The 109,577-nt window shown below is 35.0% G+C and overlaps 4 protein-coding genes and 1 long non-coding RNA gene across 6 annotated transcripts; 3 read left to right on the top strand and 2 right to left on the bottom strand.

The window, feature by feature from the left end:
- Nucleotides 1-22,314: 22,314 nt before the first annotated feature.
- LOC129757274 (20-hydroxyecdysone protein) lies at nucleotides 22,315-25,101 on the top strand. Its single transcript, XM_055754437.1, has one exon. It carries the CDS (start codon nucleotides 22,573-22,575, stop codon nucleotides 24,523-24,525), a length of 1,953 nt encoding a protein of 650 aa, XP_055610412.1. The 5' UTR covers nucleotides 22,315-22,572; the 3' UTR covers nucleotides 24,526-25,101.
- Nucleotides 25,102-49,844: 24,743 nt separating this feature from the next.
- LOC129752526 (uncharacterized) lies at nucleotides 49,845-60,707 on the top strand. The gene is made up of 2 exons (XM_055748298.1): nucleotides 49,845-51,475; nucleotides 60,062-60,707. Exons 1-2 carry the CDS (start codon nucleotides 49,845-49,847, stop codon nucleotides 60,705-60,707), a joined length of 2,277 nt encoding a protein of 758 aa, XP_055604273.1.
- Nucleotides 60,708-69,583: 8,876 nt separating this feature from the next.
- Nucleotides 69,584-91,721, bottom strand: LOC129757080 (nicotinamide riboside kinase 2). 2 transcript variants are annotated; one of them, XM_055754201.1, is made up of 2 exons: nucleotides 91,582-91,721; nucleotides 69,584-70,650 (listed from the first exon to the last, which is right to left on the bottom strand). In XM_055754201.1, the coding sequence occupies exon 2, from the start codon at nucleotides 70,624-70,626 to the stop codon at nucleotides 69,820-69,822; it is 807 nt and encodes a 268-aa protein (XP_055610176.1). In that variant the 5' UTR covers nucleotides 70,627-70,650; nucleotides 91,582-91,721; the 3' UTR covers nucleotides 69,584-69,819. The 2 variants fall into 2 exon arrangements, with proteins under 2 accessions (XP_055610176.1, XP_055610175.1); XM_055754200.1 differs by lacking the exon at nucleotides 91,582-91,721 and adding an exon at nucleotides 91,396-91,517.
- A 7,789-nt stretch (nucleotides 91,722-99,510) lies between these two features.
- LOC129757029 (rutC family protein UK114-like) lies at nucleotides 99,511-101,927 on the bottom strand. Its single transcript, XM_055754127.1, has 4 exons — nucleotides 101,782-101,927; nucleotides 101,637-101,645; nucleotides 99,763-99,983; nucleotides 99,511-99,669 (listed from the first exon to the last, which is right to left on the bottom strand). Exons 1-4 carry the CDS (start codon nucleotides 101,844-101,846, stop codon nucleotides 99,551-99,553), a joined length of 414 nt encoding a protein of 137 aa, XP_055610102.1. The 5' UTR covers nucleotides 101,847-101,927; the 3' UTR covers nucleotides 99,511-99,550.
- On the top strand, nucleotides 100,046-101,233 carry LOC129757030 (uncharacterized). Its single transcript, XR_008739592.1, has 4 exons — nucleotides 100,046-100,293; nucleotides 100,448-100,593; nucleotides 100,670-100,800; nucleotides 100,876-101,233. It is a non-coding gene; the product is annotated as an uncharacterized LOC129757030 (long non-coding RNA).
- Nucleotides 101,928-109,577: the final 7,650 nt, after the last annotated feature.

The following is a 109,577-nucleotide window of genomic DNA, read 5'->3' as shown; positions in this document are numbered from 1 at the left end:
TCAATTCACATTAATACGGTCAACAACAAAACTAGGTCTAACCACATCTGCATTCCTTTTAGTGATACCTCGTAAAATCATAAAATCCTCTTATTCCCATTAGAGCGTCGTAACCAAAACCTTCTCAATCAAACAAACGTCACCAATAGTGTTCCCTTCAAACGTTTAGGATTATCTCCCACTGACTGACTGGAAGGGAAAAAAATTATACAGAAATTCCCCACTGCAACAAAGAACTTTCTTCCATCAAACTCTTAGAGTCAGGAAAATTGAAGCTAAATTCAAATGAGGCTGTAAACACGGCCATATCGGCATCCACAAACAAATTGATCTCGAACCTTTCTCTCGTTTTAGAGCTGCGAATGGGTCCAACCTATAAAATAAAGGCCGCTGGAGCACACACACACGATCCTATTTACAATCCGCAGGAATAGGGCACAGATACGATGCGTTCGAATTAAAATGCACTTTTTTTACGATCACCGCACATCTTTCTTCTCGATTTATCGCCGCACATCTTCGTCCAGGGCTGACGCATTTCCCTCATCGATGATCGGCGCTGCAGAAGAAATCTTCCCACTATGCGTCTAACTATTGGTTATTGGCGGTGCCGCAGCTTCTTTGGCCCTGATCCCAGAAAGCCCAATGGACCCAATATAAACGATGCTGACAGACTGTCATTATCTCTAGGAAAGCAGTTATGGTCGATAAAATTAATCACCTTGGCGCACTAACACGCATCTTCTTCTCTTCTTCAGCTTGCAAGGCGCAGCGAGAGTTCGAACCTGCCAACAAATTGTCAACCGGCTCGGAAACCTTCGAGACTATTTTTAGCTACCCGAGCCGAGGGAAAAATATTAGATTGCAATGAGCTTTCCCGTTAGCTTTCTGGAAAGTGATGAGCTGATTATGTCCAGCCCCTAGAGTGCAGGCTGCTGCCTCGTGGTACGGAATCTGCTGCTCTCGTCCATTTCAGTATGGTCCATTTCGGTAGGGCTGTTTTCTGGAAGGGTTTTGAATAATGAAGTTCCTGCAAATCTGGGTCTTCGACTTGATGACTTTGTCAGTTGATTAAATTAATCAATCACATTCTGAACTTACAGCAGGAAAAAGCTGTGATTTTTCAGGTGTTTATGTAAACTGCAAAATTTTAAAACAAAAATCTCTCCTATTGCAATCAGACTTGCCAGAAACAAAAATCCCTCACAAGTATGGAAGGAAAAAAGAAGGTCCTTGAGTAAAATAAATCCTCTTTTCATGTCAAATCAAACTTGTTTTGCAAAATTTTATTAACATTACATGAACATTGCTTATGCTGTATCGAATTTTATGTTGATTTTGTAAGGAAGTCTCTTACTTTGAAAATGGGAAATATTTTTCATTCCAATAAACTTGAATATGTTTCTTTTATCACATGAAAACTATGTGAAGTCTGTTGTTTTTTATATGGGATGGGAGCCACTCCGGTTCGAAAGCTTAAGGGGTCATTCTGCATAGTATTTCAACTTTTTGTATAAAATCATGCTTGTGAACCAATATTCATAAAAATCACCTGAAACTCAGACCATCCCGAGCAGACTTTGATGCCTAAATCGATAGCAAACTTAAACCAAAACGAGGTGTCAACAGCAAACTGATAGTATAATTTGGTATAGTATATTTTATGATAGCAAAACAAGGCATAGTTTAGGTTTCAATAATTTTCATTTGATAGCAAGCTGAAACCAAAATTAGGTACCGACGGCAAATTGATAGACAACCTGAAGCATAATTATATATTGAACTGATTTGATAGCAAAACAAGGCATCAATACGGTGTCCTAAACTTAAAAAAAATTTCTTCGAAACCAGATCTAATTTCAAAACCACGCACCCTGTCAAATTGCGCTTGAATATGGACAGCGAAACTTTTGTCCTCAAAGAGCATTGAAGTTAGTGGGTCGCACCCGAGTATGTGGATCCTCTTATTTCGGTTAGGTAAAGTGATGATTTTTTACCGACTATTACTGGTTCCGAACGTTCTTGAGTTAAATCTCATAGCCACAATCCTTCTCGATATTTTATGAATATCTCTATTTGATCATTGAATTATTTACCCAAATATACCAAAAATCAATAACATTAGATATTTCCATGCATGCTAGACAGTGCTAGAATAGAACTTGGTGGTACTAGCCAACCTCAAGCCAAAGCCGTGCGAAAAGAAGGAGGGTTTGGTGTTTGAGCCTGCAGCTCATCGCCCATTGAAACTTTTTTCCGAATAATTTCAGAATTCTGATTCTGATTTTAATTGCGACATTTAGTTCTTATTTTCAAATTGCAATGCTGGAATCAGCGTTCATTTAACGTGGCTTATGAGGTTATTAGAATATTCAAATAAATATGAACATCAGTTTATGTTTCATCCAGTATTAATACTGAATTGATGTTTGCCCAAAAATAACTTATTTTTTTAAATTGAAATAGGTACAATTATAAAAAGAGTTTTAATTAATACCTCAACTCAACGCTTAAACAAAATTTTGATTATATATGACAATTGAAAAAATTATTTCAACTTGTTTCAAATATGAACGATATTAATTTCATAGTTTGCCTTTAGCGGAAATACTTTGATTCGAAATTTGAAAGAAGAATCTAAGCTGGGATAGATATTTTTTTTATATTATTTCACATTGATTCATGAAGTTAATCAATATTTATAATGAATTTTATTCAAATACGAAGGCACTGATAAGAACAACAAAATGAATGCTGGGCATATATTGTACTTTACTGAGTCATACGGATGCGCTCGCATAAAAACAAAACCACAAAAACAGACGAACAAAAACAGAATGAACGAAACTTCGTTTGCTCGCTACCACAGTGACTGTTCGCGTTTAATATATTACCGAGCAGATTTACAGTAAGTGAAAGTTACCATCTGATTGTGTGGTCCACCATTAATCTTTTTATCCGTTGCAGGGACTGTAATATTTGTTTACATCGCCGGCTGCAGCAGAATTCTCGGCGACTGGAGCCGCCCGGAAGGGAGGATCATCCTACTGGAACCGCACGGCAACTCTAATATGCCCGTACTGAAACTGCTGGCGCAGATCTCCAAAACATTGACCTCGAACTTCATGCCTGTGTTCCAGGAGCATCAGATAGCGGTTCCTTTAACCGGTTATAGAATCCTTCCTTTAACCGGTTAAGGAAACCTTAAGAAGAGGCGGCACCTTTATCGGGCCTTTCCACCAACTTGAAACGGTAGAAATCGTAGATCAGTTGAAGCGGTGAATAAAGTCCGGTCAAGAAGTGTTTTTAAAGAGAAATTTGTTCTGTCGTTTTTATAGGAATCAAAGACATTCTTCCACGTTCGTTGAGCAATGAAAAGATGATACGAGAATTTAGCAAGGTGAGTTGAATTTGGGGATGGTAAAAATAGCAGAAATTGAATATAAAAACATATTTCAATTGCAGCAAGGTGCGAACGTTGCCGTCGGCGATTTTTCCTTTTGGAAGATACGGATTGACTGTATTATGTGGTCAGTCGGAAAAGCTGGATTTGGATGAACGCCAACTTGAAGTGTTAGCCTGGACAATCGTTTGCAGTCGATCTCTTACAAAACTTATCCGAGAACGGATATGAGCATCTGGCTGGTAATATGAAGTATCCCAGAAATTGGAGAAATATTCAGCTGGCTGGTACCGTTCCTATAGGTACATATGCACATCTAAAAAAAAGACTAAAACTTTGTTTTTTTTTTAGGAATTCATTATTCTACGTGATGAAATACTCAACCAAATAAGTAGACAGGGCTTCCTGTGGTCCAATGATGACCTACCTGGTGGAGGTTTCCAAGAGGAAGAATACATGAACGAAGGCTGTACGATTCTTTACAAAATCGGTGAGTCTTACCCTTTTAAAATTTAAATCTGGTTAATATGAAAAACTTCAAAGTTTTCAATGTGCTTTAAATTTGAAATCAGTTTAACAGCGTTAGAAAAACAGATTATCTTTACGTGCAATAGGATTGCTTGCTTTGTAATAACAAGAGTTTTGAATAGTTGGATGTTTTTTTTTATTCGTGAATACCTACAATATGTTTTTTTATTTATTTATTTCGAAACGATTTAAGCCAAGAATTTTCATTTAGCTATGATAAATCTTTTTTGCCACTTTCTGCAGTACGATAAGGTATGTGGCTATCAGTAACGCAAATAAACAACAAATTTCATTATCATAGAAGGAAGGGACGTTATACAACTTAGATTTATTGAACAAATGCTTAAATAATAATCATAGTAAAAATATTTATTAAGGCAATGAGGGATAAATGCTAATGTAATATGAATACCTCTTCTATCTTCAGTTGCATAATTTAATAGTTGTATGAACACAGCAATTACCTCTGATGAATATTTCCACCACTTTCAGATGCGGAAGTGAAGGAATGCAAATAGCCTGAATTTATGCAATCATGAGTGCAGCCGATATTCATAACATATTTTTATGTTTATTTTTGGATTTGCTTGTAAAAACTGAATGTATACGATACAATGCTCTCTAGGGTTTTTGGAGTAAATCATTCGGTGATTGTTCAATCATAATTTTAGTATTAACCATAAAAAATATTCAAAGCTTCTGAATATTGTTGTTTTTGAACATTGTCCATTATGCATTTCAGATTCAATGATTAAAGGTGGATGTGAGTAGTCAATCAAGCTAAGCTAAGCTAAGCTACAAAAAAAAAGCTACAAAAAAAATTTCAAAAAAAAAAAAAAAATTTCAAAAAAAGCTAAATCATTCGGTGTTTGTTCGATCAGTTCTTTAACGATGAACTTCTCAATTAGATATGAAGCAAAAATACATTATCGAAAAAAATAATTGCATATCTTAAGAATAGCGTTTATTCGAAAAAAGCGAACATCAAATTCTTCATTACAATTTTGCTTCAGAAATCCGCTTGTGCTCTGTTTGTCCTTTATTAGAAATAATTTGAATATTTTCGGGCGTCTCAAACAGAAAGAAACCTTGTGGTTCATGGGGTTAATGATTTGACTATTCAGACTTTTTTTTTCTTACAATGTATCAAAGGAAACCACATTCCGATCAATGATGCGTAGTTTTCAGAAACAAATATTTTAAATTTAATAAAAGCTGTGTTGGTAAAAATCTAGGCCACCCATGGTGTGAAGCTAACTCCAAGCTAGACAAAGGTTGCGTTGTTTAGATTGCTGGAAATCGTCGCATGTCTGAATTTTTCGGAGACTTGAGACACTTGAAACTAACCAAAACTTTCGTTATTCTAGTACTAATAAAAATTCATGAATTATTTAATTACATTTCATAAATTTGGTGAAAAATGTCATGTTTATACTTTTTTGCTATGCAGACACCGATGAATTTGCAATCACATATGTTATATTTCCATAATATACTGCTAACACGTTGCATAACTGAAGGCGATTCTGGTTTCTCGAGCAGAGAAAGTAGTCCAAATGCTATCACGCCATGATAACCAAATTTGCTTTTACTTTGGTTGACCTAAGGCGGTAAACAGCAAAAATATAAAGAGAAAAATCAAACTCAGAGAGCAAAGTACGGCCAAACTTACCAGTAATTGAGAACATAATTATACCTCGTTTTGCTATCATTATCCAAAATTTTTGAAAGCATAATGATGTCAAATTTTGCCATCACAGATAATTCGGCGATGCCTTAAATTGGTATCATTGTGCTCTTCAAGCTCTCAAAAAATGAGGTGTAGTTATGGTCTCATTTTTAGCAAAATAAGGCATCACTTTGCTAACCAAGTATGAAAATTTGTGCTCTCATTTTTGCTGTGTACCACCTTATGTCAAGCAAAATGAGAGCAAATCAGGCTCTCAGGGCGTGATAGCAAAATTTGCTATAATTTTGCCATAAAAGTCTGCTCGGGATGGCCTAGATGCACTATGGGGCAGTTCCATATAATGAGGCGGCAAAATGTATGATTAGGTGTTTTGGACTATTTTGTTATTTTTTTAAATTTTATATGAAAATTACTATTTTAACTAACTTAAAATAAATTCTAACAAAAATTTAGTATCAATAACTTTTAAAGTACGATGCTTCGTGTTATTTTTGACCCTGCTTTTTATTTCTTTTGAAACCAGGTTTTGGACTAATTGATCATTAAATGATAAATAACATTAAGACATTTAATGAAACTCAAGAGAAAAATGTGTGAAATGATTGATCAATCATGAGAAACATTTTCTTTGACAAACCAACATCAACTTTGTTGAATTTATACTCATTAATGGGTAAAAAATTACCCATTTGCATGATATTTTCAGCTTTATTTGACTATAACTGCCTGGAATCTCTTTCATTGTATTTTTAGGACTTTAAACTAGATATTGATAGTGAAAAGAGTATGGGGAAATGCGGGGATTTTTTTTTGCAAGGCTTTAAAGTTTTTGACTTTTGTAAAAAATAATTATTTACTCATTTTTATCATGGATCAATTTAGTGTGTAAAAATTTTGAATGATTCAAATGATAGCTTTTAATATAAGCTTTCATATGGTGTACTTTAAATTTAAGAAAAAAAAATTTTCTATAGAAATATACAGGGTGACAAAAAAGTCCGGTCACACTTTTTTGGGGTCTCCTGTAGCCTACACGTTGCATCTCTCTGGTGCCTTCTATATGACTTCGTTTCGTTTGTTTTGCCTAGTGTTGCCAAATTAACAAACATTGCCATAGAAATTAATTTTATTTTATGTATCTTCAAAGTTGCCGGATACAACTTTTATTGTATATTATTTTTATAAAATTTTGTTAAATTTTTGCATACCCTTCATCTCCATTCTACACCTTTATAATTTTTTTTTCATGAGTCATGAAGAATTGCAGATGAGTTTAGTATATTTCCTTTAAACAGTCCTCATATCTATACATATCTAGGAGGTAACGTCTGGTCACCTCCAGCAATAAATAAATTGTAAATACATCACGTGCAAACATCTAAAAGAGATAGTCAAGTCAACTAATCTAAAATAAAATCTTGGATTAGAAATGTAAATGCAAAAGGGTCATTCCATACCAAGTGACCATGAAAATGCATCGACCCTCTCTAATCCCTGAATTGACTTAATGTAAGGTAAACGAAATAAATCCAAAGTTTTGGGTGAATCAGATCATCTTCATTTAAATGGGAGCCCCCTATTTTTAAAATTTTTGCCTTTTTTCCAAAAGCAGCCATTTTCTTTAGTGAATATCTCAGAAACCGTGGATGCTACTGATGAGATACGATTCATGTTTTAAAGATTAAGTTATTGTCAATTGAATGACAGGGTGTCCGTAGTGTGTCCCAAAATTGCATGATGTCTGGGAACCTGGGGGCTCACCCTCCAATTGATAGATTAACGACTTTTCGGCCTAGCATCCATTTACCATTGCGACCATTTGGCCTAACGACCATCCGGCCTAATGACCTTTCGGCCTAACGACCTTTCGGCCTAACGACATTTCGGCCTAACATCCATTGGGACTTACGAACATTCGGCCTTGCCACCATTCGGCCTAATGACCATTCGGCCAAATGAGCTTTTGGCCAAATGAACATTCGGCCTAATGACCATTCGGCCTAATGACCATTCGGCCTAATGACCATTCGGCCTAATGACCATTCAGCCTTATGACCATTCGGCATAATAACCATTCGGCCTTATGACCATTCGGCCTAGTGACCATTCGGCTTAATAACCATTCGGCCGAACATCCTTTCGGCCTTGTGTCCTTCCGGCCTAACAGCCTTCGGCTGGACAACCGTCGTCCGAAAAACCCATTCGGCCTAGTGGCCTATTCGGCCAGATAGCCCATTCGGCCTAACGTCCATCGGCCGAACGACCTTCGGCCGAATGGCTTTCGGCCTCATGACTTTCGGCCGAATGACCCAGCCTCAAAAATCACAAAACTTGCAAAACAAAGATTAAGATGATTTAAAGGAATCATCGGAAGGCCATAGTCAAAATTGAAGCTAAATCTTATAACGGAAAGGGGTTGTACTGAATCACAAGGGTTAAAGGGGTTCTGAGACATTGTATTGCGTATTTATGTTAATTTTATTAAAATTTTAATAAAGACTAACATTTATCCTGAAGACTGCAACTCGATTGGACTTCAAACAAAAAAGTTATTGCGATTCTAAGATTGTATTTTGAGCTAATGTGGAAAAATAGCTTGCTCTACCATCTGGAGGGTGAGCCCCCAGATTTCCAGACGTTATGAAACCTTGGGCCCCCCTATTTAGGTCCAGTGTTTCTAAAATAATGTTGTCAGATTTTTTGCAGAACTTGTTCAGGCCGGGAAATTTTATATAAAAACCTGGCAAAATCCGGACAATTGATTTCAAAAGTGATGACCCTAAATCCGGGGGCAAAATCGGACAAATTTTCTCAAAATCGAGAAATTACTCAAAAAAAATCAAGAAAAATATTAAAATCATATATTTTTTCATTAAAACTTATCGACAGATTTTGAATCGTATTGAATACTTCCAAAAACCTTTCACGATTATTTTTATATACTTGATCAACAAACTTTGTGTTGGAGGCGTTGGTTGTTTATTTTCTTGTTTAATTTGCCAAATAAAGTGAATAAATCTGGGTAAAATCCAGGAATTTTTCAATAAAATGTTGGCATCCGGGCCGAACCGGACTGCTCCCAAATTTTGTTTTAAATATCTGGTCGAAAGTTTCAAATGAATTGGAAATTTAAAAATTGAATGCTGATTGCAACTTAAGATTCTCATCAGATGAATCCTTAAAACAGAAACTTTCTTTACAGAAATTATTCTTCTTAATTTTATAAACCGATGCATGTCAAAACATAAACTCAGATTGAAGATAATGTTCATAACACAGTAACAAAAGGTCCTTAATAGACAAAAACAAACACAGTAATAGTAATTAAATAAATAAATTTTATTAGGAATCCAAATTAGTTCAATACTTAAACTAAGATTTCTAATTCGGAATTTTATTCAAAACAAAACAAGATTTAAAAATTTCAATGACTTGAATTTCTATTGCAAAACCAGGAACAGGATAAGAATAAAATTACATGTATTCCTGTTCTAAGAGTTACTCAATGAAATTCGCATTTCAACTATATGGATGTTGATATGATGAAACAAAATTGAGAATGGTCAAATGGAAAATATTTTGGTGAATTCTACAATGTAACATAACCCCCTAATAATAAAGCAGAATCATTTTTATTTAAAATTTCAAAACTAGAACTGCAAAAGCAGTGAAAATTCAACAGAAAGACTAAGGGTCGGTAGTAAGGCAGCAATTTCAGTGTTTTTTTCATAGTGGTTCATATTCATTCTTATGTGTACAACATCTTGTTAGAAATCTTTAAGTTAATTTATGTAAGTATGAATGTATCCATTAATCAAAACCATGTAACTAAATTGGCAAGACGATTATTCAGAATTAAAAAAATATGTTTTTCTACAAAACTGACCAAGCTTAACAAAATTATTTTAGACAGTAAGAAAAATATTAAAATATTTTGTGTGACTTGAGAAAGACGTTGAAAATTAGCTTTAATTATATCTGAAAGTAAATAATTTACTATAAGCTTGTCAGATTGCCCGGTTTGAACTGGACTTGCCCAGATATTTAATACTCAATTTGGGGAAAGTACGGTCCGGGACGGTTGCCCAGATTTCATTGAAAATTCCCAGATTTTGCCCGGATGTACTCACTCTATTCCCAGTTCCCCAGTTCCCTCCACAAATTTCCAGTTCTTCAGTATATTGGAGTGATGATAAAGATGTTTGAAATGCGCGCTTCGGGTCATATTGACCCGAACAGTTTTGGAGGGTTAAGTAAAATATTATATTTTTTTGAATGGGACGTTCGAAAACAATTGTTAGTCGTGAAGCAACTCTGAGTTTAGTGATTAAACGTTACAGCACAGTTCTGAGAATTGACAGCAGATGATTAGGGGTTCAATTTTTTTTTTATCAGTAGTTAGAACCTACAAGCGAGTGAGAAAAGTTTTAGGAAAAATATCTATACTTTGCTCAAGAAACTACAGAACGGTTCCATTCACAGATTTGGCAAAAACTGTTTTCCAACTTATTTTGCATATTTGATGATATTTCTTTGGATTAATGATAACATTATATATAAATATATTTTTAACAGTATGCAATACGCATAACTAACATTTGAAGTTTTGCATCAAAAACACAATACGCAAAAAATAGCTTGAAGTTTCGGTACATCTAAAATACTACTGTACTGATTTTCATCACAAATACTACTGTCATTTAGTTTCCAGGTATCGTAAAATTAAAAATAAATACAAAAAGACCGATAATAATGTTTGTTTTAAACAAAAAATAGATTTACTGTTAAAACTACTTCGAGGCTCTCTGCAGCGAGACTTTGGTCAGTTTAAAATCCAGAATAAGCTGGGTGGTTTTCTGCATTCCGACTTATTTTTATTCGTTCGACTATACAAAAGATGCAGCCAAAAAAGTAACTTTTGTAATAACAGAATTTCTCCCACAGCTCCAAAACAAATATTCCTTTAAAAAAATACTGGAATATTTGGAAGCAGGCGTTCAGTTAGAATCTCATAGAGGTAAATTTTGTGAAAGAAATGACAAAAATATGGTTTTTGGGGCTATTGTTCGATTGTACAAGCAGTGTTTTGAGCTGGAATAGAATACATTTGCCAAATGATCATAAATTGTTATAAGTTTATTGTATGAAAATTTGAAACGAATTGGCGAACTAGGCAATTTTTATCAGCGTTTTTACTGTGATACAATTTGATGTGGGACACCCTTTATTAAAATTTAAAAAATATATATTTTTTACCGGACTCCTTTAACTTTTGTATTTTATGTTTTAATCGAGTTTTACTAATTTGATTTCCCTTCCTAGATTTCAAAGACATAACGCAGTACAGTTTAAGTTATAATACAATTTTCTTTTAAAACAGATTTCAAAATTCTTCGTAACAAACATTGATGAACTGTAACTTCCCATTACCGAGTACAAATAAACGAAGTATAAATCATTTATGTCGTGTAGTATTCAAATGTGGTGTCTTATTTTATACATTTTCTGTTCCTTGGAAAGCAAAAAAATATTAAACGCAATAAACAGCGTGAAAAAATTAGAAGCCGTGGAGAGCGAAATTACATGTTTTTTGCGCAGGTTGCGATTCTCGGAATGGGGGAACGAAGCGTTGGAGGCAGCTGAACCTGGCTGATCTCGCAAACTTTTGCTGCTGGTTAGAATCTGCAAATTCTAATGCTTCTTCTCGCGCCGATCTTCGGCTTCTTCATTTGCAGAAGGAATTCGGCCTGCCGAGAGATGTTGCAATGAAGACGCCCCTGCTGGGAGCTGCCAAGAAACTTACAAACCAAAAAAAAAACAGCAACAACAACTACAAAGTATAGCCTCCGCCCAAGAAGTGGAAGCCTACGGGCAAATTTTGCCACAGGTCCTTCCTCCCCTCCACTTGATTCCGACCCCATGGCTGATGGAAGAAGCCTTTAGGGTCACTGTAGTCTGTGTCTGTTGTGTAGTTGTCTTCTTTGTCCCGGCTGCTTTATATGCTCTGCTCCTATTCTCTTCAGGCACTTCTGGATCTTGCGTTGGAGTGGAGGGGAGGAAGAAGAATGCTGCTGCTCGAGGAATTGGCATAAGTACGAACAAACGAGAGCGTGGTCAAAAGTCCGGCATGTTTCATTGCGCATTTTGCTCGTTCGTTCCTTACGAACAAGGTGGAGGAAATAGGGCAGGGTCAGCTGATGATGATCACCAGTGGAGTAGACGTTGGGTGGGGATTCGATTCAAACTCAAAAACCGCGATACAAATAGCGTGTGAAATTATGGAATTGGACAAAAATTGTTTAATTCCGACCAGACTCGATTTTTAAACTTCTAGATTTTTTTTTATTCCGAGTTCTCCGGTTTTCACAGCGGGGGAAAGGTTTCCTAAATGGGCCTATCGGGTTAAATCCGTCTACGGCCGTTTGACGAAATAACTGACAAGACAACATATCTAATCAATGCATTTTGAAGATGATACGTTTTGAACATAAGGCAAGAAATTTTTTTATTAATTTACAAACTCAAAAAAAAAAATAAAAATTCCTACAAGGTTTTGATAAGTTTTGATGATTGTATCCCATTTACCTGAAAACTTTTGCCCAGAATGAATTTTCCCCAGAATGACAAATACCCGAAATCAAACCCCAGGATGCACCATTTACCAGAATATTTTTACCCAGAATGAACCATTTTCAAGAACTTTTTCCCCAGACGGGAACATTTCCCAGAATTACACAAATCCCAGATATCATCCTCTAGTATTTTTTTTTATTTTCTAATGAATTCATATAAATTTTATATGATTCAAAATTTAATTTTTCAAAATGATTTTTTAAATGAAACCACAGGTTTGAAAGTTTCCAAAGAAATTTATTTTAGAACAAATATTGTGTTTTGTTTAAGGTTTGCTTAATAGGCGCATATAGCCCGCTCTTCCCCTTCTAGAAAGTTTTGAAAAATAAGAACAGTTGGATTTTCATTTTTCAATAATTTTTCATCGATCCCATCATGTAACCAATTCATGTTTACTTGTTGAGTAGTTGACGAAATAAGATTTTTTACGTTCATTTCGTGTATGGGGACCGACTGAATGTAAAGTTTTCCTATAGAAATTCCGGCTCGTAGTCTTAAAAGAACGCTTTTTTTATAAACCCAACATTTCAATCCGTTTTGGATCTACTTCATGGACTAAAAAGGTTTCGTTTTCTTGTTGAGGTCGATTCGGCTGGTCGTTTGACGTTCATTTCACGAGAAGTGTAAATAGGCCTTCAGATGGCTGAGATATGAAAAAAAAATTCATGGACTTTGAGGGGAAGACCCAAGTGAAGGTCCATTTACGCTGAAAGGCCACAGATAAAAAAAAACCGTTTCACACATGAATATTTCACCCAGAAAGCTGGCCAAAAGTCAAAATTTAAACATACACTTTAACTGTGATGTGTATGTTATTTTCTTCTTGAATGCATTTGGCTACATTAGTCAGTTTTCCAATTTTTAATTATTTTTACGAACAACAGCCACTGACGGAACTTCAATACTTTTCACAACTAGAATTTTACTTAAAACCACATAAAACAATCTTCATAGTTCAACATGTGATTACAGGTTGAGCAAGTGATTTCAAAACAAACTTTGAAATTGAGATTCTAAATGAAGATATTTACGTTATGTTTCACAAAAAAGTAGTGGCAAAAAATGATTCAGAAAGATAAGATGGTAGAACCTCAAAGCTGTTCTATCTTATATATAAAAATGGAGGCGTTTTCTTTGTAACACCATCACATATAAACGGACTGTCGAAATGAAATAAAATTTGGTATCCGAAGGTTTTTCGGGCCAGAGATGGTTTGTATAATAGTTTCGAGATTATTACTTTTTATGAAAGGGGAGCTACTAGAACGGGACAAAACTCGAACAACTTGAAGACGATTTTCATAAAAACTTATTCACGAGAACGAAGAATTTAAAGAATTGCAATCATTTTCCAACGATTTATCAAGTAACGGGTAAAGCGAAGTTTACCGGGTCAGCTAGTTATAAATGATTTTATATTTTTTTCTATAGTCGACCAATAAATAGAACTTAAAAATTTAATGAAACATCGTTAGTCTTGATAGAGTAGTGGAGGGATGCTGCACACGCCGCCTTCTCCTTCAATTTTATGTCATTGAACTAAAACAGAGGAAATTAAAGATTAAAATTGAAAAAGAAGTTTAAACCATACAGAATTCAATGCAAGAAAATAATGATACAGATTTTTTTTAGAGATGTACCGAATATTCGGTCGGCCGAATATTCGGCGCCGAATACTGCCAAAAAACCGTTAAGCCGAATATTCGGCCCACCGAATAGTTGAGCCAAGTATTCGGTCGAATAGGCCGAATAGGCCGAATACTTATTTTTTGAAATTTTATACACTAACAAACTTGTCAAATTTTTCAACTAATGTCAAATAATTTATGCAATATCCAATAGTAATGTTGAAAAAGCTACAAATCATCAAAAACTAATGGTTTCAGCCAAAGATCTTAGGTGTATCGTCGTTTATTCCAATTTATTTTATATATCTAGGCTTGTCCATCAATCCAATAAAGAATTCGAGAAAAGTCAAATCTGACCGAGATGGCCAGATATTATTGGAAATTTCTCGGATTTTACTCGGGCTTATTCATATTATTTGCTAAATCAAACAAATACTTAAATTTCAATTTGAAAATGTTTAGATGTTGTGTTCAAAAACGATTAGTTAGAAAAAATTTAAATATATACATCAATCATTCTTTAACCCTTCGATACGATTTAACACTGCTGCTATCATTTGATGAAAAAAATAAATTTTAAGTGATTTACTTTATTTATCTTCTTGTATACTAGAGAATAATGCCTGAGTCGTCCAAACCCGGCCCTGTGGATTTGTCTGGTAGAAAATATAGTATTCTTAAAGCTAAAGATCATTGTTTTTTGGCAACTATTTTGAAGACATCTAGCAAAAATTCGACATTCATCCGATTCAATATAAAATAAGCAATTTCAAATAATGGCACCTGTTTTGACATGTTTTGTCCCAAATTTCACTGAAACCCAATCTCTTTAGTGATAAACGTCCTAGAAGCGACAATTCATCTGATGTCCATCTTACTATTGGTGACATTTTGAAAATCAAAGAGACCTCTACTTAAAGAAGATCTGATGTTTTATACATCTGGTTGAGAATAATCGATTAAAAAACATAAGGAATTAAGATGGATGAAGTAGAAGAAAAATAAAATTTTCGCTTTTTAATTTCTATGAAAAACTCAACAGAATATTCGACCGAATATTCGGCCGAATATTCGTTCGGCCGAATAGTTGAAAAAGTCAATATTCGGTATTCGGCCGTTCGCCGAATACCACTATTCGGTACATCTCTATTTTTTTTAAAATTCGATTATAGTCGTTTTACCATGTTTACTCATTTTATAAATGAATATGATATACTTGTTTTTGAATGCCAGAGTTTTTCATGAAAATTCACGATTATCTTTTTTACAGAGCTTCTTTATATCAGCGAAGGTTTAGACAATTCAATTCGAATTCATGTCAAAAATGCTATTCTCTTGTGCAGTTTATACTATTCTTTAACGTAGTTTTCATCAATTCCTATTGTTATTATCAACTTTTTTGTCAAATCTGAAACTGGATTATCTAGTTAATGTAATATAACATAACATATTGTCTACCACAGAAGCAGCGAATTCTGGACTCCTAACCGAAAAAGCCAAAAACATTTAATAAACAACATCCGGTCGTAACAATAAACCATTATCTATAACTTTTAATTTTTATTTGGCATCATGGTTAGAATGATCTGGCAACAATATTGACTTGACGATATGATTTTTCTGAATAATTTCACTCAGCCGAATTGATTGAAAAACACTCCAAATTCTTTCGAGCGACTACCTCGTAGCCAAGAAAAAGTTGACTGATTATGGGATACTTTAAATTACATTAGTTTACAGAGTTTGTATTTTTGAACTAAGGAAACCAAAGATAATAATTTTTTTATAGCGCGAACAAGAACACAATTTGCGCAAAATTGCCTAGTACATCGTGGATTAAATCTCTTCAACACACTCTCAAAAGAAATAAAAAATGCCAGAAATTTAGACACATTTAAGAAAACTCTTAAGTCATATCTTTTCAACCCACCTTAAGTCAATTCAACCCACCTTGACGAAGCCTTACGGTACAAAGATAGTTTGGTTAGTCGGGGGGTTCGATGCCTCTTTGCTTCGCCGAAAAAACTTTTAATTCTTGCATAGCACTCCCAAGACAATCTTCAGAAGCAACGCGACGTAGGCGCGGAAAAACCTACTTACATGGACTCTTGGGAGAAAAATGATAGGAAATTATCCTTGAGCTTTGCAATCCCTATACCCTTCCATTATCCTATCCTATCGAACCCTATTCCATGTAGCAAAGTAGAAATGTGAAATGTAGACACCAGCCGGCAAGCCAGAGCATCCCCCGGAAGAAAGCAAAGGAAAAGTGTTTTCACGTACACATCTGTAAAAGCACTGGCATGAGCAGTTGACAACAGTCTTCAGACTAATCCAACTGCCAAGAAAACCGTTAATAAATAATAAATAATAAATAATAAAACTTTTAATGTAGAATCTATCGCTGAAGTTTTTGACAAGAAAATGTCTTAAGATCCCACACTAAAGGTTCTATGTAACTTTTTCCTTTAGACAGATCTAGGCGTTTGACCTTCTGAAAAGCCAATGATTATTCTTCCCATACTAAGATTAGTAACTTTACTGTGCACTATGGTTCTTCAATATTATTGAGAAAGAGAGCAATATTGTTACAGTAATGAGTAAACTGTCATAACATCTACAGTTTTCAACTTATTTTTTAAATCTGGTTATCTTTTGAATAAAATATTTGTTTTGAGCTGACATTCAAGGTTTATTGACGAAAAAAACTAAAACCAGTCAAAACCCGTAAAATATTGATTTTGTCTGAGAAAATGCGTTTTTTTATCATAGATCACAAATATTTACAATACTGTTTATTTTACAAAAAAGTAAAGTTGAGATGATCGATAGCAAATTTTTTCAGCATCAATATGATAAATAGAAATTTCATATATGTGTCACGTAATTCAATATTTTTGGATTTATGTCCAAGCAACTTGCTGCTCTTAGCTAAATTTTATACTAAGAGCATAACTCAAAACTGTTCTACTAAGATTTTTTGAATATCTTTCTTGGATTCAGAGGCATGTTTAAATTTAAAATTTGGGTTAGGTAAAGAAGTTTATATTTTTTTTTTTTTTCGTAAACAAATGTTATAATTTTGAGTGCGTACATTCTGGAATTCTGGAACTGAATATAAATGTCTATCGCCAAAGCACTAATTTATTGTTATTGAAACAGCGGTTATATTCAATACCTACCGTAAAACAGGGTAAGATTGATCACTTTTTTTCAATATTTCTCAATTATTTTTTCTGTTAAGGGGAATGTGACATGTTTCACATTTTTAAGCCAGTACTCGACTCTTATGAACGTAAAACATGGTTGCAGAAATTTATAAGACTACTTAAAATTTAATTTCAAAATCGATTTCGTCTCTGTTAAGAATTTGACACTTTGGGGTATCATTGATCAGGCTTTATTTTGACGGTTTTAACGAGTTTCCTTGATCATAAAAGATACAAAATACTTTCATAATATATACAAATGCTTATTATTGATAAACTAAGGCAATTCGTGTGTTAAAGCCGATAAATAATTAAAATCGAAAGATGGACAATGATGCTGCATAAATTAAGGTGCTATTTTTTTTTTAACATCACTTATAGTATTTAACTACAAAAAAAAGAAATTTTACCTTTTTTCCATTCTCTAGACCTTCGCCTATTGCCCTTAAAGTTTTTTCTTCAATTTTTACCATTTGATAGGTTTTATAGCCTTTTGTTCTAGAATGGCTTACTCTTGGAAAACTTTCCTTTTTTATATATATCAAAAATTACCTTAAAATACAACAAAAACTACACCAAAACTTCAAATTTACTAAGTAGAAAATTTTAACTTTTACTTCAATAAACCTGCTGCTTCAAAACGCTTTAATTTCATCAGGAAGGGTGTTTGTTTACGAGCCTTTGAAAACATAGATATTTTAAGATTTTGAAATAACAATTTTAACTTTGAAATTTTCAAAAACAAACCAAGTTTTCCCCAATTTGAAACTCAACAGTAGGTTTCCAAACGTGAAAAAAAGTTTTGAGATATTTCAACTTTAGACTTAGTTATTGATGATATGTGGAAAAAATTCATGTTGATCAAAGCTACCCTGGTGATCAATGCTACCCCGTTTTACGGTACTTACTTGCCCTGCTTGATTTTGACAGATCCCAGCCTAAATTTTTAGACAAATCGATTTAATATATACATTGTAAGGGCAGGGTTAGAAAACCATAAAGATTGCATTATATACTATAGGGCTGACATTGTGGCTCCTATTTCACAGTGCCTATAGGCATTTCAAAATACTTTAGCGGCTAATAAGCACTAAAGTGCGTTTATTGGCCTCTCATACGGCTCATAACTGTGCTTATTGGTTTGCTGGATTATTCATCGTATTTGAAACTGATAAAAAAAATTACTTCAGGATTTGAATCTTTCATTTTAACAAAAAAAGATTTCTCTTTCGAAAAATCACTGATTTTAAAACTTATCATCCACGTTCCAAATAAAAATCAACTGTGGAGTTATGATTTTTTTAACAAAAACCATAAACAAAGTGGACCAACATCTGTCTCAGGGATTATCAGATTGCATTCTGTCATCAAATCCAAATTATAAATTATGGTAAATAAACCATAATTTTAAGAGGAGAAAACACCGTGAATTTGTTTTATGAAATGAATTTGCGGCTTTATCGGTGAGGGTTAAAGAGTTGAAATGAAAGACGGATAGAAGATCAGAAGAAAATTCTAAGGTGTTGAAAAGAGCGAAGAGCATTTGAAATAGAAGCTTGACCACATGCTAAATTCTTTGTCCCGCATCAATTAACTGTATTGAAGAAGTAGTACCCAATAGAGAAGGCACTACATTTTTCGATACAGTTAATTATGGATGGTTCGACCGCCATGTGAGTGTGCACATGTGCCGAACGGACATTTCGGCACATGTGCACACTCACATGGCGGTCGAACCATCCATAATTAACTGTATCGAAAAATGTAGTGCCTTCTCTATTGGGTACTACTTCTTCAATATAGTTAATTGATGCGGGACAAAGAATTTAGCATGTGGTCAAGCTTCTATTTCAAATGCTCTTCGCTCTTTTCAACACCTTAGAAGTTTCTTCTGATCTTCTATCCGTCTTTCATTTCAACTCTTTAACCCTCACCGATAAAGCCGCAAATTCATTTAATAAACCATAATAAAAGTATTTTTTGAATTTCATACAATGTTGCCAGTAATTTTTCCAGATAACTCTAGAAATTTTTAATTGATAATTTAATAATTTTCTTCGATATTAATAGTTACTTGCCTAAATTTTTTGGTGAAAAATCATTTTTTTTTTTAATTTTAGAATTTATTATGTATATTCGAAAGAATTATATATTTTTCCTTTCAATTGGAAAATTTGAAGTTTTAAAGAATACATTATCGTGAAAATTGTTTGCCAATCTTTACATAAAAGCGTTTTTCTAGATTCCCCAATCTATTTTTTACCTGAATAGGGCGTTGAATAGGGGAGAGTCTCCTCTATGATGTGACAATTTTTCATAGAGACAGGTTTTTTTCTTTTTAAAGGTCCCAACAAAAAGACACCGTGAAAGAATTAAAACCCCGGAAAAGAGTACACTACTGATAATGGAGCTATCACAAACCTTTTTTTTATTTACATTTTTCAAACATTTCTTTCGAATTTTTTTGTATATGTTCCAAGTTCGCAAGCCCAGCAACAAATTGAACATGAACTGAAAAACTTAAACTTCATAGACGATGTCTGTAGAAGAAAAAAGAATCCCGCATATCTCCACAGGCGTGATATTTTCGAAGTTGAAATTTAAAATTTAAAAAAAATGAGACATGAGTAATTTGACCTGATTTACAAACTTAGTAACTTCAATCTTTTTAATTTTCCTTCCAACAACTCTATATTCAACTCACTCACTCGTGCTACAATCAGGTAAATATCATTGTTTTAATTTAATTTTACTTGAAAAAATATTATTCCTTTTCCATTTAAGATATTCCAATGAACTCAATTGCGTGGACATTTATGCTTCCGTACTTCCTGTTGAATTCGTGAATTCTACTCTAAGATACAATTTTGAACAGCCTTTTATCAACTATATTTATTTAACAATCATTGATCGGCTAACAGGTACACATGCAGATATGCAATTGAATAATTAATATTCATTTTATTCAAGGGTGAACATAATGCTCCGATTAATACTAAGCGGTAACGATATGGTATTAATTTTTTTACAACCTTTTCATCGTAAAGCTTACAAAACACTACTAGCTGTAGTCAAAATTCAAGATAGTCAAACTTTGGATTGAGCATAAACATCAAAAAAGTCTTTTGATCAGTTTTTTGTTCTATAAACTCCTGTGTGGAGTTCATTACGCTCGGAAAGCTGTGATTTGTATTCATCTCGAGCAGATGGTTTTGTATTTGATTTAACTTTTGAGCATCTCAATTTTACATTTTCTTTCAAAAATCAATGGAACGAAAATTAACGAATCAATAACTAAATAAGATTGTAGGACTGAAATAATTTAAATATTTATTTCACTTACGACAAACAAAACATTACTTTCACCATGCAGTAACTTTTCATTAGCTTACATAAATAAGAGAAAAAAAGAATATTGCTGAAAGCTTTTTTTTCTATTTTAAAGAATTTATACCAGATTTTTAAACCACTAGATCTTAGACCTATCAAAATATAAAAAAGACGTAGCGCCTTTACGTCTTAAAAGCCAGTACCAAGTAGGAATGAAGCTTCAAAGATTAAAAATTATATCATAAATTTTTTTTATGATTCTACTAATATCGACGAAACCAAATTAAAAATTCTCATTAAAAATTAGTAGATAAATTCAAATAACATAAATGAATCGTTTGAAATCTTGAGATTAACATCGATTGTTAAAACCGCCAATTGAATGGTCAAAAGGGCAACCAACTTCAATAAACAATCAAGACGTTATACTAAACATACCGAAACTTTGTATATACCTATTTATAACACCGGGGGTTTTTACAAAGTTTATAGTTTAAGAAAGCTTGCAAAGTGACTCAAATATGACTCAAATATTGTGATTCTCAGACAATATTCAGATACAATAATTTATTTTCAAGTGATTCAAAGTCTAAGAAAAAATTCGGGAAAAAGCTTCGAAAGAAGGCTGTTAGTCAGATACTGAGAGCTCAAAAAAAATTCACATAGTGCCTGAGAAAGCTGAAGTTAAATTGAAGCTCTGTGATGCTCATATACATTATATTTTCAATTTTTGGCCACAAAAATGTAAGAAAGTGGTTTTGAACTGTACTTTTCAATGGATCAACCGTCAAAACTGTTGCAGTAACAAAAGAAAATTATTGAGAAGTGAATTGGAAAATTGACGTAAATTGTGACATTTTGGCATCTTCTGATTCAGAATTATTTTCCAGACTTTTTATTAATCTGCATTTTCTGAGACTAAACTAAATTCGACTTTGCACAGGATTTTGGGTATGGTACAAGCTTTCCAACACTATATATATTTTTTCAATTGGTTGAGAAACTAGAGAGTTTTCTCAGAAAAAGTGAAAGGGGTCATTTGAACTCTGGCGATATAAATACGTTTTTCGGAATGTTTAAAGTTTTTTTTTTAATAATGAAAAATACGCGCATTTTGAAAATACAAATAGTCAGGAAGAAAAATCATCGAAAAAAACAATTAGATATAATAGAAATTTTAGTCATTCGAAGATAAAAAAAAAATGTCATTTGCCTCCTTCGGTACGTTTAGGGGTAATAAATACAGAATCAAACTAAATCTTCAATCAATCACCGCCACCCCCCTTATGCTCTTTTTTAAAACCATACCACTGATACCGCTTGAGCGAAACTTCATGTATGGTTTTTATTTTTACCTTCTTCGCGGGTTCAATTCAAATGGTTTTCTGCTCCTGCTTCTTCCCCATGGCGCTCTTTGGCTGACTGGCTGTTAAGTTGGCCTGGTAAGTTAACCCTGGTCCATCTCAACCACCAGGGCTGCTGGATGACTGCTGGAGATGGACGACACCCCGACGGACGGCCGGCAGACCGGGATTTGAGCAGTGGCCACAGTCCAAGGGGCATCTCCCGCAATTGGCTGGCCGGGCCGGAGGTTTTGATTGCCCTGCACAGAACTTTGCGCCACCGACCGACCGGCTAGCTAGAAGGAGCCCAATCCCTCTAGATACCTACACCTAATAGTGACTGAGGCGTCCGTCTTAGGCGTGCGCCCGCCCGAGGAAGGAAGAGCGAGAGTGAGAGAGACAGAGAGCCATCAAGCGGGACGTCGAGTGGGAGGGAGGAAACATCCCGAGCGAGAAGTGTCGATCCGGGAAGGAAAGCTTTACAGAAGGAAACGGAGGAAAAAATATAACGGGTCATCGGCTTACGACCAACGGTGATATAAAATCGAGCTTCTTTCTCATTTTACATTCAGTCGGAGACATTAATTGGCTAAGTGCAGATCGTCGTCGATCACCATTCCGAGAGGAGAAACGGAGAGTGTGAAGTGAAGGCACAGGGACGGTGGCACGTAAAAGAAAGTGAAGTGTACTGACTGACTGATAGTGTGTAGGAACTGAAAAAACTCGTTAATTAGTGAATTATTTGTGCCAAAACACGAGTCGTAGGTTCTAAAATCTTCGGCTGAGTGATCGATCTATAAATACGGAGATGAAGGTCTTGCTAATTTGTGCGTTGGCCTGTGTGGCCTTTAGTGGAGCTTGGGGCGCTTCGCTAACTCGAGTGGCACGGGAAGATGTGGTGCCGGTTGCGGACGAAATTGTGCCACAGGAGGAAGTAGTTGCATCGGAATTGCGTAAGGATGAAATTCCTGTTGCTGTTGAGGAGGAAGAACCGAAGGTGGTAGCTGAAGAGACTGTTGTTCCTGTGGAGAATCAGCGATTGGTAGCCGAAGTTGTCGAAGCTGCTGAGCCTGTCGCGGTAGTTTCCGATGACAAGGTTGTCGCAGTTGAGGAGCCAGTGGCCATTGTTGAGCAGGAAGTGGTCGAATCCTTGCGAAACGCTGATGTGGTGGCAATCGAGGAACCTGTTGCCGTCGTTAAGGATTCGGAAGTCGTGCTGGAGCCTGTTGTGGAAGACAAGGAAGTCGCACCAGTTCAGTCACTACGAAACGTTGAACCAGTCATTCCGCATATTCTTGAACCCGTTGCAGATGCTACTAATCAGGTGAACAACCTGGAAGAAAGCGAGAAGGTTCCCGAAGTCGAAAACGTAGGTTCTGTTCGCAGTGCTCTTCCAGTTGTTGAAGAAGAAAAACCCGCTGTCGAAGCTGTCGTCGAGGTCGAGAAACCTGTCGAAGAGATCAAGGAAGAGGCCGTCGTTCCTGCTGTGAGGACTGTCGCTGAGGTTATTTTGGACAAGGCTGAGGAAAAGGCTCCAGAAGTCGCTCAAGATGAAGTTGCCGTCAAGGAAGCCGAGGTTGTGCCAGTTGATTCTCTGAAGAGCGTTGAACCAATTGCTGCCGTTGAAGAGCCTGTTGCTGTCGTTGTTGAAGATAATGCCCAAGAGAGTCTACGTAACACCCCAGTCAATGAAGCCGTCGTTGAACCAGTTGCCGATGTCGTTGCTGAGCCTGCTAAAGTAGTTGAAGCTGTCCAAGATGAGGAAGAGGCACCAAAGGAAGCTGTGCGAGCAGCTGTTCCAGAAGCGATCGAGGAACCAGCCGTGGTTGCCGAAAAAGAACCTGTTGTGGAGAAGGTTGAAGAACCAGTGGCCGCCACCGTTGCCGATGAGCCGTCTGCCCCAGTTCCACAAGAAGCTGAAAAGGTTCCAGTGCCAGAAATTGCTGCCGAAGAGAAAGTTATTGAAGCCGTAAACTCCCTGCGATCGGCATTGCCAGTTGCTGAAGTTGATGAGCCCAAGGTTGTTGTCACTGAAGAAAAGGTAGAACACACTCCAGCCGCTGAAAACGAAGCTGTCCCTGCTGTGAAAGCTGCTGTTGAAGAAGAGAAAGAAAAGGAGGAAACCGTCGAAAAAGTTGAAACACCAGCTGAGGAAGCTGTTGCTGTGAAGTCTGCTCCAGTTGTCGAAGAAGTTGTCCCGGTACAGGATACTGATAAGGAAGGTTCCGATGATGTTCGTGCCGCTGGTGCCAAACAGGATGCCACAACCGCTGCCCCTGGAATCATCCAGGGACTGCTTCAGCAAGGCACTCAGATCATCCAAAACAGTCCACTTGGTCAACTCATCAACCGAGGCTCATCTCCTGCCCCTCCAAGTGATGCCGCTCAAGATGAAGCTGCCACAACGACAACTGCTGCTCCAGGACCTCTGGCACAAATCGGCCAAAATATTCAACAATCTATCCAAAACTTCCTCAACCCAAATGCTGCCAACGCCAACGCTGAACCAACTACCCAGCGACCAGGAATCGTCGAAACTTTCAACAATGCCATCGGATCGATTCTGAACCGACCAGCCTCCAACTCTGAGCAACCGGCCCAGCAACAGCAAGGACCAATCGCATCCCTGGTGCAATCAGCCCAGAACTTCTTCCGGCCGACTTCCCCCGCTGCCCCAACGCAAGCACCCGAGGCTTCCGCTCCTGTCGCCGAAGAAGAATCCGCTCCTGCTGCCGATGTGTCGGAAAACCAAACCGCCTAGATCACTAATTAGACCTCTAGTTTTAGGACGCCATACAACTCAGAACACTCACGCACTTTCATGCCTACACATAGCCAGAGAAAACTTGAAATTCCTTTCTTATTTTAAGGAATCTTATGGTTTCACATGGAAACTCATCCAGTCAGACATTTCGTTTTTAGCGACAAGAAATTTCTTTTGAGATAGATTCTTCCAATCACCTATTTTCAATAAACCCACGATTTCTTCGCTAGGTTTTTGGTTTAGTTCTCGGTGCATTTAACTATCGAAACAAATAAAACGCGAAAGTTTACCTCAACCTAGAAGGGAAATCGAGCGAAAAGGGCTCCGATCGGAAGGAAAGGGTCATCATTAACTTATTTAGTATCTAGGGACAATCGAAACGAAATATTTATTGAAATGTGATTCTTAGCGCACAGACACAAAAAAGAAAAGTACTGCCGAGCTATCGTTAAGATAAAAGCTAAACAACGAAAACACAACAACTTAAAAACGCAAACATCACATGCAAAAATGTAAAACGTTTGTAGAAAAAAGCCGAAAAAAAAATAATAAAACGAATGAATGAAAACAAAAGCGTTGCGTCTAATTGCCATTCTATCACCGAAAACAAATCACCCGAAAACAATTACCAATTACCCAACAAGCTCAAGCAGTCGATAATTCCATTTAGCTTTTCCATTCCCGTCCGAAACGACCCATTAACGTTCTCTGCTCTGTCTGTTCCTGTGATGCTTCTCCTCGCTTGTGCATCCATTTAAGTCTCCACCTTCCGACGAAACGGGCGAACGATCTGGATGGGAGGATGCCGGCAAATGATCCAGCCAACCCGATATGATTGTATAATATAGGAACCTACAATAAAATGAAATAACCGCGCCGCCCGGGCCCGGTTGGTGTTTTTATGATGTTACTACTTCTTCATGTGTTCCACGAATTCGATAAAGCGCTCCGGGCTGTCGAGAGGTTTCCATCTGGATGGAGATGAAAGGATTTGTAATCAAAATAAAACTATGAAAAAGTAACATCATTCTTGGTAAAATTAATTCAAAATTAAAGCTAGCAACTGTTACAAGGTAGGCAATTAAATGTTACAAAAATAATTTAATACAAAAAAATTAATATGTCAAGGTATGGTAAATGTTTCAGTTTATTTAAAGAAAAATCTCTCGTATGTCTCCAGTCTCTAATCAAGAATTTTTTGATTTATTACACGTATTAAAAAACACACTATGAGGTTTAAAAAAGCTGTACCTGCTATTATAACACAGTTAAATGGATTTTTAAATTGGCAGGGGATAAAACTCAGAGGTGTTCAAGTGTATGTTCTGAAAAACATTATGGAATCATCAGAAAAAAAAACTACCACATGAAGGACCAACCGAAAAATAAGCTTCAAATCCTGATATTGCCCTGATTTTCACAAATTTCATATTTTTACTACTTCAAGCAGGGCTAAGTGAGGTAGTAATGTACAAATTTTCTTCATTTTCGCACATACAGCCACCAATTGTTAATTTATTATCATTCAATTATCATCAATTCTTGAAGGCTACCAACAATGAATGTTTCAGTGCTCTTCCTCAACTGTTTTTTTTTTGTCGCAACCTATGTACTTGAGACGCCTGTTCTTATGAACAGGGATTACCGTGAGGGCACCAATGAACGGGTAATCTTATGTAACCTATGTGAAGTTCTCGAAGAACTTCTCTACGTTTTACTGCTGATAAATACTAGAAGACTTGACGTGTGCGGCGATAGAATCATTCAAAAATCAGGTGTACCGTACCAATGGCCGCGCGCAACAAAATCGTAATTTTTTTCTCAACAGAACGTACAAAAAGTTCACTTTTCTTCACAAATGATCCATAATAAAGCTACAAATAACCTACATTCGCAAATTCACGCCGAGGTGTTCGAATTCAACACAAAAATTTGGACTACAAAAAGGGACCCGCTTATCTCACTTGCTAAAGACAACAGAAAAAATGGCATCCGCCAAAAACGATGTTTGTTTTTATTTTTTCTTGACCTCAAAAAGCAGAATAAATTATTTTTAGTATGGCAAGTGAAAGGCACTTAGCGTAGGTATAAGAAAATGCAAAACATAGAAATTTTCGTTTTTGAATTTCGGAGAAAATAAAAATTAAAGTTGGTGGTTTCACGGTACGATCTTGGAGAACGATTTTTGGAAAGTAACAGTAGTTAAACGTTACATTTACCAATAGTAAGCATTGTATGGTGATATTTCACTCAAAAATTGTGTTCATAATTACCCCAATCTCTGTTAAAAACTACCCAGAACGCTGTTCATATCTACGAGACTTGTTCAATTGAATTACAATTGTATCACAAAATCTCAATTCAATACAAAATATCGAAAAATTAATACAAAATATCGAAAATAATTAACAGTAATTAAAAAAAAGTGTTTGTTTCCTTAAAACTTAATTCTATTAATGTGTAAAAGTTGGAATATAAACCAATGTAATCAGAACTTGAAAGTAAAGGAACGGAGAAAATCTGTATTTATATATAAAAAGGAATGTTTGTCTTTCTGTCTGTCTGTCTGTCTGCTCCCTAGAGACTCGAAAACTACTGCACTGATTATCGTCAAAGTTGGCGTCCGAGGGTTTTTGGGGAAAGGGATGATTTCTAGAATAGTTAAAAAAAAACCTCCGACTTAAGGGAGCGTGGGCTCCCATACAAAATTTGCATAATTTTTTTTTTATTTTTATCAATTTTCTCATACAAATGTATTTTGACATAATAAAATGATTAACTAGGGTGATTGACAGGTTTAGATGTATTTGGACCAAAAATTGTATAAATTAACTTTTTTTTTTAGTAGAAAGGGGGGGGGGAAGGAGATTCTTACATATTCATTGTATAATATACCAGAACTCGAACAATTTCCAAACTATTTGGATCAAATTTGGGACATAATGAAATTGTTGATGTCGTGAGGTTATTGAAAGGTTCCTAAACGTTTACCGTTTTTGTAGAGGGGAATCCTATACAAAATTTATTTAAAAAAATCATTCAATTCGAACCAGTTTCAATTAAATTTTTTCAAAAATTCTTAAACATTAGGGCTTTAACATGATAAGATATTTAGTGGTTTGGCAAACAGGTTTAGATCTAATTATATGATTTGTTATATAGAAAGACTTTTACTATTTAAATAATGGGGGAACTCATCTATGTATCTAAATCTATGAAATTGAATATTTGTCTGACTTTTTCTCTATTTCGTATAGGCTCGAAAACGACTGAACCAAGAAATTTGAAATTTGGTATGTTAGAGTTTTTGGGGTCAGAGATAGTTTCTAAAATACTTTCCAACCGTTCCGACTTAAAGTAGAAGGAGCTCCCACACAAAATCAATGAAAGTATGGCACAATTCGATCAATTTCCGGAAACTACTAAACCGATTAACATGAAATTCGTTGTGTAGCCGTTTTTAAGACCGGGAATGGTTTTTATAGTACTTTTAAACCTCTCGGAGCGTAGGAGGTGTAGGACAAAATCATCACCCGCAATGCTGGCCTAGCATCTCCCAGGGTTAACCTTTTCCAACTTTATACTAACAATGCTCCAAAACCTCCTCACGTTTATGGATGGGTCGTAGAGATCTCTGCATCTATCTGTAAGTAAACGTTGACTAACATACCTTCCCCTTTCCCCACACAGTCCGCAGGGTTCGGCCAGGGCACCTTCAACATTCTGTGGGGGCTGGTTTTTCATTTTAAGAGATTTATCAATCTGAGGCAACGAATTGGAAGACCTAGCTTCTTTTGAAATTATAAGTCAGGAAATGCAATACTTTTTCAGAAGGAAAGTTGCAATTCTGAGCGACTGTAATTTCATAAAACGGAGAGTTGATGAGTAGCGCCAACCGAAGTTTTAGGCGACTGTTCATGCGAATGCGAATGCGAATGCGAATACTTTTAAACCTCTCGATATGCTAAAAGCGGGTTTCCGTGGAAAAATAAGAAAAATATGATCAAATCCTCGATGATTTTTTTTGTTAAAGATAAACGTAAGCGTTTTGACATAATTGACGATGATTTATTGAATTGACAAGAATATTAGCTTAGCTTAGCTTAGCTTGATTTACTACTCACATCCACCTAAAAAAATGAATAAGAAATGCTTCTTCATAAATTTTAACTAAAATGTTCCTTCGAGACAACAAATGATTGGTGCGTTTTCCAATTTATAATATTTAATTACTTGGATCATGTTATTGTTTCTTTTTTTTGCATTTTGAACTTCATGTTTTCAGGCGTGGCTCAGTAGAATAAATTCCACATCGCCAATGGTTGCTACTCCATGATTGATCGAGGCCATCAGCTTTAATCAGACGTCAAAAGAATGGTGTCTGGGATTGGCAACACATTAACAATGTCCAAAACTGATGCTTTCTCTTTGAACATCAATAACAGCGCTGGCCACGTCCTAGTGGTCAATAGATAGATGGAAAGAGAGAAAAAGGATTGAAAGATTTAAAATTCATGCTTTAGGACCGAGGTCACCTTTGCATCCTAGCAAATAATTTTGGTTTGGAGATTTGGGTGGAAGGATATGATCAGAAGACACTTTTGACAAGTGTGATTGATAATTTGAAATTCTCTCTCACGCTCCTATTATTTGTGAATGGAATGAATCTAATTTCTTTGAACTTCTTGAATGAAACAAATATTCTAGCTTTCTGATGTTTTCCTACCTTACACACTTTCTTTTAATAAATTCATGTACTGTCAGATCATTCGTAATAATTAATCTGGTTGCCCTAGCCAAGTAAGAATTATTATTAATTTTTTGCTAAGAATTTTTGGCCGATTATTTGGATGTTTTGAACCATATATGGATGTTTATGAAGATTCTACTTACGTACGATCGTAACGGAAACATTTCGAAATACGGTGCGATATAATGTTAAGTGCAGATAGTGAACTATTTCGAGATAAGCTTTCCGTTATTTTGAACGGTATTGGGTGAATCGTTATAATTGATGTCCGCGCGATCACAAATAACTCCGAATACCAAGAAGTGAATATCAATATGCCTGCTTTTGTCAAAATCTAGAGCATCTTTCCTATAACTTACAGAATTCCAAAACCAAAATTTTTCAAATTGACACATTACAGATTTCTCAGTTTCAAACTCTAAATAATTAATTATTCGTTTGATTTAGTCTCGAACACTTCACTTGAAATAATATGCTTACGATATATGCTGGATCGCAATACGAAACCAAATACTAAAATAAATAAAAATATATTTCCTCTTTAAAGGATTCAAATTTTTTTCTTGTAGATAAAAAAAAATGAAACCACAACTTGCAAGTAAAACGTATAAATAACATTTGAATGCTGAAACTCTTATTAACAATTCATGCACGAGAACATTTTTGGACATCTAAGTAATCTTGAGTCGTAATCGTAATCGTTGAAAACAATAAACGATCTTTAATACAAATCAAATTCAAGCAAAATAAGAAAATTAAAATCAAAACTTTAAACATGACTACTTGAATTTGAACATGAGTTTCCAAACGGTATGGATATACCTACTCAAAGAAATTAATGTGGTACGAAAACCGCCGCAAATTTGAACGTATCGATTCTGCTTTTTAAAGAATTAACCATATAGTAAAGGATACTTAGCTTCGGCTTCTTTCATTTTTCGAGTTTTGCCAAAGAGGCCTATGCAGAGTCGTCCGAATTCTGGAACCAGCATCTGTGGGCCGCCGGGCAAGACCCGGCCCTGGGAACAACACTACGGCCCACTAGGCTTGCTCACCCGCACTAGGAAATTCCGGGAAGAACAGCATCGATATTCGAGGGCCTAACAGGTTGATCCAGCTTTGCAATAAATGGAAACTTCCCTGTGTAATTATTCCTCCAATTATTGAAAACATGAAAACAAGGTTGCTGATCTTCGCTCAGAATGGTTTTTCACTCCGATCCTAGTCACCAACGAGTTTACGCCTCAACATAGAAAGTCTGTTTTCTTTAGAAACGACGCTTTTCAGCATCGAACGACGCAAACCTAGTTTGTTTTTCTTCCCCTCTTTAGTGATCCGTTATTTTTTGAGTTACTATCGGTAACCATCAAACAATCATCATTCGCTTCTAATGAAAACATTGCGCGTAGACGGCGTCGAATTCTTCGACATCTACTCGACTCGCTGACGATCATGCTTCGCTCCATGAAGGAAAACGAGTTAATTCTTGGAACGCAAGAGATGCCCAATAGCCAAATTTATGCCAAAATTGCCTTATTTTCCTCTCAAGCTGTGTTAATTATTTTATTAAATGTCGGTCTTAGTCTTTATCCCAGGAATTGATCCCTAGTAGCATTCTCCCTTAAAGGTCTGATTGTGGGCATGAATCAACAGCATCGTCATCAACTCGCGCCGAATCAACTCGCAAACGAGTTCATTCAGTAGCAAAGCGAATGATTGCTGGAGTATACAATGACTAAAAATCGGAAGGAGAAAATCAACAAGGAACGCTAGGCAACACAAACAGAACGAAAATTCATAGTACATGGTTCACTAAGACGGCGTTCTTATGTTGCATGTTTTGATTCGTTCGCGAGTCGATGCTTAACAGCGTCGTTACTGTGGTTGCGTCGTAACGATTGAAAATTTTGAAGCAAACGAAGCGATTATCAGTAACCCTGCATGAAAACTTGAAAAAAAAAATTTTTTTCTCTTCCACGATTTTAACACACCATTTATTGAATTGACAAATATATTATTACACAATTAGGTGATATATTGTAATGATAGACGCTTCTTTCTTAATGAATGAAGATTGTCACTCTCATGTCAAATTTAATGGGATTATTTATTGTTTTGATGATCCCTCTTATTGTAGTTCCTTTAACCTTCAAAAATTCAAGTTACGTTTAGACTAAAGACCATCTAGATGCTCAAATTCCATGAAAAAAATTCCTTCTGAATTATGTTGAAATTTAATTTAAATTTTATTCAATTTAAATAATTTTAACAAACTTAAATTTTCCATGGAAGGGGTATCAAAGCACGCCGGGTCAGCTAGTAGAAAATTAAGGGCGAACACGAATTTTTTGCGACACATTCAACAGGGCATAACATTTTTATCATTGGGTAAAAATCAAACAAATTTTGCACACTTTCTCATTGATGTGTATTGTTTACATGCTGTCAAATTCGAAGCCGTGTTTCCTATTCAACGAAAATGGAGGTGAACCAACGCTAGTCGAACACCCACTTAGCCCCATCAATATAGCACTGATAAGCTGATATAACTCTGCCCCACATTTCCATCAACCAAAGGTTCGTGTCTTAACTGTTTAGTAAGTGAATAATACACTGGTTGTGATGGGGCGCTAGCATTCAAAACTTACTCCACGTGTTCTAATGACACGTAGAAAAATATATAGAAATTTTATTATCTACCAAGCATTTTTAGCCTGCTTCAATTTTTCTGGGTGTGAAAGTATAAGTTGCTATGGTGTTCAATTTTTGTTATGTTTTCCTCCCAGTGAAAAAAGGTCCCGATTGTTGAAATGTACTAGATTCATTGAGCTTTGAAATTTGAGGAACAAAATTTAAAAACGTGCCTACATATGAAAATCAATTCTTAATATTAAAAAAATACTATTCCAATTAATAGGATATTAAAATTTAAAAAAATAATTTTACTATTTAAATGAATTAAAGTTAAACAGTTTTTAAGAATTAATTTTAGCAAATGAATAAAACTTATAGATTTGAAGACTTTCAAAGAGAAAATGTTCTTTATCTTATTGAGGAAAAAATCGCAGTTCTTCAAAAAAGGACCTTCTGGTGAACGATTTATTTAGTCTAGACATTTTATTAGAGAATATTCTTTTTAGGTCATCTGAAATTTCTTCAAATTTTCCCTTGGGATAAAATTTTCAAAAGATCATTCACTCTTTTGCAATAAGAATGGAATTGATCCGATACATTGAAACTAAAATTTATACTAACTGAGTTACATAAATCTTCATAAAAAATATTTTCGAATCGTCAAATGAAAATTGAATGATTTACGAAAAAATCGAAATTCAGCTATTGGTATCATTACATGATCGGGAATCGAAGCTTAGGGAATGATGAGCTAGTTGGCGCCAGGAGCTCTGGGCGATGAATATTTTTCTCCTACACAGGGGGAATTATATCAGCTTATCAGTGAATATAGTATGGGAGAGTGGTGAATCATGGGCCACTTTTTTTCGTTGTTCCATAACTTCTTTATTATAAAGGATACAATGAAAATAAAAAATGGTATGGTTTTCTACAATTTCAAGGTATTATGAGGAATTTTTCTAAAAATTTTCATAAGTTATTTTCCCCAAATTCTGACTGTTTGAAAAAAAGCAATATTTTTTGGATTTTGAAAAATGGTGGGGAATCGTGGGTCACCAAATCCTAATTGAACAAATAACATGCAAAGTTTATGAGTTTTTTTTTTTTTTACTTTTCTACAAATTTGTTTATTATGATTTTTTTACATTATGCTTTAGATTTTAAAACACTCTAATAGGTATTGCATTCACAAATCACAGTTAAATTTAAAAATTAATTCATCAAGGTCAATATCAGTTCTGTTAGTGTTTAAAGTGTATGTAAGGAAAAGTGTGAAAATGCTTATTGCTCTTTTTTTCTCAGATTTTGACAAAGTGCTCAGCTCAGGGAACATTAAATCTTTGAATACAAAATTGCGCATTTTTCTTCGATTAATGATCTTGATCTGACTTAAAGTATACCACCAGCAATTTCGTACTAAGGGACACACCGAAATTTTGTGTTCTATGTCCTCAATAACTTGAGGACAAAAATCGCAAAACATCGATGATCCTGTGCCGAAACGAAATAGTTTCTCCGCACACGATATTTTTTCATTCACTAGAAGATACCATGAAATCTGATGATTAGAATTGATTGATTTCGAGAAAACATTTTTCCAAATTTTATTCCAGAGTTTGTTAGGATATTTTTCCATAATATGCGGAGTAGGCAAACATTTTATAAAGAAATCATAAATACTTGAAGCAGATGAATTTTCAATGACACTTTGGGGCAAGTAAGGAATTTCTAAAAGAAGTGTTTTTAGGTAATGTGTATTTATTGGGAGATTTTTCAAATTTGGTGGATTACCAGTATTCATTATTAACTCATTGAAAAAAGAATTATTTGAACGCAATTTTATGAATCTGGATATTAATAATGCTGAACACTTATATTCTGGCGTAATTAATCCTAATCCTCCACTGTTTTTAGGTAATATTATTTGATTAAAAGAAACTCTCAAACACTGTCTATACCATATAAATGTACCAAACATTGATTTGATTTTCGCTATGTATTTCTTATTGATTGAAATTATAGAAGCTAGATACCATAATTTTGAAGAAGCATAAGTGTTTAAATAAATAATTTTTTGAATTAAATTAAGATTCCTGAATTTATTTTGAAAAAGGACATAATTTAGTTTTCGTATAGCTTCATCCCAATTTTTGTTAAGCATTTCTCGATAGCAATTGTTGTACCAAACTCCAAGTATTTTTACTTCATCAATGACTTCTATCCAATCAGGTATACTCCAACAAGATTTTTTTCCAATTGCAATCGCCTTTGTTTTTAGATAATTAACTTTGGCCCCAGAAAAATGTTCAAAATCTTCAAATATTTGTTTTATTGGGCTGATTTTATTGGGATCTATTACAATAATACTAATATCATCCGCATAACTATTAATTAGCTCTTCATCTTCATTTAATATTTCAACTAAGTTTGCTACTAAAGGTTCCAAATAAAAACAAAACAACAACATTGATAAAGGATCTCCTTGACGTACAGATCTTTCTATTTTAATCTCTCGCGAAAAATTTCCATTGATTAAAAGTCTAGAAAATGAGTTTTGAAAACAGTTTTTTAAGAAAATTATAAACTTTCTATTGAATCCCATTCTTTCCAAAGTTAACAATAAATTTTCATGACTTACTTTATCAAACGCCTTTTCCAAATCAAATGATATAAGAAAACCTGATTTTTTCTTAATATTTAATTCACAAATTTTATCTCTTATAGAACACGTCGCTTCAAAAATATTTCTATTTTTGTTCGAGCATTTTTGACCTTTGGAAAGGACTAAATTACTAAAATTGAATAACCTATTTTTAATAATTTTCGAGATTAGTTTGTAATCAAAGTTTAGAAGTGTGATTGGTCTGTAATTTGATATACTGTTTCCACTTTTCTTTTTGATCAAAATAACGACTCCTTCCATAAATTTTTTTGAGTTTAAACCATTTATTACCTCATTTGCTACTAAAAGGAACTCTTTTTTAATTATATCCCAGCATTTCACATAAAAATTTTTAGTAAGGCCATCACTTCCAGGAGATTTTTTAGAAAGACTTTGTTTGATTGCTCCAATAAGCTCTTCATTTGTTATATCATTCATCAATGTATTATTTTCAACAAAATTTTGTGGTATTTTGTGAATTGGCTGGAAATTCCTGACACCGTTTCTTATCGGCTCTTTTTTAAAAATGTTTTCGTAAAAACTAAAAATTTCGTTGCTTATAATTTCAGAATTTTGTTCTTTTAATCCATTTATTTCTAATGTATTTATTGTAGTTTTCTGTTTGTTTTTAAGTTGATCTCCTATTTGAAAGCATGAAACATCTTCACCTGATATGAAGGTTTTTTTGTGAGTGATTAAACTATTAGTCATTGTTTTTTGAAGAGCAAGCATTTTTCCTTTAACTTTATTAATTTCACTCAAAATTGACGGATTATTAAGATAATCACTGTACAAATTATTCAGTGCTGAGTAATAAAATTCTTCCGTATCTCTGAAACGTATCCTAACTGAATTTTGTTTCCATTTAAAGAACGATGATAATTTAACTTTAGCGTAATCCGTCCACCATGACAACCAAGAATCAAAATATCTTCTTTGAGTAATCCAGTAAGACCATTTTTGACGTAACTCCGAAATGTTCTCATCTGTTAAAACGATCTCGTTTAGACGCCATAATCCTCGGCCAAATGGCTTTCCAAGATTTTTTAATCTCACTTTTAGAATCACAGCTTTGTGATCCGAAAAAGAACAAACATTAGATTTGACATCCACAATTTCACTTTTCAGAGCATGAGTTACATAGAATCTGTCGAGCCTAGCTCCTGAGCCGTTTCGAATAAACGTAAAATCACATTTGTTTTTATTTTTTATTTCCCAAGCATCAAATGGAAACAAATTTTCAACTACAAACTTCAACGTTGAACTATAATTCGAAGTGTGGTTCGCATCTTTTTTATTTATTACACTGTTAAAATCTCCTCCAATTATTAAATCTCCATATCCATTATTGATGTAAAAAGCTAAATTTTCATTAAAAAATTGTTCTCTTAATGCCTTGTTTTGACTTCCAGATGGTGCATAAATGTTACAAATTGTGGTGTTATCATTTATTTTAAGACTAATGATGCGTGAATCAATGCTTTTTTTAATGTTTGACGTCTTAATGTGGCTCTTCACCAAGATAGCAGTTCCTAGTTTGGAATCATCAATATTAAAATATTCATTAAAACCATTTATTTCGAATTTTTCAACTACTTCCTGTACAAAAATAATATCCAGATCCATAATGTATATGAAACTTTTTAGTGAGTTTATTTTATTTGTGTTCGAAATTCCGTTTAAATTGATAGTGCAGAAATTATATGATATCATGTTCATCATTTTTATTGAATAACAAAATTTCACGTTACAGTTCACACCGATCTCAATCACTCAGTCACATTCACCCGTAAGTCGCTATCACTCTCGTCATCAAGAATAAGTCCCTTATACGCATTATTGTGTAGAACTGTCCGAGCGACGTCAAGATCACTCGCGGGAGAAATATCAACTTCTAATCTCTTGGCATTTTTTTCAACCCGTGTCCGTGAGCTACGCACGTTTGATCGTGACCTTGAATTGTGAGGAGAGGAACGTGTTTTCGGTCTGCGTGTATGTGGTGTATCGTGTTGTGGAACATTACTGATATTACCTTGATTGTTCTTCTTGACTAGATCGTTAAGATTTGTGAAAACAAGACCTACCTCTTTACTCTTTTCAATTTCAGCTGGTTTCGATGATCTCAGTTCGCTAGATGAAATTTTGTTGCTTTCCAAACCCGAGGTCTTCTGCGTGATCCCTCTCATTTCCTGGCTCCTGACGGCTTCGGCATAATTGACACCCGATGCTATCAGCCTGTCGCTGACACTCCCTCCTTGGACCTGGAGCTCCATGTACCCGACCTCCATACATTTTATTCCCCAATGTACAGGTCTGTTGCAATGTCTGCACGTTTGTTGTTGGTGTTTGTATGTCACCAATGAAACCTCGCCATCAATATTAATGTAGGATGGAACAGCAGTGTGCAACTTGACGCGTACCGCTCTGATGCCATTTTTAATACCCTTCAAAACGGACGGCTCTGCCCAGTAGTCCTCCTTCAGCCACAAAACGTCACCATATTTCTCAGACGCTTTTCTGATTACAGCATTTCCAGTTTGGGGGGACACATCATGAACCCGAATCGTTGTAGCTCCATCCTCCATGTACACTGTTACCTTGTATTTTATTTGCTCCAGTGTTAAAAAGTGACTGCCTTCACTCAATTCAGTTGCCTTAATCGCCATTTCCTCCGTAGGTACCTCGACAAAAACCAGCGCCTTTCCCGTATTATGTTGTAATGATCGTACATCCGAATACTTGATTTGTAGCTTCTCGTTGACAAATTTCGCGATCATGTCCATATTAACTTTACGTGACGGTATTGTAGACATATCGACAACCAACGTGTTGGCTCGAGGACCGTTTGAAGTGAGATGATATGCTGATGTCGCCATCTTGGCAATGTGTTTTGTTCGTGTTTTGTTGTACGAAACGAGCCAACAAGACTCTCACAATAGATAGACTCTACAGGAACGCCACTACTCCGGAATACGTCTGTACTGGACTAGTACCAAAGAGAGACTCAGTTGACCCAAAACTGTGATTTCCTAATTCATTTCGTTATTCTAAAGCAATTTCAGATGATGAAATAAGAAAGAGAGCTTTGTATGATCGCAAAGATTCCAAAACCTGTCTCGCGAACATTTTTTCAAAATTTCGTATATAGGATGGACAAAATTTTTTTCATAACTCTTCATTTGGCATAAGAAAACTTTACAGATAGGAAAAACGTAATTTAAGTCCTGAATGTGTATAAAAACATAAAAATATAGGTGATTCAAGATGTGTGGCCCACGATTCCCCACAAGCTATGATTTGCACATTGGTTGCGTTTGTGTGAGTTATTGATGTTTCATCATAAGCGTATGAGCATATTTTTATTATGCAATTTAGGTTCCCGATTGATGAAATTAGCGGGTGTTTTTTTTAATTATGTAAGTAAATTTTTCTAACTTTTTTTAACTTGATAAATAAATGAAGCATATGATGCGTATTTCAGTCAACAACATATAGGAATATATGCTCACGCAAAGCGACGACGATGACAGTTGGTTTGAGATTTTTATCTCAACACACACCTGAGATATTAAAAGTGGCCCATGTTTCCCCATGGCCCACGATACCCCACTCTCCCCTATAAGTTCATCATTTTCAACACTTTAATCCAAAGATTTGTGAATTCGTTTTGAAGGATAGAGGCAATTTTGTTTTAGAAAAAACTAGCTGGTGTAACCCGGCCTAGCTCGGGTTCACATAAAACATAAATCAAAATAGGTCGTTCGACTCTAGTAATTTTGGGATTTTTGTATTCATAATTATAACAAATTTTGCACATGTTTTTCCATGTAAGCTTTGTAATTTCGCTAGTAGTTCTAAAGTTTTGATTGAGATTATTTACTGTGTTTAACGTTTTTATAATACAAGGTTTGTATTAATAGAAATTTAAAATAATTTCCTTTAAATGTTTATTCATCCTATCATAAAAAAATCTGTACCATACCCACCATTTTTTTAGGAAGCTTGAATTTATTTGGCCTTAATTTTTTAACTTCAAAATAAAAATTGTTTTTTATTTCAATCTTAACCATCCCCCATCCAATGAAAATCTCTATTGGAGTTCATCCCACTTTTCAAGATGGATGATCTCCAAGTAATATCCGGTCGAATATGAACGAAACCCTGCAAACAAAAGAAAAATAGAAAACAAAAGTTGCAAGAAATTGAACATTTTCTCATCAAAACACATAACATCGTATGCTTGAGAAAAATTCTCAACTTTGATCATTTTTTTAATTCATTTTTGAATATTTTGAAAAGGGCTACTTTTTCGTAACAGCTAAAAATTTAAAAACACTTACTGAGGGAATGAGTATGAGGCATATCATTGATTGTAGAATTTTAAAACGACTTTAGTGGCTACAATTAAATGTTCATAACAAAACTGAATTTCATGTTTCGGAGTAATATTGATCACCAGCCATGGTTTTAACCTATACTACTAAACAAATGACTACTAAAAAATGATGACCGGCTTGAGTTAGTAGGAATTAATATTTCATGCAAAGAATTTAGATCATTTTTCCATCATTGCTCCCACCCATTCATAAAAGGAATCTCTGACTGACTGTCGAAAAAAGTCATGCATTATTATTTGTCACCTGCATTATTATTTGTTAAGATCGAACTGTTTTTTTTTTATAAAATTTTCTTTCAAAAACGTTTTAAAGCGAAAGATGGACAATGAAGAACAAGTACAGGAGGGAGGGAGGCTCTCAATCAATTATTTACATAGCTTTTTGCAAACGGGGCCATATTTAGCATGGGAGAGTATATGGAAACAAGAAATGATTTGGGACTTCTTACTGATTTTCAGTGGGAAGAAAAAATAGGGATAGGGGTGCACTCATTCATTTTGATAATAACTCGAAAAATTATCGAGCAAATTTGACATGGATGAGATTTGGGTACGAGAAATGTTTTCATGATTATTTCACAAAGGGCTCTCATATTTTCATTTTGAAAATCAAGTTGTAGCTTTAAATTTATTGTTAATAAGCTAAAAAATCAAAATTTTACGTAATATATTAAAACCAACTTTGAAAGGTGTAGCAAAGTACATCAGGTCAGCTAGTTTGATAAAATATAAAAGATCCTAATTTAACCCCGTTATGAGTAGGTTCTAACCCTCAAAGCCGTCTTGAGAACCACCAGTAATGGGCGTTGTGCTTCGAACTGATTCAAGGTCAAGTTCAACGAAAGTAGTCGTGCCTGTGCAATTTTCTTCTTCTCTCATCTTGCATTGTGCAAAATTGATCGAACAACTGTCTTCACGTCGATCGAGCATCGAATTCCCGATCTGATGAAAGACTCTCCTGGCTGACTGGCTGCCAAGCGAAGAAGAAAGAGTGCATCCACGCGCACGTCTCGAAACAGCCCTTCTTGTACCGATCAGGGAACTTGCCCTTTCCAAAGACCGCGGAGCATCTCTTCCAATGCTTCCAATGATTGGAGCTTTCTTCATTCCAGCCACGAACAATTACCTTCGGTCCCGCGAAAATGCTCCATGTTGGCATTCTTACGAGGCGTCTGTTCGGTAGGTTCGTCGCTTGTAAATTACAAAGATCTCGGTGTACTTTTACCTGCTCGGCCCTTTCTGTCACCTGCCTCTTTTCTCCCGGCCTCTCAGCAAATTCAATCACTTGCTTGATTTCTGCACGGTGCCCTCCTAATGTCGATGATGGTTGCAATTTTTCCCGCCAATATCGCATTTTCTTCTCAACTTAGTGCTATTTCTGGAAGTTTTCTGGATGCTACCTAATGGAAAGAGAAGAAAAAAAAAGCACAGGATGAAAGCAATAAAAATAAATTACAGTTTGCACAGGTCAATCATCTTTGGTCAGAAGTTTCTTTCCTGAAGGCTCTTGTCGTTGTGCTCTGCTGATCCACTCGACAGAATCAATCTTCCGATCGGAAACAAAGGATAAAGCTCTACTTTGAGGCGTTTACTATCTTGGAAGATAATTGATTTGATTGATATCAAGCCGTTTAGAAATTTAGTGAACGGCGAATGCTCAGATTGTTTCCGTATTTAAAAGAATAATTAAATCAAGCTTGTTCTACCGCAATCTTGATTTTAGATTTTTTACAGATTTAATGGATTAGGATAGCCTTTCTAAAGCTGATTCATGAAAATCTTTTGACTCTGAAATTTCTGGAAAAAGAACCATAGGTTATCATCACAAACTTTTCGAATTGAATAACAGAGTTACAGATCTATTTTTGTCGAAAATTCAGAATTTATGTCGGAGACTTTTAAGCAGATTTAGCAGAAATGATTTGCAAAAAATTAATCTGCTGAGCATATTTATCATTCAAATTTATCTCTTTTTGAAACGAAAAATAATTATCGTTTCAGTAACGGACTTCGAAATCCCTGTGATCCTTTGTAGCCTTTCTATTTTCAGTTCGCTTTCTCGACTCCCGGATTTGATTATTTGAGTGGTAGTAAAATAATGACAATGATAGAACTCGATGCTGCAAAAGTTAACAATCTAAATTACTCTGGAGCAATTTCAACTGCAAACAAGTGAACGAGATTTGATCAAGTTATTGACATTTAATTTTTTTTTTTAAATGGGTACGGACCAGTAATTTATGATGAATAACAATCTATCCTAGAATAAAAGTAATAAATTCAATTTTAGGAAAGCTTCGCAGGCCGCAAAAACATGCCTCGAGGGTCGCATTCGGCCCGAGTTTGGTCATCTCTGTATTAGACAATTAATTTGTTCTTGATTGAATAAAATTTATTAGTAATTCTAAGTATGCTCTTTCAGTTAAGTAAAAAAGAGTTTTTGTAGTTCATATAACGACAGTATCCATAGACTTACAATTGCAATTGAATCCAGTGCGAATGGAGTTAAATCCTGAAGACAAAGTTCTCAGAAAAAGCTTCATTCAACGCGGACTAAAGTACCTACTTGTTTTATTTATCATTCTCTGTCTGTCATTGAGAAGATAATTTATATTTACGTCATTCAATCAAGAGTTAACTTATTTTTTCCGTATAAACCGCCCTCAAAAATTTCTTGAAGACTGCAGCCACCGGTTTCTCCTCAGCAAAGACGGAGAAATGGAGCTTCATTACAAGCGAAAATTCTCATTCTTAGCTATCATCAATCTCAACAAGTTTCAGATGATATCTCAGAATAAATTTGATAAGAGAAAATGATCTAGAAGAAAATGATCTATTACAAAACAGTCTGAGGTTATTTGATAACAATATCTGCTTGTTATTCAAAAATAATTGAACATCTTCATAGTCAAAAGGAAACTAAAAAAATAGTTGCATGAATTCCTTTTGCCAGGGAACAAATCGAAATGTTCTCGTTTATTGCGACAAACTTCTCTTACTCACTGCTTACTGTGGTTCATGGTCTCTCGACACTCTCACAAAACTGTTAAATGAAATAGTTTTTGTACAACATTTTTTTAACTAGCATAACACAATTTTAAAACTGTTTTACAACTGCTTTACGATTTTCAATATTAACTTACTAAACGCCATGAAATAATATTATCATACTAAAAACTAGACATTTCAAACAAATTTGAAAATGTTTGCGGTACTATTTGTTGAATAGGTAATGAATTTCAATGCAAAACAAAAGTTGCATCAATTGATATGTTCCTTAAATTATTAAAAAAAAAGTTTAAAATGTGATCAACCTTGATTTTCTTTGAAGCGTGCTCATGTTTTGATGCAATTTCGTTTATATTCTACCAGAAATCTGAGGTTTCAGGACGATTCATGCTAAGATATATTGAAAATGAAAATGAAAATATTTTGAAAATAATTTAAATGGAATCTTCACCAAACACCTAATGCTTGGGAGAGTAAGTGATAAAAATTTGTGAATTGTAAAGCTTTTTCGGGTTTGCAAATGAAATTCAAATTCTGTTGATACAAAATTTTTCCATGGCGATAGCGCTCAGTTCGGTCTCAACTTCAAACCCAACAAAATAATCGTAAAATTTTTTACAAAAAGTTCAAAATGCTAAATTCTGACATAAATGAAAAGATGATATGCTACGCATTTATTGAAAGTAAATTCAATTAAAGAAGTTCTTTTTCTGAACCGTTTCAGTATTTTAAGTATCACTACAGATGCAGATATCGAGCCGTAGCAGAAGTTGTAATTTCTAAAGCTATTTTTATTACACACGTGAACTGGAAGTTTCAATTATGTGGTTCTATAGTTGATGTTCGACAAGTCTTTCTGTTACTTTTATTAAAAAGAAAAAAAAATGCAAGTTAAACGGGAGTTGACATTAACTGACTTTTTTTGTTTCAATTATAGTTGTTTGAACCAAGGTGTGTATATATAAGAGATGTTACCGAATATCAAATTCGCAATTTAGCCATTATTGGCTATTTAGGCTGGGCAACTGCGGAACTCATGGAGTTCCGCAGAAAAGCTGAGCAAATAATTTAATGTTTGTAAGCAAACTCATTCAGAGCCTCGCTCACTCCTTGCCTACTAACTTTGAAAGTCGAAGAGCCTCGTGTTTCAAAAAACCTTGACTTTAACTTTTAGCTTCATGTAACTTGCGACTTATATCAACGATGCAGTTGGCGGACAGTCATTGAAAAACGTATCCGGTACAACTGTGATCGTTGTTTACTCTTGGGCTCGAACATATTGAATACCGCAAAAAATTATAACGGAAAAATCTTAAACTTCTACAAGCTATTTCTCAGTAACAAATGGACTTTAGTCTACAATTTATCATTTTTGAGATGCTCGAAATTTTGAGCATAATATTTTACAGTATGGTTTGAGTGTGAGTTTCACAATTTTCCTGGAGGATTTCAGGCTCTGAAATATATGCACAGAATAGTTGAGCCAAAATTCTTGGGAGAATTGCCGTTTTTTCCCGCATTTTTACGATGGATTTTAAATTTCGACTTTTTCCTGCATTTTGCGACATTACCGAAAGAGTGGCCACCCTGCAATTATTGGATGCTCCCCTAAGAAACATTAATTAACAATTCTCACACACTAAGATTTTCATTCTATTTCCAGGGTTCGTGATATATTGCAGTTGGCAAGTCAGTTGCTTCCTAAGCCGATGTCCGTGAGTTCGAGCCCAAGTGTAAATATCGTTGTACCGGATAAGTTTTTAAAAATTTCTGCCAACTGCAGCGTTGATATAAAGTCGCGAATGCCACAAAGATGGTAAAACGTCTACACACACACAGTAAACGAAAACTACCGAGTTCGGTCATTTTTTTACCGAAATCCTAAAATGTGTAAATCGTTTAACTGTTCGGTAATTTTTTCGGTAAAAAATAAACGAACATCGGTAAATGAAGAATCGATTTACCGATGTTCGTTTATTTTTTACCGAAAAAATTACCGAACAGTTTAACGATTTACACATGTTAGGATTCCGGTAAAAAAAATGACCAAACTCGGTAATTTTCGCTTACTGTGTGTAATCGAAACAAAAAAATCGATTTCCAGCTAAAATAATTGCTGGAAACGTTCAGCATTCCAAATTTTTGCTGAAAATCAGCAATCGGTTTTCTAATTGCTGGTTTTTTCAGCAATTGGTCTAGATTGCTGGAAAATCAGTAATCGAGCATTAAATTTGGAGTCTGTTAGTTTCGCACGCTGAAGCAAGGTGAGACTTTATTTACTATTCTGGTTAAATTATAATACAATTATTTTTATTTTCCTCTATATTCTAGCAACCAGACATCAAGTCAAGATTGAGTTTTTATTGGACAGATAGACATTATACGAAAGATACTAATCAAAACTCTTTCTTCAGGTGGCGGATGATCAACACTTTGGCATAAAACTGTCACCTTAGAGCCGGTGTTGAAATATTGAAAAAATATGTTTCTGAAAATAAATACATCTCTGAAAAATGAGAGGAATTTTTCAATGCTTCTCATAGGCACTCAACATTAAATTTTTAATTGAAATATAAATTTGATGCCAAATACAGCCGGTTTTTTTTCGAAAGAAACATCTGTTTCCAGCAATCTGTATTGCTGATTTCCAGCAATTTGAATTGTTGAAAACGATCGACTTTAGCTGAAGCTCAATTGCTGGAAATCAGGAAGCAAACAATATCAATTGCTAGAAATCAGCTATCTCAATCTCTGGAAATCAGCATTTATTTCAATAACAAAACGGAAATTTCAGAATCTAAATGGCTTTTAAAATTTCAATTTCAATACTACACCCAAAATAATTTAGAAATGAAATGTACGGGATTTTTCACGTAAACTAAGCTTTTGTGACATAACATCGATTCTACGTGAGCTTCGTAGTTATTACTGTTCTTTCAAATGAATGAAATATGAATTTCACGTAGAGTCTAAGTAAATAAATTCAAATCAGTGTTACTGTTTTGCAATTTTCTCATGCGTGTGGCAGTGAATTCTTATTGAAAAGGAATGTTGTTGTCATTCAGCTTATTAGATTTTACAATGTAAAAACTGCGGCAGCTCAAGAGTATTCAAGTAGATCACCTGCGGAACTCAAGGAGGTATGTGTAATGATTCCTCAGTCGGAAATTTATTTAATTTAAGTTGGGATTTGTATTCGTTTCCAGCTTTGGAGGAAGATTCATGGCACAAAGAACTAGCTGTCTACGGACGAGGTAAAATGTGAAGCATTTAAATGTTCAATTTTAATTAGTTTTTTTTTATCAATTTCTACAGGATCTTAAACACCACCCGGATCTTGTTAAAAGTGATAGTGTTTGATTATCAAATAAATTGAAATTTAACATAATTTTTGTTTTCTGGTTATTATTTATAACAACAATAGAAAAGGGAGAGAAAATCTAAATCTATGAACATTTTACACAGCATTCATCATCACATCGTGTTTAACTGACTAGAAATTCACGTAAATCTTAGATGGTTTTCATCAATCATCAATTTCTTTAAAGGTGCGTTCACATATTCATTTCGTAGCATTTACGTGAAAATAATTTGGATTAAAATTATGTGGTTTTCACGTAGCCGCTACGTGCAGATTGTTTTGGGTGTATATCCTCATGGTAGTGATATTTATAAATAGAGATTGGTTTGCTAATTTTTCTTGAGTGACATTTATTCCAGTCTTATAACAAAATAAAATAATATCTGCCAGTGCGGTGGGTTGACTGGTTTTTGTCAAGTCTTGGACATCCTGCTTCATCTAAAATTAAAAAAAAATAGTTCCACTAACGAAATACTTTATCTCATCAAAACATTTACCTTTGGTTTAAACGCTTCATCACTAGCATGCACTGCAGTAAATAAGTATAAAGACAAGCTGTATATAGAGAATTCTGTACTTTCCTGTGATTATTCAATTCAATACTTGTCCACGGTAGATTCATAGAAGAATGCCATTTCTTAAAATACAGTTGTTTCACAAGATTCATGCATCTTAGAATAAATATGCTCTAGAAATGGATTTTCGGGTTGGAAATAAGTATAGAGACAAAGGCTATTTTATTAGAAAAACACGGTTTTCTTGAACTGATTTCCAAAAACAAAGAACTTTAATAATGTTTAGCATCGCCTTTGTTGGCAATGACTTCTTGCAATCGTTGTGGCATAGAAGTAAAGAAGCTTTTCAAAACTTTCGGATCCATATTAGAGCATTCATCCTGAATCGCCATTTTAATTTGTCCAGTAGAGTGCCCCAAATGACCCGACTTTTGAAAAAGTTATGCGCTGCAGGCTAAAATTGATCCTTGGCCTAGTACAAGATCCCATGCCAAATTTGGGCCAGATCGGATCACGGGAACGGGTCGCTCAACGAGCCTGAAGTTTGTATGGGATTTTGAGACATTTTGTTCGGGAGAAACACGAAAAACCAGTTTTTCATCTATAACTTTGGTTTCCGTCGGCCGATTTCTTTCAAAAACGGTTTTTCTAGAAGCCTTAATTATGAAAAATATTTCATCCGAAGACTGCATTTCGATTAGAGTTGAGATAAAAAAGTTATGAGAATTCAAAAATGGGCTAACTTTTTTCAGGCTGATATTCATTCCTGTTAATTTGTCGTCGATATGTTCGACCGCCCCGACTCATTCACAGTGATGAATACCATCCTTAAAAAAGTTAGCCCATTTTTGAAGCCTAATAACTTTTTTATCTCAACTCTTATTGAAATGCAGTCTTGGGATGAAATATTTTTCATAATTTAGGCTTTAAGAAAACCTGATTTTGAAAGAAATCGGCCGACGGGAACTAAAGTTATTGATGAAAAACTGGATTTTCATGTCCCTCCCGAACAAAATGTTTCAAAATCCCATACAAACTTCAGGCTCGTTGAGCGACCCCTTCCCGTGATCCGATCTGGCCCAAATTTGGCATGGGATCTTGTACTAGGCCTAGGATCAATTTTAGCCTGCAGCGCATAACATTTCACTTGTTTTGAATTTCCCATACAAATTTGGGGCAGTCTTTTGTCCAGCCGTTTCATAACTTCCTCCATGCTTGAAAATGTTACGGGAGAGAAGCCCCCAAACGTTTTCGATCGGATTTAGACCCGGGCTGCAGGCTGACCACTCCATAAGAGGGATGTTATGAAGTACCAAGAACTCTTTCTTTCGTAGCTCTGGACGCATGGCAGGCAGCATTGTCTTGCTGGAAAACCATGTTTTCGCCCATAAAATTTTCCGAATATGGAACAACAACTTCTTATAATAGCTGGCAATACATCTGTGAGTCCATCCGGGAAGAGATGAAACAAACAGGTGTCTTTCCAGCCATGCTTATGCCGACCCAGATCATGACAGTTCCTCCACCAAAGTTTCGTTTTTCTCTCGTTGGCCTCTTCTGCCTCTTGTCGTACCAGCGGCTGCTAAAGCTATCTGACCAGTCTAGGTTGAACTTCTTGTCGTCACTTAAACCACGTTTGACACTCTTGGTCCCAAAATTGGTACTTTTCGGCAAAAGCAAAACGGGCTTTTTGTGACGAGGAAAGAGGTCTTGGTACAGGCGTTGTTTCGGTGAAGGAAACATTAGGATCGTCTTTGAGAACTTGCCGATTCCAATGCCCAGGTACTGTCAGCTTCATCTCCGCCTTGATTTCCTCAGAAGACAGCTTTTGATGGACCGTCAGTCGTTTTATTTCCCTCTTAGATCTCGGCGTCAGGGAAGATGGACGTCCACATTGCTTCCTGGTGGCATATGTTTCGCCTAGCCGCAGATAGTTATTCACCACATCCGTACTCCTACCAAGCCTTATGACGATTTCACGCAAGGTTAGCCCTTATTCTCGAAGAGTATCTACTCTTCACTTTTCATAATCAAATGTAAATATCTAATAATATGTGAAAACCTTCACCAATGATGTTTTCTTTCTTTGTCACCATCAATTCACTTAGTATTTAGCAAAACTTTTCACTTTCAGCATAAAAAATATCCTCCGCATCCTGTACCAAAACTGTACCTATTTTTCGAACAATCACAAAAAAAATTTTGAATAAATATTTTTATAATTCAGTTACCTGTCTGGGGTAACATGTGCTGGAATATGATTGTTTTGAATCATGCGTTTGTCAACATTGAAATTTCATTCATCTAAACATTTATTTTTATGATTTCAGCTAGTAGAACTTTTTTACCCCCAAATGTATACAGCATCTTTATCTGCCGAAAAAATGTAAAAATTAAGTCTCTACAGATCCAAAAATTACTGCAATTGGTGTTTTTAGGCGTAATGGTTTTCATGGTATCAAAAATTTATCAAAAACTATAAATTTATATAAGTTTTCATAAGATTTTTCTTAAAATCTAAGTTTGTTACAAGTTACCCCTTTTTATAGGTATTGTGAAAAATGCATGTTATAAGAAAATTGAAAATAACCTAAGCAACCAATAATTTTTCGGAATACGTCAATTTGATGTCCTACTAACCTTAGAACTTTTGATACATGAAGGGTACGATTATCTATGGTCGTGGGTTTTTCAGAAGCCACTGAAGTTGAAAAGTGTTGCATGTTGCCCCAGTTGACGGCATTTAAGACCAATTAAATACAAATAACAACACAGGGGATCAGAATTTTTGGTAACTGTGTTTCTTTAACCGAAGGACGATTAAGAAGATCATACTGAAATCGAATCATATGCCAGATTTTGTCTAATACCTCTAGTTTTGGTGTTTTGGCATTTGTTAAAACTAGTCTTCTATCTATTTATAATCCTTTATTCAATTATTTTATCGTTGGTGCATATGAAAAAAACATTTTAAAATTTATCTTATGGAAAAATCTACAAAAATCCGAAATTGATTTATTGAAAAAAAGGTAAATAAATCATCATTTACCTATAGGCTTTTCACAATCTGGAATGAAAATGAATGATCAGTATCAAGAATAAGAATTATCTCTGTAGATTAGGCATTAAAAGTGAAACTAGATATCAGAAGCAAAATGCCTTTTTTCAAGTTTTTCCGAAGCCGATCATCATCGTTATCAATGACTGCCGAAGCTATTGCTATTTGGAAGCTTTTACTTCTAGATGACCACCGTTTAGCTCTTCTCATTTTTGGACCACTTTCTGAAAGATAAGATAACGAGAAAGAAAAAAGCTTACAGTGCTCTGAGCACAGCGGTTCAAATTTTACGTTTAAAGGAGAATAATGAACAAAAATTAATCTGAATGTGACCATAAACCTTAAATTACCAGACAGTTGTGGAATGCACTCAAGAACGACTGAAGTTTATATAATAATTCTCGTAAAACCTGGCAGTAAATTTGTTTTGTATGGCCGCTTTTGAATTTGCTTTTGGTCAGTTAAGCTCAAGTTGATTGCCGTGTAAACTGTAAACTATAGATGGCTTCCTTCGGATAATACCAAACTTAAAGTGGAAATAACTACAGTCAATTGTTAATAGAAGTGAATTACATCGGATTTTGTTGTAAAGTCAATATCAACAACTGTCAAAAACAACAAAAATTGGTTCACATCTACGCCTCAAAGCAATTGTACTCATGCCAACATTAAACTTGTCAAAATTGGCAAATTTTTCTGACATTACGGCTTCACTCTAGAAAATGATAAAAACGTAGGCTCGCAGACTCGAACCATTACAGCAGCAGGAGGAAGGAGATGAAAAAGGGGAATAAAGTCAGATATCACTGTTCGCTGTCATGTTATCAAGTTGTTCCTGTCGAAATTTGCTATCATTTAAGATATTGAAGAATGCGTCTGTCCAGCCAGATTCTCTCAATATTATTGACCAGTTATCAGTATAGTTTCCGATATGTGGCGGACGGGTGCGAGAACGTTTTTACTGCTGATCGGTATTTTAAGTTTTTGTGCAGTTAATTTGGATGCGGCCGACGCCATCTGTGAGCGAATCGATTTTAACGATTTCAGGACCCAAAAAGTGCGGCAATGTTCTTTCACGAATAAGGATATATTGAGGCTATCGACCTACACGGGAAGTGTCAACTTTCGACCGTATCGGCCGAATACATCATATTATCTGACTAATGCCGTAACAGGAACTAGTTGTTGCGAGTCGGTAGAAAGTTTCTTCATGAATGCGTACACCGAGATAAGAATGCTCTATCAGCTGGTGTTTCGCACCGATTCGAGACTCACTGTTCGGATCTTAGATATGGACAATGTTGACGGTCAAGGGAGACCTTCGGTAGTCCAAGTGTGGGCAACGCAACAAACAACACAGAATTGGAGTTTATTCGTTGGTAAAGTCGAGAGAGAAATGAGACGAGCTCTTCTTCAGGTCGAGGTTGACATGAGTGCTGATGGAGATATTGCGATAGAATACATAACGGTATTTAATCCGCTGGTTTTGGAACAGTTCTGTAGAGAGTTGGATGAGACCTACGTACCTCCATCTACAAGTCGACCAGTAACAACTACTAGTATCGCAATGAGAACGACTACAACTTCGACACCCATCCCAACGAGACCAACCACCAGCACCACTTCTACTACAAATCGTCCCACGACTACTTCTACTACTAGCTCAACTACGAGCACTACCGCTACTACATCAACTACAACTTCTACGAGTACTACAACTAGTACTGCACCTACAACAACTACAACGCCAACTACTACTACTCCCACAACTACTACTTCCACAACTACTACTCCCACAACAACTACTCCCACAACTACTACTACTCCGACAACTACTACTACTCCGACAACTACTACTACTCCCACAACTACTACTGCGACGACAACAACCACTCCAACAACTACTACTACGACAACAACTACTCCTTCCACCACTACAACTACTGCAACTTCGACAACAACCACTTCTTCGACAGCAACCACTACTTCTACAACAACTACTCCTTCCACAACTACGACAACTCCAACTACTACGTCTTCGACGACAACTACTACTCCAACGACAACAACTTCTTCCTCAACAACGACTTCTACTACTTCTACAACTACCACGCCGACAACAACAACTATATCATCTACAGTGACTTCTACTACTCCAACTCAAACTCCAACTACTACTACAACAGTAACAACCAGGACCAGTACAACATTCTCAAGCAGTACTGTTCCATCAACAAGAACAACAACAACTCCCTCTACAACGTCAACAATCGAAGTGACTACCGAATCAGTGATTCTGACAACAATCATATCTTCAGTTTCAACAATTCCAATCACCCGAACAACACCGAGAACAAGTTCTTCAGCAACAGCAACAACTACAGAGCTCATTACAGAAACAACAAAAACAGTGCCAACGACGCTGGCAACTAAAACTGTCACAAGTTCCAGTACTACTGTACCCCCTAGTCGCACAACGGAATTCAGCACATTGGCAACGATAACCAGCAGCAACATCGTGAGCAGCACTGATGTCTCTGGATCTTCAACAGAAACAATTGGGTATGGATAAGGTGGCATTAAAATGGTCAAAAATTGCGTTACATAATATTTGAACGGCCCCTAAACTCAAACCGAAGTTTATAATTTTTACTCAGAGCACCCTTAGATTCAAAAAGGATATATGTACCTCATGGAGATTTTTTCCAAGTAAAATTTTCAGTTCAAGAATCGAATTTACCCTAGTAACGGGAAATAGCTTGATCCCAAAAGGTATTTAAAAAATAGTGTTAACTAACATGCCATAAAACTGGCTCGCTTCCAAAATTTTATCCTTCGTCACTCTACGCCTAAAGCCATTTCATTTTACGGCACTTCAAGTCCTAGAGGACCCAATAGCGAGCTAAAAAATGAATAAAAGTGAAGATTATTGATTCCATCAAGTGAGAGGAACGTGAGAGGTTTTTTAAAGCTCAATCTGAAAATATGAATAGAGGAAGTGATAAAAAAGGTTAAATTTTTCTAATAATTCGTCTAACTGACTTATAAATAGGTCCGACTTCATTTCTACAAGATAGAAACGCTATCCACCGGAAAAATTAAAAAAAAAATGATTAAACGGTGATTAAATCCTGCGCAAGATATATGGACTGCACGTGGGGAGATATTTTAAAAAAAATTCGTAATGAACAGTGAAACGAACTTTTTAGCTAGCAGGTTTCCAACCAGAAACTTTTCGTTGATAACCTGTATTTCCCGAAGATAAGTAAGAAGAAAAAAATGAAAAAATGTATGTCCAGTACTTGAGGAGGCTAACGATCTGTGGAAACTGCAAATTAAAAAGTACAAAGAAGACTGCCTCCAAATGCGACGGTTTTCTCTGCATAGCTTCTGAATAGGTCCCACAAAGTTCATACTCTATTGAAGTTGGATCTGGAATCGTGTCATTACGAAAAAAACTATAATTGAGCGATAGAAAAAAATATGTCGTTTTTTGTGCACAAGAAGGACAATCGGCTAAATTTGTTATAACTTCGACCATATTCAAAATTTTGAGTTATTTCAAAGGTCAATAAATAATAAAAATCATCAAAAATTGACTTGATTTGAAAAAAATGGTGGTTAATAGTGTGCATTATAGATGGCGCACGTGTTGCATAAAAATTAAATTTCTTAATTGGAAGCTTTCTCAAAAACAAATTGACAGACATCCCAAAAATTTGCATATGTAAACATTACATTACCAGGAAACTCCGCTGAAAATTTCAACAATTATCATCCATGCATTCAAAAGTGAGTCACAAAACAAAGATTTTTTTCAAATACACTTCTTAATTTAACATTTCTTAAAGTTTGTAGCCATGTGAAAGGTGTTTACTACTCAACAGAATTTACCTAAAAAAATCTTAAAACTAGTATCCATTATTTTACTACTTATAACTTTGATTATAAAAAAAAATCGTTCATAACATTATAATTTTCTTGAAGAAATGTGTTTATGCCTCTACTTTATTGTGTGATTCTTACTCTTTTAAATGCTCAACACCACACCTAAAAGGATAAAAAAAACTAATGGACAAAAGTGATCAATTGCACAAATCCACAAAATTTTCATGTTTCCGAGGTGCAAAGAACTTAAAAGCTAATTTTGATTAACTTGGGTGCACTGGTTCCAAAGTTTTTATTTTTGAAATAACTTTCAAAAATAGGTAAAGTTCAATCAAAAAATCTCTGCACTTCCGTTCTAAAAAAAAAAGATGTTTTCCCTATTCTGAAAAATACGAGAGCTTTGGCAAATTTAAAAAAAAAAGTATTTTTTTAAGGGGGGAGTAGAGTCTAACGGGTAAAAAACACCTTTTTTCACGATTTTTTTTAGAGCTATCGTTCAAACAAATGTATTCAAATTGTTTGCATTATACAAAGCATTGTTAAAAGAACATTTAGTATTTTTTTCGTAGAAAAATATTAAAAAATGAGCCGGTGACGGAGCATTTTCGAGTATGCCTTTTAGAAAACAGGATTTGCGGTGGACACTGTATCTCAGCACAGAATCATCTGAAGTCAAAAAATCAGAGCAAAATATTTTAATAGACGTTTTTCTGGACCCAAACGATTGTATTTAACTAAAAATTTTTTTGGAAATTTTGTAGCTGTTTGAAGTAAAAACTACTAAATCCCCCATTTTTTATCTGTAAAATCTCCCCAAAGTAAAAAAAAACAAAAAAAGAAAATCGTTGGGGTTGGGCATTTTATATGTGGAAAATATGTTCCAAATTTGAAAAGAATCGGTGAAGTAGTTTTCAAATGACGATGTCCACTGACTTTAAAAATGTGCTTTCGAGAAAAAAGCGTTTGAAGTTTCTGCTTGCAGTATTCTTGCAGTATTAGATAAGAGGAGATAAAGGCCTATAATTTCTACAGTTTTGCTTCGATTGACTTGAAAATTTGACACAACATTCTTGAAATGTTTTACAATAAGAAAATAAAAAAATAAAAAAATCGATTTTTGAAAGTGTTAGACCCTACTCTCCCCTTAAGCATAATTCAAATCAATTGGCAAGCTTCAACAAATTAGTTGAATGGAATAAAATCTTTTTTTTTTAACTTTCTTTAATAATGTTAAAAAATATTTGTTATAATATATTTCCAAATAAAAAAAAACCCTTTTTTATGATTATTGTATCTCTGACATTCGATTATCTTGGAAAAATATTATTCTATGATTGATTGAAGTATAATGAATAAATTCAGAATCAGTGTTCCTCTTTCGTGTAGGTTTGTTAGTTCTTCAGTTATCGATAATTGATTTCGCTCAAATCTGATTCATTTTTCGAACTTATAAACTTTATATCGCCAAAACTAGAAGAGAGAGATTAAACCTGACAAAAGTTAGAGTTCAGGACGGCAAACAATTGCTATTCCCTTGCGTTATCAATTAAATTCTATGATAAGTTTTTTAAATGGTAAGTCGTTTTTATTATTTATTATCGTTCTAAAGTGTTAAATAACTGATTTTCTGTTTCTTCATATTTTGTTTTAATTTTCAAAAAAGTTTACCGAATTTCATGTTTAGTTTTTTCAAATTCTCAAATAAATTTACCGAATTCGATAGTCAACTATTCAAGTTTTTTAGGTCTTTTTTCGTATTTGTTTTTCAAATCTGTTTTTTTTTGTTCTGAAAACCTAATCTTTTTAGAAGCCTATAAATCTAAATTTTTGTTTGTTTGTACCTATATTTCAGTTGTTGACGATGACAAAATATTCAAAGCTTGAAATTTCAAACAATAAAAACTGGGCTTGAGAACTTATGAACGTTTAATTTATTTTTACTTTTTCAAATCTTATTTTTGAAATTGATATTAATTTTTCAAAAAATCTTTTAAAATTTCGATGAATGATATGAATTTTCAGATTAAACGCTAAATTGGAATGCACAATTTTTATTTAATAAATATTTGCTTTGCATTTTAAATATTTATTAATAAAATTTGATTTGATCGTTTCTCGCGTGAGCTGTCATTACATCGTATGAAACATAATGTAAACAAAGAGACTATTATCACGAAAAATATAAAAAATGACATAAACTAGTCGCAACTTCTTTCCTTTTAGAATATTTGTAGTCTTGACAACATATTCTATATCTGAAATACAAGTTTAAAAGTTGTTCCGAAAACTTTTGAAGTATACTATTAATTCTTAAGATGTTTCATACGACGTAATGAAAGCTCACGCGAGATTTCTATTTATATCAGTTGCATTTCAAATTCAAGAAATCTTATTTCCCAATCTGGGCCTGTACAGCACCAGCTTCCAATGATGAATTGAACTGTTGTAAAGTTATTATTGTGAACTTCAAAAATAAACCATTTTAAACTTATAAGATGTTAGAATTTGAATATCAAAAATTAATTCATCTTTGACTTTGATCAGTGGCCATCTTGAAATAAAATTAAAAAATTTCTTCTTTTTATCAAATTAAATTCAATCGTCAAATATGTGTTTTGAACAAATTCTTGAAAGTTCAAAGGATTTTTTTTACTAATCCAGAATTTAAATTTAAATCGTAATTAAATATTATTCGAAATTCAAGAAATTATTACGGAATTTTTCTACCAACCTACAAGTTAAAATTCGGATTTCATTTCTTTTCAAATCTGGTGATATATTTTTATTTGCTATTTCTGTGTACTGATTCTTATGTGCTTTAAAAGCTATAAATTCTGGTGACTGTTCGTATTCGTTTTCTGTTGTTTCGAAATATTGATTTCAAATTCTTAAACTAGACTGTTTAGAATAAATTTTTAAGCATTTTTCTAACTCAGAAAAAGAAACATCATTTTGAATAATTTATAAATGACTTACCGGAATGAGCATTGATTTGAGACATTGATTCTGATTGATTTAAAATAAAAAAAAAAACAACATTTTTCCAGTTTTTGTGACGGTTATGAGTTGAGAAATGGCTTTAGAACCCAATTGTATTTGACAAACTTGAATTTCCAAAACCGGTAAAACGAATATTCAGTCAAGTATTTAAGAAAACAACTAAGACGATTGTTTAAATTTCTTTCTATTTTTGCATCTTGATGCCTATCAAGTTTTTGAGTGAACTAGATAAAAGATATGTCTAGAACTGAGATAAAATTCGATAAGAAAATACATCTCTGACCGCTTTTTTAGGATTAGCTGTAAAAATTTGAAATCCATTTAGATATGCTTTTGAAAGGCTGTTAATGAACTGGGAAGGATCTCTAAAGATTCAGTATTGGATTTGTCAAGTTTATTTGAGGAAATTTCTGGTCTGTTCTGTGCCGAGGACTCATGCAACATTTTATTTATTTTTAACAAAATAAATTAGCGTTGCTCGGAACAATAAAGTCAAGTTCAAAAGATTGTTCACAGTGTGGGCTGTAGTGGACTATTATGGATAAGATAAGCTTGCCAGATTGCTCACTTTTACCCGGACTTGCCCGGATATTAAATACAAAAATTGGATAAGCCCGGTGCGGGTCGGTTGCTCTGATTGGAAAATGCCCGGATTTTGTGCGGATTTATATGTAGGTACATTTTTTTTCAAAATCCAACAAAAAACTCAAAACGAATTATAATTTAGGATTTTTGTGTACAAGAAACATATTTTAAGATCGTATTTGAAGAGATTTTTTTGAAGTTTTAATGACGATTGAAATCTAACGTCCGAGTTTGCCAGGTTTTAGATAAAATAGCCCGGATTTGACCGGCCCGGATACGTGCGCGATTTTTTTTTTATCATTTTTGGGTTCATTTGAGTAAGCCCGTTCAAAATCGGGGAAGTTTTAAACCATATCTAGGTCCAGTGACTATCTGAATCTAAGCCAAACCAAACTTTCTTTATCATATATTCTTCATTGAATGTATGGGTAAGCCTGGATATATCCATTAAGGGAGTAAAAGATAACAAACGGGAATAGAATTTTTGGTTCCAATATGTCAACAACTGATTTTCGAAGATTTAAGCGTTCTGAATTCAAAACATTTGTCAAATTTTGTCAATCATCTCTAGCGTAAGGAATTTTATAAAATGGGTCAATTTAGTGTAAGTTCAATCTTTGATAACTTCAAAAAAAGTGAATGTTAATTTTACAAAATTTAAAAGAAAAAGATTTTTGGACCAAAACTTTAAAGTTATAATTAATCAATTTAAGTTTTTATTTTGATTTTACAAAAAATTTGAAAAAATCCGGGCTTTTCCAACATAATTTAGCCAGACCAGTGGTCGGACACCTTTTGAGTGGGAAGAGCCAAAAACTTAAAATTTCCAAAATTTCAGAGTTTGAAAGAGCCACATTAAAGATTTATTGTGTCTGTTTTTAATTAAAAAAAATCGAAATATAAGAATGATCAATTAACATTATCTTTACGAAAATAATTTTTAGCCCATTAGAGTTTGTTTCTAACTTTTGGATTTTTCTTTTAAAGCTGCTCCTGATTACCATCAATAACATGAATTTTCTTCTGGATTATAATCTCTTCTAACATGGTTTGATTGAATACCAATTTTAATATGTTGACAAATATCGAGTCAAGAAAGTTTCAAATCCATATTAAGCTTGAATGCATACTTTACATGATGTTAATGTGAATTATTTGAACATATTAACAAAAGCAGAATATTTATAATTTCTTCGGCAAAGAAAAGTTTTTAAATTAACAGTATAGGGAAATAAATTTTCTAAAAATATTCAAGCTTTTTGAAGACTTTCTCCAGATTTAGCTAATCTCTTCCGAAATCCAGAAGTATGAGGTAAAATTCGACGAAAATTTATGTAGTCGAAAATTTTAATCTTAAAAAAATATGCTGCTTATAACTAGTAGAATTTTCAAATATCAGAACATCATGCGAACGTGTCTTCAGAATTTTATGCATCTGGAAAATTAGAAAATGTCACATGTTATTCTTCAGTATTGTGCGTCCAATTGAATGAAAAATTGAAATTCAATTTATTATTGAATATTATTCATCAATGTTTGCTGAAGCTGCTGCTGCCTGACCAGTATAAATCTGTAATAATGTGATTTTGTAGCCTTCATAGAAAATTCGTGACAAATAATAAAGAAACAGTACTTTTTAATTGGCAAATTCAGTTTATGGATGAGTTTCAAAACAAAAATTATTAAAAATTAGTCAACAGTGAAAACTCTAAATCGAAAATGTAAAAAAAAATATGTTTGTTACTAAAACTTCGTTCAAAATTGATGTGCTTTTGGGCTGCACAGATCACACTTGAAATTTTAAATGTGTTCATAGACTCAAAGTGATCAAGTTTCGAAAAGAATTTCAGAATTAAAATCCTCATTCATTCTCAACGCTGATTTGAGTTTGCAAAGCTGTCAAACTTAATTTTGTTTTTATCATTTCTTAGTTTGGGAATTTTGTATTTCATCAATCTTTTAACTTTTTTACCCCTTATTTATTGAATAGGCTTTCCAGAATTTTTCTGATCGTATCCAGGCTGTCAAATCCAAGCATTGTGTTACTAAATTATCTGGGAATATCTGGGCAAATCCATCCAAAATCTAGGTATTTTATATAAAAAGGTAAGAGAAAAGCTAAAAAATAAACACACGAAAAATGATTTTTACCAAGGCACATCGGCGGCGTTCAAATCTTATCTCGCAATTTCATAAAATTGTATGCGTATTTATTTCGCTAAAACAAGTTGAAAATTTGGAATTTCCTAGAAACTGTGAATAATCCTGAACAAACCGGACCTTTTTCCTCGATTTCCGGCAACCAGACTGGACTTGGCATCTTACATTTTTTCTTTGAAAATCTGGTCAAGCCCTGGGTATCAATATAAAGATACATTAAAATTATCATTTTAAATAAAAATAAATATGATAGGATTGAGGAGGTTTACCAATATTTTTATGTTTTCCCCCGTCAAAGTTATAAATATTTCTCGAAATGGTTGATTTATTCTAATACGATTTTTGAAAATTCAATTGAACATTTTTCATAGAGGGCAAAAAAGCGATTGCGAGTGCTTAAAATATAAAATTTGATGAAGATTAAGTTGTTCGATAACAAAACAGAGGCTGTCTAAGAATTACTTTTTTGTAAATGTTAACGTTGATTTTCCGGTGTTTGTGTTCGATTTGTTCAAAAATATACACACGTTTTTGGAAATAGATAATTTGATTAAGTTTTGTTGTTTAAAAAAACAGTTATTCTTTGCATTTATGGTTAATGAAATTAAATCTCGATCTCTATGATGATGCTTCAAAAACAGTAAAAAGCAAATCATTGTAAAATTGGGCTTTAAAAAATGCTGTTTTGCAATTTGGTCCTTTCCACTTGTTCAACGGATCCTGTTTTACTATTCTTTTCTGGACCTTTGAAAATCCGTGTGCCAGGTCACAAGACTAATTTATCGCTTTGCACAGTTTTATATATAAATTTTATTCAAAAATATATAACATGAGCGCAGTGAACTAAAGAGCCGCAGATTTACATCAAAAGAGCCGTTTGCGGCTCGCGAGCCGCAGGTTGCCGACCTATGATCTAGACAAACAGAACGACTGGTCCTTTCCCAAATTGTGTATTAATATATATATATATATATATATATATATATATATATATATATATATATATATATATATATATATATATATATATATATATATATATATATATATATATATATATATATATATATATATATATATATATATATATTAAATTAGCTTACCCAGTAAACTTCGTTTTACCCGTTACTTAATAAATCATTGAAAAATGTTTACAGTTCTTTAACTTCTTCGTGCTCGTGAATCAGTTTTCATAAAAATCGTCTTCAAGCTGTTCGAGTTTTTTCCGGTTTATAGTTGATTTTATATAGCAGCCCCCCTTCCATAAGAAGTTATAATCTCGAAACTATCATACAAACCTTCTCTGGCCCGAAAAACCCTCGGATCCTATATTTGACTTCATTTTGACCGACCATTATACGTGATGGTGTTACAAAGAAAACGCCTCCATTTTTATATATAAGAAGATTATATATTAAAGTCCGGATAAGACGGGACAATCTGGCAAACTTATACAAGATTCTTTGAAAATCAGTGTTTGAAACTGTTTTTACCAAATATCCCTTTCCCTTACAGAACTTTCACAACAACGGTGCCAAGAACAGAATCTACAATCGATTTTAATGGCCATACAACTTTATCGGCAAATATCGAGAATACTGAAACAACGGCCGAAGACAGCACTCAGCTACCTACTCAATCAATGGGAACCACCTCATCTACTCAACCCACCAGACCGCATGGGTTTCCATTTTTCCCTTCGGAATTACCTTTGATTCAAACAGGTCGAAACGTTTCTCAAGCCATCTGGAGCTCGATAACCGGCATTCTTCTAACTCTGCTAGTTATGGCTTCGGCCTTAACTGTTTATCTTCGAGTTCGCTGCAAATATCTCAAGCAATCGGTAGCTCGAGAGCTGGAGCTATCCGAGGTTCAACCGAGCCAGGTGTCGAAAACCCTACATCAGTACATCAATCCTTTCCCACGAATGATACCCCAAAGCACCGAACAACCTCCACAACGTCCCCGCAGGAAACCCAAACGCCAGGCACCGAATCCAAGACCCCCTTCGACGACCAGCGGAAATAGTAGCGAATTCGTCAGCCATCGACGGTTCACCAAACAACCCATCATCGAACAACAGAACCCTATCGGGAGGCCATATTCCCTGGCGGAAGAGATCAAAAGGACCAAACTCAAAACTCAACTCAATAAATTTTAAAACGTTAAACGGTGGTTTTCATTCCCTGATTTGGCGCCAGCTCCGAAATCACCGTTTTCACTTCCAGTAGCGATTCGTAAATCTTCGAAAACTGGCAAATTGACAGCCAAAAGTGTGAATTAATTATGCAAATAACTTTCATCTCCGTTTTGGCGACCGATTGGCCACACCCGGGAAGAATACCAAATTGCCCATCGCGGTTTACCGTGGGGATGAGCGATATCGAAAACGAATCTTTTGCGACGAAGAAAGGTGCCCGCGCACATTGAACCGGAATGCTTAGGGAGATATATGCTGCCGAGAGCAATTCACTTGGAAGTCATTTTAGGCTAATTTTATCGGGCATATTTTACCTTTTTTATAACATATGATAGGTGTTTCCAACATATTTTCCACTACGTTTTTGTATTGAAAGTATTTTGGTAGGTTCAAGAATTGATGTTTTGAATCCCTTGAGATGAAAATGATGAAATGACAATTTCAATATAAATGTATTTAAACTAAATTTTTAACAAATTCGAATCAGATTAATTCTTTGGCATTAAAAATAGTAAAAATGTGTGAATGAGCACCGCAAAACAACATTGATGTTGTGTCATCCGATTACTGTTGATGAATAGAGCATATCATCCTTTCGCTTTCGTTTCGGTCGTTGGTGTGAGAATTTATGGCTTTAGTTAGGGTAAAATGTCCTTTTTACAGTTTAAAACCGTGTTCAGAATTAATTTAATGCTCGAACTCCTCCAAAGCTGGATTGATACATTAAAAAAAGCCATTGTTAATTTTTAAAAATATTGGTCGATAAAATGCGCGTTCACCACCGTCGTTTTTTTTTACGGAAGAAAGTCCCAAAATTTACATAACCGCGGTGTGAAATTTTTTCAGCCAGCCAATCGATTATGGCACAAGATAGAATAAATATTTATCTTATAATCCGTTTGACCATGACATGATGACTCTATTCGGAGATGATTTAGAGGTGAAAGATCGAAAATTAAAATCGTGTTTTGACCTTATAGGTAGTTTGGCAGTCCAATAAAATCATCATATTTTTTCTGATTTTAAACACAATAATGTTCAAAGTACAAAAAACTATGCAGTTTAAAAAAAAAGTGTTTTTTACAGTCTGAGCAAGTCTTGCTATCCATACGAGAGGAGAATGAGCGACTCCCCGCGAACGAATAATTGGTTTCCTTTCAAACCTGTAGGCCTAAGCGTTCCTTCAGCCTGATAACAGATAAACAAGAGAAAACCCATGGCCTAATTAGGAGCACGGGTTATAAACTCGGTCCATGGCAACCGTTTTCCAATTTCTGGGACATCCTACATCCGCCAGATCACGCTCCATTTGGTCTAACTATTTGGCTCATTGCGCTTCTGCTAGTCTCACCTGTGAACATCTGTTTTGCAGGACAGTCGTCCGGCAGCCTTCACCATCTTCTGGATACTGGGTTCGCCGTGGAGTCGAGCGAGCTCGTGGTTCATCTTTCGCTTCCACACTCCGTTTTCCTGCACGCCGCCAAAGATGGTTGTTAACACTTGTCGCTCGATTACTCAGAGTGTACGCAGGTCCTCCTCGAGCAATATCCATGTCTCGTGCCCGTAGAGAACAACCGGTCTAATGACCGTCATATACAGGTTACACTTCGTGCGAGGGCTAACCCCGACCGCAGTTGCTTGTGTAGTCCATAGAATTCCCCTGATCATTCGCCGCCGGATCGCACGGCTAGTGTCATTGTCTGCGGTCATCAGTGAGCCGAGATAAACAAAGTCTTCGACTATCTCCAGCTTGTCGCCATAGATCGTGACCTTGTTATCACTGGACAAGCGGGCTCGGTCGGTCTCGGATCCGCAGGCCAGCATGTTCTTCGTCTTGGACGTATAAATCATCCTGTTTCGCGTTTCAGTTTGCGGTAGATCTCTTCCACCGCCGCATATCTGCTGACTATATCAATGTCATTTTCAAAGCAGTAGTTGACTGGACCTGTTGAAAATCGTGACCCGTATTTCACTCACCGCTCGTCGAATAATACCATCTAACGAATAGACCACCAGTCTTGTCGACGCCTTGTCGAAGCACTGCGTGATTCGAATGAACTCGAGGGTTCGCACACAGCACTGCGTTCCATCCATCGTTGCCTTGATCAGTCTGGTCAGCTTCGCGGAAAAGTTATTCTTGTCCATGATTTTCTATAGGTCGTCACGGTCGATCGTGTCGTATACGGCTTTGAAGTCGATTAAAAGATGGTTGCGTAGGAACTTGGTGTTCACGGGATTTTTGGAGAATTTTCAGTAAGTTGAAGATCTGGTCCGTCGTAGACCGTCCCTCCATGAAGCCGGCCTGATGACTTCCCAGGAATCCGTTTGCTTGTGGCGTTAGGCGTTGGAGTAGGATTTGGCACAGCACTTTGTAGGCGGCATTTTGGACAGTGATAGCTCGGTAGTTTGTTACCGTTTGTAACAGTTCATAGTTTGCATGTCGGTTTTTGTTTATTTATTCCATGTTAAATGTTTAATTTATTTATTATTTTATAAATGTAAGGCAATTAATTTCAAATTCAAATCAAATAATGGCTAAGTAAACAGGACTAGGTATAACACCACACGACATATAACATCACATTTCGAACATCACAAAGAAGGGGCGAATTACGGTTCAATGGGAGGCAATGGAAAAAGCAGATGACAGCTCAGAACGAGGAGGTCGAAAGAGTTTCTCTTTCGGGTGGTAACCGCGTAGCGAACACCACGCATGCGCCCGTTGCCGAGTTTCAGGCTGAAGCCAAATAAGTAGCCATTTCCGACAGTGGGCCAGCAATCTAGCCAAGTGAACCAAAAATGTGAGATTCGATCTTTCGGTGTCGCGAGCTATGACCTGGAAGATTCGGAATTTCCGTAACATCTTGGCCCTCCGTGCAAGAAATCATCGGAGAAACAAGTGACAAGCACGTGTTCAGCACGTGACTTCTTGCCCCAGACCCTCGGAAGACACATCGGTAACCACCGGACCACCCCGGAAGAAGACCAGCCACGGGGAGTGCAAGCCTCTTGCCCTCTACTAGCCTGGCAGAGCACCTCAGCCAGATCATCGCAAAACGATCGCTGAAATCCCCTTGAATATCCGCTTAGCCACCGCCAAACCGCCACTAAGCCGCTAAGCGACCGCCAAACGTCGTCAAGCCGCTAAATAACCGCTGAGACAACGCAAAGCCACCGCCAGATCATCGCCAAACCACGACTGTCCGCCGCCGATCCGTCGATCCGCCGATCCGCCGATCCACCGATCCACCGATTCACCGATCCGCCGATCCGCCGATCCGCCGATCCGCTGATCCGCCGATCCGCCGATCCGCCGATCCGCTGGTCCGCTAACCTTCCAGTGCCGGTGAGCACCCGGTTTCGTCCCCAGAACAACCGCCATAACCGTTGCCAAGAGAAGCCCTTTCCCGCCGCAGGCCTGCCACGAAGCTGTGAGTAAAACACAATACATATCACACAAAACACGCCACACAGATTTATAAATCACACAATAAAACACAAAATTAAACGAGTAAAACTTGTAACAAGATACCGATATCACATCCGAGTCCTGGGTTCTGAAAGTAGGCACAAAGCCGACCTTGAGGTCCTCCGTTTGACATCCAGATCGAGCTAGCCAGTGCAAAAGAAGGTGATGTATACCCACCCTCACTGATCCCCAGAGGAACGACCAGGGATCCGAGGGCTTAGACCCCGTCCCCTCTGGACGTGTGGTAATTAGTTTTGACAGTCCAATTTGTCATTGATCAACTACCTCATAAGGTTACTAGCTCGTTACATCTGCATAAACTGAAAATGAAGAAGTAGCCATCTTGGTATCCGCAACAAACGAAGCGCAGACATTCCATCTGATTATCTGCTTGTCCTTGATGAGAAACGACTGAGAGTTGAGCGTGCTCAACCTATTTGCTTAATGATACCGCGTCGATTGTCCGGTGTATAGGGCTGTTGTAAAAGACCTCAACTGTTGACTATCTGCAGCCAGCGTCTTCACTTTGTCCCAGTCAAGATTCTCGTCGACAGTTTGGATTTGGGCGGCTAGGCTTCGTCCCACGAGCTTCTGGATCTGCCTCTACTTCGATGCCCTTCCGGAAACTTTGCTCTACACATATCCGGTTGTCTTTGTGCGATCAAAACAATATGGTTTACCAGGTCAAGGTCAATCAGTTACTCTATTGTTGAAGAATTCCACGGCAATCCCCGGTTTGGTCTACAGTCAATCGATCCAGTCAGGATATCATCCATAACGATGAGAAAAAGTAGCGGTGATAAGAAACATCGTTGTCTCACTCCAGCAGTTATCAGGATTGGATCGGACAAGACATCGTCGTGCAGAACCGTACACGTAAATGCCTCGTACTGTACTTCGATGAGATGGACTAGTTCCTCAGCTCAGATGTTTTCTATGGTTCAGTTGGTTGAATGCTTTTTTCAAAATCCAGCAGATAAGAATCCTGGAAGTCGTTGATTTGTTCCAGTATTATTTGTAGCATTGTGACGTGGTCCAAACATGATCGTCGAGATCGGACTACAGCTTGTTTCCGTCGGAAAGTAGCGTCATTTTTTCCAGGACCCTGTTCAGAATCAGTTTGCAAAATACTTTGAGGGTCGTACAGGTCAACGTTACGCAATGCTAGGTACCACACTCAGTTAAGTTTCATTTTTAGGAACCTTTACAAGTATACCCTGCATCCAGTCTGCCGGGATGTTTCAGTATTCCGGATATCGGCAAAAAGACGGTGGAACATTTGTGCTGACAAGGTAGGTCTCGTACTTTTAATCGTATCGGACAAATTACGAATTCGCCGCGATTCCATTTTTTTCATTCGTTAAAACGCGACCTATATCTCCAAGATTCGTTAACAGAATGATCGTTATATGCTCTCTTTTTCTCTCTCGTAATTTTCGCTACCGTCGACTGACGCGAAACTGAAAGCATCGAAATTCCACACGTTTAAATGTTTTAATTTATATTTAGGCAGACGTGTTAAATAATTCGATTGAGAATATGGATTTACTCATATTTTATAAATTTATCTTTCGTCTGTAGTTATATTCACTACAGTAGGGTCGGCTCTGAGCATTTCAGCAGGATGCAATCGATCCCAGGCGCTTTGTTTAAAGCTGCGAGTTCTGTTGGCCATCGCTATTTGTGACTCGAAAGAGTTGTTTGAAATGCTCAGTCCAACGTTTGAGTTGATCTGTGTTGTCGGTCAACACCTAACAGGCTCGTATTTTCGACGGCATTCTTCTATTAGTCCTTGTGCCACTAAGGCGGCGAGAAATGTCAAAGAAATCGGATATCTCCATTTGCGGCGGCTCTTTCTCCCTCTTCGGCTAGGGAGTTTGTTCAGACTCCCTTGTCTCGTCTACAAGTTCGTTTTACTGCCTTTTTCAGGTCCACATATCGTAAGCCTGCGGCTGCTTTGGCTGACTCAGCTTGTTACTATCTCTCTCTCCTGCTTCTTCACCTCTCTAGCAACTTTTCTCTGTGCGCGTTCATTCTTTTCACGATGATTTGTTGCTTCCATTTTATTGTAACTTTTTCTGTATTCCTCGCTTGCACTGTGGTCCGAAAAGGCTAAAAGTGGAACTTTTTTCATAGTGCCTCTGTTTTTCATTTTATCTCTTAAGTGTCTTCAGAACATTTGCTTCTTCAAACATGCTTCATAATTTGAAATTATCAAAAGTTAGTCAAAGCCTACTATAAAAAAAATTGAAAATTCTAACTTTTTTAGTTCACTACATAGAGCATTACTTTATACTACAAAGTTGTAGAATACAAGAAAATATGAAACTTTGTTGAATACACCAAAACTCTATCTCTTTTCTGAGCAGAGTTATAAAGGTTTTATTTTAAAAGTTATTTAAAAGTTAGTTTTTTAAACTTAACTATAGTTAGATGAGGATTTGCATGAATAAAATGTTCTAAACATTTGTTGAGACATTCAAATCCCACGTTTTGCACAAGATTGCAACATTCTACGACGTTTCCAAGCCAACTTATTGCATTTTTAAGCTTTATTTTTACTCAACTTCACGAGCGTTTATTGCAAAAACGTGCAAGTGGATTTTCAAAACTAATAAACCAAATTGAAGCTTAAACTTAGTGCAACAAATTGGTGTTGACGCCATTTGTCTCCACGCGCTCATATTCGAACACAACAAGCATATATTTGATATGTTGTACGTGTTTCTGTACAAAAAATGGAAAAATTGATTTCCAGGCTACACAGATGCTACGCAAAACGAAGGCAGAAGGCAGTTAAAAATAATTTTTGTATGGAAACACGCAAAACACATCAAAAGTATGCTTGTTGTGTTCAAATATGAGCGCGTGGAGACAAATGGTGCCGACACCAATTTGTTGCACTAAGTTCAAGCTTCAATTCGGTTTATTAGTTTTGAAAATCCACTTGCACGTTTTTGCAATAAACGCTCGTGAAGTTGAGTAAAAATAAAACTTAAAAATGCAATAAGTTGGCTTGGAAACGTCGTAGAATGTTGCAATCTTGTGCAAAACGTGGGATTTGAATGTCTCAACAAATGTTTAGAACATTTTATTCATGTAAATCCTCATCTAACTATAGTTAAGTTTAAAAAACTAACTTTTAAATAACTTTTAAAATAAAACCTCTATAACTCTGCTCTGAAAAGAGATAGAGTTTTGGTGTATTCAACAAAGTTTCATATTTTCTTGTATTCTACAACTTTGTGGCATAAAGTAATGCTCTATGTAGTGAACTAAAAAAGTTAGAATTTTCATTTTTTTTATAGTAGGCTTTGACTAACTTTTGATAATTTCAAATTATGAAGCATGTTTGAAGAAGCAAATGTTCTGAAGACACTTAAGAGATAAAATCAAAAACAGAGGCGCTACGAAAAAAGTTCCACTTTTATCCTTTTCGGACCACTGTGGCTTGTTGTCACGTATGGAATGTGGAACTTACGAGATTCTGCATTCAACTTGTTAGAAGAAGGTTCAAGTGGCTTGGGAAATGACCACTTCTTTTTCAATGACCTCTGGCAGCACCAAGTTTCCAGAGGACACTGCTGGTGATGAAGCTTCTTCAGTGATATTTTCACCACTTGCTGTTATTTCGAGGGTATCATGTACCACATCGAAATAATATTTCTGATGAACTTCTTGAAGAGTTTCTGAAAATTTTAAACAACTTTAAATCATTAAAATTGATAATCATACTAATTTAATTACCTCTTATTTCAGTGTCGACTCCATGGAAAAAATCGGTTTCGGGATAATTTTCTGCGTTAATTTTAATCCAATATCGCCAATAGAATTAGGCCACAGATCTTCTTAGCAAAACTTTCCAAATGATCGAAGTTGGGACACTGTCAAAAAATTTCGAGCTTCCCAAGAATAGAAGCGGCTTTGGAACTGGGATCAACCGCGTCAGTTGTTTCAATAGACTCATTTCTTCTGTCGGATCTCCAAAGCATCAAATAGTTCACTGCATTACGAAGGACATAGCCATATTTTTTTAATCCATTTGCTAAAATGCTTTTTACAGGCGAAATTTCATTCAGCGCTGTTTTAAGTTTTTAAGTAATGGTGCGATTTGGGATTTTTTGATTGGATCTCCAGAAATAAATGTTCGCGTTTCGACCAGTTTTTGATTCCATTTTACTTTTAAGGCTCTGAAAAACGATAGATCTAGCGGTTGTAAAATGTACGTGGCGTTTGGATAGAGACACACCAGTACTATTATCTCCCGACAAAACTTTGTGATCTGATATGAAACGTGAGACTTCTTGTGGCCATCGACAAAAAGTATAACCAGGAAATCCATTTATCCTTAACCAAAAACTGATGCATTTAAAAAAAAAAAGTTCCGGCGTCATCCTATCACTGTCATTCCGGCTAGTAGCCCAACCGTCGGGTGTAGACTGGTCAATTTCCCCGGGTAGTCTTGTAAGGAAATAAAATTTTAAGCGGGCACAATTTGCCTCCTGCGTTTGCGACAAAAGAGCAGCGTACGTTTCCTTGTCCGAGTTTTCATTAGCTGTGTGCACATTTTTCTCACCAGTTTTTTCCAAAACGGTTTCTTTCGTAGAAACTAAACGAATAGAGGTTTCGTCCATACACGATCCGGATTTTTAATTACTTCCTGCATAGCATGCCTTGCAATGTAATGGTTAACTTCAGCGCACCACTTCCTAATAGCTTGTTCGGTCACACTAGTTCTTTGCTAGGACAGGCCGCTCGTTACACGCCAAGATATCACCTTCGATGTCGCTTCAAACACAGATGCAGCCATCTACGACTTTGAATGCCTTTGCTGAACGACGAATTCCGTTTATTGGCCTCCAAATAATGGGCCACCATTGTTTGCAGTCGGTGCACATTCACAGGAAAGCCGGCGTTGGCTGTTTCGCAAATTCAATCGACTAAATATGCGCAATTCATCTTCCTCCGACAGCACGGTTGGTTTTCTCGGAGATTAACCGGAACATCCTGGCATCTTGGGCTGTCCGTGCTTTTCGGGATACTTTTACAACTGTTATGGTGACTGTACAATGCAACGTCCTTTCCAAGAATGAACAAAAACATTAAAAAAATGTTTAATACCTGCTTGAAAGAAATAAAATTATCACGACGATTGTAATTTTACTGTTTCGCTTGCTATCAGACCCGAAGAATCTTAAAAGGTAGGTAATTATTTTTTATCACAACTTTTGATCAATAAAATTATCTCAGCAGGTAGAATCTGTTTATAAAAGAAGTCTTATAGAAATGACTCTCGAAAAATAAATAAATTGGAATTAGAAGAAAGCTGAACGACGAAAGATTTTCTTTCATAATAAAATTAAACAAATTTGACAATTGTGGATGGTTATTATTGTATAATTTATTACAATATCTGCAAATACTACTCGTAAGACGCAAAACTTGTTAAAATCAGTTGTACAAAGAGAAGAAAAATATGTATGTATATGTGGAAAGGAACCATTTGTAAAAGTCTGTCACGAGAGACTCTCGTTACCCATATATTTTTGTTCGATCATCACCGATCTGTTTAGTAACCTCCCAACGACGGACGTTGCTTACCTTTTAGAGCATATCTTTGATGCAGTTCAGAACATAGTTGAGAATGTTTTCCTTCGGGATTTCTCCATTCAGCATAAAAATATCGGTTCGATCTTTGAACTCCTTAAAGTGCTTTTCGTAGGCTGGCCACACGCACATTTCGAAATATCCAACTACATCAGGAGGATCGTACGTCCTTTGGATTCTTCTATCGTAGCATCGTTCGTACGGCAGGTGTAGATGGAACTTCAAACTGCAGAGGTCTAACGTGAAGGGATGATTGAACACAAGAAATCCTTCCAGCAAAAGAACGTTTAGTTTGATGTTCATACTTTGGAATGACTCGTTTCGGGACTTTTTGATAAGGTTCGTGGTTCTTTGGTTACTTCCGGAGACTGCGGATCCATCGTCATATTTGTTTAAATAGTTGCTCAAGAAATGATCGGCGAATATGTTATCCTCATCGGTTACTGGTTCGACCGGTTCAGCAATATTATTATCTCCCTCGCTTTTACTCAGCTGTTGGCAGTTGTATAAAATAAATTTGTGTCCAAGGATTTTCATAATATCGTGGCACATCCGATCCATATCGATCGACGACAGGATCTCCCAGTTAATGTGACCCAACTTCTCGACAACCTGATGTTTGGGACTGTCCACCGGAAGAAAGTAGTCATCCTGTCCAACCAAGGCGACCTTGTTTAGTGTGATGTTTTCTTTGAATATAATCTTATTCTGGTGAGCTTGGAAGTAGGTTTGTAACGATTTGGCAAGAGTGGTTTTACCACCGTTCGTGACGCCGGATATTCCTATTACCAGCCATGTTTCCATCGTGCATCGAGTCGCTAGGTGAACCTGTCGAAGAAAGAACACAAATGAAAGTAACCTTTTTTTGATTTCACAGCCAGTTGATTAAAGAAAACTCAATTTCTCTTTGCTAGGGTGGTAACATTAATTAAAAATAGTACACTAATGTGAAGAATGAATTAGAGCAAACATCGTTTAATGTTATATAAACATTTTTTTGTTTAGAAAATTCAATCTTTTATTGACCTTACATTCTTAACAACGATGGTGAAGTTTTCAGGAGCAATGCTGCGACATTCTTTTTTTGAAAGCAAATGAAAATGAAAGCAACCCTAAGCTTACAACGCGGCTTTTAGTAGTTGGATGGAGGCTTAAATGGGATTCAGATGATGACATCAATCATACTTTTGATAAGAGCAGCGCATCTGCCAAACAAATCTTATTTTCTATGACTGTAAACAACTTCATGTGATGTAAGAAGAGGTAAGTAATAGAATAACCAAGTACAGTTCCCGCTCGTTATTCGTACGCTTTTTAATCGGATAAGTTCCGTAATCGGTAAACAGAGAAAGCAATAGCCTTCACTTCGATAAGCTGTCATTTTTTTTTAAGCGGGCCATACGACGATTGTTTTATTCTATGCGATACAAACATATTTCGCGCTAACACAAACGATGGCTGACGAAAACTGCAACTGCAACATAAAAAAACCGCCTCCATCCAAAAGTCTAAAAAAAAACAAAATATTTAAATGTTTCCCCCACGAAAAAAGATAATAAAAATGTTTATTCCTATATGTATTTTTAAAGCAATAGTAAACTCTCAATTAAAAAAAAAAAATTCCAAAATGTATGTTTTTGTGGGTTCACTTGATCCCTCGAGTCCTAAAAGATATATTTTTCTTTTGAATGGATGCTGATCATTCCTAAGCACGAAATTATAAATATTTAACCTATGACTCTGTGATAAGCTCACGATCTTCGAAAAGATAAAGAATTAAGTACTTTTTGATTGAGAACTTGAATAGGAGTTTATTAAACAACTGTTTGGTTCGACTGACATATTAATAATAATTTTCATTTGCCCGACTGCTAAGATTGGCAACTAGTCCTAACTTCCACATCTCCTTTTGTGAAAAGAATAGGAAAGATGGTCGAATCTTATTAATCAAGAACAAAATCGTGGTGCCAGTGAGGTGGATGGATGGATCTTGAAGGCCTGTTCTGATCACCGGAAATAACTGGCTCGACTTCGCGATTTGCCACATCTTGACCGTCATCATCTCCAGGAACTTTATTAAGATGAGCCGTGTTCCGTAAATAAGTGTTTCCGTCTTCCGTCCGAATTTTTACCTGGGTGGGAACAAAAGTCGTTTGGAGTTTGTTTTCTGGTAACAGATATTGGACAATAACCTTATCGCCTTCCAGTATCCCAGATGGTTTTGCGCGATGGCGATCATCCTCGCGCTCTTTCCCTCGATGTTTAATTAAGAGGTCGCCAGCTTCTGGGTCCCTTGGTGGAGCTGTTTCGATGTCTTTCAGTGATGGTATTCTACTCCGTATGATCCTGTTTTGTAACAGTTGAGAAGAAGGTTTGCCGGTGGTCGAATGTGGAGTAGAGTTGTACATCATGAGGTACTCAAGAATATCGTCCTCCTAGTCGCGTTTAAGAACCTGGCTTATCTTCAGACTTTTGAGAAGAGAGCTATTTTGTCGTTCTACTTCTCCGTTCGCCTGCGGCCGATATGGGGATACGCACAAAAATTGGCTAAAGCTGCTTGATGGTTTCCTCAGAAGTGATTTTCCTCATAATGCAAACTTCCATATAACAGCAGTAATAGTCCAAGATTACCAACAAACATTCCCCGGTGGAAAGGGGACCAAGAAAATCCACAGCTACGTTGATCCCATGCTCATCTGGCATTACTCTACGCCTCATTGGTTCCGGCGCAGAAGGCCGGCCAACCAAACGACAACCTTCGCCACTTTTCACAAATGTTTTAGCATCTTTATCGACGCCAGGCCACCAAATGCGTTCTCGAAGGCGTAATATCATTGCCGTTTCACCCGGATGCCCTTCATGAGCAAGTTGCAAGATTCTCTGTTGCAAGCATTTCGGAATTACTAAACGAACCACGATACCTTCGACGACATACATATCAGCTTTGAAAGGTATAAACTCTTTGATGTAAGAATCAACCGTATAATCCGACCAGTTATTTGATTCGATAGCCTCTTTCAGATATGTTAGCTGAGAGTCTCCAATTGTTGCAGTTTTTATCTCACTAACATCTACAGCAACTGATTCGATAAGGGAGTTGACGTAAATCTATTCATCTGAATCATCAACATCAGCTGATTTATCAGAAATAGACAACCTTGAAAGGGCGTCCGCAATATTCTGTTTCCCTGGCTTGTATACAACTCGAAATCGGAATGACTGCAATCTGAGTACCCAACGTTCTATCCGACCAGGAGGTTTTGATGTGGGTTTGAAAATTGCAGTTAAGGGTCTATGGTCTGTTTCCAACTCGAATTCCCTTCCACGTAGATATAGTTAAAACTTCTCGACACCCCAAACAATTGCTAATGCCTCCTTTTCTGTCTGGCAATATCTACGTTCGTTGGAGATAAACTTTTGCTTGCATACGAAATCACAATAGAAACATTATCTTATTGGTCTTTAAACTGCAACATTACTGCTCTCAAACCTACTGGAGAAGAATCAGTAACTATCCTGAGGCGTCGTGTGTTGTTCGGAATACCCTAGATAGATGCAGTTTTTGGATGTTTTTTGTCATTCCCAATGAAAATTTTCCTTTTTTTTTTTTAATAATTCTTCTAAGGTCATCGTTAAGATTTCCTTTGAGATTCTGATGACCTTCATCTACTTTGAGATTTATTTCAAATGTCTTCTTTGAGACTCTTACTAGACCTTCTTTGAGATTCCAACGATTTCTTTCTCCTTTAAGATTTCTTATGGATCTCCTTTGAGATTCTTATGATTTTCATCTCCTTTGAGATTTTTAACGGATCTCCTTTGAGATTCCTGCGATTTCGATCTCCTTTGAGAATTCGTAGACCTCTCCTTTGAGACTCTTTCATTGGATCTTTCATCTTCTTTGAGATTTATTTTACAAATTTCGTAGACGTTTCCTTTTATAAATTCCGTATTTTTTCTGATGCACAAGGACGGGGTTCGCAACGTCGCCAATGTGATGAACTCAAGATCTTCGGAATGATGAAGAATTAAGTACTTTTTGAATGAGAACTTGAATAAGAGTTTATTAAACAACTGTTTGGTTCTACTGACATATTAATAATAACTTTCATCTGCCCGACTGCTAAGATTAGCAACTAGTCCTAACTACTGCAGACTTCACAGATATTTCCAGAATCCTGAGTAAAAGGACTCAAAAAAGTGTTTTTTTTTCTGGAAATTAGAAAATTGCGCCCATAAGTATGCAATGACTAATTTCATTGCATTAGTAGACAAACTTTTACAATTCCGTTTGTCCGACACTTAAAACTGTGAAATGAAAACTAGTATGGCCAAAAAAGTCAATTGGACTTCTATCTTTAGATTTTGCATGATTTTTGTCAAAACATAGGGCGACTTGATTGAAGGATCGAGTCTCCTTTAATAAAGGATCAAGTCTCCTTCATCTTTGAAATGTCAGAATTATTTTAACAGCATCTAGCATCTAGCAGCGGTCCAAAACGAAGCCTTCCAGCTGGTTGTATGTAGCTGGGGTGGTATCCGACGCTGCAGTCTCCCATTGTTTTCGAGTTGCATGGTCAAGCTTGTTGGACAATAAGCGGACTAATACGGCGTCCCGGGTCTGAATCGTTTGCTGCAGCTTTTCAAAACATCTTAAATGTTTCCTTGCTGAATCAAATAATTCCCTAAACGCTGTTGGGGATTCGAGTTCGACCGCTTTTAATTTGAACAGCTCTCGAGTGTGTTGTTGAATCAAAAGTTTCGAATTATTGAACCGTTCGGTTCAGCAACTCGTATGCGATGTCGTAATTAGTTTCCGTCGTTGGCAGCGAATTTATTACAGTCAAGGCAGCACCCCATAAGGATACCTTGAGGTGTTCTAGTTTTTGAATACTCGGAATAGCTCGGTTATGAATCATGGAGTTGAATTTTTCTATCCATTCCAGCCATTGACTGCTAGCTCCATTGAACGTCGGTAATTCTATGGCTGGCAATCTCCTAAATTCAACCTGGGTGTTGAGCGTCATATTGGATTTTCGTTTGTTATGTATCGCTTTCTTGAAGGCTGCTAGCTCGGCTATGTATTTGATTTCAATTGAATCGCGAGAGCGGTACTCTTCCGGATTCAATTGCCCCAGGGAACTTGGGGCCTTGTCATAGTTTGAGTAGCATTGCTTAAGCATATCTCTACGTGTCTCCAGCAAGATGGCGTCTTCTTGGGGTTCTTGCTCCTGGGTTTTCAACTTCGGTGAGTAGAACCTCCTGCGCCTTCACAAATTGTTACTCTTCCGGATCGATCTCCGATATCGCTCTGTCAGAAGAAAGACGAATTTTGTTTTTATGTTTGATCTCCATGTAAGCTATGCGATTAATAATGCTCTCCATTGTAATTGCTAATTTGACGAATGTCGATATTCCGCTCACCGACCGTACAAATTGCAGATAACTGATAGTCATGCCGCTTCCCCATTTTTGCAAGATGGCGTATCATGAGGGAACTATTCAACAAGGGTCCGCCATGTTGTATTAATGGAAAAATGCTGAAATGCTCATTCGTGTCTGAGATTTTTTCGATGTTTGAACCTGGGGTTGACGTTAAGTTCTTAGAGAAGGAAAATTAATAATATGTAATTATAATATTTACCACGTTTCAACTAATCCGGTTCGGAATGTGTATTACTTGGCGTGGTGGGAAGAGTGGCAAAACAGTGATGCCAAATAAACAGATGAGTAATAGTTTTACAGTTTTATAGTATTTATATTTTGAAGCTTATTTGAACTGAACATTCATGATTTAATCATGATTTACATGAATAACGATCGCTTTAAAGTTTTGAACATTTGAATAAGGAAAAATTGATGGGGAATTAAGAAATTCTAAACAAGTTATTGAATAAGTTAATCCATCTTTAGGTTTGATACATGTAAAAAAAATGTTTTAAATCAAAAAAGGGACGAATTTTGTAATAGAACTGATTGAATTTATATTTTGAAATTTTGAAATACTAACGTCTGGTTTGAAAACATTGAAAATCATTGTATAAAAATTGCGAAATATTTTTTTGCGACATTATCACTGTGGCACGAATATTTGTGATAAATTTTTCAGATTGACAAAATTGTAGTATTCAGGTTAAATTTACATTTTTGATTTACTGATTATAAAAACAATGATGATACTTAGCTTTAACGTTTTTCGGATACCAAACATCAAGGATGATTCCGAAGATTTCATCGCCGATAAGTATGAGTGGCCGACTGCATTCCAGGAAGACAGGACAAATCAACTTTTGAAATAAGGGTTTGAGACCTCTTGAAAAAAAAATCCGTCTTGAAGGGCTGATATCGGAAAACCTTCGGATTTGACTTGAAATTAACTTCAGCAAAAATTTAACTAGGTTTGAACTTTAATTTAAACGGCTTCGAAAATTTTCTTCAAAAGTAAAACACGTCCGTCATCGACGGCTACCTTAACGAAATTAATTGCTGCTTTAGTGCAGAAACTGGTATAACCCAATAAAAGCACTGTATTAGCATTGGTTGATGCAATAGCGTTGGCGGGCAAAATGCTGGGAAAATGCAAATGGCGTTCAAATGAGGTTTGATCATGCGAAAAAAAATTTTTTTTCGATTTTTGATTGCCTCAATTTTTCTACCATTATACTTAATTTGTTATTTGTTTATATTCGCTTATACATATTAAGCAGATCTCTCGGGTTGAATATTCTACATGATATTTTTTGGATGAAGATGACCTGGAATCGAACTCATGATGACATCCTTGCCTCTGGCGTTTGTCATTGACTCTGCTTTTGAACCTATCAGGTTCGCGTTAAATCTTTGATAAAAAGCCGTATTTAAATCAAATTTCTATCGACTGGTGCCCTGTTTTTCTTATGCGCATAAGGACTCCTAGATGACAATTCTAAGTATCCCTTATTAGGTTGTTCGGTGAACCAATTTTTGTTTGTTCGCACTGCAAGTTTTCCCGCTTGTGGGGCAAACCCCGCTTGGCCTTCTAATGTGTAGTGGTAGATGCATCTCTATCTGTATCTACCACTTTATAGTAGTTTGCTTTTGCGGAACGAAAATTTGATATGTGTTTGTAATGCTTCTAAATAAATTCTAGCCGTTCATTTTCACAATCTTTTATTTCTTCTAACCTTCTATCCATTTATAAAAAAATGAATTATGTTATTAGAAAATAAATAAATTTTGAAAAAATTTGTAAAATTTATATTCCATTTCTAATTATATTACTGAATTTCAGCCATCCTCAGAAAAACTGTATTTAAATTAAAGTATAATTTTTCTGAGGATGGCTGAAATTCAGTAAGCCGAAACGTAAAAAACAGCAGTTTTATTTTTCGTCGTAAATCAGCGAAAAACATCAAATAAAGTAAAACCTCAAGAAAGTGCGGTGATCAAAACCAAACAAATAAAAAAAGCATTCATCTTTGTCAACTTGAACATTTATTGTACCTTTTGCGAAGAAAATACTTGAGCGCAGATCACAGGTACAAATAGCATGGCATACTAGAAACTTCTGCCCAAATTTTTCCATCACAATCGTGCAGTCGGCATCATCCACCTACTCGATTTCGTGTAGAATTGTGGTCCGAGAAGCGTTTCTGAATCCTTTTTGACGTTCGTCGTCCATTAAGATGCACCTGTTTCTGTTGTCCAGAATCCGTTCGTTAAGTTTCCGTGCCCTTGTTTTGTTTGGCCCGAGGTTGTTGCTTTACTGATTGCTTAGATACCTTACGCTTTTTGTACGCCTTTAAGGAAATCCAGGCCTTGATTCTCTGAATCATCCCAATGCTGGTTTTGAACTTTTTAGCCAGACCACGCGTTGATACCGATCGGTTATGTTTGATATGAGTGACTACTTTAGCATCAAACTGGGGCTGACTGGAACCTGGTATTCTTCCGGATCTAGGCAGATCCTTCAAGGACGACTCGTTGCCATATTGATATTCGATGATATTTTCCACGCTTGTGTGGTTTTCCTTTGAACCATTTTGGTTGTAGGTAACACCCTTTTCGGTGCACCAAGTGTGCGGATTTTTCTTTCTAGTTTCAAGATCAATACGAATCATTGTGATAGTGAAGATTTAAAAAACTAATTTGAACAAATTGATTGCACAACACCTTTGTGACTATTGTTTGCATGCACACAGAAAGTAAACTAGTTTCAAAAGTTGCTAGTGACTTTTCGATACAGTTTTTATCACCATCATGGTTCTCAGTATAGTCAGAATTTTATAACAAACTAGCTGATCCCGTACGAACTTCGTTTCGCATTTAACTTCAAAGCTGATGATTTTTTATTTGGTTAGTAATTGGGACGAATTTTCTCTAAAAAAATGCTTAAAATACTAAACAGAATTTGCAAGAGACCTTTTTACTTGTCTACCAAACGGAAATTTTAAATAAGAAATTGATTGACTGTCGAAAAGAACACCCGTGTACGATTTTTTGTCTTTTTCGGATGCATAACAACGAAATTATGTCTAAAATATTTTAAAGGTAATATTAACGACCCCTTTTCTGTCGTCTGATTAAAAATTTTAATTCATAAATCAATTGTCCGTTTTGTAAAACACCCGTGAATGAATTTTTGTCTGGATCTCATCTATATATATAAAAATGAATGTTTGTCTGTCTGTCTGTTCCCTATAGACTCGGAAACTACTGAACCGATCATCGTCAAAACTGGCATCTGAGGGTTTTTGAGGCCGAGGATGGTTTTTTTTTTTCGACTTAAGGAAGGAGAGGCTTCCATACAAAATTTGAAGTTTTTTGAACCAAATTAAAGTCATGACATCCATTTTCTCGAGATTTTTTTTCCTTTGGGCGGTTTGTTTTTCGTCTCCATGGTCGAGGCGTCGCGGGCCAACGTCGCGAGAGGATAGTAACCATGGCATAGCATACTGATCAGTGGGAATATTTTGGCGCGTATTTCTCAATCAAGCATATTTTCATTGCAATGGGTGACGATATGAAGCCTTGATGTGATTTTTTTTCTACTTGATTCCTAGCTCATTTATACAGCACATGGTTATGAATGACGTCTAAATGTGATCCAGATTGACATTTTGCCGATCGATTAAAACATATGCATTTTTTTGCCAAAATCTGAAATTGAAAAGTCTTGGCATCCATTTTTAGAGATTTTCTTTTCTTTGAGGGGTTTGTTTTTCGTCTCCATGAGCGAGGCGCCGCTAACAAACGTCGTCGCAAGTGGATAGTAACCAAAGCATACTGTTCATTGATCGCTGGAAAAATTTATCAATTTTGCGCCTGTTTCTCAACCAAGTACCTACCTATATTTCTTATGCACGTGGGGGCGATTTGCAACCTAGATGTGTTCTTTCTTGCTTAATTGTACATATTCTTATTTAATTTTTGGCATTTCGGCGAGTTGTGAAACATAGCACGTGGACATGAATGACGCCTGGATGTGACACGGATTGGTACTTTATTAATTGAATCAAAACCAGTTGAAAGATTTGCGAAAATACTTCTATATTTAATTCGTGTTAATGTAGGTAGCATTTGTTACCTAAAAATATAAATTTTGTTCTGATGCTAATGAAATAATGTTCTGGCACTTCGCGGAAAATTGAAAAAAAAAATACAGAAAGTAAAGAATTTACATAGAAATATGAATAAGATGTTTTCTACAGAGGTAGATCGAAAACATTTTGTTGAACATGTAAAAATGTACTTAACTAAAAAAGGAGATTTAAAAAATCCGATCCGACACATAAACTGATCAAGAGCCTTTTCTTATAATTAGATAAGATAGGACTGACGTGTTCATAAGTGAAAGGTATCAGTGAATTCATTTTCCGAACGAATTTTCATTCAAGGAACACTAGAGCGTGTTCAAACGTTCAACTTTTCTCTGTTAAAAAAAATAATTTAGTATACTTTTAAAGTATTCAAAACAATATTCCGTCCTGTCAACTTACTCGGTAGGGCAAGGGCAAACGTCGAACTTTTAAGATATTCATCTTCAAAATGATTCAATATGTTGGAAAGACCAGAAGGGGTATTCCGGATGTTGAAACTGAAGCGGATATTCAAAATTCTGAAATGTCTTTGTAAATGAAGGTCATTTGCTTTGAACAGCATTCGTTAAACTTGGAATAACAAACATAAATTTATACTGCTGGAATACTGAAGATATATCAATGAAACTTGATAAAACAAACAAACAGATAAACGTTTTAAATCCATTTTGAAGCCATTACTCTGACGCATCTGAAAAAAAGCTTTGCATTTACACATGCCCCAATATACGGGACAAATGTTAACTTAGAAATTTGTTTTTGCCAACATTTTTGAATATTTGACTTTCAAAGAAATTAAAAACGCGGAGAAATTATTTAGTGATGCAACTGATATTATTTGCTTAAATAAATTTATTAAAAAAAGAAATTTGCACAGTATAAAATCGATAATGTTCATACCATGATGAGTGTTGTTTGGGAAAACTTCAAGCTATAATGTCTCATGCACACGAGTTTGGCATATGGCGAAACATTTTTTTTAAATAATTTTGGTGCAAGAAGGATAGATAATCAAACTGCTTCGAAGGGCGAGGATGGCGAAAAAAGCTGTTTGAAAGTGTTTATTAAAAATCCTATTCATCGGTGTTTTTTTTTTTCAAATTTCGAATCTAAAGCTAATCAGGGGCTGGAAGTGCTCATAATACAGAATTTTATTCTTTTTAACGAATAGTCACCGTTGATTGTTATTATATGATAGTTTAATGGCATTGCGGTGAACTTTTTACTACGAAAATTCTTTTATAGAAGAATTACAGACTGAAAATTAAATGACGGATAGATAAAGCAGATGCTTAGTAGGAGAAAATTTACAGATGTTGAAAATGAGCCAAGAGCATATTTTATGGAAAGCTTCAAAGGTGCGTTCTAGACCCTTTGTCCCACATCAGTTGAATGGCTGAGAGAAGTAATAGCGAGAGGCGCAATTACGTTCACCCATACAGTCTGTAATTCTTCTATAAAAGAATTTTCGTAGTAAAAAGTTCACCGCAATGCCATTAAACTATCATATAATAACAATCAACGGTGACTATTCGTTAAAAAGAATAGAATCATTTGGCTTTGGGATGGTTAAATAAGGGGTAAATATTTCAAAATACAGTTCAAAAATAAAATAGTTTGCAAAAGTAGGGACGTTTACGGTACTTGCGTGTAAACAATAAGTAGCGCTGCCGATAAAAACGGAATCTGAAAACACCAATAACACATCGCTTGAACTGGCTCAGCAATAGGAAAGCTTCACCAGAGCCATGCGGTCTAGACTTTTTGTCCGATTGGGAAGCACGTGCTTTACCAATCCATCGAATTGGATGTATGGGTGAACGTAATTGCGCCTCTCGCTATTACTTCTCTCAGCCATTCAACTGATGTGGGACAAAGGGTCTAGAACGCACCTTTGAAGCTTTCCATAAAATATGCTCTTGGCTCATTTTCAACATCTGTAAATTTTCTCCTACTAAGCATCTGCTTTATCTATCCGTCATTTAATTTTCAGTCTGTAATTCTTCTATAAAAGAATTTTCGTAGTAAAAAGTTCACCGCAATGCCATTAAACTATCATATAATACAGAATTTTTGGAATATACCCAAAAAACTGTCCCGATTCATGCTATTGATCGGTTTTCAAAATTCTATTTCCATAAAGTACAATGTGCAATAAATTCCAATATACGAATCTTTTTCTTTCAATCAGAAATTTATGTAAGTTCGAGCCAGGTAAATCAGCCTACCTTCTTCAAGCAGTGGGGGACAACATTGGAAAAGATGGGGGTGCTCAAAGAGCAAAATAAGAAGCTTTTCAAAGGGACCATATTTTAAAAGGGGTTTTTTTGCGTACGAATATTCGGCATAACTCAAAAATAGATGTGACAAATATTTTTATGGAAGTTCATAACTTCCCACTTTGGGAAAAAGGTGGAAAATCCATGAATATTGACATTATTTGAGTCATTATGAAGCTTTATAAAAAGAGTACAAATTTCAGATCTTGAAAAACAAGTTTAGAGATCAAGCTTCAGTAAATAATATATACCATCTTTGAATTGCAATTCAGAACTCCAGCTGCAGCTCTCATTTCAAAGTTGTTGATTCTAAACCATGATGAGGTTTGATTTAAAAAAAATTCTTACAATAATCTAAATTTGAATAAATTTTTAAAAATTACATTAATTTTGCAAGGTGTCGCAATGCACACCGGGTCAGCTAGTGCATAATAAAACAATCCTTACAAAAACATTAAACAGTAAATGTGGACGACCCCTTTTTCTGTCGTCTAATAGAAAGTTTGTTATCAGGAATCGATTCCTCATCCTGCAAAACTCTCGTGTTTAAATTTTACCCTTTTACTGATTCCGTGTCAAATTTTGACACGTGAATCAATAACATGTGCTGTAAAACTCCCATGTGCAAATTTTCATTATAATCCGATATATAATCAAAACAATGGGGCTTATTCTGAGAGTCACGTGACGTGATGTGCAAAATTTCACATCGTTGTGCCGACTCCAGAAACTACTCTAGGCTTGAAGGTTCAGCTCAAATGCCCTGTGATCGATTTTTGGAGCTCATTCATACTAACGTTTCTTCTCTGAAACATTTCCTGGAGTCGGGATAAAGAAATGAAATTTTGTGAGTCACGTCACTCGACTCGCAGAATAACTCCCAATATAGCAAAAACAGTGGACAGATAATATGGACGACCCCTGACTCCAGATTTGAAATCTGAAACAATTGAGCGTCCTTAAAAACTTTTATGTGGAAATTTTCATCTCTATCCAATGCATAATAACGTCAATACCGTAAAAACATTGAAAAGTTTATATGGACGATCCCTTTCGCAAACCTCTGAATTAAAATTTGACTCCTGAAATCAATTACTCGTTCCTTGACACTCCCACTTACAGAGTTTCCATTTTAATCCAATGTATTTAAGCCTCAATATCGCGAAAACAGTGTAAATATGGACGACCCCTTCGGCCGACCTTTGACTCTGAATTTGAAACCTGGAATCGATTGATCGTTCCTAAAAATACTCTTGTGCAAATTTTCATCAAAAACAAATATATAATGACGGCAATATCGCAAAAACATTGAACAGTTTATATGGACGACCCCTTTTGCCAACCCCTTCTACAAAATTTAAAAACTGGAATCGATTGTCCGTTCCTTAAAATTCCCGTCTGCAAATTTTCATCTCATCCAATGAATAATAACGCCAATATAGTAAAAACATTAAAAAGTTTATATGGACGACCCCTTTGGCCGACTCCTGACCCTGAATCAAATACCTGGAAGCGATTGCTCGTCCTTCAGAACGCTCATGTGTAAATTTTCATATCAATCCAATGCATAATAACGTCAATATAGTAAAAACACTGAACAGTTCATATGTACGACCCCTTTTGCCGACCCCTGACACAAAATTCAATACCTGAAATCAATTCCTCATCTCTCAAAACTCTTATGTGCAAGTTTTCGTCACAATCCCCCTTTAGAAGGGGTCATCCAAAAATCTGAAAACATTTTTCATCATTCCTGGTCCTAATGAGTATCCATGCCAAATTTCAACTCTCTAGCTTTTAAGATGGCTGAGCCTATAGAGGACAAACAAACAAACAAACAAACAAACAAACAAACCCACAGAAATTGCTTTTTATATATATACTAGCTGACCCGGTAAACTTCGTCTTACCATGTTTAACTTGGCGTCTCGCTTTCGTGAATATGTCCTAGTTTTTTTTACATATTCTTCTTGTCACGCTTAATTCTATCGGAATCAAACCTAAAAATTTAAACTCAATTCTACGGGTCTTTACATAGATTATCAAAACATTACCCTCAATCAATCTTACATGCATCTTACAGGAAAATTTTTAATCTACTTTTCTTTGATTCGGATGCTTTGAATATTGCCGAATGGTGTCAGGTATCAGCTTTCCGTTGAAAATTTGAGTTTTTCAGCACTCAACGTGACCATCAAACTTGGCAAGCCTCATGCAGCATGCTTAAAAAATCCACTCTTTGTAGCTTGTTCCATAAATTACTTTATGTTGATAATATCTATGTTTCATTTATTAAATGCCATTTAGTTAATTTCAGAATGGGGGTGCCCAATATTATGCCTAACGCAGTACTTTCAACTCCCGAGTTTCTTCGGAGAGGAGATTTTTTATTAACCATTTTCAAGCAGCTTTTTGTTCATTTTTTTCACCCTTGGAAGCAGTGATAATTAAATAATATCCATATTTTCATCAAAACCATGTCAAAAAAAAGTTCACCGTTTTATTATTAATTTCAGCAAAAAATGCTAATTATATTCCTTTGAACATTTACCCAATTAATGAAAAAAAGCGATCGGTATTGAAAGGAGGAAAAAATATGTTTTATTTTTTTGTATTCAACCAAATTACAGCAATTTTATTTGCATTTTTATCCTAATGGACATATCTGCCAATTTAAACCATTGTTTTTTTTAACATTCGAACTGAAAAGGTTATTTAATTTAAAAAAACCGAAAAGAGCTTATCTGTTGAGGCTACAATGATTCCATAAGTTCATTCGTTTTTTCTGGAAGTTTTCATGTAAATATACCTCTAAACCTTTAAAAACATATAAGTGTCTTTCGGCTATCATCACAGTTCAACTTTCATATTCTTTCAAAAAGAAATATTTAAGTAAAGGTACATTTGTCCCATTTACTGATGCAAGTGAAAACACAGTGCTCTTTTTCAGATGCGTCAGCGTAAAGACTTTGAAATAAATTTAATACTTTTTTCTGTTTGTCTATTTTATCAACTTTCATTGATATATCTGCAGTTTTTTTTCAGAATAAAATAATGCTTGGTACTTCAACTTCGGTGAACACTGTTTTACCATAAGACCTCCATTTACATAGACATTCAATAATTTTGAATATCCGCTTCAGATTTAACATTCAGCATACCTTTTCTGATAATTTTGGAGAAATAATTCTTAAAAGGTATATGTTTCATGACTAAAAGGCGCGTTGCCGCCGTTGGTTTCACCGTGTGAAATGACAGGAGTTAATATCATTTTCGACACTTTCAGGTCATAATAAAAACTTATCAAAAAGAATTCTGCTTCTGCTATCAAAAAAATAATGCTTCTGGAATAATAATCACAGAAAAACTTTTCAACAAAAAAGCGGATCTAAAGTCTCTTCTATGTAGCCAAAATATGTTAAACATAAACACACTTTCATGTTAAGTACGTAGTTGAATTGTGTGTAAACAAATAGTGAACCTGTAAACAGTTTTTCGATGAATGATTTAAAAAACCCGATTTAATACACTTAACAGTGGATTGTAGCCTTTCTTACAGTCTAAAAATTATATTTGGATACACATGACACAAAATAATAAAATGATCGATTTATAAATTCTGAGTAATGATTAAAGTATTTCGAACGTAGTAAATCCTAAATGAATTTAAGAAATTAGGATTCTAAATTTTTTAAAGGATGAAGGTATTTTGAAATAATTATAATTTTCACATAAATAATAACATAATTGTAAACTAATTGAAAAATTTTGAATGATTGAATTCTGGGATATCTTGTATGATCCCGTTTCTATGACATTATGATCTTATATTTATAAAATAGAAGAGGTCTAAAAATGAAGGGTATAATTTTTAAAAAAGATTCCTAACCATGTGTTTCAAATAATTCAACCTCTCAAGAAAAGGAAGCGAATAAATGGAAAAAATTTAAATAAATTTTCAACTGCTAAACTAAAATACGATGCTTCAATGTAGATTACAATAATCTATCGATTTAACAATAGATATTAAACATTTTGACAACTTTGAAATGTCAATATTTTCAATTTAGTCAATTATGTCTATTTTATCATTTTTGTCAATTTTGTCAATTCTATTAGTTTTGTCAATTTTGTAAATTTTGTAAATTTTGTAAATTTTGTAAATTTTGTAAATTTTGTAAACTTCGTAACTTTTGTAAATTTTGTGAATTTTGTAAATTTTGAAAATTTTGTAAATTTTGTCCATTTTGTCCACTTGGGTAGTTTTGTCAACATTTAGAACATTTAGAACGGCAAGTGAAATTGAATGATGCAAAAACTTATACTCGACAATATTTTAAATATTTATTTTTGATTTTTGACTTTAACTTGTCAATATACATGCTACTGCTAGATCAGTTGATCCTAGTATCACATTATTTTATTTCCAATAAGATTCTATTTTCCCTAACCAGCATGAGAGCAGCAGTGGTATAAATTATTTTAGCATACCTTTCAGGGGCATTCTTACTAGTATACAAGAAAGAATGCCCCTGATAGGTATGCTAAAAATTTTGATTTCTATGTTGATTCATTTTTGTAAAGGACGAAAGCTGTTTCGAGAAAATCGCGTTGAAAGTAATTAGGTTTAAAATGTAAGTCTTCAAACGGTACTTTTTCACCCAGCTGACAATTTGATTGTTAACATTTGGCCGCACGCCCTTTTGAAAAAAATTATACTACTGCTGCTCTCATTCTGGGTAGGGAATATAGAATCTTATTGGAAGAAAATAATGGGATTCTGGGTATGCCAACGAATGATTCGCAACGTAAGGTCGATTTTTGAAAAGGGCACATTTTTGCCATATTTGCAAAATTTGTCAGGTTTGTGAAATTTATCAAGTTTGTGAATGTTGTCATTTTTTTTCAATTTTGTCGACTATGCAAGTTTGGTCCAATTTGTAATTTTTGATGATTTTAACAATCATGTCATTTTTGTTATTATAGACTATTTTGAAATGTTTGTAAATTATGTCAGTTTGGTAAATTTGTTTAATTTTCTTCTATATTGATTCTGTCAATTTTGCATATTTTGAAAACTTTTTCAGTTTTATGATTTATATTCATTTTATCTATCCAGTTTTGTCAATTTTGCAAATGTTATATTTTATGTCAATCCATTCAAAATTGGTCAATTTTGGTCAATTTTTGTCAATTTTTCCCATATTTGTCAAATATGTCAGGCTTGTTAAAACTTGATTAAAGTTTGTGAATGTTGTCTATTTTGTAATTTTTATCAATTTTATCAATTATGTAAATTTGATACACTTTGTAATTTAAGAAAATTTAAACAATTGTCATTTTTGTAGTAATTGACTATTTTGACATTTTTGTCCATTATGTCGGTTTTGTAAATTTGTTTTGAAAATCGTCTAGCGCTGGATTGCATCTGAATTTGTGGATTTTAATCTGAATTCTGAAACTCACTATTGGACCCGATTTTTTTTAGTTAAGTTTAAAATCAGAAATACTTTAAAGTCCAGGGAATTCAACATTTTGAAATTTACACGTCTGTACAAAAAATCACTTTAAACTTTAAAACAGTTGATAAAAATAAATTAGGTGAAACTTTTTGTTGATGCATTTTCTTTTGAACGCGAAATTACGCCTATTTAAAATGGGATTTTTTTATCCGGGTTGGGCCAATAAATAGCGTCGATTTTTGAAATAGGATTTGATTAGATGTTCCGAAGTTTCAAAAGCGTTTTTTTTTTCGAGCTTACTGATAGTTTCGCCCTTATGAAATGTTACGCTATGTTTGTTTACATTTGGTGCGTTCGCCCTTTTTCAAACTTACTACAAAATTATCTAACAGATTCACGCTTGCTTCGACGTATCGAAGCCAGCCATCGCTGCAGAAAAAATGCGATGTTGAACCCTACACCCATCGGTTTGATATGGCAAGTTCGGGGTTGTACCCCTTTATGAAACTCTATATTAGCATAATATGGTATTGAAGCTTCGGCTTCAAATTTTTTAGACCGGATCGGTTAACACTGAGCTGGTAAAAAAGTTAAAATTGTTAAGATATAAGAATATTTACTCCCTTTTCTACCGCTCGTTTTGTCGTCATGAAGACATCATGAGTGGGAGTGGAGTGCGCCCATCGTGTAGCGAATAGCGTGTAGCGAACGCGCCCATCGTGTATATGACGTCATATACACGATAATCTTCATTTTAGTGATTGCTGGTTGTGGCTAGCAAGCCAAATTGACACGTTTTTTGGAGTGATGATTTGATGATAATTACTATGAAAAAATTTTTTCAAACTATTTTGTTTTTTTTTCTTTCTTTTATACATTGAAGAGGGAAAAAAATCAAATTTTTTAAGACCAAAATCATTTTTATTGCACTTCCCAGTTTCGCAAAAACGTGTGGACAATGTTTACAAAAAATCACACCAGCACACACAAATACACTGACATCGTCTGAACTCGTCGAGCTGATTCGATAGGTACCTATAAAGGTATATCTAAGACCCATAATTAATGATTTCCCAAATCGACCGATAACTATACCTTTCTGAAAGAAAGGCAAAAAACGTTGAGTTTATTTAGTCAGCTTGTTTATTTGGGCTCAACGATTTATAGATGAAGAAATAATGTGAACATGTATATATGAATAACGTATAAATTTTTTGTAAATGTTGAACGTTTGCACTTGCTCTAGTGTATTTTTTAACTGAAAATTCTTTCATTTTGATTGATAACTTTCGCTTATGCTTGCAGAAAATCAAAAAGTTCTTTGCATTAGGCCTTAAAATAAACATCAATCCTATATAATCCTTTTTAAAGGACAGACTCTTGTTCAGCTCATATGTCTGTTCATCTTCAATGGATTTTGTTATTGTTCTGTAAATTTAAAGGCACCCGAAACATTTTCAGTTAAACACATATATGTTCGAAAAATGTTTCTAGGGGTATTGGATTATAAAATTGTATGTAAATCTTCCCACTTTCTTTTTTTCAAATGTCCGCAAAGAGTCATACCATAATTTTATATGCATCAGTACTATGTTCATATTTTTCAAACAACAATTTCTGCTGAACTTAAAATAGTTTTTTTTTTAAATCGTTGAAATGGTATTGATTTGATTGGCAAAATATCAAACTGGGCGTCATTCATTACTATGTGCTGTACAAATGATCTAGGAATCAAGAAGAAAAAAAAACACATCAAGGCTTCATATCGCTACCACATGCATTGAAATTATGCTTGGTTTAGAAATTTGGGTTGGCCCAAATATTTCAACTAATCAGTATGCTATGCCATCGTTACCATCCTCTCTCGACGTTTGCTTGCGACGCCTTGGACGACCATGGAGACGGAAAACAAATCGCCCGGCGCCCGAAGTAAAGAAAATCTCCAAAAATGGATGTCATGACTTTAATTTCATTCAAAAAACTACAAATTTAATTATTACGGACAATTGATTTGACTTTCTGTTATTTTTTATCGATATAAACCGATTCGCATGCCTACAGAATATTCTAAAAATAATTTCATTTCAATCGTTTGGGTTATTTCGGAGGAGTAGTACTACAAACACCGTTACAAGAGAATTTTATATAATAGATATAGATATTGTGGACTGAATCTCGACGTAATTTGACAAAAGTTCGTTGAAAAGCATAAGACGATTATTATCAAGTTATTAAGCTTGAAAGATATTTTCGGAGAAAATATAAGATAAAACTTGGATACTGATATGCCCTCATCTTTGCTCTCTCACAATCAATTTTCATTGTCAGAACATTAATCGGTGTCTGAATTTTAGAAGTCTAAAAACGACCAAAAAATTTTTGTCCTTAGCACGTTTATTGTATGAATAGGAGCCATCAGATTCAAGGTATCAAGGTAAAATGTTCAAAATGACTCTCAGGCACTTATATTCGAACTACGAATCAATATTCAACTCTTTGCGCTAAACTACCAACTTTTACAGAAAATTTAATTACAAGTTGAGTAAAAAATCGCAGTAAGTCGAAAAAATATCGTTTGTAAAATCTTCTCTTTCAAAGTTGTTTAAATTACTGATTTTAATTCTTCAAATTATGCCAGGATAAAAATATTCAAACTGATCTTAAAAAATCTTAAATTACCGTGACCGGCCCTAATTCTGCGCAGTCCCAAACTCTGCGCATTTTCATATTCAAACAGAAATATTTCAAGATGAGATAAACAAGATATCCATGAAACAAGCAGAATCTGTTCAGTTACTGTTTATCCTCAAAATGCTTCCAATTATTTTGAAATCTGATGAATTGTTCGCGAGAAATGGAATAAATCAAAATAAATGTAGGAAGCAAACGTTGAAAAATGGCCGCCGTTAGCAGTACAGCTTAAGTGTTAGGAAACCAAAAAGATCAAATGAAACAGTGTTAAACACAATTTTCTCATCGGAAATGCCTTTACGTGTAAGATAAAATCATTCTGAACATGACATCCAAAAAAAATTGAGAAAAAAATGTTTCTTCAATTCAAAACAATGATTTAAGCAATGCGCAGAATTTGACACCAACTGTTTACTTATGTTCCTAATGCGCAGAATGAAAAACACCGGAGAGAACTGATGTTAAAGCTGCAAGGAATTGAATGCAAGGAGTTAGGAGACTTTTAATTACAGTTTTCTAATATGTTTTATGAAGATAGGGTAAAGTTGTTGGGAGTTTCTTAAGAATCCCTTCGAAGCTACATGTTTTGTCGACAAAAAAAAAGAAGAAAATCTTGATTTGCGTTGTCTATCGTATTCGCGTGTTAATCGTTCAGTTCCAACTGTACATACTGTTCCGACATACAGAAGCAGTTCCGGCGGACCACAAAATCGCCCCAGCTGGGGGAACTACGCGAAGCTTCTCTCGGTTCACCCGCTCACTCGCACTCGTTGACTAACTGATACTGACTGATAGTAAGCCAAATGAAGCAGCGCGTAGTTCTTCCAGCTCAGGCGGTTTCGTGGCCCGCCGGAACTGCTTCTGTATGTCGGAATAGTCTGCACTGCAACACCAACGAAACAAGTTAATTTGTCCAGATCCGGCGAAGAACATGATCGGCCAACAAATATTTGGTAAGCGAGCTGCAGGAAAAAAAGCATCTGCAAGTACATATAGCAAGTGTAAGAAATAGTGAAAAAAGTGTCTCATAAGCATCAAAGATCCAAGGCTTGAATTGGCCCTTTTTCATAATTCGCGATACTTTACTAAGCGTAAAACATTATTTTTTAATTAATTTCAATTAAATTAAATGTTGGTCTTACCAGTACGGAGTGGTTTATTGGTTTTATTTGGGTGCGCAGAATATGGGACATATGCGCAGAATTAGGAACAAATAGAAAATAGTGCGCAGAATAAGGACCACTTGCATTTTTTCCAAATGTTGTAAATAATCCACATTTTTGCTCCAAAATCGAGCTCTCATTATTTTTGCCGTTAAGTCTGTTAGTTAGCCCAACTGTACACGAATTTTTGAGGAAATTCATTGAAAGGTAATTTTTTTATAACTTAAAACTTTTGAAAAATCCTTAACTGCGCAGAATTAGGGTCGTTCACGGTAGTTGTTTATAAAAAAAAAATTAAGGGTTCCACGCATTTGAGACCAAACGCTATTAGTTGTGTTATTATCAAACTGCTTAAAATTCACTCAAACAATTTAAGCTCTTAAAAAGCTACGGTACCTACATTGTGGCCAATTTTCATGAGATGCCGAACAATTTTTCTCTTCATCGAAAGTTAACCGACGGCAGCTGAAGAAGTTTTGAAAGCATTCGGGAGAAAATCTTCTTATCTTCTAGCTAGACCAACCTTGAAGCTATGAAATTATCAAATCATAAAACTGTCGAAATAAAATGCAAAAACTGAACTTACCAAAATATTAGTCGATGTTGTGGCCGCCTGGGGTTTCCTTCAGATGACACCGCAGATGGTAAAGGGTGAAGCAGGACAGTCCTCCTAGGAACAGGACACCGAAAACAGCTGGAATCAGGAAGGCTAGCTGAAGATCCGGGAACAGCGAGTAGATCCAATTGTCTGAGGCGGTAATAAACAAAAATTACTGAAGCTGTACAAGCTCGACAAACATACTGTTTGCTGTGCTATCTGGACTCAAAACATCAATAACACCAGAAGGAAGTCTCACATCTCATTGTGTAACCTCTAGCACGCAAAGGCAGATGCAGCTGTAGCAAACTGTTTTGTAGCCGCTGACCGAGCTCTGACGCGTAGAAAGAAGCCCTGCTAAAGAGCGCAACCAATTTGGGGCGATTATTCTGCCGAGATTAGCCAATTGAGCGTGGCGGTGTCATTGCGATAGTTGAATGAAATGGGGAAAAAGGGCAAGCAAATAACAATTACCTTCATTCGAGTCGTCGATCACTATGAACGGCAACACTCCAACCCAGAACAGATAGTAGCCAAATCCGGCCAATGTGAGCGCCAAAATCGACTTACCCAGAAGCGCATTCGAGGCCATTAAACGCGCATCAACGAGTGCCTCAAAATGGAGCTCTTCCTATCGGGATAAAACTTTCGAACCGAGAAGTAAACCAACACCAGTTCCTTCTCACTGACTCCGCCACAGAGCTGTGTTCTTTCAGAAGAAGCGAATGGTGTTCAACGAACTGATGATGGTGATTAGATATCTGGTAGCGCAGACAAAAAACACAGACCCGTTTGAGAATTGGCAAGCAACAAAAAGTTGCCGCTCTTGAACTTGAACTGACCGTCCTTTGGCAAATAAAAAAAATAATCCGCAACGCAATCCGCGACGCTCATCGATGAGCAAATGTAAACAAAAATAACGAAACCGGTCAGCTGGCAAACTGTCAGTGCGTGCTGTCAAATTTAAATGCCACTGACAGGGTAGTTCCGGAAAAATGTTGAAAATTGGAATTCAAGCTGTGAGCTGCTCGAATTCGGTATCTGAAAATTTGGTTTGGTCGTTAGATTGCATGCAGCGACGTAATTTTTTTTTCTATTTATTTACATTCATATTCATAGCATGTGTTCATAGTTTGAAATATAGAACAAATCAAGCTGCAGGGATAATGAGACTTGTGTACTCCACAAGTCACAATTCAGAGTTCATAATAAAATTTAATATTAATAATTCAACTTGAGTAAAAAACCACAAATCCATTGCCGAAATCAAAATAACAAAAAAAAAAAGTAAATCAGAATAAGAATCCAGATTCATAAATCAGATTCAGTATTCAGAATCAGAATTCAGATTCAGGTTCAAAATAAAGATATTTACAGAATTTAAAATCACACAGCAAGAAAAATTTGTGTAATTTCAGATTGAAAACGATGTACGAAAACGAAACATCGTTTATGATCTAACATTACATCATCTTTTCATCGAGGCGTGTAAATTTAGAACAAAAACGATGCACGAAAAGAGAACAACCTATTTATTGTTGTGTAAAAATACACAGCGATGTAAAGATTTTTCTTTCTGAATATTAGCAAGAGATTAAAATTAGAAAATAGAAGAACGAAAGAAGCAGAAGGAGGTTTCTGATTTTTTTTTCGGAAGAAGTCGAATGTCTGCAGAAAGCGGAAAGGCAAATGATCATTTTTTTTTATTGAGTTCCTTTTTATTTTCTAATACAGTCCTTATAAGTTGCAGATATTTCCTCTTGAACAATATGCTGCAGCGATTCTTGTTTCAATGGGCCAATCTGGAAGGTGGAATCGAAAATAAAAAAAAATCGGAAACCGAAATATTGGTCCTCGACCCAGACCAGGACTACTCTGGTGCATAACTTCAGGGGTTTCAAAAGATGATTTCTTCCTTATACATAGCAATTCAACCCATTAGTGAAAATTGAGATTATTTACACGGGATTTTTAGAAAGGAAAAATAAACTGGGAGATACCTGGAATCAACCGAGAGGAATATTTTATTCTATTTCACCGTTTAATTTGAAAAAAATCCGAAATGCGATTCCATTAAGCCATTTTAAATAAAAGACACTTGAGGCCCACAAGATCAGGGGGGTGCAAGTGCCAAAATAATCAATTCTGAGTTAAGTATAGCTAACGATTCTTCATGTTTCAATGTAATCTGGTGCAAAACTCAGATTTTTTATAATTTTTTTGAACACTTTTTTGTTTGAATTAATACTGCTCGAATTAAAAAAATATATGAAAAATCGAGCATCTTCACAACTTTGAAGCGCATTTTCTCGAAACTATATATTTAATATATCATTTAGGCACTTGCACCCTTCTGATCCCAAGCGCCTAAATTAAAATTCTTCTATTCAATTTTCCTATCAAACACAAGGCATCATGCAAAAGCAGGGTTAGAGGCAATATTTGTGTACTACAACACTTATTCAATTTATTACATTAATATAATGTAATATAATGTAATAAAGTTATCAGTTAATGATCACAAATTGATGATGATATAGGTTCTAACATCGTAAGAAAGTTTTTTTTTTTTATTTTGATTGTCATAGAAAATTTAAAAAATCGAACATGTATAAATTTTTACATATTTCGATGCCGTAAAAAACTTTACCCTATAAGACGGATTGGCTAAATGATATCAGGAGGCATCCATTAATAACGTAACCCTCCTAGGGGAGGAGGAAGTAAGCTCGAACGTTACGAATTGTGACATCGGGGAGGGAGGGAAGTTATGCTCATCGTCACGTAACGATTTTTTCCTTAAAAATTTCAGCCTAATCAGCGCAGCTATTGTGATGTCATGTAATGTTTGCAAAAAAATAAGCGAACCAAATTCAGTTTAAAATTTGAAAGCCAAAAACTTGTAAGTAATTTGTAAGTGTTGCCAAAAACGAACGGAGTCTGTATATAAAAACATGAGAATATGAGAGGAGGGTAATTATCAGCGTTACGTAATTTTCATCCTTGGAAAAAGTCAAACAAAACCCAAAGATAAAATCACAATTGACTATTTTGGTCAGGTTTGTTCTCATTCAACAACTATGAGAGAATAAGAAAATGCTATAACTTAGTCTCAACGCTAATGATGTTGCATATTTAAAGGCGCAATTTTCAATAATTAAGAGAAAATTAATTATATAAGCCCTTTTCTTCAGAAAATTGTTGGATAAATATTAGTTATTGGGTAAATATTAGTAATCTTGTAATCAGCAATGATCACGACAAATTTAGAAGAAGAATATATGGATTTTAACTCTAGGGATCAATTGAACCCATAATCAACATTTTAGAAAACTTTTTCTGAAAAAAGTTGAGAGTTTTCAATTGCTTTATGATATGATATTATGAAGTTCATATTACGCTCGAACGATTGATATATTGGAACAAATATTTTGGTTATAATTTTTCCATGTAAGGAACATTTCAAAGTGATGAAATAAGATCTTGAAGTCACATTTTGTGAAATTTTTCAATTAAATTTCAATTACTCAAACAATTATTTTGTTAAAAATTTTTGAGCTTCAAGCATTGTTGTTTTGCTCCATTTGGCACATTTTTCTAGAACATTTTATTTTTGTAGGACATTCCAGTTTCGAGATATAGCTAATGAATCAAGTATCCCCAGGGATCAAGTATCCTCACTCTCCCCTACGTATTACGATTTGTGACATAAGGGGGCGAGGGGGTTAAAAAGTGCAATTTTGCGTTACGTAATTTATGGATGCCGCCTCACCTACAAACTTTATGCTTTGTCGCTTTATTGCTTCTATTATCCTTCACCAACACACTGTTGGTCTAAAAATATTTTTCCGACAATCACCACCTTTTTTTAAACAAAAATCTTTATATGTACTATGTTCTCTTTTAAGAGTACAAGTACTCTTTTTCGAACGAGAAATGGGTGTACCCTTCTTTTTGTGAAATTTTACCAAATGTTCTTTTTTTTTTTAAATAAATTGGATAAGAAAAAACATCGTATTTCTTCCATTTGATGAAATTGTTGCACATCTTATGCAAAATCTACGAAAGGAATAACTTTAACATTTTGTTTTCATTAACCTGGTTTTTTAATCGTAATAAAGTGAGCACGATAAGCGCCTTTGAGTATGTAAACAGTATTCATTTTGTATAAAATTCAGGTTATACGCTTAAACGCGGACAAATCTTAGAAAATGATTGTAAACGAAATTTAAACGTGAAAAAACTCTTTTTTGAACGGATTGATTCATACTTTTTTTTGTAGTTTGTCAGCATAACATCTAAATACGGCTATCTCTTTGAATAATACAACTTTTTAAGAACCACAACAAATTGGCAATATTTCATTGAATTGAAATATCTCAGTTCCAATTTCAGTAGAACCCCGCTCATCTGAGAAAGTAGGGGCTTCCTCAAATATTCCGAAATATGCACATACTTTTCCTTCTGTTTTGCCTACCATCCCACAGTGGTTTAAAACGCGAAAAACGTGATCATGGGATTTTTGATGCCTTAGATGTCAAAATAGCTTAATGACATGTTCTACAATGTTTCATTATTTTTAATTGCGCATATATTGCCATTATTATTTTTATGATCGATCCACCTAGAAGTGAGATATTTTTTTTATTTTTTGAATTTGTCATCCAATCAAAATGATGTGTTCAGTAAACTTGTAGACAATACAATTTTAAAAAACTTTGTAAAACACTTTGAAGCTCTATCTCTCCAAACAACAGATTTATAGACATTTTTCTAAAAACTAACCTCAAAAAACGAAATTTTCGTTTAACTTCTTTCTAAGCGACTTTCGAGTCTTATTTTATATGAGAGAGTTGTAACAATTGTAAAAGTGTACAACTTCATTGAAGGTGTCAAGTTTCTATCTTGACGTTAAATGGTACTTTTTGTGTAATTACGTTTTAAAATTGCATATTTTCATTGATCCATATCTCGAAAAGTTGCAAATTTATGAAAACAAAATTATATGCATTTGAAAGGCACATTCTTAAGCTTTAATGAACATATAATTTCATTTGTATGTATAAGGTTCTACTACTAAAATCATTTGTCTGAAAGATGGTAGTTTTGAAGTTTTTGTTAAGCCAGCCTGGCAATCTCTTGCTTTTTAGCAAAAGGAAGGATGAAATCTTTTTTTTTCTCTTCCCACCGTTGACAAGTGAAGACGATAGTTCTTAATTTGTTAAGATTGAAGAGTTGACCCTGTTTAGAAGCGTTAGTTCCATTATAGTTAGTAAATCATTTATCTGAAAGAAGGTAGTTTTGAAATAATGGGCATTTTGCGTATTTTATCAACACACATCTTTAAAAATGTTGCCTTTTTAACACAAAAGTGGCATAGATGCATGATTTTGTAACCTTTAATTTTCATGACTTTCTTTAAAGTTTGATCTTTATTTATAAAGTTTTATTTTTGGTTAAATAGTTTTGTAAGAGAGTAAATTAGAATGAAATATTAAAATTAATATTCATGATCTTCTTCTTCTGATTGTTCTAAATCAAGCATGTAGTTTGCATCGGCAACAAAGGAAAAATGTGGTCTTGGTTTAGATTTTCTTAGGTTTGTTATAAGAGGGTCCGAAGATTCGAGCATCCGATGCATAAGGTCGATGTTTGTTGCTTGCCTTGAAAATTTTCGAGTGTGATGTTCTCTAAAATTTCGAATATCCTTAGTCCTAAACTCTTGAGCGTCTTCGGATAATTGCCCAATGGGTATTAAAAGGTGTTTCACGATTTGAGCCCCATGAAATAAAATTTTGTGAACTGCTGCGGGTATATAATACCACGGATACAAATTGACTAGTTTCATGGCCGTTTCCTTAAAAACATTTATTTTCTGGCCAGAAGCCAAAACTTGCAGAAAAGCACCGCATCGTTGGATAACTTCCAAATCTATACCTTAAATATTAAAAGTTAGTACAGAAAAACAAAATCGTACTCTATAATTACCAGTGATTTCTGCAGATTTTTCAGATTCTTGAAAAAAACGCCTTGCTGTATTGCCATCAAGTCTTTCAGATAAATGATATACTAACTATAATGGAACTAACGCTTCTATACAGGGCCAACTCTTCAATCTTATCAAATTAAGGACTATCGTCTTCACTTGTCAACGGTAGGAAGAGAGCAAAAAAAAAGATTTCATCCTTCCTTTTGCTAAAAAGCCAGAGATTGCCAGGCTGGCTTAACAAAAACTTCAAAACTACCATCTTTCAGACAAATGATTTTAGTAGTAAAACCTTATACATACAAATGAAATTATATGTTCATTAAAGCTTAAGAATGTGCCTTTCAAATGCATATAATTTTGTTTTCATAAGTTTGCAACTTTTCGAGATATGGATCAATGAAAATATGCAATTTTAAAACGTAATTACACAAAAAGTACCATTTAACGTCAAGATAGAAACTTGACACCTTCAATGAAGTTGTACACTTTTACAATTGTTACAACTCTCTCATATAAAGTAAGACTCGAAAGTCGCTTAGAAAGAAGTTAAATGAAAATTTCGTTTTTTGAGGTTAGTTTTTAGAAAAATGTCTATAAATCTGTTGTTTTGAGAGATAGAGCTTCAAAGTGTTTTACAAAGTTTTTTAAAATTGTATTGTCTACAAGTTTACTGAACACATCATTTTGATTGGATGACAAATTCAAAAAATAAAAAAAATATCTCACTTCTAGGTGGATCGATCATAAAAATAATAATGGCAAAATATACGCAATTAAAAATAATGAAACATTGTAGAACATGTCATTAAGCTATTTTGACATCTAAGGCATCAAAAAGCCCATGATCACGTTTTTCGCGTTTTAAACCACTGTGCATCCGGGCGCAGAGCTCGATATTTATATGGACTTTGTATCAACCTGATGGCTGGGATAACACGGGAGCTCAGAAACCGGAATTTGGATAAGCGGGGTTCTACTGTATATCGTTTCTCCTGACTTTTTGGGTAAAAGATCTCAATGTAGTCTTTTTGGTGTTGTGGGATATGGTAACCCTAGGCTAAAGTGCATAAAAATGCAAATCAAAGATTCACCTTTTAAATCTCGTCTCGTTCAAATAACGAGATAATTGTTTTCATCACGTTTGTGAATTTCAAAATTTCATCCATCTAAACATAAATTTTCATGATTTCAACTAGCAGAATTTTTTGAAGTATTTTTACTCCTAAATGTATGCAGCACCCTCATTCTTTTTCTTCAAAATTTTTTGAAAGAAAGAATGTAAAATTTAATTCGAACAAAACCAAAAATCGCTGCGATTAATGCTTTATGCGACTTTATGACATCAAAAATAACAAAGTTTGTTGCAACTTACCCTTTTTCCTTAGTAGAGTGAAAATCGCATGTTTTTGTAAATTGAAAAATAAATGGTGAGACCAACAATTGTCAGAATACATTAATTTGATGTTGCATCAACCTTTAAACTTTGGATGTACAAGCGCGATGATTATCTGTGGGCATTAAGTTTTTAGAAGCCATTGACGTTGAAAAGTGCTATATTATGCCACAGTTTATGGTACTATTCAAAACTTCAATTTTAGGCTTTGAAAAAGATAACTAAAATGTTAACAAAAAAAATTCTGCAAAATATGCTTCAAACCACAGAATAATAACACGAAATTTGGTTTCAGAAAATTTAGCAGATATATCCGTTGAAAGAAAAACCAAAATATGTATCAGGAATCAGCATTAAGCTACGAAAATCTGGATGTTTTATTAGAAATTCTCATTAACTAACACATCACTTTAAGTGAATTTAAGGATTAGTTATATTCATTTCCAGTTTCAATTATAAATTCAGAGGATGATATTATAAAACTTTGTTTGAAGCTCATGTTTGAGACTTAAAAAAAAAGAAAAAATAACGAATATACCTATGTTTGAAGTTAATTTATTTATTTATTTCCAAAATTAACTTAGCTGATGTTCAACTTCTCCAACGATGGCAACGGCTTCAATTTCTACAGCAGCTCCAAGTGGCAATTTTGTCACGGCATAACAAGTCCGGGCCGGAAAGTTGTTGCTAAAAACTAAAAACAAAACAACCATTATTGAGTTTCGCGCTTATCACTTCTTGCTGTTGTCCAGGCAGCCCAATATAGCTTCCACCTTATCTATTTTACCTTTCTTGTACTCCTCATTCACTACAGCATAATCGTTCATATCAGCTAGCAAAACGGTCGTCTTGACAACCCTATCGATACCGGAGCCGGCTTCCTGGAGTAGATTTTTGAGATGTTCCAACGCCTTGGCCGTTTGAGCTGCTGCTCCTCCTTCAACCAGTTTTGGTTCCGCCAGCTCCATTCCGATAACTCCGGAACAGTAAATGGTTCGATCAGCTACACGCTCGATTTTAATTAACCATTTTTGTTTAAAATGTAACCATTTTTTGGTTCTCGATGGAGAACTATCAATTTGGTTACTTTTTAACGATATTTTTCGCATAAATTTTAACCATGGTAGAAGTTCTTCAGCATTCAACCAAATTTGGTTAAAAATTTATCCATAAAATAAACGAACACCGCCATTTTGGAAGTTTGACCGGTCGCGATTTCCTATTTCAGTAAACGAAAAATCAAATTTAAAGCATTTTCACACATTGAAAACCTTTAAGACACGATGGCCTAATCCTGAAATTTGCACTCTTTTTGAAGGTAGGTGTTTTTTTCTCTGAACTCAGTAGAAATTGCTGTTTAATTCCTTTTTTTTGGTGTTGAAAATTTTGTTTACGTTTAGCAGAAATATATTGGAAACTTTCATTTGAATAGTTTAAAAGTCTCACTGCTACTTTCAATCCTTTATGTATAGGCTTTAATAACGGAGCCTGGGGTTGGCCTGGAGCGACCGTAAGAATGAGATCGGGAAAAATCGTCAGATGCAGAAAGCAACCGGAGGTGGCTGGCAACGAAGAGGATTCGAATTCGGGTTTTGATCCGAGTTCGCCCGGCGGTTCGGTAAGTTGAAATAAATCCAATAAGTATAAAAAGATCATATAAAGAGATCAATTTATTTATTCCAACTCCCCCACAGGGTTTGCCTGCAATCTTGGCCTGGTCACGTTTGGTTGGGTTTGTAAAACATCGAAATGTGCAATAAAATTAAAATGTCCGCCGACGATTCGATGGTGCTAGATGTGCCCCGCAACGAAAATCATCAGACAGGTAAATATTTGCTTTTCAAAACCTTTTTTGATCATTTTTTATAAAAAACTAAAATTTTCCATTCTTTGTTTACAGTTGCAAGCGTATTTCTTGCGAACAAGCTGATGACCAATCAACACATTTGCCAGTTCGGTCACTTTGATCTTCCCAAGGCCCGAGAGTTTTCGTGCAGCATCCCGTACAAATGCCAGCAAGCGGCGGAAGCTACTCTGATCCACGGAAATGTTTTTCTTCTGAACTGACGATGTGATTGAGGGTGGAGGTATCAATGGTAACAGCTTCGATGGTTATTGAATCCTACATCTAAAGAAAATGAATTTCGAAGAGGTTCACAAATTTTCGGTGGTTGCCCCACACAATAAGTCATCTCTTCAATTTGTTCCTTTGAAGATGATGGCACCGATCGGTATCGAGTTCTGGATGTGCGAGATAAATACGCGCGTTCGATAACCGCATCAGAAAAAAACAGCAATGTCCGTTGTGGCCAGTGTATTTTCGCATGAATAAGCAGCTTTTAAAAAAAAGTACACAAAAATAAAATAAAAACGTCTTTAAAATCCGAAATGTATTTTCATTTATGTAAAACTTTCTAATTCCAGCATTTTTAATAATAAATTCGCCCGCTTTCTTTCCATTTTATGATATGGTTCAAAATTAACCGTTTTTCAGCTTCTCCGCAATAATTTCTTGCGGTTAAAAAGTAACCATATTTCCACTTCTCAAGAGAAGTCAAAAAATGACTTCTATGGAAGAAACCAAAAAATCACTTAACGCGGAAAGGTGTGAAAATGGTTACTTTTTAACGATAACTGGTTAATTAATTTCGAGCGTGTACAATCGCTTGACTGTGGATAATAAAAAATGTCAACATTTCCACCTGGTATTGAATTTTGCCCTATCATGATTGTCGAAGTTAAACTAGCACTTCATTGTCTTCTTTCGAATGAAGCCGAACAAATAGTTAATCGTTGAAATTCATACCTGTAGGGAGCCAAAGGCTTAGGGCACTTGGAAGTGGATATGATTTTACGGATAACTTTATTCATGTTTACTGAGCCAATTAGATTAGAAACGGAACGAAAAGTTGAATTGGACTTGTTACCACTTCTGCCGGACGAACACTGTCTTCGAGTTTCTGATCAAAGCGCAAAACGATCGTGGTGGTAATTTAAGGAGATTTCGGGTTTCCATACATGCTCAAGCGGTTTAGCGAACACTCTTGGTGCTTATCAAGAAAGTATGTTGAACGTTGATGTTTGAAACTTATCACTAAAATATGTTGTCATTAGTCATTACCGATAGCATAGAAAAGCTTTGTCAAACTTGGCAAGAGCATGTACGAACATGAAATCGTTATCACCAAGAGCTCGTGATTGTGAGGACTTATGATTATTCACTACCATCGTAGTGCAACTTTGTTGAATGATTAGGGGAGAATGAGGATACTTGATCCCTGGGGATACATGATTCCTTAGCTATATCTCGAAACTAGAATGTCTTACAAAGATCAAATGTTCTAGAAAAATATGCCAAAATGAACAAAATAACAATGCATGTGTTTTAAAAAATTTTAACAAAATAATTGTTTGAGTAATTGAACTTTGTTTGAAAAATTTCACAAAATGTAACTTGAAGATCTTTTTTCATCACTTTAAAATGTTCCTTACATGGGAAAATTATGAAAAAAATATTTGTACCAATGTATCAATCGTTCGAGCGTAAAATGAACTTCATAGTGCCATATTTTCAAAGCAATAGAAAACTCTCAACTTTTTTCAGAAAAAAGTTTTCTAAAATGTTGATTATGGGTACAATTGATCCCCCTTCCAAACGGCATATTCTTCTTCTGAATTGATCGTTATGATGGCTGATTACGAAATTACTAATATTTATCCAAAAACTAATATTTATCAACCATTTGTCTGAAGAAAAGAGCAAAAATAATTAATTTTCTCTTAATTATAAAAAATAGCGCCTTTAAGTATGCAATGTTATTAGCGTTGAGACAAAGATATAGAATTTTCTTCTTAAGTCTACTATAGATTGTGAAATGAGAACAAACATGACCAAAATAGTCAATTAACATTCTATCTTGGGGTTTTGTTTGATTTTGATACAAGGATTAGGGCTTCCTGAATAAAAGATCGAGTCTCCTTCAATAGGGGATCAAGTCTCCCCTAATTTCAGAAAAATCGCAATTTTTTTACTCCCACGAAAATGCTTCTAGTTCATCAACGGGTTCAAGTATCGTTCTAATTTTTGGAGCATAGAAACTTGAAGTTACAAGCTGTCTGAAAATGTCAAAGACGGCGAGTTGCTAAATTTTTCCAAAAAGATATGGTGAAAATAAGAAAAGGGGATCAAGTATCCTCACTCTCCCCTACTGAAATCAGTAGCGTCCACAGATTTTTTTCCCTGAAGTGTTAGCTAATCGTTCAGTATTATTTACTCCGCAACAACTTAATTAAATATACATTAAATTATCAACTTTTTTGATTAAAATCCACATATTCACTTTTAGAGACGGACCCAAAAAAATATTTTCAACTTTTAAAAATAGATATTCGCTTCTCGAATTTCGTATTCGATACTCATATTAATTCAACTGTAACATTTAGAAATTTGAAGAAACTTCTGTATCCTGAATTCGAATTTAGAAGGCATATTCAGTATAGAACATCGGAGTTACCGTAAACTGGGGGAACTTTGATCACCGGAGTAACTTTGATCAACATGACATTTTTTGCAGATAATCATCATTAACTAAGTCTGAAGTTAAAATATCTCAAAACTGTTTCCTACGTTTGAAAGCCTATAAATTGAGTTTCAAATGGACAAAATTTGGTGTGTAGTTTGAGACTTTTTTTTTATATAACTTAAAATGATGTTATAAAGTCTTTAAACATCTGATTTTTCGAAGACTCACAAACAAACACCTCTACTGATAAAATGATAGCATTAAGAAGCAAATAGATTGTTTTATATGAAGGTTTATTTTTTTTCCTTTGTATAGGCATAGATAAAGTGTTATTTTTATGGTCATTATATGATAATTTTTGGATATTAAAAAAAATAACGGACATTTTCTATGAGAAAGCCTGTATAGAACAAATGGCTAAAAACCCTATCAAATGGCTAAATTTGAATAAAAAATGAACATAGGAACAGTGGGAGGACCCAGGGAATTGCATGAAGGTAAAATTTCATTTGTTTTTGAGACCAAAACATATTGAGAATTGTCTTATTTTTGCCCCTAAATGTATGCAGCAAACAATGTCCATCTTTTGAGTATATTTGTTTTTTGAAAGAAAACGTTGAAAAATTCAATTGAGTCCAAACAAAAAATTACTGTAATTGAAGTTTTAAACCGTTTTTGCTATGGCATCAAAACAATAATTTCGAAGATCTTGAGATACGTTAAAACCATAGTGATCGAAGTTACCCCGAATCATGGAATCTGGTTTTGTAACAAACATTGAGTTATTGCCACTAATGTCGTTTGAATATTCTGCTATCAACAATCATGTTTTATACTCCTTACCTCAGTAAGTATTTTAAAACTTTTTAGTGGTTCAAAAAAGCAACCCCTTCCAAAATATTCGAAGATTAATTAGAAAAGTCAAAGTGGTCAATGTTCCCCCAGTTTACGGTACTTCAAATATATTTCAAATACCTTCAATTAAGGTTATACCATACGTACTTATTAAAGAAACTTAGTACATATACCCATTTTCGATCAAGAAATTAGCGTACTCTTCTTTTTGTGAAATTTTACGAAATGTACTCTTTTTTTGTTGATTCTTGAAGTTTTTTTTTCCAATAGGTACATTCTGAAAGAAAGCTGATTTTAGCTTGATTTGAGAGGTTTTACGTTGAATGAAAGTGTGTCATTTGATTGGCAAAACTTTTCTAGAAGTGAAATCTAGCAATTTTCTTAAATATATCCAGTTTTCAGAAAGGCTTCTTGGAATGAAAAAATCCAATAAAAACATTCAAAGGAAACAGTCTTGAGCCTCCAGGAGAATTACGAAACGGTCCTACACACCACAGAAGAAAATTGTTTCAAATCTATAGATGATTTTGACAGTTGTTTTCCTGTAGAGTTTAGCTGTCTTGAGATCGTCCTGTAATTTTAGATGTTGAAAATACATAACAAAATCATTCCGAGCACAGGAGACAAGATTAAGTGTAAATTGGGATACTTGATCCCATTTTCTTGTTTCCATCCAGTGTTCCGAATATCACTCATTTTCAATGAATGTTTCTGATTGCACTTCGCATCTGAACGTACAGCGGTCGGGTTTCGTTATTGATTGCTACTGGACCTACCCGATCATCGATCGTTCAATTCATCGCTAACATACAGACCACCTCGCACGATGCTTGCTGTCAAAACAGTGCAGCACCATCATCAAATTGGAATCTCATCAATGCGCAATGCATATGGCGAATCATGTTGGTCTTCGATCAGGAGTGAATGGATCAGGCAGTGAGTGAGTGATACATGAAGCCGATCATTGGCGTATTTTGTTCGATTTGATACATAGCAAATTAATAAATTTATTTGTTGTTATAACGTTTTTTAACATCAGTATGATCAAAATCAAATTGTAGTTGTGTTTGTGAGGGAAAGATGTTCACTTTCGCCGTGTTTTTCAATTTTTACAAGTTCTCTTATTAAACTGTCGTCCGTCACGTTAAAACTACTGAGAATTTATGGTGTCCCGCACAACTGTTTGATTTTTCTCGTCCTGCAAAAAATAATTTTGAATTTCATATAATTCAGGCAGATGCTGAGCGAGCTACATTCAGAATGGATCAGTTTGTATCTCCCTCATCTCCGATATGCGTTGTTTGCTAAACCGATGATTCTGAATGATGCGACTCGGTTTGCATAGCTGATAGGAGCGCTGATCGAGATTGCATACCAGCCAGGCGAAGCAGTTGCGAGAGGCGCTATCCCATTATACAATCAGAATGTTTCCAACAGGAAACGCATCCTGAGTGTTTGTTTTGATTGATTTTCGGAACCCTGTTTCCATCATATCTTTAAAAAAATAGCTTGAAAAAAATCAAACAAAATCGAAAGATTTTTTTGGGTCATAGAAGTTTTCATATCACAACTAACAAGTGTTAGAAAAAGATAGTTCTCAAATTTCATCTTCAACCCAATAGTTATTGCATACTTTAAGGCGTTATTTTCTAATTCTTAGACAAAATTATTTTTTTAAGTTCTTTTGATAACCTCTCAAAAGTTTACAAAGTACGAAATTTAGAAAGTATTAAGTTGTTTAATAATAATTTGTTTGGTATCGAAGCATGATTTGAACAACTATGAACCTTTTTAGATTTTTTTTGTGAATCGTTTCTGTAATATATAATGTTTTTAAATACGTGTAGTTTTAGGTACGTGACGTATATTTTTTTTTCTTATTCAGGCATTTTTTTTTTCAATATTTAATTTTCAAAATAACATTTCTCAAAAGATTCATTTCCGGTTAGTAAATCAAATAATAAAAGTGTCATATGAATAGATTGGAATAAACCTGCATTTTCGTTTCAAAAGGAATGTAGAAAGCAAATTTGCATATGGCATCACGTTTTTTCATATTTATTTCAATACATTAGAAATAGTCAGCTGAAAGGAATCGATTATAGTTAAACGGAATAATTTAATACACAAAAGCCAGATATTAATTTCAGCTCCCTTTTCAACATAATGTTTTCACTAGGAAACACGAATGCAGGAATAATTTAGAAAGTTTTATTACTTTTTAATCTCAAATATAAATTCGGGTTGTCTTAAACTAAATTCAAACTCCAATTTTAAAAGAAGATTTCACTTTTAAGATCACAACACAGTCAAAAGTGTCTCCATGATCATATCCTTTAACCCGCACTCCCAACAAAAATTGTTTTGCTAGGATGCAGAGGTGACCTCGGTCCTAATGCATGAATTATGAATCTTTCAATCCCTTTCTCTCTTTCCATCTATCTATTGACTACTAGGACGTGGCCGGCGCCGTTATTGATGTTGAAAGAGAGAGCATCAGTTTTGGGCATTGTGAATGTGTTGCCAATCCCAGACACCATTCATTTGACCTCTGAACAAAATTGATGGCCTCGGTCAATCACGGAGTAGCAACCATTGGCGATGTGGAATTCGTTCTACTGAGCCACGCCTGCGATCGTGGGACTTGAAATGCATAACTTGTAACGATGATTCTCTACAGAAATTTATTTTCAGTCGAGCAAGGTTTTGAAAAGATGCAAAAAAAAAAAAAATACATTCATTATAAATTTGGTTTAGTTGATAAAGCATTTCAGGTTCAACGATTAAAGGTGGATGTGAGAAGTCAATCAAGCTAAGCTAAGCTAAGCTAAGCTAAGCTAAAATTATTTTTTTAAGTTCTTTTTACCCTGCAATTATCGGTAAGTTTAAAAAAAAAATCAATTCCACGCTAAGCAATAATCATGATGCATTCAAAAGAAAAATTGACTCTAGTTAGGGATCAATTCAACCCATAATGCACATTTTATAAAACTTTTTCTGGAAAAAAGTTGAGGATTTGCTATTGCTTTGAAAATATGGCATTTTATGAAATTTTTCATACAAATTACAATAACTCAAAAAACATTTCTGTTCATTTTTTGAAGCTTATATCATAGTTCTTTTGCTCCATTTGGAGCATTTTTCGAGAACATTTGACATTTGTAAGACATTACAGTTTCGAGATATAGCTAAGGAGTCAAGTATCCCCAGCGATCAAGTATCCTCATTCTTCTTTCATGAATTCTTTTTAAAAGTCCCAAAGTAGCTCGAAAAATGTTAGCGAAATGTTAAGGAAAATTATCTTTTCAAAGGAAAATTGAGTCCCACTGAGTTCCTTTGTAGTTGGTTAAATAATGGAAAGGAATAATGACCATTTTTTTTATTATTAAAAAACAAATACTTCAAATTCAGTACCTCGTGGATTTAACATGAAGTATGATGGTTACCTAAGGTGCTCTTTACAAAAAAATATAGAAAAATCTCAATTTTCAATGAGATGAAATATTAAATTCAAACAAATTATCTATAGTATAGATCTGGTGTTTTCTCAAATCAAATTTTTGGTCGAAAACCGACTGTCTGTGATTTTATTAAAAACCGGTCGTTTTTCGGAAAACTGACTAAGTCTTAAAAAGTCGGAAATGATTCTAGGATATTACCAGATCTCGACGTTTCATGCATTTCTTAGTCATTTGGTATCAAAATTAAAGTTTTGAATTTCCTTGATTTTTAAAATTTTCTAGTCGATTTAAAAAAAAAATCTTTTTCGAAATTTCACCAGATTTCGACATTTTATGCATTTTTAAGTCATTTGGCGCAAAAAATAAAAATTTATTTTTCCTTGGTGATTTTTGAGGGTCAACAAACCGAAACTTTGAGCGCATTAATCGAGTCCAATTGAGCTGAAATTTTCCACATGCATACATCCATCATCCATTACCACCTTAATGTACATTTTTTAAACCAACCCAAAATTTTTATGAATTTGAGCAGGTTTGGATGAAGGCACACTTAGCAGGTGAAACACACGTGTTTGCCTCAGTGTATTTTCCACCAGACCATGCTCATAAAAACACTTATGGAAAATTCCTCATCACTGCAGAAAAGGTATTATCCCATCTATCTGCTGAGGTCAAAATTCATATCTATGGGGATTTAAACCAACGCCACGCTGACTTCATCGAGGACTCTGAAAATGAAAGCATATTACTCTCAGTCGTTGGGGACAATGAAACTTTGCAGTTCGTTTTTGACAAAATTGCTAATTTGGGATTGAATCAAATTAATAACATAAAAAACCAGAAAAATTGCTATTTGGACCTTTTACTAACAAACATTTATGAAGACTTTTGCGTAATTGAAGCGCAAACCCTTTATGGAAAAACGAGGCTTTTCATACGGCGATTGAATATTCCATATTTATACATGAACATCAAAGACCCAACTGTCAAAGACTGACTGTGAATATGAAGAAGTCTTTGAATACAAATCTGCAAATTATGAAAAAATTAAGAATAGATTAAACAGTGTCAATTGGCAAGAAATTTTTAGGAATGAAGGAAATGTCGAAACTGCTGCTGACGTCTTTTACAAAATTTTATTTGGAATTATTAAACACCATTGATGAAAAGAAGACGTCACCGAAACTCTAAGAACCCGGTCTGGTTCATCAGACAAATCATGAAAGAATTGGAAACAAAAAGCACATAAATTTTACAAAAAGCACAATACTAATGAAAATTTAACATCGTATTTGAACTTATGCGATCAACTGAACTTGGTCATTGGCAATGCACTTGAAGAATACAGTGCTAAAATTGAACTTGAAATAAAGACTTGTCCAAACAATTTTTTCAACTACGTGAAAACAAAGTTGTAAACTGGGAATTTTCGGTCAAAAATGCACCTTGACGAACACGTCGGTGATAACTCGGAGCAAATTCGCAATATTTTTGCAAATTTCTTTCAAGAAATTTATACGACATTTAATGAAGAAGATCGTGATCGCGATTATTTTTCATTTTCCCAGAATTCTCAAGAGACATTATCATTAATCCAGTTCATGTGCAGGATATTCTGCAAGGACTAAAAAATCTAGACACTTCGAAAGGTCCAGGACCAGACGGAATTCCTCTTGTATTCATGAAAAGTTTGTCAATGGAACTGACAGCTCCATTGTTTTGGCTTTTCAATATGTCATTGGAATCAGGAAATTTTCCTAAAA

The sequence above is a fragment of the Uranotaenia lowii genome, chromosome 3 (genome assembly GCF_029784155.1).
Source record: "Uranotaenia lowii strain MFRU-FL chromosome 3, ASM2978415v1, whole genome shotgun sequence".
Taxonomy (NCBI): domain Eukaryota; kingdom Metazoa; phylum Arthropoda; class Insecta; order Diptera; family Culicidae; genus Uranotaenia; species Uranotaenia lowii.
This window is presented reverse-complemented; position numbering and strand designations above follow the sequence as displayed.

Coding starts and splice junctions, on each gene's coding strand:
- LOC129757274 (XM_055754437.1), top strand. CDS start 22,573: ATGAAGGTCTTGCTAATTTGTGCGTTGGCCTGTGTGGCCTTTAGTGGA.
- LOC129752526 (XM_055748298.1), top strand. CDS start 49,845: ATGTGGCGGACGGGTGCGAGAACGTTTTTACTGCTGATCGGTATTTTA. Junction 51,476..60,061: donor TCTTCAACAGAAACAATTGG/GTATGGATAAGG, acceptor TTTCCCTTACAG/AACTTTCACAACAACGGTGC.
- LOC129757080 (XM_055754200.1), bottom strand. CDS start 91,440: ATGAAGAGAAAAATTGTTCGGCATCTCATGAAAATTGGCCACAAT. Junction 70,651..91,395: donor TCATGAAAATTGGCCACAAT/GTAGGTACCGTA, acceptor TTTCTTCGACAG/GTTCACCTAGCGACTCGATG.
- LOC129757029 (XM_055754127.1), bottom strand. CDS start 101,846: ATGAATAAAGTTATCCGTAAAATCATATCCACTTCCAAGTGCCCTAAG. Junction 99,670..99,762: donor GAATGAGGAGTACAAGAAAG/GTAAAATAGATA, acceptor TTTTGTTTTTAG/TTTTTAGCAACAACTTTCCG.